The following is a 117573-nucleotide window of genomic DNA, read 5'->3' as shown; positions in this document are numbered from 1 at the left end:
CTCGATATATGATCGATTGATGGATGAGGAACTAAACAATGACACAAAGAAACAATTTTTAAAATGGTTTGGATGCTTAGTGCAAATCTTACGTCTACTGTGATTGTATTGTTTTTTCTGCTTTCTCTTTGTGTACTAGTACGGTTACAAAGTATCGATTAAAATTAGATTCTTAATTTGAATGAAAAATAAATTTATATATTATTATAATAACAAACTTGTAAATAAAATTAACTTAAAAGAATGATATGTTGCTTATTAGTATTTCTAAAAAAGTTAGACAGTAAAATGTTATTATTCTCAAAATATTATTCTATATTTTTTAATTTCTTTTAAACTTCTTAAATTTGTTAATTTAATTAAACACCCCCAAATATTTTTTTTTTTTTAAATTATAAAAATATTTTGACTACCCTCTAACGGTGGTGATCGACTGTCCATATTTAATAAGTGGATTAAGAATATTTTTGTCAACTTTTAATATTTTATTATAAAAGTATTTAATAAATAAATAAACATCAGAGATGTTTTTATTAATTTCTAAATCCTTTGTCGTAATATCCATCCAAATTTTTTTTTTCCAAAATATTATTGCAAAAGTTATAGAATAATACCTTAATCCAGAAAATAATTGAACTTATAAAAGTCAAAGAAACCGGCAGTATTTTCAGCTGCTTCCAGCTAATAAACTCATGACGATGGCAATCTGACATCAACAACTTTAATAATTTCATAGATTTGGGTGTCCTAATTACTATGCTTAATAATTCCAAAATTTTAGTGCAGAAAATAATTGAACTGACAAAAGTCAAAGAAACCGGTAGTATTTTCAGCTGCTTCTAGGCTGCTTCCAGCTAATGAACTCATGACGAAGGCAATCTGACATCAACAACTTTAATAATTTTTTTTTCTAAGTTTGATAAAAAAAAAAAAATTATTTAAATTAATGGATAAATGGATTGCATAAACCCCTTTCAAACCCAATGGTTTTACCTAATATCAATTCTTTCTGGGTTAGATGATTAATTAACTCGATTGCATCAATATAGAACTTGATGAGTTTTTCTGTCATCCCTATGAATCACTAAATGTGATATCAAGGGCGGAGCTGTGTTCAAGTCTGAGGTGGTCGACCTACTCGGGACTTATTTTTTAAAAAAAATTGATATTGTTTTATTTTTTTTATACGATGGTGTTCAGATCAGCTTATATATACTTTAACTAATTTTTCAGGGTTCTAAAGTTGACAACCAGATAAATCTTCTCAGTAACCACCTCTATTAGGGTCTGTGAGGACTCGAACTCAAGAACCCATGTTAGACCATTTTATTCTTTTACGATGTTACCATCAGACCGTCCAATCGTAGTTATTGAATATCACACTTCAGTCTCTTAGAATAAATTTCTGACTTCGCCACTTGTGATATTTACAACAATATTTTCCATTTAATCTGTTATCAATTGCTGTTCAAACTAATTATGTTGACGTCTCCGCTTCTCTGAATTGAGTTTTGATTCTACATTGTTATTTAAAAATTTGACTGGCAACAGGAAATGTATAAAACTTTTAAAGAAAATGACCAATACTATTTTTCCACGATGAATTTAGATCTTTTTTAGGCTGCTATAGAAATTGTTATTCTAAACTCATTATTCTATGGCAACTTAGAAATTGTCTCATGAAAATCAATTTATTTTAATTAGAAATTTGTTAGATTTCACATAAATTTATTAGAAATTTGTTGTAGAAATATCAAAAGATATTTCAATGTTATTCATTTAGTGTTTTAAATCATTGAGACATCACTTAAATAATATTTGATTCATTTGATTGAATGTACCAAAAGAATTTCTGCCACAGAATTTAGTTAAAAATCTGGTTTGAAGAGTCAAGTCTTTATCGTTTTTAAATTGAGTAATGTTACTTTTACACCACCCTTTACACTATTTTCATTACACTATGACCATTTTATTAATAATAATTATATTATAATATTAAAAATTTAAAATAATTAAAAATTTATGTGGATGTGACATATGTCACATTATGATGTAATAAAAATAGTGTAAAAGGCGATGTAAAAGTAGCATTACTCTTTTAAATTAATCCTGCTTTAAACTTTAATTAGGTTGAAGTTTCCATTCTATGATTTAGACCTTGCTTTCAACTTTAATTGGATAATTTTTATGAAAGTCATTGGATGCTACTTCTTACTTTGAATTCTAACAAAATAATGCATAAAAATTCAAAGAAAAAGACTCATAATGTTTTTCCACAAAGAATTTATATGCTTTTTGGTTTTTCCACAATGAACTTAAATCCTTTTTGATCTACCATATAGACTATTGTAAATCCGTCGCTATAATTACACTACGAGTCGATATGACAAGTTTGGAAATGTTATGAGTCGATTAATTATTCCTTACTTATCAATCGTTCTTCTTTCAAGCCACGATTGTGATATGACAAGTGTGAAAATGTTACAAGTCTATCGTTAAAAGTTACGACATTAGAATCATAGTTTTTACAATGAACTTGCGGGTTCACGGCAACAATACTGTAACTGCACGTAGCCTGGGCTGAGCAAGACAATTAATCACAAGAATAAGAGAACAAATCACAAACCACAGATCAGCTTTGTTGCAGGTTTATGAGCATCAAAAATTTCTCTAAGAGAACCAGTTGGGAAATTTTCAACATAAAAATGGACTTTCCTGTATCATTGTTTTAAACAGGACCGGAGGGTAAACCGTTTTGCTGTCCAGGTCATGGTTCAATCGGTCCAACCGGTTGGACCGGTCGGTTGGACCGGTGACGTCAGCAATATTTATTTTTAAAAATTACATATTAACCCCTTACTTAATATATTACAAAAATTCTCCTAAAAAGTTCAAATTAGTCTCTAAAATTTTATTTATTCCAAAAATAACCCAATAAAATTACCAATAATCCCTAAAATTTTGATATATCTTCAAAATACCCCTATAAAATTACGAAGTAAACCTCATAATTTTAAAATATTTCAAAAAACCCCCCTGAGACTAAACCGGACCGGAGAAGCTACCGGTTCACGGTCCAACCGGTCCGAACGGCCGGTCCGGTCCGGTTTTTAAAACAGAGCCTGTATTGCCAAGGCAAAAAAGATCTCTTCTTCCTGAACTCCAAGCTTCAACCATAGAGCCTCTTCTCTCGACTCCTACCTTCTTATTCTCCCTCTTAAATATACTTTTATCACCAAATTTAACAGTGGGAAACATGAAACAGCATATAAACAACGCAACAGCTCCTTGAAGAATGAAACATTCGATCATGGAGACAACAAAAGAAGCTCTAACAGCATGGTTTCTATGTTTTCCAAAGTCATTAAGGAAATGTAAATGTTGACGAGAAAAAACAGTAATTGGAGTGCAAAAATGGTAGATTGTCAACCAAAAAAAAAAAAAAAAAAAAAAAAACCAGCTGGTATAATCCAATCTCTAGTTTTACAAGTCATTCTGTAGCCTGTACAAACTCCTAAAGTGTAGCTGCAAAATTGTTTGCTCGTCAGTTTGCACTGGAGGCAGCCTCCTTGACTTCTTCATATGCACCGGTCTCCTCATTATATGAGTACCTAGTATAGATAATTTTACAAAAATGGTGTGATCAAACTACAAGATTTTAATGGAATCTCACCGTTTAAAGTAAAAAAAAAAAAATTTCCATAATCTGCCCCAACCAAATTGCGTACATAATGCTTCTTTATCTAGTAGAGAGATACTCTTGATCTAGCAAGTTAAGAACTTCCAGCCTAACAAGAAAGTGTTTTCGAAATAACTGAGTCCAAAACGAGACCAAAATAGAATTATATACACTAAACTTTAAACCGTACATAAAAGACATAAATATGTAAAATTACCAGTTTTAGTTCAATGATTTAGAGAAACCCAATAACATGTGAAACTTTATAAAAAAATATTTTCTGAATCAAAATTTTCACTATAGTAATTAGCCTATTCATTATGATTAGTTCTATCAAGTTTCCCTTTTCACTACAGCAAGTTTGGCACGTTCCAGATCATATAGGTGACATTTCAGTGACCAAATAACCAGTATGAGCAATATTTTAGAAAAGAAAAAGATTGTACACATACCATTGCCCTGAAGCTGCTGAGCAATATAGTCCAGTAGATGGGTCGTAATAATAGCCCAAACTGCTACTGTAATAATACCTGAAGAACATAATTTCATGAAAATTAACTTCAATATCGCATAATACTTGGTGGATAGAAACAGATCCAGAAATAGACATTTGTATACAAAAATTGAAAAAAATACATCAAAAAGAATCAGCCCATAAATACGAAAGACCGAAGATATAGAACACATAATATTACATCAATGATATGGGATCTATAAAATGAACTGAGAGAGAGAGAGAGAGAGAGAGAGAGAGAGAGAGAGAATACCCAGAAGACTCATCATAGACATAATCAGTTTGCCAAGATCCACCTGTAGACAAAGCAAAATCAAACGGTACAAGGAATCCAAGGTCACATACATAGTAATTTATTATTCCATCTTAAAAACAAGAAAAAATTGACAATCAATGATAAAGCTTACTCTCAGAAGCTGTGTTCTGCGCATCTGATGATGATTGACCGATTGTACTTGAATTAGGCTTATCAGTAGATGGTTTATTGGTAGCATTTTCATCTTCATCCCCAAACATATCATACTCATCGTCTTCATTATTCGGCATTTCCGTTGCAGTTACATTGGCACTTGAGGTTCCCACTGCAGAGTCAGAGAACAGTGAAGCAGTAGATCCAGGAACAATTACATCAGATAACACGTACTTCTCCCCATTTGGATCATGATTTTCCTGTCCAGCATTCACAGATGGGCCCTTTCCCCTTGACTGAGCTAACCTCTCATACCCCTCTGGCAAAAAAATAATGCATTAAACATAAGCATTCATGGTATAGACAATGGGTGATAATTTAAACTAGCAGGACCGCAAGGGTGTCCATTTGATCTATTGTGATAACAAAAATAATCCACATAAAACTGGTTAACCAAATTTGAAATGTTGATCAAAGTGCAGATGGCAATACATTTCAAAACTAAGGATGAAAATATATGTTTTCTTTTTTAACTAAATGTTCATATGAAAACATGACATGGGAATGATAGTGTGTAAAGTTCGTCAAACACAAACCAAGGGTATGAGTTATACATCTAAACTAGATTAGTAGGGCACTTCACCTACTTCACCTATTGAGAATATGGGTTGTCACAAAATTGTAAACAAGATATTTGTCTCCACTAGTGTTTGAAACTGCTTATGGACAGTTATAAGCGAATGCACCTTCATTTGCTTAGAAGTATGTAAAGCAATTTGAGGGTGCTTTACAAATTTTTGTTATAAAACTCACACACATGCAAGCTTGATTTTTTTTTATGACTATCCTAAGCCCAAAAAAATACACAATCAAAACTTAATATATACGTTTAATAGTCCAAAAGCACAAACATAAGCACAAAGTCGTCTTCTTGTATCTAGATTTCAGAGAGTTATCAGGTCTGACATCATCTATCAGGATGAACACAACACTTGTGCCCACATCTTTCATAAATTTTTAACAAAGATAAAATGACATTATACAACGTTAGGAATCAACATATCCTAGAAGATCATGCATACCCAACCAATGATGCTTCTAACAGAACATAAGGTGGCTGGAAACAAAATAATAAGATAGAAACAAAAAGTATAAGAGATATTGCACAAACCTGCCTCACGCACAAAAGTTTCACGCTTGTCATTATACACATCTGCAGAGCAAAAGTTCAAACCGACAAGTGATTATTAATGATAATAAGCTTATAAAGGAAGAATCACATTTCTCCTTAAGAGACAAGGAACCCTGATGGCTGGCAGCTATATGTATGATCTAATATTAATATACAAAGAAAATCTTCTCTCTGGTGTGGTCCCCTTTTAAATCGCAATATATGTTTTCCATTAGTATCACTCCTCTAACAACAAATACAAGTTCGAATATGACTTTGGTGGTTTAAATATGGTTATGATAATTCATAACCAAACAATACTGAAAAAATCCAGCCATGTTTCCTGAACTTCCTCGACATTAAAATTGTACTTTGAAAATTTTAAATAAGCCCCACAAAACAAGAAACTTACTAAATTCACCATTCTCCTCCATCAGCTTCATGGCATCCTCAGTTAACTGGTCAAATACACGCTTTGTCTCAGCCGACATCTTTTCCTTCTTGTTATTTGAAGTTCCCTTCAGCCTTCTCAAAGCTTGTGTAACCTGTCAGAGCACCTAACTACATTACTTCATGTAGACAAATCAGTAGATGTAAAATTCTTCACAATTTCGAAGTTCAAAGATCATATAAATGAATTTTAAATGGCATTTAAAGTTTGGCCAGAACCCAGAAATAACCCAAATGCTTCTAAATATGTCTCAAAAGTCCAACATTACCCTGATCAAATCCATCCACAAAAATTTGAACCATGCAAATTCAAAATCACACACTTCTTGTAGTCTAAATACCCTATTCCTCTATCCTACTATTGTTAAAGACACAATGACTACAAAGTGCCAGCTTTTGAAACTTATTAAGCTAAAAACATGGCTTATCACAAATAGAAATAGATCCACTAATGGAATAAAGTTTATTTATGCGATAGTCATGGATAACTCAGAAATCCTATGTCAACAAGACTGATTCTGTATAACCACAAACCTAAACAAACAACTCCTGTTTATATCCATTGCAGATAACAAGTGCAAAAAGAAGCATAAATGTAGCTGGCTTTCAGCCCAAGATCAAAACAAAACCAACTTTAGAGTAATTAAAAGTATAGAATTTGGAATCCAACTGATAAAGTGAAAAATATCAGCAGATTGGCAGTGCCACTCTAGTGAAGCAGCCTAGTATAAAGCAATTACACAAAGCATATACTTGATATTTCTAGATACGGTTTCAAAAGAACCACGAGACTAAATAAAAGAATAAATAAATATTCAGAAACAATGTGAGTTTACAGTTTCTCCCGGCTCAAGCACGTTGGCAATACGCCTCTTTATCACTCCTAGTTCTTCAGAAGTGAGGTCAGGGATATCATCTTCATCTTCATTATCAACAGGTTTATTATGTGTAACAGCAGTGCCAGCAAATCTTTGATCAATTTCAAGACTATCAAGCCATGCATCCTGCAAGAATCCATATGAAGTTATAAACAAGTCCAATCTTTGTATAGAAGTGTACATAAAAAACATAAAACTTACCTTGATTTCATTATAATTGACATATTCAATGAAATTTCCGTCTGCATCAAAATAACCCTCTTCTCTCTCCTTGTCCAGATTAAAGGGTTCTATGTGAATCCCATCATCAACGAAATTTTCATTATCCTGTCAAAAGAAATTTCCCATCATTGTTTATCATTTTCCCAGAACCAATAAATGGTAAACCAGACAACAATCCAGGCTGTAAAATGTTGTTTATTCGGCAAAGAAGCCTTCCAAAAATTATAAATATGACATATATCAACATGAGACTATAAACTACAAACCCAGTTACTGAACTTCTAACAGAGAACCAGATAATTAAGGATTATAAACAACGAAGTGCAGTCAACAACTCCTCCACAGTGCTGATTGATGAGACATTAAACAAGAATTTTTCTTGTTTATTCGATGTAGACATATATATGTGTCATGTAATTCGTAAGGGTTTCATAGGTTCATAGATGAACTAAACTTTTTGAAAATAAAAGACATGTATATTATTATACATTTGCCTTAAATGCATATAAATGGGCACGATACGGGTATTTGATGAATATTTACCAAGTATTATACTTAGTAGAACAGGGGAAGCAGCATTAAAAGGATTTGATTTTCCTAATGGTATATTTTTTTCAATAAAATTGTCACTCACGCACTAAATTTTTATTAAAACTTGCTGCATCACCAAGCCTAAGCTCTAAGAAGTATTATCCTCCAACCAGCCTTTATTGATAGTTTAGTACACATGATCATTATGACTTATTAAAGAAGGGGATGTGTAAAGAAAAAGGGACCTCATAAGTCTCTTCAGCAGCTGAGATATCATTAACAATGCCTCTACTTTCTTCACTAAAAAGCTCAAAAGTCATTTGGGTCCTACGATTTGCACGCTCCTTGGCAGCAAGACGAGGATCTGTTAAGTCACTTTGGCCATCATCAACAGCCTTTCCTTTGTCCACCACCACTTCATCCCCAGGCTTCACCTTCTTACCCTTGGGAAATCTCACCCTTTTCTGCCTGTAAATTAAAACATATCACAATCTATGCAGAACCTCACTTCACCAGTAAAAAAATCTCCGCCACTGGCTCAATAATACAGTGTAAAAATGATAAGCTTTACCAATCACAAACTGTATATCGCCAAAAATATTCAACTGTATATTACCAAAAATAGTTTTTATTACGTACTTACTGAACTTAATTTCGAAACCTGGACCCTACCGAACCCTCAATTTACAGAAGCAAGAAATTTATGGCTACTTGTAAGGTAGGTCATGGTAACAAAGTTTGCCCATTTTCTCCAACCCCACAAGCTTTCTTACTATCCGTATTTCGATACTAATCTAAGATTGAACATCACAAATATGGCGTTGTGTGTTACCAATACGATGTTGATCTCAGTAATGGTACTGGACTCTAGCATTTCCCACTACAAAAATAACAACTTGGGCAATAGTCTCTCACTAAAAACTAGCGATAAATTACTAAGCTCAAGTGTTTTCAACTCAATTGCATAAATATATCATATCTCTACAACTACCTCAAAGAAAAAAAACCCTAAAAAATCCTTAAAAAACAACAATATTTTTCTAACAGCAGGCTTCATATTTTGCTGAGAAATCAAGAACCCAGATGAAAATTATTATCAAATTGAACATTAGATTAAAGATTTAAATTACCAAAGAGAGCTGGAAAATTAAAAAGAAAGATTAGGGTTTTACATGGGTTGCTTGCTGGAATCTTTTTCCTCAAAGAACTGGCGCTTACGTGAGGGCTTATCTTCCATTGGAACCGACTGTATGATAATACAAAAGAATCAGTTGCAGCTGATTTTTCTGAGGTTGAAGACGATGATGACAGAGTCGGTGAACATTCTAAAATGAAACGTCTAGGTTCTGAGTTTTGAAAAATGACCACTTTATTTCATAACCTTCAAAAGTAACTACTACAATCTTAAAAATGCGAAAAATGAGAAAATATGACCATTTTATATTGTGAACTTAAAAACTAGCCAAATTGTCATTAAAAAGACCATAATACCCAAAAGTTGGAAACTTCTTAACCCTCTTCTTTAATACATATAGGAATTGCTTTGCTGTATTGCTGGCATGATAAAGTTGTCATACACCGTAGGATCTTTTTAATCTTTGAGAAATCAACGTTTGTTCAATATTGTTATTGAACAACATAATTTTATTTATAAATAAAACACTTTTTAATCCTATTTATCAATAGATTTCGGGATTCATTATATAGTTACTATGATACTGTTGTCGGGTTAATATCGGAGATATTAGGACATTATCTTAGATTTTGATAAGTATCTCTTTAAAATTTTCTTTAAACACCCTTCTATTGAGGAATTTTCTAATAATAATTCAATTGTTTAAATTCCATTCATTTTCATTCACTATTTTAGGGAATTCTAGGTTTTTCTTTTGAAAAATGCTATCCTTCCAAAGACTTATACAAAGAAGGCTACAAAGTGAAGGAAAAAAAAAGGAAAAAAAGAAAGAGAGAGAAAGAGAAATCATGAAGATCAAGGGTAGAGGTTGTCTTTGTACACCCCCTTTATATTTATCTTTGTAAGACTAGCATTTCTCTTTTCTTTTCCCGGGTTTAGAAATTAAAAAATGGTCATTTTTATAAACAACCCTTTCTTAACAAATGGCAAGGGTATATATGTTAGTCCTTAATTAAAATAATAATAATAATAATAATAATAACCATCCCATTTAATCATATTAAACAAGTAATTAATCCTGAAGAAAAACCAAGGTTTACACCTTTCATTTATTAAGATTTCTCAACATTGTTGTGGATATAACCACCAAAACATTAATTAATTCAGAAGCAAAACCCACTTAATTTTCCTTCTGAAATCATGCATTACATAAATTTATTAAAAAAATTTAACCTATGGTTGCATCAAGCTCTTGGTTTTCCCACACCCCATGTTCGCCTGAGGCGGCACCGAGACCATCGAGGATCCTGACTCAAACAATACCAACATTCCCAGCAAGAAATGCGCCTCAATGTGGCAATGAAACAGCCAGATTCCAGGATTATTCGCCTGGAATCTCAACGCCGTCCACCCGTACGGATGCAATGGCACCGTGTTCTTCATTATCGGGTTCTTGAACTTGTAGTTTGCATCATTATTTTTCATGTCATATTTACCATCTCCGAATCCCAGCACCCAGAAATCATGCCCGTGTAAATGCCAGGGATGCGTCTCGCTGTTGTTCGCAGTCATCGTGTTCGCATTCTGTAAAATTACATCCACTGTTGAGTTGAACTCCAGCCTGTAAATGGATGAGCTTGTCGTAGCATTGGTGTTGTTTTGGACACTAAAAATGTCATAGTTTTCGTAGTCGTAGCTCTCAGGCGCCGGCGTCTGATCGAACACATTGAGCCAGTTTTTTTTCAGGGCTATGAGGTAGGGGGTTTCCGGGAGAGTGTGTGACACATTGTTGATGGCCCATTTGGTGTAGCCATCGACCTTGTTTTGAGTGTTCAAGAGGACGATGACTTTGTCAGGATGCGGTGGGATTTGGATGTAGCCCTGGCGGGCCTCGATGGCCAGGCTTTGGTTTTTCCGGGCGTCTACGTCGTTCCAGAGAGGCCCTGGAGGCGGAGTTGTGTTGGGGGTTATGAGGTTCTGGTTGGGATTGTAGTTCAGGATGGCTTGGCCGATTGGTGTGGAGGCATTTCTGCTGACTACGTTTGTGGTGATCCAGTAATTGCTGGAGGAACTTTGATTGGCTGTGACTAAAACTGAGTATGTTTCTCCTGCGTAAATGTACAGGTTTTCTGTGGCAAATGGCTCCACGTAGTTGCCATCAGCTTCAACCACAGTCATGTTGTGGCCCTGGAAAAAAAAAAAAAAAAAGTAATCCTTGGAGTTAATCGTTGATATACTTATGATAAAGCTGGCCGGCTAGTTCTATAAGTGCTTCTAGCTTTTACAAAAAGCACTTAAAAGGGTGGTATAGTGTCTGCTCTGTGTAAAAGTTGATATCAAAATATTGAGACTCAGTCTGCGTTGTAGTTTGAATGAAAACTTTAGATGTGGATGTACTGACTTTTTTAAAATTTGAATCAATTTTCTTAATGTAAAATATACATTAAAAGACAAAATATCATCTGGAATTCAAAATTTTTTGTCACCTAATGCATTCTTCATGTCAAAATGATAGTCTAAATTTTAATATGCATAAAAGAATGATTTTTGTTTTAAGAGTAAACGACTCTTCCCACTCAAGGTTTGCGTTAACAACACTTTGCCACCCAAAAAGTTTCAGAATATCATTTTCCCACCCAATGTTTATATTCTATTAATATCCAAAATACACTTCACTTTCTCAAGCGGCGTTCGGTAAGTTAGCAAGAGCTAAGGTAAGGGAATTTTTGTAGAGTGGAGATCAGTGAATCAAATGGTAGTGATCGATTGAATATTCGCTACCAGAATCAGACGGAAATCGGCTAAGAACAAGAAACCCTAGTTTTGTGATAACTAACAATTGACAAGAAATAAAGTGTCGAAGTAAGAAGGGTTTTGTAGAGAGGAGACCAGAGGTTCAAATAGTGGTGACAGAAAAAATTTTCGCCATCAAAATCAACTTTGAATAATAACAAAATATTAACTTTAGTTGAAAAAGTGGTATTTTGAATTTTTTTTTTTGGTGGAAAAGGCTCATTAAGGCAAACTTTGGCTGGTCGTTTATTCTTTGTTTTAAATATAAAAAAGACAAAACTTTACGTTGTGTTGCGTTTTACTGAGTTATAAAATTTTATCTATTTTGTACCATTGTCGAGGGCATCTATTAGTGATCAAATGATTATCATTTCATCGACTTTTTCTAGTTTTTATTGTAAAAATAATAAAATTAATTACCTCTATTTGGAAACTAAGAGCTGATAAAGAAGTTAAGCTAGCAATTCTGAATCTGTATGTTTCTCCAGGGAATACTGTAAATGAAGATGGAGCGCATTCAGGATTTGTTGCATTACAAACACTGGCGTCAAGATTTGCACAATCATACTTTCCTCTTCCATTTATTAGAAGCGACTGAAATTGATGTTACACATGCAAAACACAAGTTAGCAAAAGTGATTGTGGAAAAGATCTTCGTATATTAAAAACTGTAAAATTTTGTTATTTACCTGAGGCTCCCCAATCCAGACATAGGGTATAGAAGTCAGGCCTGTGGCTTGCTCATAAGAGCTTGAATGGTACCAATCACTTAGGACAACTCCATGCTCACCGTCATATGTAAAGGGCTCTTTGGTTCCTGAAGGAACAGAGACTTCAATCAAACCATATAGCCCAGATTCTCTCTGCATTCCGTAATGCGAATGATACATATACGTTCCTGCCTGTTTACAACAGTTTAAAACTATCAAGTAAACGTCTAACATTAATATTTAAGTCTAACAGGTCACCGGTTGATAGATAACAAAAAATTAATTAATAAAAACGTCTGAACACGAACCTTATCGACAACAAATTGGTAAACAAAGGTGTCACCAGGCATTGTTCCACACTGTGAAACTCCATCTGTTCCATCACTCCAAGGAGTTCCAAACTGACATGCATGCATGAACACAAAAATTAACTTCCTTTCTTTATTAAATTCCATCATTAAGAACAAAACTTTACGGAAAAATAACATTAGATTCCACTGATGACTTGGAAGCAGAACATTTTACAGATTCCAAATGTCTGTAACTTAGATAAGAAGAAAAGCATATAAATATATGAAATATTCTACCTGTCTGATGCCATGCCAATGGATAGCAAGATTTTCCATCAACAAATTATTCTTAACATTGACGATGATTGTATCGCCTTCGGTTGCATTAATCGTAGGCCCTGGAGTCTCTCCATTGATGGCAATAGCAAGTTTCTTGTAACAGTCAAGAGACTTGTACTGATAGCTCACCTCCCATGTCAAATTATGAACTTCAGCCTCAGCCAATAAACATGTGCCCACCAGGCAGAAAGCAAGAAAAATAACACGAGATTTTGTGCCCTTGAAAAATAATGTTTCTCCAGCCATTTGGCGGAAGTATTTCAGACTCCTGAAGCTTGGAAAACTACAAAAAATTGTGATTGTGTGAGACTTGCCTTACTGATTGTTCTTTATATAGAAACGAAGACTTAAACAGGAGTCACTCCGAGGGGGCAATTTGAAATAAATAAAGGTTATCTCCCTGAGATTTGAGCCCATGCACGTGTTGCACGTCGGAACTTTCATTGCATACAGACTATGATTTAGAGAAAATTGATTGAAACGATACAGACCAGATCAGCATAAGAAAAAACGTTGATATTTATCACATCAAGTTTCTTGACAGAGATTTAGACAATTTAAAAATATATTTTCGCACGTTATATTTGATAGCATGGTAACATTCTAGTTCTGTATATAAAATAACATCTTGTTTGGACGTGCATGGAAGGAGAGTCCTAGCGTGTTCCTCAAAACTTCATTCATTATTTAAATAATATATTTTATCTTGGAAGAATAGGTATTAAATCTTACTAAGCAACTACTTTCTATGTACATGCCATCAACATGGATTAAAGATTCATATTATTTTCATTCTATTATTTTGTTAATGTTAACATTGAAATTAGGTCGAAAAAAAAAAGTTTGAGTTTTATTATTCCTTGAAATTTTGGTGATTATTAAAAAAAAAAAAATTGCCATTATTAAATAATAAGTCTCTTTATAATTTACAAATTCACTGTCTCTTATGTGTACTTTTGTGTTCTTTTTAGATATTGAACGTCGTTATTGATATTAACAATGGATTATTACAACCTGTAACACTAAAAAACCAATTTTTTCATTTAAACTTTTTGATTTGAAAATTGTAAATTTTACTTTTTAATCGTGACATGTTTTTACGAATGATTTACCATTCCGTTAATTAATTCAAATTGGAAATTCTAAAGTTGTACTACACTACATATATAAATTTTTACTAATGTACTTTACTTTGTACTATATATAAAACTTATTATAAAACGAAACGTGTGACTCTAATCAGAAGCATGGGAATGCTTTCCCACAGCTTGATTTGAATATCTTTTTACTTTGCTAGTTGATTCAGAAGTTCAAGTTGAGGTTGGTAAATGAGGTAATTAATTTTCATAAGTATGTTCAATTAGTTAGGAAAGTTTCTGATAATTCATTAGAGATTTGAATTTTTTTCTTTAAACCTCAAGAGAGATTCTTTATGAAGTTTTAAATCTTCATAAAAAAAAAAAAATTAAAAAATTATTCTAAAAAAAAAATTGATCATTCTTCATATTTTTTTCTTCAAAACCTTTTCGCATAAAAAATAGTTTTAGAACAATCTTCTGTCAGTTACGCTGTAACATTATTATTCTTTAATAATCATAAATTCTCAAACTTGTTTTACAAAACCAGGTTCAAAAACTGAACTGTTATTATTATCAAAATATTACTAAACCGATAATTACTCGTATTATAAGTAGAATTTTTGAAGTAGTACTATGCATTTGTCAAAACCCTTCAATTTTTACACTTTTTCATTTTCCTGTACTGTTTTTTTTTTTTTTTTATAATTTTTTAAACATAATATAAATGGTTTTAATTGTTTGATTGAAATAAATGACAAGTAGTTTTTATGGTCAAAATAACACTCTTGGAAGAGTAGGTATTAATCTCAACAAGCAAGTAAGCAACTACTTCAGTACTTCCTAGTTCCTTACCTACCTAAAAATCAATTAATATTATTTAAATCTTAATCAATACTCTTAACCCCACCTACCTTTAATTAACATGCCTTACACATGGATTAAAGATTCATTATTATTGTCTTTCTGTTATTTTAAAAAAAACTCTCAATTATTATATAATAATCCTCTTTAATTTACAATTGTTCACGGTCTCTCATGTCAGCGTCTGTATATTTTTTTTTTTAAATGTGAACATCGTTTATTGATATAACTACTGGATTATTATTAAGGGTGTGCAGGAATTTAGGGTAGAACTGGAACCGACGGATACTTGGGGTTCCAGTTTCGGTTTCCTTCCTGGAATTGGCCCCCACAAGTCGGTTCTGGTTCTAAAAAATTGGAACTGGACTCCCTGGTTCTACCATTGCAAGAACCAAGAATTGAAAATGAAACCGAAACCGAAACTAAAGCCAGAGTCTAGTAGTTCTACTAATTGTATAAATTATTCTCACCAAAGAGACGGCTTGTGGTTTCTTTGTCTGAGGCAGTGACCAAACATCGATTGATTCTTGTGATTCTCTGACGAATTACGCTGTTCGTTTCTGTGAGAGCTTTCGTGGGTCCTTGACTCTCACACTCTTAACCTCTTCTTGTTTCCCCATGAAAAAATTCTAGCTCCACTGATGTTTAAGATTAAGCCTCGTCCCATGAAACTTTGCTCTGTACCATGTTAAACATCCAAGAAAATATAAAAGAGGAGGCTAGGGTTTCATTGATATTGCACAATTCAATTGAATACAAGTATTTTAACCTAAAAAAAGATATATATATAGGCTAACAAAGGAAATATGAAAAGACAACTACCCTTAAAAACAAAAACAAAATAACCCATATTTCTTAACAATGATTTACTAGCTCTTTGGTTCCTCTCTCCTCTCCTACCTACGACCAAAACAAACCCTAAAATCTGAGCTTCTTTGCACATAAGATTGATTTCTTGATCTTTTGGAAGTTTTTTTCTTTTCTATTGGTTTTGAAAGTTTTTAATTAGACTGGTTTTGAAGTGTTTTAAGACCATTACTTGCCAGAATTTTATACACTAGTTTTGACTATCTCAAAAAACCCCAGAACTAATGTAATGTATTTTGAGGGGTTTATAAAACACCCCAAATTAAGGTGTTTTGTTGGTTTTAAAATTTATTTTCACATACCCTATTCACTATCTCAATTATATCCAAAAAATTTAACCATTATGCACGTCTCAACCATATTAAATACAAAATATTTAGCAATCATAAAAAAAAATATATTAAAATCTCATTTCTAGATGCTTTTTGGAGAAATGGAGTTACAATTTTTCAATAATTCTAGATGTTGCAAAGAAGGCGAAGAAAGATAAGAAGACTTTATCACATTCGAAGTTATAAAATACTATAAGTAAAAAAACAAATAAGAACTCTTACCTATATGAAAAAACAAAACTCCCATATTGGTTAGAGTTGGGGTATTTTTATGGCATATATGTAAATTTATCATTTAAAAAAATGTTAGAACTGTTGAAAAAATAACTCTCAAGCACAGGTTGGGTGTTTTAAAAACTGCTACTAAATACCCCTCAAACACCCGATGGTTTACCCTCAAACCGTTACGATGGTTTACTCTCATAACCGCTATCATGAACTCTCAAGCGACCCTTAAGGATCCCAAAAGTGAAAAAAAAAAAAAAGATGATAAAAATTAGGCACAAGAAAACCAAAAAAAATAAAAAATAAATAAAATTTTTTGTGATACCCATTTTGATTCTTTGGCTAATTCAGTGGTTGTTGAAAAAAAAAAAAAAAATCTAGAAACCCAGAATGAACTCAAACAGGTAGTGAGGTACCGGGTAAAGAAAGGAAGAAAGCAACACTATAAATGAGAAAATAAAAAATCAAGAAGAATACCATACATGTTATGTTATAGAAAAACTGAAAACATGAGAAGCTTCTCATGATAAACAACAACAACAACTCTCTCTTCTTTATCAAGTCCTCTGCTTTCTCTCTGAAACACAAACAAAACGACTTAATTTTCCAAGCACTTGGAAGTTGGAACATTTATAATTTTGCAAACACTGCAGAATGCATTTGTAATTTCTTTAAACAGTGGGGTGTATTATAATTTTTACAAGGTTTATTCATCATTTTTGTAACTAATAAAGTTAGATTTGTATTTTCCCATGTACTCGGAACTGGAACCGAACCAAAACCTGTGTTTCAGCTCCGATTCCATGGAATTTGAGTAGGTACCCGAACCCGCCAATCTCCAGTTATTACTACTACGAACACTTAAAAACCCAATTTTCACATATACTTTTTTGAATAAAGATGACTGACAAACACTTTTCACAAACTTCTCTCACTGACCTGGCGTGGCACCTCGCAATTAGTCAGCTAATTGGTCAGCAGGACCTATTGTTGGATAGACGAAATCCATTGTGAGCTAACACGTTGTGTTTGTAAGAGAAAGTAGTGAATGAGTTTAGGAGTGTGTAGTATTCTGAACTTTTTCAGATTGAAAAATGGAAACGGTCAAATTTTACCTTTTTAACTGCATAGTTAATAGTGACATGTTTTTTCAAATTATAATTTTACCCGTGGGTTAATTGATTCTATTTAGAATACTAAACTTGTACTACATAAAACATATATATATTTTTATTTGATGTATTTTAATTTGTATTATATTTACAAAAACTTATTATAAGTACGAACAATGATCTCTTAATCACAGCATGGCAAATCTTTCCCACAGCTTGATTTGAATAAGTTTTTACTTGCTAGCTGATTCAGAAGTTCAGTTAAGGATGGTTAATTAGGTAATTATTTTCATTAAGTATGTTTAGTTAATTAGGAAGTTCTGATATTTTCATTATGAGATTTTAAAAGGTTTTATTTTTTATTTATTATTTTGAAACATCAAGGGAGATTCTTTATGAAGTTTTTAGAACAATCTTCTATTCAGTTATGCTGTAACATTATTATTCTTTAGATAATTCAAAATTCTCAAACATGTTTTACAAAGCCGAGTTCAAAGTTGAATTGTTACTTATTATCAAAACATTGTTGAACCGATAATTGCTCGTATTATAATAGAACTCTTAAAGCAATACTTAACATTTGTCAAACCCTTCAATTTTTACAATATTTTTTTTTTTTCCCCTGCATTCCTTCGTTTTCAATACAATTTAATTTGTCGCATGTTTTTTTAATCTTTATTGTCAATTCAGTCATCTCGATTAAAAAAAAGGTAAGAAAATAATTCAAAGGTCAATAATGTATTATTTCCTACTCTTTATCTGTTTTTCCATCAAAATAAAGTGATGATTAGACACCAGTTCTATTCTTTATTTTCACATAATTAGAATCACCCATTTTCTACATTTGTCACATCTTACTTACATATACATTATTAATTAAAATGACTCTCAAACGAATCTAATGCTTCAACTTTTATTCGGTTAAGTGAACATAGTAAAACCCTACTGAAAGTATTGTGAAGCAAAAAACGAGCCGTTTCACTAAGTATTCCAAGTCAAAACGGGGTCGTTTTGTGTGGACAACTACCAAGTTTCAGCCATCAGATCAAGACAGATCCAAGGGCTGAGAATTGCTGATGCAACCGTATATAAGAGAGCAACAGTGATACATATTTGAACGCGTGTTTTTGTTATCTTGTATTAGGGTTTGTAAAAGGGGGATAAACACTCGGGCTAGGTTGGTTGCTGAATCTTCTGGGTTAATCTGTGTTGAGTGAGAGAGGTTGCGTTTCCTTCTAGAGGCTGGTATTTGTCCTCTGGTTCTTGCAGATTATTGAGAGGTTCTTGGTTGTTAGGTCGTAGTGGGTGTTAGTCTGTTAAAGGAGATGTGTGTGTGTTGTTTGTGTTGCGAATTTGCTTATTAGCTTAGGTTATAACCCTACAATAATTAAGATTATTCATATTGATTGGTTGATGTTCATTCGATATTGTTATTTAATACCATAATTTTACTTATAAATAAACACTTTTAATTCTCTTTATCAATAGATTAGAGATTCATTATGTAGTTGTATGATAATGTTGTCGAATTAATATCCACCATGAATCTTGCTAATCAGTGACAAAATTGATGGTAGTTCGATGATTTATTGGCTTAATACCCCAATCTTACTCACAAATTAAAAACTTGTTATCCTCTTCATCAATAAATATGGGATTACTATGTTCTGTAGAATAACAGTATCAAGCTAACATATGAACGTGATCTTTCCATTTTTGAGAAACTACTGTAGTGTTTTTGTCATCTTATAATTTTGTTTTGAGTCTTGCACTACCTTTTCCTTTCTATCAATGTGGCACACTCTCTAAAGGTGATCACTTTTACAAGTGTGAGCACTTTAGAGTCTTGTGCTCACAATGCATCTAGCAGTATTTTTTTCTCAATCACATATCATGCACCTGTTTTTCTTTGTGAACATATTATTCTTTGTGATATCTGTTTTGTGCCTTTCCACTTGTCTACTTTCTATTCGTTGTGTGAAAATGAATATTGCTTTTGTTTGTGGTCCCAAATTTCATGTGCAAAAAAACAAAAAAAAAAAAAAAAAAACACAAAAGTTTTATTTTAACTTTTTTGTCCCCAAACCCTAGTCACCTTGTTCTCTATATCTCATACTTTTCTGGTGTCTTCCTCAAGAAACCTAATTGCCTCTGATTCATTACTGAATATCCTATGAGTTTTTGTATTCGTCTATAGTTTCCTATATGCTTTGGTAGGCTTAAAATTACCCTATTTCTTGTTCTTGCGTGATGATTTTGGAACTTGATTCCATGTTGATGCTTGACGTGTGCAAGCTGCTGCTCCGAAGTTATCCTTCAATAGTGAAACTTGAGAGGAGCTCAAGTGCGACTTGTGTTCTCATATGTGAAGCTTGCTATGGTGGTTTGAAGTTCAATAAAGAAGATAGAGTTGTCGTGTAGAAAGCATGAATGTTTTTGCAACTTTGGTTATCTTGCTTTGTATTTGAACTCATAAGTTTACATAGTGGATTTGCTTCTTCTGGACTTGGTCCCATGGAATAGGCATGTTACCGAACCATGTAAAAATGAGTGTGTTCTTTTCTTGTTTTGATGGATATTTTATTTATGATTTGAATAACTATTGTGCACAATATGAACAAACAACTAATTCCACAAAGTTTTAATCACTTAATAACCCCTTAAAAACTTTCATTAATATTACATGTCAGTTTGATAAAATAAAAAAAAAATAATAATAATAAAAAAATAAGATTTCTAAATTTTTTTTAATGACTTCTAGAATTCTCAAAGAGATATTGGACATTGTCTTAGATTTTTATAAGAATCTCTTTAAAATTTCTTTAGAAACCCTTCTGTTGAGAAGTTTCTAATAATATTTCAATTGTTTAAATTCGATTGATTTTCATTCACTACACATCTTAGGGAGTTCTAGTTGTTTTCTTTTCCAGAGTTTAGAAATTAAAAAATGGTCACTTTTATAACTAACAAATGGCAAGGTATATATGTTAGTCCTTAATTAAAACAAAAAAAAACCCATCCCACTTAATCATATAGCAACTAATTAATCCTGGCTTTACACCTTCATTATTAAAATTTCTCACATTATTGTGTTGTATCCACAAACATAATTAATTCAGAAGCAAAACCACTTCATTTTCCTTCTGAAATCATGTATCACATAAAATTTATTAAATTTTTTTAGCCTATGGATGCATCAAGCTCTTGGTTTTCCCACACCCCATGTTCGCCTGAGCGCTCCGAGACCATCCAGGATCCTATTCAAACATCACCAACATTCCCAGCAAGTAATGCGCCTCAATGTGGCAATGAAACAGCCAATTCCAGGATTATTCGCCTGGAATCTCAACGCCGTCCACCCGTACGGATGCAATGGCACCGTGTTCTTCATTATCGGGTTCTCCAAATTGTAGTTTGCATCATCATTTTCCATGTCATATTGACCATCTCCGAACCCCAGCACCCAGAAATCATGCCCGTGTAAATGCCAGGGATGCGTCTCGCTGTTGTTCGCAGTCATCGTGTTCGCATTCTGTAAAATCACATCCACTGTGAATTGAACTCCAGCCTGTAAATGGATGAGCTTGTTGTAGCATTGGTGTTGCTCTGGACACTGTAAATGTCATAGTTTTCGTAGTCGTAGCCCTCAGGCGCCGGCTTCTGATCGAACACATCGAGCCAGTTTTTTTTCAGGGCGATGAGGTAGGGGTTTCCGGGAGAGTGTGTGACACATTGTTGATGGCCCATTTGGTGTAGCCATCGACCTGTTTTGAGTGTTCAGGGGGACGATGACTTTCTCAGGACGCGGTGGGGTTTGGATGTAGCCCTGGCGAGCCTGATGCAGGCTTGTTTTTTCCGGGCGTCGTTGTCGTTCCAGAGAGGCCCTGGAGGTGGGTTGTGGTGGGGGGTTTGTGGTTGCGGTTCGGATAGTAGTTAAGGATGGCTTGCCGATTGGTGTGGAAGGCTCTCTGCCGACTACGTTGTGGTGATCCAGTAATTGCTGGAGGAACTTTGATTGGCTGTGACTAAAACTGAGTATGTTTCTCCTGAGTAAATGTACAGGTTTTCTGTGACAAATGGCTCCACGTAGTTGCCATCAGCTTCAACCACAGTCATGTTGTGGCCCTGGAAAAAAAAACTTTTCAGCTTTTGTAATCCTTAAAAGGGTCTTTAGTATCTGCTCTGTGTAAAAGTTTATATCAAAATATCAGGACTTAGTCTACGTTTTGGTTTAAATGAAAACCTTAGATGTGGATGCACTGACTTCTTTTAAATTTGAATCAATTCTTGATGTGAAAAATACATTAAAAACAAAATATCAGTCAAGTTTCTGAATTCAAAAATTTTGTCATCTTAATGCATTCTTCGTGTCAAGAATGATAATCTAGATTTTAAAATTAGAACGTCTGCATGAAAGAATAATTTGTGTTTTGAATATAAAAAGATAGAACTTTACGTTGTGTTGCGTTTTACTGTATTGTAAAATAATAAATTAATTACCTCTATTTGAAACTAAGAGCTGATAAAGAAGTTAAGCTAGCAATTCTGAATCTATATGTTCTTCCAGGACTACTGTAAATGAAGCTGGAGCGCATTCAGAATTTGTTGCATTACAAACACTGGCGCAAGATTTGCACAATCTACTTTCCTCTTCCATTTATTAGAAGTGACTGAAATTGATGTTACACACGCAAACACAAGTTAGCAAAAGCGATTATGACTGAAATTGATGTTACACATGCAAAGCAAAAGTTAGCAAAAGTGATTATGGAAAAGTCTTCGTATATTTAAGTGTAAAATTTTGTTATTTACCTGGGCCCCCAATCCAGACATAGGGTATGGAAGTCAGGCCTGTGGCTTGCTCATAAGAGCTTGAATGGTACCAATCACTCGGACAATTCCATGCTCACGGTAATTGCAAAGGGCTCTTTGTTCCAAAAGGAACAGCTACCTTAATCAAACCATATAGCCCATTCTCTTTGCTTCCATAATGCGAATGGTACATATACGTTCCTGCCTGTTTACAACAGTTTAAAGCTATAGGTAAACGTCTAACATTAGTGTTTAAGTCTAACAGGTCAACGGTTGACAGATAACAGAAAATTAGTCAACAAATACTTCTGAAGACGAACCTTATCGACAACAAATTGGTAAACGAAGGTGTCACCAGGCATTGTTCCACACTGTGAAACTCCTCTGTTCCATCACTCCAAGGAGTTCCAATCTGCCATGCATGAACACAAAAATTACCTTCCTTTCTTCATTGATTTCCATTTTTAAGAACAAAACTTTACGGAAAAGTAACATTAGATCCCACTAATGACTTAGAAATAGAAGATTTCAAAATTATCCAATGTCTGTAACTTAGATAAGAAGAAAAGCATGTAATATATGAAATATTCTACCTGTTGATCCATGCCAATGGATAGCAAGATTTTCCATCAACAAATTATTCTTAACATTGATGATAATCGTATCGCCTTCGGTTGCAAAAATCGTGGGCCCTGGAGTCCCTCCATTTATGGCAATAGCAAGTTTCTTGTAACAGTCAAGAGACTTGTACTGATAGCTCACCTCCCATGTCAAATTATGAACTTTAGCTTCAGCCAATAAACATGTGCCCACCAGGCAGAAAGCAAGAAAAATAAGATCAGATTTTGTGCCCTTGAAAAATAAAATTTCTCCAGCCATTTGGCCGAAGAATTTCAGACTCCTGGAGCTTGGAAAACTACAAAAAATTATGATTGTGTGAGACTTGCCTTTACAGCTTTACTGATTGTTCTTTATATAGAGATGAAGACTTGAAAAGAAGTCAATCTGTGGGAGCCAATTTACAATAATTTAACGTTTAAACCAAGAGATAATCTTCTCGTGGGCGTGTTGCACGTTGGAACTTTCATTGGATACACGACATATTTTCTTTTTCTATATTATAAAAAACAATAAAAATTGGCTCGTAATCCAATCTTATAAACTTTTTCTCACAATCTCGATGTAATAGCTCGCAATTAATCAGATAATAATTAGGTAGGTAGGATCCATTGTGACACATATCCAATTATGAACTGATCAATTACGAGCTACCACGTCAGGGTTGTGAGAGAGAGTTTATGAGATTGAATTATAAGTGTAGTACTGCCCTATAAAAAAGAGTAATGCTAGGTTTATAACCTTCTCTCACAACCTCCAATATAATAGTTCGTAATTAGTCAGTTGACAAATGAGCAAACAGGACTCATAGCAAGCAGACGAAAGCGAGCTAAACAATTACGAATTGTTATGTCGAAGGTTGTAAGAGAAGGTTATAAGATTAGATTGTAAACCTAACATTATTAATAAAAAAAATGTTGAATAATTTATATAATAATGTATTTCGTTAGAGATTTAGACAATTTAAAAATATATTTTACATGTTATTAATATATAACATGCAAAATATATTTTCTCTTATATGAACGTCTGTATGCGAACGTCATTTATTGATATTAACAAATGGACTACTATTATCTGTAAACACCATAGAACCAAATTTTTACTTAAACTTTTTCAAATTGGAAATTGTTTTTTTTTTTTAAAAAAAAAAAACTTAATAGTTAATCATGACATGTTTTTACGAATGATTTTACCATTAGGGTTTTGGGTTAATTAATTCTAAATTTAGAAATACTAAAGTTGTACTACACAAAACATGTATATTTTTATTAATGTACTTTACTTTGTACTACATTAACAGGAGCTTATTATAAATACGAAACGATGATCTCTTACTTTTAAAGGTTTGGATTTTTTTATTTTTATTTTATTCGAAACCTCAAGAGAGATTCTCTATCAAGTTTTAAATCTTCATAATTTTTTTTTTATATTCTTATTTTAGCCAAAAAAATAAATTATTCTTCAAAAAATATTCTCATAAAAATTAGGCTTTGAAACAATCATTTTTTTTTTTTTTGGTATCCAAAGATGTCCGAACCAGTTTGTGCGTGCCTCGACTAGTTTCTCAGGATCTTGAAGTTAACGGTCAGGTAAGCCTTTAATGGTTATTCCTTATTAGTAGTTGTGAAGGTTCGAATTCAAAATCTCTTCAGTAATATACCCAAGAGTCCTAAATGTTCAGCCAAACTACCTAAAGGTAGTTGCTTTAAAACAATCTTTTATTCAATTACGTTATAACTTTTATTATTCTTTAGATAATCCAGAAATTCTCAAACTTTTTTTACAAAACTGAGAAACTGAATTGATACTTATTATCAAAACATTATTGAACCGATAATTACTCATATTATAGATAGAATTTTTGAAGCAGTACTATACATTTGTCAAAAGTAAAACCCTTCAATTTTGACACCTTTTTTTTTAATCTTTCTGTAGTGTTTTTCTTTTCCCTGCATTCCTTCGTTTTCAATACAATTTTATTTGTCGCTTGCTTTTTTAGTATTTTATTGTCAATTCATGGTATCTTGATGAAAAAGGGGGCAAGAAAACAATTCAAAGGTCAATTAATGTATTGCTTTATCCCATCAAAATAAAGTGATGATTAAAAACCATTTATATTCTTTATTTTCTACATAATTATACTTATCCATTTTCTTATAGAAACATAACGTAACACGACTTGTCACATCTCACATAGACATTATTAATAAAAATGACCTCACAAAACGAATTCATATGCTTCAACTTTTCTTCGATTGTGTTCTTATAACAACAATAATATCTATCTTTTTATACTTTTTGGCTAATGCCCACCATCTTTTTGACTAAGAAAAGTATTTATTTTTTCTTTAAAATAACTTATCTTATATGCCTCTCATGCTTTTAAGTTTTTTATTATTATCATGTATAATGTGTTTCGTGAATCACGATTTTCCTTACTTTATCAAAAATGAATTAATTCAATTTTAAAATAGAAGATGTTAAAATAGGGAAAATAGAGTTTCAATTGCAGGAATAATAATAAAAAATAAATAAAATGCTTCTTTGTTTTAAATGAAGAAGCATGTTTAAAAAAATAGATAAAAAAAGAATGTTCTTTTATTTTTGGGCATGGTTGATTGGAAGTTGTTAGGTTCTATAATAACACAATATAAATATTTTCAGAAAATAAAAAATCTTGTTTTTCTTATTATTAAATTAAAAAAATTGAGACAACATGAAGAATATTTTTTCCATTTATTTTTTATTACTATTTTCATTCCTTAATTTGATAACACATTTGACAAATTTTGTACAAGCTGTGAGGCAGCCAACTACTCAGTACTCACAATAATCATATACGAAAAGAATAAAAAATAATAACAATAATAATAATAATAAAGATATGGAGAAAAGGTTCAAAAAGCTTAATTTTAGTTTTGTTTTTAAAAATACTGAAAATATTAATAAAGCATTTCAATGACCATATACTAAAACAATCGAGGTGTTGACATTCAGGAAAACCTCTTAAATTATTTCACTATTGAGTTAATCGTAATATTTGGTAACCGAGAAAGTTATAAGACAATATTAATGTTCGACTCTTTTTCTAATAATTTTTAAAAATCTGTTAGATTTTAAAATCCTATAATCTTAAATTATTTTAAGAGGGTAAGTTAGACTTAAATATTAATGTTCGACTTTTTATCTAATCTTTTAAGCAAAACCTTAAACTTTCGATGTTTGATACGAGAATGTCTGTAAACTTAAAAAGTTAACTAATTTCTTAAACCTAAAAATCAAATCCATGTCACACGTGAGAGAACCTACCAAACTTTTAGATATTAAAGTCAAATTCTTTATCTAATTACTCAAGCTTTCACCTTTAACGGTTTTAGCAAAGAAAAATGCTATTCTTACAAAGAAGGCTACAAAGTGACATTATCCAGAAGAAAAAACAAAGAAAAAACAAAAAGAGAGAGAGAGAGAGAGAGAGAGAGAAATTATGAAAATCAAGGGTAGAGATTGTCTTTGTATGCCCCCTTTGTATGTGTTTTTGTAAAACTAGCATTGCTTTTTAACAAAACGTCCGACAACGAGTTAAATGCTAAGTGGACAATTCACAATCAAATCATGAACATAATAAGTGGAAATAAGTTTACGCATTTGTCAACAGCGGTTATAATTTTTTATCTTTAGGATTTGATCTTAACAGTTAGTATCAACCCCTAGTCAAAAGTTTAATGCCTCACAAACGTATGAATTGTTTTGATGGTCAAATCCACTATAGGTTTTGACTTAAAAGATAAGGGTAATATTACATTTATAATCAAATCTCACAGATTTTCTCTCACAATGTGATGTGACAGGCTGGCAGTTCGCAATTAGTCAATTTTTAATATGTTTTACCTGCCTAATTGAGAATTGATAAATTATGAGTTATTACATCGAGGTTGTAAAAGAAAGTTTATAAAATTAGGTTATGAGCCATTCTTTATTATAACGAAAAAGGCTTAATTCTAACAAAGTAATGATAATGCAATATTTTTTTTCTAAGGAATTTCATCGTCACCTCCATCTATAACCATCAAATTGACCCATATCACATCTCACCAAACTCGGCCCAATATAAACTTTTTAATCTGAATTCTAAGGACACCCAAAGCCCAAGCCCAAGCCCAAGCCCAATTTCACTCAAAGCCCAAATTCAAACCTCCCTAGACCGCACCGTTTCACTTCCCTTTGACAAAACCCGCCATCACCTTCCTCAATTTCCATATCGCACGCCAATTCCACCGCCATGGACGACACCGATCAAACCCAAACCGAAACCCCGACCCGAATCACCGATCCACTCACCAACGCCTTCGGATCCCTCAACGACCTCGCCCCCGAACTTGCCTCTCTCCAAGATCTCGCCACGCGCGGCTCGTGGCGCTCAATTCTCGACAAAGTCTCACGCGCCCGCTCCCTCTCTCTCCTCACTCTTCCCCACCACCACCTCACCTACCTCTCCTACAATGCCCTCGCTTTGATGAAACTACGTCGTTTCAACGACGCTGCCCTGGAGCTCGACTCGCTCGAAGACTTCAACAGTTCCGGTTACCAGTACGAATCGTACCCGCATGCCTATCCCAACCGGACCGGATCCATGGTCCCCTTCTCCCTCCGGTGGCTTCACGCGGTTCTCCCGTTTAAGATGTCGAACCGGCAGGAAGGTCTTGACCGGTTTTATCTCCTTCTCGATTTCGTCCGTGAGAAATTAAGGCAAAAAGTCGACGAGAAATTGGATTTGTCGGCGAGTGCGTGGAGGAAACGAGAAGTTTTTGTGGTTAATTGTTTGATTGGTTATCATCTGAGTGGGAAAGAGTTTGGTGTTTGTTTGAATCTGATTCGAGATTTGTTGAAAAATTCTGACGACTTTGACCCTGTGTTGGTCTCCAGATTAGGATACATTCAGATGCAAATCGGGGATTTGGAGGGTGCCACGACGTCGTTCAATCGGGTTGAGGAATTGCTGACGTCGAAGAAGAGTGATGAGACTGTTGTTGAGTTGAGGAATCTTGTGAACCGGAACAAGGCTTTGGTGTATTTGATCGGGAAGGATTACGTATCGGCGGTGAGGGAGTATGAGGAGTGTATAGAAAGGGACGGCAGTGACATTGTGGCGGTGAATAACAAGGCTTTGTGTTTGATGTATTTGAGGGATTTATCAGATGGCATTAAGGTGTTGGAGAATGCGCTCGAGAGAGTGCCCACAGTGGCGCTGAATGAGACGGTGGTGGTGAATTTGTGTAGTATGTATGAGTTGGCTTATGTGAATCACTCGGATATTAAGCGGACATTGAGTAATTGGATTGCCAGGGTTGCGCCCGATGATTTTGATTCATCGTGCACAAGAATTTGAGGTAATTGGTTGTGGTTGTTGAAGGAAAAAATTGTGTTTGTAATAATGGATGAAATGATTTTTTGAAATGTAGGACGAATTTGTGGAAATTTTTGATAATGCATATAAGATTCATTGAGAAATGGTCGCAGTTGGTTGCTGAATTGACATTACATGTATATGTGATTGTGTTTATTTGTCTTGAGTTATTGAAATTTATGTTTATGTGGGGTGTTGATGCTTATCTTGTAACCGCGGATGAGGTATTTTTTCTTATGCGGGTTGGGTTTTGGAAATTTTTTTATAATGCATTGAAGTTCAATTGTTTTTGAGAAATGGTTGCTATTTGTTACTGAATTGATATTACATGTATATGTGATTGTGATCTAATTTCCTTATCATATAGATGAGTCCATTGTTGTGTATGGAGAGTTTCATTTTGGATTAATAAAAGAGAAAGGTTTATATGGTATATCGACACTAATGTTTTCAGATTGATGAGATAATCTTTTGATACTTAGGAGGAGTTTGCACAAACTTTTGTTGTTGCATGTAGGATTCAATCGAGTTTGAATTGTTTGTTGAGAGATAGTACTTTTTGCAGGATTTTAGTGTTTGAAGTCTTGATTCTAGTGCTCAATTGACATTGCATGTATATATGTTTATGATCGAACATGCATTTCAATTATTTGTGTAATAATGGATGGGATGATTCCATGATATGCAGGATGAGTCTGTGCAAGCTTTCAATAATGCATATAATATTCATTTGAGTTGGCCTTGATCTGGAACATATCATACTCAGAGAGACATGGAATAGAGCCACTCCCCTTTGAGTGTTGTTGAGATGACATTCCTGGAGGATATGCTAATTTTTGTTTTCAATTATGATTTCTTGTCCTAATTTGTGCGTTAAGAATGGTTTAAAACTAACTCATTTCACTCTTCAGATGACTGGATGAGTCCCTTTTTGTCTATGGTGATTGCTGCTGTTAATTTTCGATGTCTGATTAAGATTGTACAAATCTTTTGTTTAGCTTGAGGTGAGGAGATGATTTCATTTCTCATTGAATGAACTGTAAATGAATCATGTATATTTCTGATTGGTGGTAGCACTGTCTAGACTCGGTGAAGGAAACTGATTACCTTTGTCGACGCTATAATGTTTGAACTGCTGAGTGGACTGCTTTATTTTATAATGTTAATCAATCAGACGATGAATCCATCAAATTAGATAAGTTCATATGGACAATTTATGCTTTTTTATTCTGGCTTTTGCTATGTACAAGGTCTTGTAATGTTTTGGGAATGGTTTTCTTGATTTAGAACGCCGCGCGCGCGTTACATTCAAGTCCTATTTCACCATAGCTTAACACTTAGTGTTATAAGTCTGACATTGTATGCGATAAATGTATTTGTTTACCATTTGCTTTGTGTGATTTGTGAGTGATTGTTGATGTTCGAGACTCATCCATTCATCGAATATAAGATCAGGGTTTTCGTTTTCGTTTTCATTTTTGTTTTTGTTTTTGTTTTCGTTTTTTGTAGGATCAGATTGAAAGTGTCTTAACATGGTTGTTGGTATGTTGTATTCAAGTTGTGTTTCTCTTTTAGACTTTTCAAAGTTTGAACAAAATTGAGAACCTTATATTAGTTGATGGAGATAGACTTAGCTTTCTTTAAATCTTATTTAATGACTAATGAAGGTTAGATTATGTATTTCTTTTCCTAAGCAATCATTATTATCTTACCGGTTCGATAACGTTTCGACTATTTGTTAGGAATGCATCTTATTTGTTTTTAATTTTAATAAATATTTTGAGGAAAAATTAAAATTCTTTATTTGAGTCAATTGAACACTAATTTAAGTGGAAAAATTAAAATAATTTAGTTGAATAGGTTGAATGTTACGATTGCTTCATCTATACGTCAGCGTTTTGAACGACCCTTGACAAGGAGGTGGTGGCCACAGAACAACTGCCCAAGTCTTCTTCAAGCAAATTATTTTCTTTAACATTTAGTTGAAAATATTTCATTAGTTATTATATAATTTACAATAAATCAATATTTATCTATTATTTTATTTTTTTTTAATATTCCAATACATTTGAAGAATATTAAGTATTGTCACATAAATTATTATTTAGTGATAAATATAAACATATAATATGTGTGTTTAAAGTTTGGTATCAAAATGTGCCGTTGGAATTTGTAGTTCTTACTTACCACCTTCAAATTAAATTAATTTCTAAGAGCCTACTTCTCTTGACCTATCCTCCACCCTTGATCACTACCCCCTCACACTCTCTTCACCGTCCGATCCTCACCTTCATCATCAAACGACCTCCCACTCTCAATCACAACCCTTCAGAAACTCCCATGGCCCCCTAAATCACTCACTGGTCACTACATAAACTCATCCCTATGCGATCTTTCCAACAGTTCCCCACCAACACCAACAACCAACAACTCCTTTCTTCATATTTTCCCACCAACCCTCTTCCGTTTCTTTAAACCAAACAGAAAACTCCTTCCTTTTCGTGTAAACTGTTTCATGGCCACTCTCTTCGCTCCCTTCCGTCCTCTTCTAGCTTGGTCCCCAGATCAGCTCACTCCAGACCGGAAAAATTGAAGCTTTTGACGAGCTCTCGATCGGTTTCTTTCCCCTCTCAGCTGCCACACAACTTGTCTCTTTCTGGGTAAGGTTTTTTTTTGGTTTTTTTTTTTTTTCTGGTTTTGGGTTGGATTTTGGATTTTGGTTCAAAGTTTGTGTTTTATTGATCAACGTGGCGAACTTGAAGTGGGTTCTGGGTTTTGTGGCCGATAGAGCCTTGGGAGTTATCAACCAGCAAGCAACCTTTCACTTTTTAGGCTTGGAGGGTAATGAAAATTTTGATTGGTTTATATATATGTAAAGTGTATTTTTTAACACGTGCCTCTTAGCAAAGTAGGAAGAAACGTGGTGCTGTATTCATTTATTTATTTTTTTAATAAAGTAATGTTTTTACTAATAAAGTTGGAAAATGTAAATGGTTTTTTTTGGTTTTGGGATATAGAGGCGTGGAGATTAGTAAGATAGTGAGGATTGTACGGCTTAGTGCAGAAATGCAGTTGATATCTCTTGAGTCCCAGAGTGAACGCGGTTAAGCCCTCAAAGACTGTGGCCATACCGACCAGGCCACTGCGCTTGCTCAAGCTGGTGTTCCCGTTATTCGTTTGGCTGCTGGAGAGCCTGATTTTGATACCCCAGTTATAGCAGAGTGAAATTTGTTTTTTTTTTTTTTTTTTTTTTTTTTTTTTTTTTGTTATTAGTTTTGGTTTTGATCGCAATTAGGGTGTGGCTATTTGGTGAAATATTTGATCGATTTGTCATTGGCGTGAGGTAGTTAATTTGGTTGGATCTATTGAGATTGTATAAGCTGTATCGAGATTGAATCTAGGTCATACTAGTTTGGGGAGGGTTCAGTTTAGATTTTGTAAGTTTGAAAATAATAACCAATAAATAAGAAAAAGGGATAGATTTTATGGAATTTCTTATAAGGGAGAGTTTATGCTAAGATTGAGCTGAATTTGTTTTATGGAATTTCTAGGCTGGGATAAATGCGATCCGTGAAGGTTACACAAGGTACACTCCGAATGCAGGTACTTTGGAACTTCGTTCGGCAATTTGTCATAAGCTAAAAGGTTCGTTGGCTATTGGTTTTATACTTTGTGTGGTTTGTAGTTGTGTTATGAGTTCAGAAAATTGTTTATTTATTTATGTTTTGTTTTTGGTTGTGATAGAGGAGAATGGGTTATCGTATGCACCTGATCAAATTTTGGTTAGCAATGGAGCCAAACAGTGCATCCTTCAAGCACTCCTTGCTGTTTGCGCCCCAGGAGATGAGGTGAGATTTTGTGACTATACCCTATGATTCTTATTTAGCTATTTGGTTTATAGCTCTATTTGATTAAATCAAATTGGTAGCTATGACTTTGGTAAATTAATTGCAGTCTTTCTGAAATTAAGTGCAATAGTCTTCCTTAAGAGACATAAATAGAAAATCTACTATAATTACTATAGTACTATAAATTTGTGGGAATTATGGTATGGGATTCAAATTTAAGATATTTAAGTTTGGTCATATGACCTTGCAAGTCAAATGAGTGTTGGTTGAAAGATTGTGGTCGACAACGGATGATTTAGTAATGATTTTGGCCAAAATATAGGTGTTCTAGCTTTGTATTGATTGAAATCATTGGAATACTAAACTTCTTTAACCCTCTGGTGGTCAGTGTCTGGGAAGACATTTCTTGCATGATATGTTTTCCGTGTAACTTTAGATCATCTGGAAAATAACCTGCACGCATTCATTTGTTGAACTCCACTCCATTTTTTAGATTGTCTTTAGTGTAGATTAATTTTAGATCAAATGATATCCTGGAAAATAAAAAGACATGGAATGTAATTAAATAGTTGGCGGGTAGTGGTCAATACATGTGCTTTAAAATGCTACTTATTGATGCCTCTGTTATGCCACGTTAGGAAAGGCAAAAATGATTATGTAGGATAGTTAACCAGCATGCCAATGTGGACTCTGTTATTGGTTTCTTCTACTTTAGATGTATAACATTTTTAATTGTTGGTGGTTGACATCATTCTCTTTTTGTTTCTTCAGGTTATAATTCCAGCTCCATTTTGGGTTAGTTACCCGGAAATGGCAAGGATAGCTGATGCAACACCTGTGATTCTTCCAACAAAAATTTCTGAAAATTTTCTCTTGGATCCAAAACTTCTTGAATCAAAACTGACTGAGAAGTCAAGACTTTTGATTCTATGTTCTCCATCCAACCCAACAGGATCTGTTTACCCCAAGAAATTACTTGAAGAGATTGCAAAGATTGTAGCTAAACATCCCAGGCTTCTGGTATGAACTGACTGAACCGGAAACTCTTTAGTTCCTGCTCTTTGCCTGGATCTGAATCCTGAACATTCTTTGCCTCGTTTGTCAGGTGTTGTCTGATGAAATATATGAACACATAATCTATTCACCAGCGACTCATGCAAGCTTTGCGTCTTTGCCGGGTATGCAAGAGAGGACTTTAACTGTTAATGGGTTTTCTAAGGTAAATCAATAGTGATATATTGAATTTAAGGTGCTCAAACCTTGAAATTTCATTGCCTTCTCATTCACTGAATCTAGTAGTTGCTTTCACTCTGGGGATTTATATATGAATATTACATTTCTAGGCCTTCGCAATGACTGGTTGGCGACTTGGATATATTGCCGGCCCTAAGCACTTTGTTGCTGCTTGTAATAAGCTCCAGAGTCAGGTATGTTACATCCCTACTAATTTACATCCTTAATTTTCTGTTAAACTCCTGCATTGCATTTTTTGTTTTTGTTATATTTATTTCTTATACATATAAATGATAATTCTATGTGTTACTTTGAGAAGCATGATTCTAATAGATTTTATTTCTGTGTTATGTCGTTGCAGATCACTTCAGGTGCCAGTAGTGTATCTCAAAAAGCAGGAGTCGCTGCATTAGGTTTGGGCTATGCAGGCGGGGAGGCAGTTTCCACTATGGTTAAAGCTTTCAGGGAGCGGCGTGATTTCTTGGTTAAAAGCTTTGGAGAACTAGATGGGGTTAAAATATCAGAACCTCAGGTACTAGCCTCAGCTATATTTTCACTTGGTGGAATCTAACCTTCTTACCTATAGTTTTATCCTTTTAGTTTTAGCTATCTTTGTGCTCCTAATTTTCATTCTTGTTAATTGCAGGGAGCTTTCTATCTCTTCATTGATTTCAGTTCTTACTATGGATCGGAGGTTAAAGGTTTTGGGAAAATTGAGAATTCCGAGTCCCTATGTCGATACTTGTTGGACCAGGGTCAGGTATAGTGTGGTTGCTTAATTTCCTCTCACCCTTATAAAGTTCGTATTTTTAAAAGTGATGCCAGTACAAGATTGTTTGTCTTAAAACAGTAACACTCCATTATTCAGAGCTTCTTGAACATTCCGTGTAGTTTATATTCATCTTCTTTCTCTAATTTGGTCATGGCCGTTGATTTATAGGTTGCATTGGTCCCGGGAGAGGCATTTGGGGATGACAGTTGCATCCGCATCTCCTACGCTGCATCCCTCACCACCCTACAAGGTGCCGTGTTGAGAATTAAGAAAGCACTTGACGCGCTCAGGCCAGCTGTCCCAGTTTAATCACCTGTTTAATAAAGATGAACACTAATGCAAAAGGTTGTCATTCTTGTACTTGGAATTCAAGATATGTATTTGTCAATGATTGTTTTCAAATAATGTAGGCTTGTAATGTAGCTTCAATTCTTGTTGTCTCAGCAATGGTGCTTAACGTACTTTCTTGTATGGAGGTGGAAAAATATTCACCATTTTACATGGTTATTTATGCATTTGAAGGGCATTAGAGGAAACTTCTATTGTTTTGGTTAATTTGGAATCTTAACCACATGCAATGATTCTACTGCAAATGCAGGAATAAGTTATGTTAAAAGGGGAGTAGGCGAAACTGTCGTCTTGACCATTGGATTATGATTCAGTCAACTTTAAACTATGATCTGAACCATTAGATTATGATTAAGTCGATCTTTTGATTAGATCTCTATTGGATTACGATTCAATCAACTTTAAACTATGATCTGAAGATTTTAAACCATTAAGTCATAATTAAGTCGATCTTTAGATTATGATATAAGGGTTTGTCTCTGATGTTGTAAAAAGACCGACAAAGACCATATTGGATCCACAAAGACAAACTATAGGGTGAATATCTTACGTCATTTGAATGCTCATTTAATATAGTACTAATTTTAATTGTATTAAGAATTAATCATAGTTAATAAATATGGGTACGACAAAAAAAAAAAAAGGTATGAGAATTTTATGGGTATGATACGGCAAATGGTGAAAAATATATTTGTAAAAATTCGGTCATAAAATTCGGATACAAGAAAAATACGATTTGAGTATATACCAATATTTTAAAACTTGGTCTGGCTGGGCCGGTTTAATTGGTTTAACTGAGACCCGGAAGCTTCAACGGGTCGGGTTTATATTTTTTCTATTCACCTCAAGCCCTAGGATTTGGGAGGATGATTTGCGAACAATTGAAGCCCGGGATGTTGGGGCTTTTGAAGAGAGAGTGCTGGTGAATGCAATAGTGGTGACAGAGTTGATTTCCGGTGAGTAAATCGACTGGAAATCAAACAAAACCGGTAGCGGTAACAACCGGCTTTTGTTGGCGATTGGCGAGGCTAACAGGGGTGGGGATGTGGTGGGTTTTGGTCGGAGAAAGAGGGGAACAATTTCTGGGTGATGGGGAGGGTTGTCAATGTCAGCGTCAATGAGATCTAGACTGGAATGCCAACGCCAGCGTTGATGAGATCTGGCATGGAATGCCAACGTTGGCGTCGTTGAGATCTGGCCAAAATCGAACCTATTTCGGCCAGATCTTGGATATATTTTAAGGGGAATGGGCTCAATGGATGATTGGGATTGCATTTGGGGTATCGCTGCTACCAACCAATCGCCAGCCGATTTGTATTTGGGGTGTGTTTGCTAAATTTCAAACCTATAGGAACTTAACAAATTTTTAGGGGTGTATTTGCTGAATTTTAGAAGTTTTTTGTCAACTAGTTTGATCGCCGGTCAAACATGTTCAACCGATCAACTTGGGACGTGGCAACTTTGCTGGGTTTCACCTCGAGTTGGGTTTTAAAACATTGGTATATATGGGTTTAATACGACACATTATCAATAATATATTTTGAAAAATACGACAATATCAATCTTGGTTTTAACACTTTTTATGGACCACCTAGTTATAATCAATATAGGATTTAAACTACAAAGTATATAATTCATGAATAATATGGATGTACTGATAAAATACGGTTATAACACGAATAATTTGTGAATAATATTAATAAAATACGTCAATAATATGGTTAATTTACAAATAAAATGTCCAACGCATATAGTTTACAAATAATACAAATGTGTTAATAAAATACGAAAATTTGCAAATAATACGCGCGTTTTACTCGCGAATTCACTAACATAGGAATTAATTACAATAGTGATTAAATAGATAAAAGAGATTATATTGTCCTTGTCCAAACGCTTTTGCAAGTTGGTCTTATGATTCCAGAACCCAAGAAATAAAACTTTCCAAGGTATCTTTCTTTTGAAGGTAACCAAAATTAAGTTCTGTACGGCACCAGGGAATCAAATTCCAATTCCTGCAAGTTAATTTGGCTCAGGGATTCCAAACATATTCAGCATAATAAATTATAATCTTCGCCTCTTTGGATGATGCAAAATTCAAGCTGTAATAAACTTCGCCAACAGGCCTAGCCAACCGAAAGGTTTCTTTCTGTTCCAAAAGCGCAAAATTGCAAAGCAGAGATTAAGGGAGAGGAAATCTATTTCTTGCCCTCCTGGAATTGCTTTTTCTTTGCATTAGGACATCCTGAATAAGCTAAGGACCTCTCCATGCAAAGCCTAAACAAACTATTGACTTGAACTACAAGTCAATCAACCTTTCATGTAAGACATTCTCCTCCTTTCTCATTATACTTCCAGGCCTTCTATATATCATCCTGGAATCGAAACCTGAAGCCAAAAACCAGCTTTTAATTTTGTGTGAGCGTGATTCGATCCAGGATCTCTTGTAGAGCCTCGAGAGATTCAACAAGTTGAACTATTTAGCGGGTTCTCGTGCGAGAGCTACTAGAAATGGAGGCCTCAGCGGAGATTGTTTTCTTCGACTTGGAAACGACAGTTCCCAGAAGAGCTGGACAACGCTTCTGGGTGTTGGAGTTTGGTGCAATCATGGTCTGTCCGCGGAAGCTTGTCGAGCTGGAGAGTTATAGCACCCTGATAAGGCCCAAGGACTTGTCCGCGGTTGCGTTGAAGTCGAGTCGAAGCGATGGGATAACACGTGGAGCTGTAGAAAATGCACCTGAGTTTGCGGAAGTTGCTGACAAAATATTCAGCATTTTGAATTCCAGAGTGTGGGCAGGCCACAATATACAAAGATTTGATTGTGCTCGGATTAAAGAGGCCTTTGCTGACATCGGTAGGCCGGCCCCGGAGCCAGTTGGAATGATTGATTCTTTAGGAGTCTTGACCGAGAAATTTGGCAGAAGAGCTGGTAACATGAAGGTATGTTGCAAATTAGAAGCAATATTTGTATATTAATGCTACGAATCTTACTATATCTGATGGCGGATGTTTTAAAGATACATGTTAAGAATTTTCGGTAAATTTTATTAATCTTTCGTGTTGCCGCAAATGTATGATAAGTAAACTTAAGTGCAGATTGTCTATTTTTTTTTTTTTTTTTTTGAAATATAAATTTTGTTTAATCAAAATTATGAAATTTTGTCTTTTTAACATTTGTTATTGTCAATTAAAGGTCTCGCATTTTAACAAAATGTAGGATCTGCGGTTTGCACCTCAGAATTTTCGTGAACGATAATTCAGAGAATCCTAACGTTATTATTATTTACATAAATTTAGATGGCTTCACTGGCTTCTTACTTTGGGCTTGGGCAGCAAAAGCACAGGTATGTTAATGTGGAATCAATTCTGTAGTTGGAAACATAAATTTTTGCTTGTGCATTGTTTGACACATCAATGCATATGAAAATGAAATTAATCATGGATGGCTTCTTTAAACAGGAGCCTTGATGATGTTAGGATGAATTTGGAGGTCCTGAAGCATTGCGCAACTGTGCTTTTTCTGGTATTTTCTGAGACTTATTTAAGCCTTCCCTTAATCAACAATATGCTTACCAAGATCACATTTAATGTATATGGATCATATTTCCTGTTAATTTGAGATTAAGAATTTTGTTATTGCGTCTTTATCAGATAATTTAATTATACTCTGATCAATCAAAATTTTGTCTTTTCAGAGATTTTTAAACACATGTATACAATTAAGATAACTCATTAGTTTATATTTTATCCTGATACTATGATTATAGGAATCAAGCCTTCCGAGCATGTTGAATCGCAAATGGAATAGCTCTCTCACAATTACAACAAGAAGTAGGAGCAGTGGAAAATTATCATGTAGAGAAGAAACAAGCAGGAAATCTCCTGCAACTCCAATTGCATATCAAAGAACTGTTCCCTACACAAGGGGAAGCTTGGGGAAGGTCTAAAATTTAATAAATAAGCAACTTTTAATTTTTCTTCTTGTACACACACGTTACATATATTTGTCACTAACAATAAATTTAAATGAAATTTTTGGGGGAAAAAAATTTAAAAAACAGATGACAGAAAGTGTGAAGAATCTATTGTGTAAATCTCAAGGAAACCGGCCTCTCAACACCTTGCTCAAGCATTCTCATTCACTGCTTCGTTGATGAGAAATTCAGGAACTAAGTACAATTTGGTAAAAAATGAGAAGAGATGTTCACAATTTCTGGTTGGAGAGGAAGAAAATTGAATCCATGTTGTTCAAGAGGGCAGGCCAATTGATGCAAGAAAAATTCAATGGCAAAAGTAATTTGTCTATGCCATAGAATTTTGTGACATATTTGATTCATTCTTTTAAGGCCTCCGTTATGTGGAGGCCAATTGTATATATTTATGAAAAAAAAAAATTAATAATCATATATAAATTTAACCAGAGTGAGGGTATCTATATATGCATGATTTAATTGTATTTTTCTCGTTAAATATTAATTTAATACTTCACAAGATAATTTCTTAAATTTCCACACACATGTAACACAAAAGGAATGAAATTTTGTGTTAAGCTAACCTTTTGGATTGGATACATAGAAGCAGAATCAATTTTTGTAATTTTAAAGAATAATTCTAAACAAAAAACCAAGATATAATATACAGTAATTATAAATTTTAAGCAATACTTAAATATCTGACCTCACTTGGCAACCCACATGTCACGCCTCTTATCAAAGTGCAATATTTGACATTTTCTTTTTCTGTGACCGGAGATATTCTGGTCAACTTGCACACATCTTGACTAATTTGGCCTTAAAGTTAATGACCAAGTAAACCTTCTAGTGATTACTCTTATTAGAAACCGAAAGGAATCGAACTCAAGACCTCTTGAATAATACACATAAGAGTCATATCACCCCATCTGACCACCCATAGATGGTTATTAAGATGAATTCGTTAGCATGTATCAGCTCCCTGCTATTGTTGTGGCTCAGACTATCAAGTTGAATAATTATTGGAAAAATCTTCAACTTTATAACAAAGAATGATTTCTCCGTCAAACAGATTAATCTTTTGGGTTCGATGTCCGAGTTAACAAGTGTCTTTTATATTTCTAAAACATGCCATATATAGAGGTCACTCTTACGCTCTAGTGATGCAATAAGAAACAAATGCAAATTATTTTCATGTAAATTAAGTTTATAGACACAAAAGTTATTACCAAATACTTTAGAGTTTAATTAATATCTCTAGGAAAAGAATAATATTTTGCTTATAACTGAGTTATGCAATCAAACAAAAATTTTACAAAATTTATGTAAAATAATTACTCTATCCTATATTTTTTGCTAAATTGTATGCTGGTTGTATTACTCAGTTGTAAGCATAGTATTATTCTTACGAAAATACTGATAAAAGTCTCCCAACAAATTGAGAATACAACAATTTCTGAAACGTGTAACAACATGCATCTACATTTTTTCTGGAAAATAATCATATTAATCATAACCAGTCCATGATTTTATCCACATTCAAACGAAAAAAGTGTCATAAAATAAAATATAAGAAAGTGCGGTTAATTATGGCTTCTCTCCACATAATAACATAGATTTAGAGTTGAGAAACAATGAACCTGGACACATTTTGAAGGCACAGCCTGAGAGAAATAAATTAATTGGTGATAGAAAATGTTCCCGATTGCCATAATGTTTCTTCAAGTCAATGGATTCGCCAGGAGGCACACTTGGTGCCGCTGAAAGAGGCAAGCCAATGAAGAATCTACCTTAGAGAGAAAAAAGTGAGCATCCACCCAAAGCAGCTGAGAATAGTATACATATAGAAATCAGGTACAATGAATGTAGATGGTTTTTGGGAGTTAGCTAAATAGTGATTTTAATTGAAATGATTTGAGGGATTTTAGAGAAGGTGAGTCTGGTTTGTAAACTAATTTCGATCTCTTCATTGATTTCAGTTCTACTATGGATCGGAGGTTAAAGGTTTTGGGAAAATTGAGAATTCGAGTCCCTATGTCGATACTTGTTGGACCAGGGTCAGGTATAGTGTGGGTGCTTAATTTCCTCTCACCCTTATAAAGTTCTATTTTAAAAGTGATGCCAGTACAGATTGTTTGTCTTAAAACAGTAACACTCCATTATTCAGAGCTCTTGAACATTCCGTGTAGTTTATATTCATTTCTTCTCTCTAATTTGGTCATGGCCGTTGATTTATAGGTTGCATTGGTCCCGGAGAGGCATTGGGGATGACAGTTGCATCCGCATTCCTACGCTGCATCCCTCACCACCCTACAAGGTGCCGTGTTGAGAAAGAAAGCACTTGACGCGCTCAGGCCAGCTGTCCCAGTTTAATCCCTGTTTAATAAAGATGAACACTAATGCAAAAGGGTGCCATTCTTGTACTTGGAATTCAAGATATGTATTTGTCAATGATTGTTTTCAAATAATGTAGGCTTGTAATGTAGCTTCAATTCTTGTTGTCTCAGCAATGGTGCTTAATGTACTTTCTGTATGGAGGTGGAAAAATATTCACCATTTAAATGGTTATTTATGCATTGAAGGGCATTAGAGGAAAATCATTGTTTTGGTAATTTGGAATCTTAACCACATGCAATGATTCTACTGCAAATGCAGGAATAAGTTATGTTAAAAGGGGAGTAGGCGAAACTGTCGTCTGACCATTGGATTATGATTCAGTCAACTTTAAACATGATCTGAACATTAGATTATGATTAAGTCGATCTTTTGATTAGATCTCTATTGGATTACGATTCAATCAACTTTAAACTATGATCTGAAGATTAAACCATTAAGTCATAATAAGTCGATCTTTAGATTATGTATAAGGGTTTGTCTCTGATGTTGTAAAAGACCGACAAAGACCATATTGGATCCACAAAGACAAACTATAGGGTGAATTCTTACGTCATTTGAATGCTCATTTTATATAGTACTAATTTTAATTGTATTAGAATTAATCATAGTTAATAAATATGGTACGACAAAAAAAAAAAAAGGTGAGAATTTTATGGGTATGATACAAAATGGTGAAAAATATATTGTAAAAATTCGTCATAAAATTCGGATACAAGAAAATACGATTTGAGTATACCAATATTTAAAAATTGGTCTGGCTGGGCCGGTTTAATTGGTTAAATGAGACCCGGAAGCTTCAACGGGTCGGGTTTATATTTTCTATTCACCTCAAGCACTAGGATTGGGGGATGATTTGCGGAACAATTGAAGCCCGGGATGTTGGGCTTTGAAGAGAGAGTGCTGGTGAATGCAATAGTGGGGACAGAGTTGATTCGTGAGTAAATCGACTGGAATCAACAAAACCGTAGCGGTAACACCGGCTTTGTTGGCGATTGGCGAGGCTAACAGGGGTGGGGATGTGGTGGGTTTTGGTCGGAGAAAGAGGGGAACAATTTCGGGTGATGGGGAGGGTTGTCAATGCAGCGTCAATGAGATCTGACTGGAATGCCAAAGCCAGCGTTGATGAGATCTGGCATGGAAAGCCAACGTTGCGTCGTTGAGATTGGCCAAATCAACTATTTCGGCCAGATCTTGGATATATTTAAGGGAATGGGCTCAATGGATGATTGGGATTGCATTTGGGTATCGCTGCTACCAACAATCGCCAGCCGATTTGTATTTGGGGTGTGTTTCTAAATTTCAAACCTATAGGAACTTAACAAATTTTTAGGGGTGTATTTGCTGAATTTTAGAAGTTTTTTGTCAACTAGTTTGACCCGGTCAAACATGTTCAACCGATCAACTTGGACGTGGCAACTTTGCTGGTTTCACCCCGAGTTGGGTTTTAAAACATTGGTATATATGGGTTTAATACGACACTATATCAATAATATATTTGAAAAATAGACAATATCAATTGTTTTAACACTTTTTATGGACCACCTATTATAATCAATATAGGATTAAATCAAAGTATTAATTCGAATAATATGGATTACTGATAAAATACGTATAAAACGAATAATGTGAATAATTAATAAAAACGTAATATATGGTTAATTACAAATAAAATGTCAAAGCATAGTTTACAAATAATCAATGTGTTATAAATCGAAAATTGCAAATAATACGCCGTTTTACTCGCGAATTCACTAACATAGGAATTAATTACAATAGTGATTAAATAGATAAAAGAATTATATTGCCTTTCCAAAGCTTTTGCAAGTGGTCTTGTGATTCCAGAACCCCAGAAATAAAATTTCCAAGGTATCTTTCTTTTGAAGGTAATCAAAATTAAGTTCTGTACGGCACCAGGGAATCAAATTCCAATTCCTGAAGTTAATTTGGCTCAGGGATTCCAAACATATTCAGCATAATAAATTATAATCTTCGCCTTTGGATGATGCAAAATTCAAGCTGTAATAAACTTCGCCAACAGGCCTAGCCAACCGAAAGGTTTCTTTCTGTTCCAAAAGCGCAAAATTGCAAAGAGAGATTAAGGGAGAGGAAATCTATTTCTTGCCCTCCTGGAATTGCTTTTTCTTGCATTAGGACATCCTGAATAAGCTAAGGACCTCTCCATGCAAAGCCTAAAAAACTATTGACTGAACTACAAGTCAATCAACCTTTCATGTAAACATTCTCCTCCTTTCTCATTATATTCCAGGCCTTCTATAATCATCCTGGAATCGAAACTGAAGCCAAAAACCAGCTTTTAATTTTGTGTGAGCGTGATTCGATCCAGGATCTCTTGAGAGCGCTCGAGAGATTCAACAAGTTGAAACTTTAGCGGGTTCTCGTGCGAGAGCTACTAGAAATGGAGGCCTCAGCGGAGATTGTTTTCTTCGACTTGGAAACGACAGTTCCCAGAAGAGCTGGACAACGCTTCTGGGGGTTGGAGTTGGTGCAATCTGGTCTGTCCGCGGAAGCTTGTCGAGTGGAGAGTTATAGCACCTGATAAGGCCCAAGGACTTGTCCGCGGTTGCGTTGAAGTCGAGTCGAAGCGATGGGATAACACGTGGAGCTGTAGAAAATGCACCTGAGTTGCGGAAGTTGCTGACAAAATATTCAGCATTTTGAATTCCAGAGTGTGGGCAGGCCACAATATACAAAGATTTGATTGTGCTCGGATTAAAGAGGCCTTTGCTGACATCGGTAGGCCGGCCCCGGAGCCAGTTGGAATGATTGATTCTTTAGGAGTCTTGACCGAAAATTTGGCAGAAGAGCTGGTAACATGAAGGTATGTTGCAAATTAGAAGCAATTTTGTATATTAATGTACGAATCTTACTATATTGATGGCGGATGTTTTAAAGATACATGTAAGAATTTTCGGTAATTTATTAATCTTTCGTTGTGCCGCAAATGTATGATAAGTAAACTTAAGTGTGGATTGTCTTTTTTTTTTTTTATAAATATAAATTGTTTGATTAAAATTATGAAATTTTGTCTTTTTAACATTGTTATTGTCAATTAAAGCGTCGCATTTTAACAAAAAGTAGGATGGTGTTTGCACTCAGAATTTTGTGAACGATAATTCAGAGAATCCAACGTTATTATTATTTACATAAATTTAGATGGCTTTGGCTTCTACTTTGGGGTTGGGCAGCAAAAGCACGGATGTAATGTGGAATCAATTCTGTAGTTGGAAACATAAATTTTTGCTTGTGCATTGTTGCACACACATGCTATGAAAATGAAATTAATCATGGAGGCTTTTTTTTTTTTTTTTTTTTTTTTGTTATTAGTTTTGGTTTTGATCGCAATTAGGGTGTGGCTATTTGGTGAAATATTTGATCGATTTGTCATTGGCGTGAGGTAGTTAATTTGGTTGGATCTATTGAGATTGTATAAGCTGTATCGAGATTGAATCTAGGTCATACTAGTTTGGGGAGGGTTCAGTTTAGATTTTGTAAGTTTGAAAATAATAACCAATAAATAAGAAAAAGGGATAGATTTTATGGAATTTCTTATAAGGGAGAGTTTATGCTAAGATTGAGCTGAATTTGTTTTATGGAATTTCTAGGCTGGGATAAATGCGATCCGTGAAGGTTACACAAGGTACACTCCGAATGCAGGTACTTTGGAACTTCGTTCGGCAATTTGTCATAAGCTAAAAGGTTCGTTGGCTATTGGTTTTATACTTTGTGTGGTTTGTAGTTGTGTTATGAGTTCAGAAAATTGTTTATTTATTTATGTTTTGTTTTTGGTTGTGATAGAGGAGAATGGGTTATCGTATGCACCTGATCAAATTTTGGTTAGCAATGGAGCCAAACAGTGCATCCTTCAAGCACTCCTTGCTGTTTGCGCCCCAGGAGATGAGGTGAGATTTTGTGACTATACCCTATGATTCTTATTTAGCTATTTGGTTTATAGCTCTATTTGATTAAATCAAATTGGTAGCTATGACTTTGGTAAATTAATTGCAGTCTTTCTGAAATTAAGTGCAATAGTCTTCCTTAAGAGACATAAATAGAAAATCTACTATAATTACTATAGTACTATAAATTTGTGGGAATTATGGTATGGGATTCAAATTTAAGATATTTAAGTTTGGTCATATGACCTTGCAAGTCAAATGAGTGTTGGTTGAAAGATTGTGGTCGACAACGGATGATTTAGTAATGATTTTGGCCAAAATATAGGTGTTCTAGCTTTGTATTGATTGAAATCATTGGAATACTAAACTTCTTTAACCCTCTGGTGGTCAGTGTCTGGGAAGACATTTCTTGCATGATATGTTTTCCGTGTAACTTTAGATCATCTGGAAAATAACCTGCACGCATTCATTTGTTGAACTCCACTCCATTTTTTAGATTGTCTTTAGTGTAGATTAATTTTAGATCAAATGATATCCTGGAAAATAAAAAGACATGGAATGTAATTAAATAGTTGGCGGGTAGTGGTCAATACATGTGCTTTAAAATGCTACTTATTGATGCCTCTGTTATGCCACGTTAGGAAAGGCAAAAATGATTATGTAGGATAGTTAACCAGCATGCCAATGTGGACTCTGTTATTGGTTTCTTCTACTTTAGATGTATAACATTTTTAATTGTTGGTGGTTGACATCATTCTCTTTTTGTTTCTTCAGGTTATAATTCCAGCTCCATTTTGGGTTAGTTACCCGGAAATGGCAAGGATAGCTGATGCAACACCTGTGATTCTTCCAACAAAAATTTCTGAAAATTTTCTCTTGGATCCAAAACTTCTTGAATCAAAACTGACTGAGAAGTCAAGACTTTTGATTCTATGTTCTCCATCCAACCCAACAGGATCTGTTTACCCCAAGAAATTACTTGAAGAGATTGCAAAGATTGTAGCTAAACATCCCAGGCTTCTGGTATGAACTGACTGAACCGGAAACTCTTTAGTTCCTGCTCTTTGCCTGGATCTGAATCCTGAACATTCTTTGCCTCGTTTGTCAGGTGTTGTCTGATGAAATATATGAACACATAATCTATTCACCAGCGACTCATGCAAGCTTTGCGTCTTTGCCGGGTATGCAAGAGAGGACTTTAACTGTTAATGGGTTTTCTAAGGTAAATCAATAGTGATATATTGAATTTAAGGTGCTCAAACCTTGAAATTTCATTGCCTTCTCATTCACTGAATCTAGTAGTTGCTTTCACTCTGGGGATTTATATATGAATATTACATTTCTAGGCCTTCGCAATGACTGGTTGGCGACTTGGATATATTGCCGGCCCTAAGCACTTTGTTGCTGCTTGTAATAAGCTCCAGAGTCAGGTATGTTACATCCCTACTAATTTACATCCTTAATTTTCTGTTAAACTCCTGCATTGCATTTTTTGTTTTTGTTATATTTATTTCTTATACATATAAATGATAATTCTATGTGTTACTTTGAGAAGCATGATTCTAATAGATTTTATTTCTGTGTTATGTCGTTGCAGATCACTTCAGGTGCCAGTAGTGTATCTCAAAAAGCAGGAGTCGCTGCATTAGGTTTGGGCTATGCAGGCGGGGAGGCAGTTTCCACTATGGTTAAAGCTTTCAGGGAGCGGCGTGATTTCTTGGTTAAAAGCTTTGGAGAACTAGATGGGGTTAAAATATCAGAACCTCAGGTACTAGCCTCAGCTATATTTTCACTTGGTGGAATCTAACCTTCTTACCTATAGTTTTATCCTTTTAGTTTTAGCTATCTTTGTGCTCCTAATTTTCATTCTTGTTAATTGCAGGGAGCTTTCTATCTCTTCATTGATTTCAGTTCTTACTATGGATCGGAGGTTAAAGGTTTTGGGAAAATTGAGAATTCCGAGTCCCTATGTCGATACTTGTTGGACCAGGGTCAGGTATAGTGTGGTTGCTTAATTTCCTCTCACCCTTATAAAGTTCGTATTTTTAAAAGTGATGCCAGTACAAGATTGTTTGTCTTAAAACAGTAACACTCCATTATTCAGAGCTTCTTGAACATTCCGTGTAGTTTATATTCATCTTCTTTCTCTAATTTGGTCATGGCCGTTGATTTATAGGTTGCATTGGTCCCGGGAGAGGCATTTGGGGATGACAGTTGCATCCGCATCTCCTACGCTGCATCCCTCACCACCCTACAAGGTGCCGTGTTGAGAATTAAGAAAGCACTTGACGCGCTCAGGCCAGCTGTCCCAGTTTAATCACCTGTTTAATAAAGATGAACACTAATGCAAAAGGTTGTCATTCTTGTACTTGGAATTCAAGATATGTATTTGTCAATGATTGTTTTCAAATAATGTAGGCTTGTAATGTAGCTTCAATTCTTGTTGTCTCAGCAATGGTGCTTAACGTACTTTCTTGTATGGAGGTGGAAAAATATTCACCATTTTACATGGTTATTTATGCATTTGAAGGGCATTAGAGGAAACTTCTATTGTTTTGGTTAATTTGGAATCTTAACCACATGCAATGATTCTACTGCAAATGCAGGAATAAGTTATGTTAAAAGGGGAGTAGGCGAAACTGTCGTCTTGACCATTGGATTATGATTCAGTCAACTTTAAACTATGATCTGAACCATTAGATTATGATTAAGTCGATCTTTTGATTAGATCTCTATTGGATTACGATTCAATCAACTTTAAACTATGATCTGAAGATTTTAAACCATTAAGTCATAATTAAGTCGATCTTTAGATTATGATATAAGGGTTTGTCTCTGATGTTGTCAAAAGACCGACAAAGACCATATTGGATCCACAAAGACAAACTATAGGGTGAATATCTTACGTCATTTGAATGCTCATTTAATATAGTACTAATTTTAATTGTATTAAGAATTAATCCAAGTTAATAAATACATGTACGACAAAAAAAATAAGGTATGAGAATTTTACGGGTATGTTACAACAAATGGTGAAAAATATGTTTGAAAAAATTCAGTCATAAAATTCGGATATGAGAAAAATACGATTTGGGTATATACCAATGTTTTAAAACTTGGCCCGGCCCAGCCGGTTTAATTGGTTTAACCGGGATCCGGAAGCTTCAACGGGCCGAGTTTATATTTTTCCTATTCACCCAAAACCCTGGAGGATGATCGATGAACAAATGACGCCCGGGATGTTTGGGCTTTTTAAGAGAAAGTGCTAGTGAATGCAATGATGGTGACAGAGTTGATTTCCGGTGAGTAAATCGACTGGAATTCGAACAAAACCGGCAGCGGCAACAGCCGGCTTTGCCGACGATTGGTGAGGCTAACGGGAGTGGGGTGAGGTGGGTTTTGGTCAGAGGAAGAGGGGAGTAATTTCTCAGTGATAGGGAGGGTTGTCGGATGATTTGTATTTAGAGTGTGTTTGCTAAATTTCAAACCTACAGGGACTTAACACATTTTTAGATGTGTATTTGCTGAATTTTAGAAGTTTTTATCAATTGATTTGACCACCGGTCAAACAGGTTAAACTGGTCAACCTGTAACGCAGCAACTTTGCTAGGTTTCACCCCAGGTTGTGTTTTAAAACATTGGTATATATGAGTTTAATACGACATATTGTCAATAATACATTTTGAAAAATACGGCAATATCAATTTTGATTTTAACACTTTTCATGGACCACCTAATTATAATCAATATAGCATTTCAATTGTAAAGTATTTAATTCGCGAATAATATTAATAAAATACTGATAAAATACTGTAATAACACGAATAATATTAATAAAATACGGCAATAATATAATTAATTTGCAAATTTATAGTTTACAAATAATACAGATGTTTGGATCAAATAAATAATATGCCGTTTTACTCGGGAATTCACTAACATAGGAATTAATTACAATAGTGATTAAATAGATAAAAGATATTATATTGCCCTTTTCCAAAAGCTTTTGCAAGTTGGTCTTGTGATTCCAGAACCCGAGAAATAAAACTTTCCAAGGTATCTTTCTTTTGAAGGTAATCAAAATTAAGTTCTGTACGGCACCAGGGAATCAAATTCCAATTCCTGAAAGTTAATTTGGCTCAGGGATTCCAAACATATTCAGCATAATAAATTATAATCTTCGCCTCTTTGGATGATGCAAAATCCAAGCTGTAATAAACTTCGCCAACAGGCCTAGCCAACCGAAAGGTTTCTTTCTGTTCCAAAAGCGCAAAATTGCAAAGGAGAGATTAAGGGAGAGGAAATCTATTTCTTGCCCTCCTGGAATTGCTTTTTCTTTGCATTAGGACATCCTGAATAAGCTAAGGACCTCTCCATGCAAAGCCTAAACAAACTATTGACTTGAACTACAAGTCAATCAACCTTTCATGTAAGACATTCTCCTCCTTTCTCATTATACTTCCAGGCCTTCTATATATCATCCTGGAATCGAAACCTGAAGCCAAAAACCAGCTTTTAATTTTGTGTGAGCGTGATTCGATCCAGGATCTCTTGTAGAGCCTCGAGAGATTCAACAAGTTGAACTATTTAGCGGGTTCTCGTGCGAGAGCTACTAGAAATGGAGGCCTCAGCGGAGATTGTTTTCTTCGACTTGGAAACGACAGTTCCCAGAAGAGCTGGACAACGCTTCTGGGTGTTGGAGTTTGGTGCAATCATGGTCTGTCCGCGGAAGCTTGTCGAGCTGGAGAGTTATAGCACCCTGATAAGGCCCAAGGACTTGTCCGCGGTTGCGTTGAAGTCGAGTCGAAGCGATGGGATAACACGTGGAGCTGTAGAAAATGCACCTGAGTTTGCGGAAGTTGCTGACAAAATATTCAGCATTTTGAATTCCAGAGTGTGGGCAGGCCACAATATACAAAGATTTGATTGTGCTCGGATTAAAGAGGCCTTTGCTGACATCGGTAGGCCGGCCCCGGAGCCAGTTGGAATGATTGATTCTTTAGGAGTCTTGACCGAGAAATTTGGCAGAAGAGCTGGTAACATGAAGGTATGTTGCAAATTAGAAGCAATATTTGTATATTAATGCTACGAATCTTACTATATCTGATGGCGGATGTTTTAAAGATACATGTTAAGAATTTTCGGTAAATTTTATTAATCTTTCGTGTTGCCGCAAATGTATGATAAGTAAACTTAAGTGCAGATTGTCTATTTTTTTTTTTTTTTTTTTGAAATATAAATTTTGTTTAATCAAAATTATGAAATTTTGTCTTTTTAACATTTGTTATTGTCAATTAAAGGTCTCGCATTTTAACAAAATGTAGGATCTGCGGTTTGCACCTCAGAATTTTCGTGAACGATAATTCAGAGAATCCTAACGTTATTATTATTTACATAAATTTAGATGGCTTCACTGGCTTCTTACTTTGGGCTTGGGCAGCAAAAGCACAGGTATGTTAATGTGGAATCAATTCTGTAGTTGGAAACATAAATTTTTGCTTGTGCATTGTTTGACACATCAATGCATATGAAAATGAAATTAATCATGGATGGCTTCTTTAAACAGGAGCCTTGATGATGTTAGGATGAATTTGGAGGTCCTGAAGCATTGTGCAACTGTGCTTTTTCTGGTATTTTCTGAGACTTATTTAAGCCTTCCCTTAATCAAAAATATGCTTACCAAGATCACATTTAATTTATATGGATCATATTTCCTGTTAATTTGAGATTAAGAATTTTGTTATTGCGTCTTTATCAGATAATTTAATTATACTCTGATCAATCAAAATTTTGTCTTTTCAGAGATTTTTAAACACATGTATACAATTAAGATAACTCATTAGTTTATATTTTATCCTGATACTATGATTATAGGAATCAAGCCTTCCGAGCATGTTGAATCGCAAATGGAATAGCTCTCTCACAATTACAACAAGAAGTAGGAGCAGTGGAAAATTATCATGTAGAGAAGAAACAAGCAGGAAATCTCCTGCAACTCCAATTGCATATCAAAGAACTGTTCCCTACACAAGGGGAAGCTTGGGGAAGGTCTAAAATTTAATAAATAAGCAACTTTTAATTTTTCTTCTTGTACACACACGTTACATATATTTGTCACTAACAATAAATTTAAATGAAATTTTTGGGGGAAAAAAATTTAAAAAACAGATGACAGAAAGTGTGAAGAATCTATTGTGTAAATCTCAAGGAAACCGGCCTCTCAACACCTTGCTCAAGCATTCTCATTCACTGCTTCGTTGATGAGAAATTCAGGAACTAAGTACAATTTGGTAAAAAATGAGAAGAGATGTTCACAATTTCTGGTTGGAGAGGAAGAAAATTGAATCCATGTTGTTCAAGAGGGCAGGCCAATTGATGCAAGAAAAATTCAATGGCAAAAGTAATTTGTTTACGCCATAGAATTTTGAGACATATTTGATTCATTCTTTTAAGGCCTCTGTTTTGTGGAGGCCAACTGCATATATTTATGAAAAAGAAATAATAATAATCATATATAAATTTAACCAGAATGAGGGTATCTATATATGCATGATTTAATTTCATTTTTCTCTTTGAATATTACTTTAATTACTTCTCAAGATAATTTCTTAAATTTCCACACACATGTAACACAAAAGGAATGAAATTTTGTGTTAAGCTAACCTTTTGGATTGGGTACATAGAAGTAGAATCAATTTTTGTAATTTTAAAGAATAATTCTAAACAAAAAACCAAGATATAATATACAGTAATTATAAATTTTAAGTAGTACTTAAATATCAGACCTAACTTGGCAAATCACGTGTCACGCCTCTTATCAAAGCGCGATATCAAACATTTTTTTTTTTTTTCCGTGACCAAGAATATTCGGGTCAGTTTATGTGTATTTCAATTAATTCGGCCTTAAAGTTAACGACCGAATAAACCTTTTAGTGATTACTCCTATTAAAAATCGAAAGAAATCAAATTCAAGACCTTTTGAATAATACACACAAGAGTCCTATCGCCCCACCTGACCACCTAGGGATGGTTATTATGATGAATTCAATAGCATGTATCGCCTCCCTACTATTGTTGTGTCTCATAATATCTTGGATAATTAATGGAAAAATCTTCAACTTTATTAAAAAAAATGATTTCTCCATCAAAGAGATAAATCTTTTGGGTTCGATATCCGAGTTAACAAGTGTCTTTTATATTTCTAAAACATGCCATATATAGAGGTCACTCTTACGCTCTAGTGATGCAATAAGAAATAAATGCAAATTATTTTCATGTAAATTAAGTTTATAGACACAAAAGTTATTACCAAATACTTTAGAGTTTAATTAATATATCTAAGAAAAGAATAATATTATACTTATAACTAAGTCGTACAATTAGGCAAAAATTTTACAAAAATGATGTAAAATGGCTACTTTATCTCATATTTTTTGTCAAATTGTATGTTGGTTGTAAGCATAACATTATTCTTAGAAAAATACTGATAAAAGTCTCCCAACAAATCGAGAATACAACAATTTCTGAAAGGTGTAACAACATGCATCTACATTTTTTCTGGAAAATAATCATATTAATCATAACCAGTCCATGATTTTATCCACATTCAAACGAAAAAAGTGTCATAAAATAAAATATAAGAAAGTGCGGTTAATTATGGCTCCTCTCCACATAATAACATAGATTTGGAGTTGAGAAACAATGAACCTGGACACATTTTGAAGGCACAGCCTGAGAGAAATAAATTAATTGGTGATAGAAAATGTTCCCGATTGCCATAATGTTTCTTCAAGTCAATGGATTCGCCAGGAGGCACACTTGGTGCCGCTGAAAGAGGCAAGCCAATGAAGAATCTACCTTAGAGAGAAAAAAGTGAGCATCCACCCAAAGCAGAATAGTATACATATAGAAATCAGGTACAATGAATGTAGACGGTTTTTGGGAGTTAGCTAAATAGTGATTTTAATTGAAATGATTTGAGGGATTTTAGAGAAGGTGAGTATATGGTTTGTAAACTAACTCTAGTTAGTTTGACGGTCCGCTTAGGGTATTTTGATATATTACTCGAGAGGTCTTGAGTTTGAATTCCCACAACTATTAATAAGGGGTAACCACTGGAGGCTTACCTAGTCATTAACTTCAAGGCTCCGAAAATTAGTTGAGGTACATGTAAATTGGCCCAGACATCCTCGCAAAAAAAAAAAAAAAAAAAAAAAAAAAAAAAAAAAAGAATATGATTTGTGATAAACATGAAACTTGTAATATTAAATGAATTTTTGTGATATTTAAATGTTATCAATATTGATTGGAAAATGTAAGATTGCTATCTCTCTTTTATTTTTATTTTTATTTTTGTTTTTCCAATTCGAAAACTTGGTTAGATCCAAGAAATTGGAGAAATTAGAGAAAACTTCACTGGTGATTAAAACTTTTCAAATTCAATTTCTCATCAAATACTATAAATAGTTGTTAATTAACTTTGTTTAGTTGTCATCACACCTAAAAGCTTTACATCAACTTGATATATATATTTTTTAATTCCAATTTGTATGTGCGGAGCTTGTCTTTATCCAGTTTGTATGTATATATTCGAATTTAAGATATTTGACTCTGATACCATGTTAAATTATTATCTCACTTAAAAGTTTAAACTTGTAGGTGACGGCTTAATATATATTACACAGATAATCTTTATGTTTTACTTTTTAGTTTAAATATAGGTAGAAGATTATATATATAAAAAAGTAAGGCTCGTTTGATTCACTCTTCCAAATAGCATTCTGCGTTTTCCCAATAAAGTTAAACAGTAAAATTGGTTTATTCTCATAATATTATTCTATATTATTTAATTTCTTTTAAACCCCCCTAAATTTGTTAATTTAACTAAACACTCCCAATTTTTTTTTAGAAATTGCAAAAACACCCCAACAACCCACATTTACTAGATTCTGGCTACCACTGTTGGAAATTGGCTGGAATTTGGTATAATGGCACACTACCTACTGAATCTGGCCGGTAGTGCGCCGATCTAGCATTTTTCGGCCAGATCCACGGTGGATCTGGCCATCAACGGTCAGATCTTTGGCCATAGCTAGTCGTCAACGACGGCTAAGATATGGTCGTTATTGACCATCAACGACGGCCGTATCTTTGGCCGTCGTTGACGACCAAATGCGGCCAAATCTAGTTGTAGATGTAACCTTTTTCGGCCAGATCCACGCACGAACAGCAAGATCTAGCCACTTATGCGCCGATATGGCTACTTCGGCTACCCTTCGGCGGTGATGGATGGCTGTCCGTATTAAATGGGTGGGTTGGGGGTGTTTTTGTTAACTTTTAATATTTTATTATATGGGTGTTTAGTAAATAAACAAACGTAGAGGATATTTTTGTTAATTTCTAAATCTTACATCGTAATACCCACTCAATTTAACTTTTTCAAAATATTATTATAAAAAGTATCAGAATAATGAATCAAACAGACCCTAAACTTTTGTTAGTGAAAGTTTAAATCCAAATTTTAAAGATATCCGAACATTAGTCGACTTATATATATATATTAAACTCAAAAGTTCAACATAGTAAATTACATATGTTAATGTCACAAAACACACCACAACTCATAGATTAAAGTACACCAAAAGCACACAACTGGTTGATTTGCTGACTTCCTCCCCCTGACGAGTTACATAAGAAAATCTTGAAGAGAAAGTATGAGCCACAATCTCCCACTTATTTTTTGTGATTATTTTACAAATATTTTATCTTAAAGAAGCATCATTGCTCTTTAAGATTTATATATATTTTTATTTTTGGTCCGCAAGCATGGCTTCTCCAGCAGTCAGGAAAACCCTTCCTGCAATTTTGCCAACAAAATTGACTAGCCTTAGCTTGTGAATCACTCGCCATCTTGGATTGGCTATGGCCAACTGAGAAAGAGAGAGAGAGACAGAAAAAAGTGAGACAATGTTCAAAGTTGAAGCTTATAAAATAATACTATCACTAGCTTAATTTATTTTCACCTTTATTCCCTTTGAGTCAAGATGCTTCTGCAGTTCCTCTAAGGAAGCAATTCCTGATGTGTCTATCTCCATTAAATCTATAACACAGAAATATATATATCAATGGCAGAAAAATATTCCAAAGTAAGTTTTATTATATATATATATATTATGAGGTGAGGACGTCCTGCTTTTAAATTTGGACGGCCATTCTTGACGAATAGCATACACTAAAAAACAAAACTTCTTCAACAAATTGTCTCGAATCAGAAATAATTTTTTTTTTTCGCTTTTTTAGTTTATTCCTACTCTTAGAAATGGAAGATCAGGACGTCCATATGAGAAAATAACTCTCTCTATATATATCTAAGTTATAATATAATATTTTTGACAAATTATATGAAATTTTCCAAACAAATACAAAGTTATTATAATCAACTTACTGGACATGTCAAGAAGTACAAGCTGAATAGTCCTTCCATCCTTTTCCTTGGTGTCCTCATCTTCTTTGTTGCTTATTCTTTTAACGATCCTTGAAGAAATGAGATAAAATCATGATGGTCCCTCTTGCATAAATCAATTAATTAAAATCTATTTCAATGGTTAATTAGTGTTAATTAAGTACCTTTCTCTAACGAAATTCGCATTTGCAAAGCAAAGCAAAGAAGATTTGATACGAACTATCAGGATTCCTGGAGGCTTAATTGCCATGGGATATTGATTCACATCACAAAACACATCTGTTCCAGGAAGCCTCCCCAGGATGTCTATGCCTGGTTGAATTGAGATCAGAATAATCTTCACAAATGATAGCGTTACCTGCATACACGGAAATTCTCAAATATTGACCTAAACTACGGACTTAAAATCTGGACATCCTCAAGAGATAGATATATAGAGTTAGAAGTTACAGCGACAAGAAGACCGATCTCAGCAGATCCAAACACAACTCCAAGCAAGGCGCCGATGCAGGCAAGAAAGTCTAGTTTATCAACCTTCCAAATCCTGAAAGCTTCACTGAAGTCAATGAGTCCAGGAAGAGCTGAAAGAATAATTGAAGCAAGAATTGCTACTGGTGTGTAATACAAGAGCTTTGTGAAAAATTCCAGGGAAATGAAAACGGTGATCGCCATCACAATATTTGACACAGCTGTTTCACAACCGGCACTGAAATTGACAGCACTCCGCGAGAATGAACCTGCATATAATGTACTTACTACTTAGTTCTTCGATCATAGAATAATTGATGTATAGTTACTAATTTAAGCTTTTAGGTCAACTAGTACTTATCGTGCTGTCAGAGAGATTTTGTTTAGACTTACCAGTTGCAACATAGCAAGAGGTGAAAGATCCCACAAGGTTCATGAACCCCATGGCAACCATTTCTTTGTTTCCATCAAGATGGTAGCCCTTGGAGGATGCAAAAGATCGGCCGACGGCTACTGCTTCCTGTAATTGTACATAAAAACACAGTTGAAATTAAGGAAGATGAAAGAGAGGCTTGAATGATTAGTCTTGGAAACTTACTGTGAGAGCAACAATGGCAACTATTAGTCCAATTTTAGCCACTTCTCCAACATGTGGACTGTTGAATTGCAACTGATGAACTGAGCTTGGATTTAAGCCTCCTTTGATGTGCTTTACTGTTTTTACTCCATGTTTATCAGCTTTTGTTATAATCACAATAACAGTTGATAAAACAACTGATATTAAAGGAGCAATAGCTGGCAACCAAAAGAGCTTCCTGTTCCTTTTACCCTGATTATATTATAAATTGATCTAGAAATGGTTAAAAAAATTACAAATAATTAGCAATAAAGTTAGTTCTAAATGATTTAGTAATGGAGCTTACCAGGAATCTAGTAGTCAGGATGAAAATCAAGAATGAACAACCAAGAATACAATCATGAGGATTCCACTGTGATGATCAAAGAATAAAAGGAATTGATAAATGAAAATATCAAATTTGATTTAATGTGGAAATTAATTTGATGAAATTGGCTTGCTTGTATCTTACATGATGATGATCAAGTGATTTCCACACAGCTTCCATGACAGAAATAACATCAGTTTTGTTTGTGAAGTGAGAGATTCCAAGTAGTCCTTTTAGTTGCTGAAGACCAATGACTATGGCTGCACCAGCCATGAACCCAACTATGGCAGCATGTGATAGAAAATCCACAAGAAAACCTGACCTTTAGTGTAAAAGCAAGGATTGATTATACATCAATTTTGGTGAATTTGAAAAAAAAACAAAATAACTAAAAGAAGCTCACCTGAAAAGTCCAAAGGCAGCCTGGAACATGCCAGCGAAGAAGGTTGCAGTGAGAACAAGGTTTGTGTATGCAATTGGATTAGCCACAGGATCTTCTAGTTTCTGTACCATTGAGGATAAAAGCAGTGAAATTACAGCTACTGGTCCAATTGCTATCTCTCTTGAAGTCCCCATTACAGCATAAATGAGAGGTGGCACAACACTTGTATCTGAGAAAAATAAACAAAATCATCCACTCAACTTTTACTCAAGGCTTCTACAAAAAAAAAAAAAAAAAGAAAAAAAGAAAAAAAAAAATTTCAGGGTACTTACAGAGGCCATATTGAGGAGCAAGCTTTGCCAAAGTTGCATATCCTATACTCTGAATGAACATAACAATGTTTGTTAGTCATGATAGTTCTTAATTTAATGCTAATCATCATGTAATTTCAAGTTAATTTTTCTGTTTACCTGAGGAATGCAGAGACTGGCAAGAGTGAGACCTGCCAATAAATCATTCTTAAATTTTTTTGCCTTGTAGTCCTGACACCAGGAGACAATAGGAAACACTTCCTGCAACACCGAGACGACACGCTTTGGCCTTGACTGCCTGTTGAGAGATTGCAGTTTGTTTCCAAAAGGAGAAACAGTTTCCTTGAAAGCTCTGAGTAAACCTGGTGGTTCAGGAGGATTGAGCAGCCACTGAGTCCTATCTGCCAGGCCTTGTTTCTCCAGGTCGAGCATTTCCTGCTCGGTGGAGCTTTCAACTGCAGAAGCAGCCATGAGATCTTGAAGTGTTTGGGAGAACTTGGAGAGCTCTTGCTCTCTCAAGGGAATTTCTGGACCAGGGCTATAGCTATTAGCAGAATTGTTCATGCCAAAATGCTTAATGCCAGGTTTTGGCATGAACCATTCCAGTGCCTTTTTGTACAAATCCCTGGAAAAGGAAATTCAATGGCTCAGGGATTTTTTACAATAAAATAATCACAACTAAAAAAGAAACGACTCACAAAAGAGTCGGAATGTGGAGAATTGTTCTCTAAGTTTATTGATTGTGTACTTGAATTCTCTAACTGTCAGTGAAGCAACTTATATATAGTTTTTATTCAAGGAAGGTTCCAAGCCACTAAGCTTGAAGAATCATACTTTTAACTCTATGGACCTCATGGAGTCATGGAGTCAAGAGAAATAACATCACCCCACTATCAGGATTTAATAAATCAAGCACTTTTTGCCATTGTTGGATTCACAGTACTTATTTGTGAGCAAAATGTGTCAATTATTTAACACAAAAATTGTCACATTCCACATCGCTAACGAATGACTTTGGGATTCGATTTATAAGACTTAGAGTCCTCGTAACTAGCCGGATGTGTTCTAGGTAAAAGACACTTGCATGAAGTCCAAATACGAATCAGTGCCGGCATGCTCTGAAAGTGGATAATACTATTTGATTAAACCCGGGATATGACAAAAGAATTGGGCTCCGTTTGGTTCAAGATTGGGAATACTACTCTTGGTATTCTCAAAAAAGTTAAACAGTAAAATACCCAAAATCTCTCATTTTTGGGAATACTATTTTCAATATTATTTAATTTTTTTTAAACCCTCTAAATTTGTTAATTTAATTAAATACCCCTAAATATTTTTTTTAAAATTACAAAAACACCCCAACAATCCATATTTACCAGATTCCGGCCACCACTACCGGAAAATGGCCGGAATCTGGTAGGATGGCGCACTACCGGCTGAATCTGGCCGGTAGTGCGCCGATCTGGCCTTTTCCGGCCAGATCCACCCTTCCGGCTGAATCTGGCCGGTAGTGCGCCGATCTAGCCTTTTCCGGCCAGAGGCCACGGTGGATCTGGCCGGAAAAGGCCAGATCTAAGGCCAAAGATTGGCGTAACACGGTCCCGACGGCAACCAAACGGTCGTCGTTGACCATCAACGACGCCGTTTGTTGGCTGTCGTTGAGAGCAAATACGGCTAGATCTGCTGTTGACGGCCAGATTGACCATAGATCTGGCCTTTTCCGGCCAGATCACCGTGGATCTGGCCGGAAAAGGCCATAGCGACGCATGACGGCAAGATCCAACCGGTCATGCGATAAGGCGACTCCGGCCACCTCCGGTGGTGGTCGCCGGCTGGGGTGTTTGAGGGTGGGTTAGGGGTATTTTTGTTAACTTTTATGTTTTATTATAGGGGGTATTTTGTAAAAAAACAAACATAAAGGGTATTTATTAATTTATAAATTCTACATCGTAATACCCGCCCAATTAACTTTTTTTAACTTTTTTCAAAAAACTTTTCCAAAACCCCAAATTTTGAACCAAAAGGAGCTTGATGTTTGTTTGAAGTGGAGTTCAAATTGAGGTTGATCGCAGGAATTTTTAAGGACCAAGAAGGGCATGTATGTATTTCCTTTTCAGATTAATGTTAAAGCTAGTGCATAATTTGTTTTTTCTTGATATGACTTTAATGAAGTGCTTGATGACTTCTGTCCATCTTAATTCATTGCTCTCATTTTCATCTACAGTTAATTGGCCTTCATCGATTGGATTTCAGGTTAGTGTTTGATGATGTTATTAATTAGTGTTTGATGAGGTATTAATTAGTATGTTTTACAAGAATATTTTCAAAAGCTTTGGATCTAGATTTAGTCAATCTTGTCCTCCAAAAATTTCCGAAAGTTAAGGCTTGTCTAGAAAGTATGTGCACCATCATAAATTAATCATAATATATATCTGAAAGTATAATCTTCTTGAAAGGGTAAGTTTACAATTAGTGGTAACATTATATCTGATACGATTTGGTGAGGGTGTCCGAGTCAGCTTACGCGTATCTCAATTAATCCTATAAGGTTCTGAAGTTGACAGTTGGGTAAATCCCCCATAATTACCTAGATGAATCGAATTTAGAATCTTTTAAGTAATACATCAAAAATTTTAGTTAACTTTGAAGCATCCAATGGTGGTTATGATCTATGGTGACGGGGTGTCCGAGTCAGAGTACGCGCATCTCAACTAATCCCATAAGGTTCTGAAGTTGACAGTTGGGTAAATCCCTATGTAATTACCCCTATTAGCAACCCAGATGAATCGAATTTAGAACTTCTTAAGTAATACATCTAAAAATCTTAGTTATATTGAAGCACCTATGATGATTATGATCTAATAGTTTACATGGGGATATATTATCTTTTAGAATAATATAACTAATTTAGTTTTAAAACTAATATCAGTATATTATCATCGATAGTTTTTTAAGATAAATACATATATAATGTTATTTTATTAGACGAATATGCATATTATTTGAATATAATAATATGATATATTTATCTTTGTGTTGATATATGACTCTCATCTTCTTATAGATCTTGACTATATATGAATATAAAAGATTAATTTTTTAAAATTCTTTGAAGTTGAGGGGGAACTCAAATTGAAAAATGATCTAAGTTCCCTTTTAGGTAGATGTTAAAAAGTAAATAACTTTTTGAGTTGACAAAGCTTTATTGGGCTTAGTGGGGCATGCATCTACCCCATAAATTGGGAAAATACATAAGATTCGTTATGCAGTTTTAGAAACAAATGATTTAACACAAATCACTTTCAACTTAATAACCCACAATTTATTTAAATATTTGACATCCTCCAGTCTCCACTATGTTTTTTTACACAAATAGCAAGTGACATGAATAGTAAATAATAAACAACAAAACACAAATAAGCAGCAAATTAACAATCCACTTATTAAATAGAGTCAAGAGAAAGCTTTCAAATGGTGGCCATATTAGCACTAAGATTTGAATCCATTGCCTCTGCAATACTCAAGAAGACCTTTCCTCCAATGTTATCCACAAAGTTGGCAAGCCTTAGCCTGTGAATCACTTGCCATTTGGGGTTGGCAATGGCTAACTAAAGATGATGAAACTCAGTGTAAGAAATTCCAACTGAAAATGGATTATTAATGTCAATTAATTAAAAGTAGTATCAACACTTTATTACCTTCATTCCATTTGCTTCAAGATTCTTATTCAATTCCTCTAGAGAAGCAATTCCAGATGTATCAATGTTTATTAAGTCTATCACGTAAAAGAAAAGATCAAGTTATTGTTAAACGAATTTTTGATACGAAATTTGTAATACAGATTCTAAATCGTTGATCTATTGTAATCTAATTGGCCTCGATAGAGAAGTTAGAGGGAGGTATATGCTTGCATTTTTAGTTTGTGTATCTCTAAGTTTCGAAGAAAAATATCCTTATCCACATTGGAAATTCAAACAAATTGGAAACAAATAATAATGTGTACCATTTGAGAGATATAACACTTACTTGACATGTCAAGAAGCACAAGTTGAATAGTCCTCTGTGACTTTTCTTCGCTGTCTTCATGATCTTTCTCTTCTGTTATCCTTCTTATAATCCTTTAAAATTGACAATAAGAAGAGAACTATATTCTTCATCTTTTTAGTATATGGGAGCTTTAACTAATTAAATAATTATATTTAGGCTGAAATATATATATACCTTTCTTTAACAAAATTGGCATTTGCAAAACAAAGTAAGGCAGATTTGACTTGGATTATGAGGATTCCAGGAGTCCTGACTGCGATAGGATATTGCTTGACATCGCGAAACAAATCGGTTCCAGGAAGTCTTCCAAGCTTTTCTATGCCTGGTTGAATTGAGATCAGAATTATCTTCGCAAATGATATTGTTACCTGCAGCAGACTAGCTCATTTTTATTAGCATCTTTCTCCCTTAACAAACTCCAATATTATTTCACCTATTCAGGTCTAAATTAATGAATAAATTAACAATTAAGGATCCTGTTTAGTATCTGAAAATGTTAGTCCAAAGATTCTCAAATGATATAAACAAAGAACCTATTATTTATTTTTTACTTTATTGGCATTAGACAAGTTGTGTTGCCATAATTTTTGGTGGGGTATATAGAACTATAAGTGCCATGAAAAATGATTAAACTGTTTACAAGCTTGGACTCCATCATGCACAGTTTACCCAATTCATATATTCAAAGTTTAAATTGAAAGTATTTTCCACCACAACAGTTGAAGCATTTTAGATAAGATGGAACCACCCATTATGAGCCATTTTCTTTTGTTGTAGAGACATAGATCCATTGATTGATACATCCAGTAAAAAAGAATCAGAATTGATAGATATATTTGTCGAAACACGTATTAAAGAATCAAAACAGTTCATCTAGAAGGATAGGTTAAGTGGGTAGATAAATTTCTTTTCAGAGGCTCGATGATTGGTCTGAATAAATGTGTTCTTCAATACTTGCAAAAACACGGGGGATAAAAAAAAATGTGTACTTACCGCGACAGAAAGACCGATCTCCACTGATCCAAACAATACACCAAAGAAGGCTCCAATGCAGGCAAGGAAGTCTAGTTTGTCAACTTTCCAAATATTGTGAACTTCATTAAGGTCAATGAGGCCAGGAAGAGCTGAAAGAATAATTGAAGCAAGGATTGCAATTGGGGTGTAATACAAGAGCCTTGTGAACAATTCTAATGATATGAGCACTGTGATGGCCATCACTATATTTGACACTGCAGTTTCACATCCAGCACTGAAGTTTACAGCAGTGCGTGAGAATGAACCTGAAGATTAGTTTAAAAGAGTTATTGCAGCACAATATGGTTAAAAGAGTTACTAGATGTGACACTAGCTCCAAATTTAACAATCTGGAGGTGTAATTATATAGAATGGTCAAGATGTATGAGGTGAAGGTAGAGCTTTTGAATTCTACATCCATCGTCTTATTGGAGAAGTCATTCGGCTAATAATATATGCATATATGTAATATCCACTACCCATCTCCTCTAGCAGGGATTGGAAAATTTTGTTTTTCACGTATTGTCTTTACCCACTTTATTTAGTGAGAATTCAGACTTATCTCTTACTTAGCTCTTTTTATTGGGGAACTGTTCCCCCCTCAAACATGATGATTGTAATTCTCTAAGCTCTACACGAGAAGGTGGGTGGAGATATTACATATATAGTATAAGGTCTTTTTTGGGTGATTCCAATAGCAAAATTGTATCTATTAGATCTAAAGAAAACAATATCAGGTCATGTGGAAACAGGTCGACGTTACTCAACTATATAAGACTCAAAATTATAAATTGCTTAAGTCTAAGCTATATATTAGGATGATTAATTAAGGTACAAGATGCTAAATGCAGATTTATAAAAGAAGGGGCTGGCTCTGATCGAAATGAGGATGCAAGACCCATAAAAAAATGATATTTCTGAGAAATCAATTTGAAATTGAAATAACAAAGAAGCTTTAATTTACCAGTGGCCACATAGCAAGATGTAAAGGATCCTACAATGTTCATGAAGCCAAAGGCAACCATTTCCTTATTTCCATCTAGGTGGTATCCTTTAATTGAAGCAAAGGATCTGCCAACAGCAATTGCTTCCTAGTGTTGAAATTATGATTCAAAATCAGGTAATTAATTAGTTATTTTCATAATAAATATTCAAGAAAAAAGGGAAATAATATTTTACAATCATAAGAGACTCACAGTGAGTGCAACAACAGCAGCAATCAGTCCAATTTTTGCCACTTCTCCAACATGTTTGCCATTGAACTGTAACTGGTGCACTGAACTTGGATTTATGCCTTTTTCAATGTGCTTCACTATTTTAACTCCATGTTCATCAGCTCTTGTCAGGAATACAATGAGAGTTGATAAAATAACCGATACTAGCGGCGCAATCGCTGGCACCCAGAAGAGTTTCTTGTTCCTCCTTCCCTGTCAGAATGAGCAATAAGTTTATCAGAATTCTAGAGATATTAATTCTCTGAAACTAACCGGACTTAATTCGGTGAAAGGAAGAATGAACAATGTGGCTTCATATATCAATGTATAGTACTTACCAGGAATCTAGTAACTAAGATGAAGCTCAGGAATGAACAACCCAGGATAAAATTATCAGGATTCCACTGAAATGAGTAAAAATTAAAGGGTAAATGAACATATTAAAGGAGCCAAAGCCATGTAACTCGTACTTATAACCTTTACTTCTGATAATATGTTAAATTATTATTCGACTCGAAAGCTTAAGTTATCAGATAATGACACAAAATTAATATTTAAATGTGATAGAATTTTATGACAAAAAGAAAAACAATGGAAAGAGAGGAACATTATTACCGGATGATGAACTGATTTCCACACAGCTTTCATAACAGAGATAACATCAGTCTTGTTTGTAAAATAAGTAATTCCAAGTAGTCCCTTAAGTTGTTGAAGACCAATGACAATGGCTGCACCAGCCACGAACCCAACAATAGCAGCATGTGGCAAAATATCAACAAGAAAACCCAACCTGTGGAATCAAATAGTGAAAAGCCAACAACAAAAACTGATTAATTACCACTCTTATAATTGGCTTGAAACAACAATAACTAAACAAGAAGCAGAATAAAATGACCCACCTGAACAGCCCAAAGGCAGCTTGAAAAGTGCCCGCAAAAAAGGTTGCAGTCAGAACTAAATTTCTGTATTCAATTGGATTAGCCTGAGGATCTTCTAGTTTCTGAATCATTGAACACAAAAGCATTGACACAACCGCCACAGGTCCAATTGCTATTTCTCTTGAAGTCCCCATTACAGCATAAATTAAAGGTGGGACAGCACTTGTATCTAGAGCAAACGAAAAACAGTTCTTATAGAGGAAATTAAATTAAAATTTTCTTCGTTATTTTGACATAAATCGAACTTCATTTTGAACTTACAGAGGCCATATTGAGGATCAAGCTTCGCCAAGGTTGCATATCCAATGCTCTACAGGAAACACACATTAAAATTGAGCAAATAAATTTTAGTATTATTTAAATTTCCTAAGATTTTACCTGAGGGATGCTGAGGCTTGCAAGAGTTAATCCTGCCATTAAATCGTTCTTAAATTTTGTTGCCTTGTAGTTTCGGCACCAGGAAAGAATAGTAAATATTCCTTTCAGAAATGAAGCCACATGTTTTGATCCGGGCTCATTCTTGAACTTGTTTCTTTGAGATGAAACACTTTTTCTCACTGAGTGAACAAGCTCATTCCAAGGCCCTGGTGGCGTTGGAGAATTAAGCAGCCATTGAGCTCTCTCATTGTGGTCGTTGTTCACCTCCAAGTCGAGAATTTCCTGGACATTGGAGTTTTCCTGGACATTGGAGTTTTCAGAGGCTGGAGAAGCATCCATGGCCATTGATTTGAAGTGTTTGGGGGAACTCGAAGAGCTGAAGCTGAAACTTTCAGGCTCTCTCAAGATTTGAATATCAGGGTTCGTTAAATTATCCATGAGAACGTTGTCAACTTTTGATGCTGAAGAGCTTGGAGAGTTTAAATGATCTTATATGCAACTAGAAAAGCTAAGTCAAGTGGCTGAGCTTTATGACAACAAAATTACATCACGTTCAAAGATTTGCATGTCCATTAAAATAAGAAGGGCATTTGCATGATGGTGATTGTACTCTTACATCACTATGATTTCAAGTTTTAAGTAGTAAAAGATATACCAATTTCTAGGGAATTATTAATTCTCTTATTTTATACCAAGGGCAGATTCTGTAAAACCATTTGCTTGTGAAGCAATTAGGTCGGTCTTGATTTATTAAGATTGAAAGAATAAGTGCTGTTAGGTTAAAGTTGAGAAGGACTTGACCTTGGTGGAGCATCCCAGGCCTTAGTGGAGCATTCCAGGACAAAAAATATTTGCAAAAAGCCTGTACCTATCTGTGAATAGACTAATGAGAAGCAAATAAATGTTCCTTTCAGAGGTGCTCTAAGGCAAGGCAGATACAAACTCTTCAGCTAGTGCTTGCTGTTCGGTCTCCACTCTCACTTGTTCTAACACATAAATTGAAATATATGTCATTTAATAAAGAAGAAAAGTAGAGCATTTGGAATGATTTTCCCATATGATTTGTTTGCTTAATACTGTTGGTTTTGATAACATTTTTGTTTCAATTATAAACAACATTACACTACTAATGTGTATTTTTAAAGGGTGAATTTTTGTTGGTTGGCTTTATCTTGGTGATGGTTATCTTGTATACGGTTTGGAGATGGTCTTGTATAGACTGTTATTTTCGTCCTAACCCACGGTTTGTCTTGTGGTAGGATATGCATTGGAGATAGTCTTGTATAGATTGTTATTTTCGTCCTAACCTACGGTTTGTCTTGTGGTAGGATATGCATCGAAGATAGTCTTGTGTAGCTCTTTTGTCTTGGTTAAATTTTTGTTTTTGATCCTCCTAAGAGTTTGTCATGTGGTAGACTGGTCACCTTTCTAGGCCTCTTTGTATATTCATTTTCATTTTCATTTTCTATTTAAAGCTTAATTACCCAAAAAAATAAAATAAATTATACTACTAATAGTGTTTATACATGTAATATCCGATACTCAAATTAGCAGTCAATACAGATATGTTTTTGGGTTTCACACAAACGTTCTTCATTCAAAACATAATTGTTTAGTTAAAAGATTCAAGTGTTCTAAACTGAATCCCAAACTTTTCGCTAACGATGTATTCATCTAAATACTTCAAATTAAAAGAGGATTCTGAACCCAATATATAAAATTGTTTTTGTGTGGATTTACTTTATCACATGATTTGTGATAGTTTCCAAAAAGGTGACTTGCTAATGTACTAATTCACTCTTAAATAATTAATTCCAATTATTGAATTGACATATAGACATTCCATGCCATAAAATTAATGCAATAATGAATTGATCATTTGCCAACAAGATTGCCTTTATGTGGCCATCCCATGTGCAAATTGCAGGATTGGTAATGGGTCTTGCACTATACTCTAGAGTGGAAGGTCTTTAATTTTAGTTATGTAGTGGGAGCCTTCAGAATCTTGGATGACTGTCATTTTCCCATAAATTGGGAACCTGACAAAATATAATAGCTATATATCCAAATGAAGTGCAATATAGCCCTGGAGAATAAAGATATTGGGGCCAACCCATTTACATTCTTCTTCAGTTTCACTAGAATTCAACCATAAAGTGACCAAACCTTGTGCACACATAGGATGAAATTATTGGAAGGATTTTTGTCTACATCTCCAAGAGGATTCCAGCTAAGGCCTTTGCATTGATTCTTATCAAAATAAGTGTTTTTCTTTTTTAATCTCTATGTGGGGATTAGGTTATGATAATTTCATAATAATAGTTTATCAACTTTGTAAAGTACTATTTTCCTTTTTTAAAATATAAATTTTAGATCATTTAACGATTATAGTATTAGTGTCGGTAAAATATAGTAGTTTTTAATTTTTTTAAGTAAACCTTTGAATCTTGTTTAAAATTTGTGCTCAACCAATAACGTTATCAATTCAGTATTATAATAACCAATAATGTTATCAATTCAGTATTATAATATGACTCGTATAACAAAGTATAATAGACCAACCAGAAATTTTGGCAACTCTAACATTGCTTAATTCCTGTCAAAGTTAAATGATATAGCAATCTTAATTCATAAACTACCACATCAATTTTTTATTATATATGTCCCTCTCTGGATGGTCTTTCTTTAAGGGGCTGCTTGGGGTTCCTATTATGCTATCTCGCACCTCTTGTTGTTTTAGAGATAAATTGTGCATTTGCTATGTTAAGTTCCTTCAGACGAGGTAGAAGAAAGGCTTAAATGGACAGCTTTTTATTGGTGAACACTTGCACCATAGGGAGGCTGCTTCTGCTGGTTTTAAGGTGTATAACTGCTAGCCTGCTCTAGATGGTTTTTTTTTTTTTTTTTTTTTTGGCATCTGGCAGCATATTCATTGGGTAGCTTGGGAGAACCTCATCCAGTCTATTGACACTGGTAAATGCAGTAGAGTGCATATTTGCACTGATGTTGTGAGAAAGGAGAATGTAAGTTTGGGAATCCTCCTTTTTATTTCATGATTCTGGGAATGTTTTATTTGGAACGAAGTATTGGGCGAACTTCAGTCTGCTTTGGGTTGTGCCTTCTTGGACTAGCTGTTACTAGCTTGTGCATGGAGACCCTGGGACTGTGTAGTCTGGGCCGGATTGTTTTGTTTAGCCTTTTGGGCTAGCAGATTCTCTCAATTTTCTTTTTTTTTTGAAATTTGAATTTTCTGTATAGCTGGTTTTAGGTTAGTTGCCTGGGCCTTCTTTTTTTATTTGGCTTACTTGTAAAGGATTGTTTATCCTATTGTCTCTGGCCTTTGTTTAGTTTAGTTTGATCCTTGGGCCTGTCCAGTGTCCAAGGCTCTTTTAAGAGAATTTCTTTTCTCAATAAGATTACTTACAATCTAATCTTTGACATGACAACTCGCACTTCATAAGATAAAAAAATTCATCAGAAACTAATTGTAAGCTGCAACGTCGAGGTTGTGAGAGAAAATTTGTAAAATTTGATTATAAGTGTAATATTGTCTCTCTTTTTTATACAATTATCGTGTTTACCAAAAAAAAATTTATTTGTGATATATATTTTATAAAGAAAATATTAAAGTGGTAATTACTGTTTGTTCAAACCATATTTGGGCTTCTATTGGGCCCTGAATCCTGAATAGAAACTGGATTGGACAAAAGGAAGAAGCTCAATATCAGAACCCAAATGGCCATCAACTTCATTTCCACTAAACGATACACTTAAAAAAGGTTCAAAATATCATCAGAATCATAACACCTAAAGACAATCATCAGCCAATAATCTCAAAAGAAAGTGCTTTTTTAGGTATGGGTGCTTTTAATAGAATTTAAAAAAAAAAAAAACAATTTAGTAATTATTTTTAGCCCAGAATGCAAGAAATGTAAAGCTTCACCCGGAACCAAAGATTAAGTATGATATTGATTGAGTAGCAAAGAGAAAACACAAACTCTAAAGCAAATTAACAGACAAAATATAAACTCACAAACACACTAAGAGCATATTTGTTCTTGTTCTTTCTGGGTTTTTGGTTTGATCAGTCAAGTCACACAAATATATCAATCAATAATTAAATTAAGCTATGTACTTACATTAATCCGAGCTCTTTTATCTCCCTCGCAAACATTCAACTAAAATCGAACGATTTTCTCAAATAAACATTCAACTACATACTCGATAATTAAACTCAAATCAAGACATACCAATTCAGTGCAAACAATAACATCAAAGGACTACTAAACGATGATCATCGAATCAACTTTTGGAATTGGAGAGATGATGATTTGAGAGTGTTGATGCAGCATTACTTCCTTGATTAAACATCTCTTGTTGCTTCTTCCATTTCTCTATCTCTATATATAACAACCCTTTGCTTTCATCTTCTCCCTTGCTTTCCTTCACTCTAGCATTCTTTGATCCTCTCTTGATTTTGTACCCTAAATCAAAACACATCTCTTCTCTAATTGCCCTCAAAATTTTGATAGATATGAAAGAGAGACAGATAAAGCTATTAATTATGTATATATATAAATATGTTCTCATTGTGGCATAGAGGGGAAGTAATTGGTTTCATTTTCTATATGATTTTGTTTGTTCATGGGAAGTGACGGTGACTACAAGATAATGTTAGATTACTTAATAATTAAGTTAGATAAATTGTTAAATTAAAATTACTTTAAGAATAAGTTAAGTCACTAGCATACAAGTTATGGGATCAAATATTAATTTGGTGGCCAAATATCACGATCTTTCATGACATGACTTTGTTTATTTTATATCATTTTCACCTTTCATGGGGCCAACTTATTATGATATGGGTAACCATTAAATTTAATTTTAAAAAGGAATAAAAATAAAATTGGGTATAAATAATTTAGGGTTAATTTCAAAGGGACAAAATAGGTTGGTTTGGTTACGTTGTTCGTTTTCAAGATGGTACTACATAATCCCATTTTGATGTGAATGATAAAGGGTTCATCTTTTGCATGAATTGATATTGAACTCATATCAATTCAAAGTGATGTTACCGATTCATTATATCTAGACTTAATTAAAGGTCAAATTGAAATACCTATCTCAAGGCTTTTTGCATAAAAGATTTAACTCGGGTTATCGATAATTGGAATCCAGATTTTTTTTTTTTTTTTAAATAATCAGAAAATCTATAGGAAAGATAAACATCTATGGGTGCGTTTGGTTTATTATTTTGGATAGGATTTTGGGGATAGTATTGGATAATTGAATATGAGAGTATTACGAGATTAAATTTAAAAATTGATAAAAAAACCCCCTAAGTTTGCTAATTTAATAAATACCCCCAACATGTAAAATGACAAAAATACCCCCACCACTTGCAGTGCCAGATTCCAGCCACCACCGTTGGAATCTGGCCAGAAAATCGCGTTACGACACAGACCGGTCGGATCTGTGTCATAACGCGTCGTTATAGCCTTTTACGGCCAGATCCACCACGGATCTGACCAGAAAAGGCCAGATCTACGACGTACCGTGGCCGTCGACGGCCGAAAAAGGCCAAAACGACGGCCAAAGATATGGCCGTCGTTTTCGGTCAACGACGGCCATTTCTTTGGCCATCGTTCACGGCCAGATCGGTGAACTTCTGATTTATGGTCGGCAGGTAGGCCGTTGTACAGATTCCGGCTACCACCGATGGTGGTTGTCGGAATCTGGCAAGTATGGGTCGCAGGGGTGTTTTTGATAATTTTTAAACTTTTTTTTCAGGGCGTTATTTGATGAAATTAATAACCTTATGGGGTTTAAAAGTAATTAAAAAATAGGGTAATATTTCTAGAATAATGTGCCAAACATTATTTGGAGAATAGGATTAGGAATAGGGATAAAAATAATAAGCCAAACATGGCCTATATGTAAATGAATCAGGTTGGAATGTTAAACCGTATTATTTTCATGTCAAGGTAGAGATAATATAACAAAATTTGGGCAATAATATTTTATTTACAACTCAGTCATACAAACAGACAAAAATTGCATAAAATTTATGTAAAATGACTATTCTGTTTTTCGTTTTTTGTCTGTTTATATGACTTATTTGTATAACTTAGTTGTAAGCATAACATTACTCAAATTTGAGTCAATACAATTAAATATGTCAATAATACACAAATCATATAAACAAACTTGCACCACATGTTATGTTTATTATTCTTGATGTGGATTATGGACTAGCCTAATAACTTGAATCTCTCTTATTTGAAGTAATAAATTTCAGGGTTATTATCTCTCATCTCGCCTGAGATTTTCATAATTCTCTCAAACCTCCCCTATCCAGGCTATCCTATCCATTGTTTGATAACAAAATCCGTTAAAGGGAAAAATATATAAGCCCCCTAAGTATATAGATATTTTAAATAACCCTTTATAGTATAATTGTTTTTATTAATTTTTTTTTGTAAAAATTAAAAGTAAATTGTATTATTAATTTTTTTATTTTAGTGGAATTAGGGGTAAATAAGGAATTCAATTGGTTTTGGAGTTGAGAGCAACTTGGTATTATTGACAGGGGTTGAAAATAATTTCAAATATTTGTGGGGCATTTGTAATATAGATATACAGGGGGGGTTTAGAGAATTTTTCTTATATTGTTAGGGCTATTGAAGAGGGATGACCGATGATTCGTTTAGTGGTAGAGAGTCAGATTATGGTGGTCGGAGTCAATTAGAATCATGTGCGAAAGTTTAATTTGTGGTGGCTAGTGGTTAGGGATTGAAATTTGGTGGAGGTAATTTTTGTCTCCACAATCAATATTATTTTATTTAAAGGGAATTATTAACAAAATTTGTGTTTTGGGTGGGAAAGTGGTATTTTAAAAGTTTGAGGATGTGAAATTGTTATTAAACCATTTTTTGGGTGGGAAAAAGTTGTTAACTCTTTCTGAAATTACAAAAATTCTCTCATAGTTGAGAGTTTTAGATGTTGAAATAAATGGCGAAATGGTAATTCAATAAATATTTATTAACTTAGGGCGATTTTTTCGTTGTCTCATAAAACTTTACGGAAGTTTGTTATTGCAATAAACCTTAGGGGTTCCATGTTTAACTCTCGAATTTGATAATGTTTCAAGAGTGGAGCTATTGGCATCCCACTAATGAATGAAAGAAACCCCAATCTCTTAAAACACACCATTCCAAAATTTTAAAATTTTTGTTTTCTTATAGCACACCTTAAATTCCATAAATACCCTTTATTCATTTTTTTTTTTTAAGAGTTAACATTTTATTCCCTTCACTTCTGCTATATACCTCTCACCAGTTTTATTCATNTGGTAATACAATTTTGTTTCTCATGTTGCCCCTAAACAGTTGACCATTTGGTCCAAATTAACCTTATATTTGTTAACATTTACAAAACACCCAATTCACTCATGCAGACACTTTTGTCCTCGCTTTTTAAATTTTTTTGGACGACATTGTCCTTGTTATTGTCATTATTTATAGAAATGTCATTATACCCATAACTAGTCACCACTGCCAATCACTGTCGACTGCTATCAGAGGCTGCCAAAAATCGCCATAATGGTGTACGATCAGTCGTATATGGCCAACCCTGCGTTGGTGAGGCTTTTTCCAACCATGGATCATAGATCCAAGGTCGAAAAAGGCCAGATCTAGTTGTTTCACGGTTAGAGATGTGGTCGAGGAACGACGAATAATCTACCCGATCGTTTCATAGCCAAAGAGCTAGCCATTTCACGGTTAGATCTATGGCACTATCGACGTCATGACCAGATCTGTGGCACTGTCAGCTGTGGTGGTTAGCTGTCAGTAGTGGCTTGAGGTAGGTAAGGGTGTTTTTGTTAAGATTAAAACGTTTTTTATTGCTAGGGTGTTTTTGCTAAATCTAAAAAGTATGGGGTTAAAAAAATTATTCAAAAATAGTAATAAAAAATACTGTTTTATTAATATTTAAAAAGGAAGACAATTTAATAATCTATAAAATATATCCACCCATTTATCCTCTCAACTAAATATATTATTTACCAATTTATTCGAATCAACCAAACACATTTTCGAAACATTTCCAATAATCTTCAAGTTGATATTTTATTCCATTAAAATAATACCTCCTATAATAAAACATTATACGATCCAAATCTCCTCTGAGACTAGTATAATTTTACCTTTTTGTTCTTTTCCTTTTTTTTCTCAATATGTTAATATTATATAATTTTTTTTTTCAAACGTGACTCATATTTCTTATACTCACCAGAGCTGTTGGAAAAAATTTGCTCAGCAGTTAACATAAAATCAATGTTTCTGGCAACTTTGTAGAAAAAACAAAAAAAACTGGATGCTAGCTTAACACTAATATCAGTTTTTCCAACCATTTCTCTCAATTTGTCAGAAATAAATTAATGGTAGTACCATGAATCCACTCCTTTCAATTTTCTGCTAAATTTATGTAATTGGAATGTTGGACCTATATTTTAAAGCATATTTTAGTAAACCCCATATATTTAATGAAATAACAATGGCACTCAGCTAATTTCAGAATTGCAACCTTAACTCTTATTTTGTTAAAAATGGTTGAGACAAATCTATCAATATAGAAATAATTGAATTTATCCTTTTAACTCTAAGGAATCTATATAGACCCTGGTGTGCAATTGCCAATAGTAACCTTGGGTTAAGGACTTTTTTTTTTTAATTAATTTTATGGGAAATTGAAGGCAAATAAGGTATTCTCTAGTTTAGATTGTCATAGAACATATTCATTTAACTTAAACAAATAGCATGGTGTCGTGGGCTATTACCGAAAGTAGAGAGGGTTTATATAAGATTCATATAGCCAACATTAAACTCTCAACTTCCGATTGTCTCGAGACAGTCTCCAAACATCATTGAATTTGTGGTTGACTTCAAACTATTTACTCTTAGAGTAATGTTACAAATTATTTACGTTTTGAGGAATGCTCGGTCTAAAACTCACTCTCACAACTTCCTATGTGATAGCTCGTCATTGATTAGCTAACAAAATGGGTTTCGTCTACTTGTATGGGTTTCATTTGCCTATTTGCAAGCTAATCAATAACGAACTGTTATGTCGGAGGTTATGAGAGAATATTATAAGATTGAGTAGTAGGCTTAGCATTACTCTTTATGCTTATAACACCCAAGATTTGAGGTTGTTTGTTTGTTCTAAAATTTTTGGTGATTACGGCGCTCTAGTTTGTTTCATTAACTAAGATAAACAACATGGATTTTGATTTGGAATGGGCTTTTATCGGGCCCTGAATATGCAATGGGAATTTGATTTAGAATGGGCTTTTATTGGGCCTTGCATCTGGAATAGGATTCTGTTAAGGAATGGATTTAATCAGGCCTTGGATCTGGAAGGGGTTGGATCTTTTCTTTTTGTTGTAAAACTATTTAAAAGTGACTTTAATAAATAAATAAATATTTCTTTTTATATTTTCGTATATAAAGTTGATATCACAAGTAGAAAGTACATGGTTACTAAACCCGGGCCGGGGAGAGCCAGTCATGTGTGGTGATTTCCTGACCTTTCTTTGTTATGAATTCGCAAATTCTCTTTGGGGAACATGCATGGGGATTTTCATACATTTTGGTGTGAACTAACAAAAAATAAAATGCATAAAATCATGGGCGAAAACAGGAATTGATTTTCGGAGGGTTGACAAAATAAAAGTATAAATAAAAAAATAAAAATTATAAATCTTAATGGTGTGAAATTAGATTAATAAAAATTGCATATTTGATAAATGAGTTTTGTCATTCAAACTGAATATTCTATTTTGAAAACAAAGCACATATGATAAATTTAATCTATTATAATCTTGTTGAGAAGAGAAATAATTTTTTTTTTATCCTAAGAATTTAAAAGATAAGGGAGATGGGTGTGGAAACAAAATAAAACATGGTTTATAATGAATTCTAACTAGAAATGTTTAATAAAATAAGAGAATTAGACTTATGAGGTTTTTTTTTTTTTTTTTAAATTTTAATATACAAAATAAAATACTTTGATATTTAAAAAAACAAAATATTTATATCTATAAATCTTTTCTAGTCAAATTTTGACCCTGGCCGCCGTGGTTCCACCCGTGCATAAAATATGATATTTTTCCAAATCTTGAAAAATGAAAGTGTTGAATCCACTATTTCCACACCCATAAGATTGTAATATATGCAGAATCAATTACTAGTAGGTGACTTGATGATAAAAGAGTAAAAGAGTCCAACATGAGTTCTTGAGTTGAAGTCTCTTTAAGTATTAATATGGGTCCCTATTGAGAGGATTTACCTGGTTGTTTACTTCAGAACCCTAAAAAATTAGTTGACATACATATAAACTGGTGTTAAAAGAAAAACATCTGAAGGAACCATGATTGAATCGGAATAATAAAAGAAACCAGAAAAAAAGATTGTCATAAAAAAATGTAAAATAAAAACTTATTTATTACTGGATTCTTGTTTCCTTATAAGCTCCTGAAATAACAACCAACAAAAACTATTCAAATTTAGTGAGGCACAAATGGATGGAAATCACAACACAGACATAACAGTAACCAGGATCAAAACAGAAATGAGGTTTCTGCCATGTAAGAATCGTTTTTCCAGGGTTGATTTTCCTGTACTAAGTAAGCTAATGAATAATGATTCTTGTTTCTTTCTAAGTTGAAATCACAAGAAAGAATCACATAAATTATGCCAAATTAATGAGTAAATAGAAAAATCAGAATGGAGAACCCATGAAAGTTCCCTGGAACTTCCCCTGTTAATTGAAATCTCAATTTTATTGAATATACAAAAACAATAACACTAGGGACACCGAATTCTTTACACCAAATTCTTGTACCGGCCGACGTGGAACGCACAAACCAAATTCTTTATAATTTTTTTTTAGTGAACGGCCGTCCATCAAATTTGGACGGCCGTCCACTCTCATGGACGCCCGTCCATCAAATTTGGACGGCCGTCCATATTCCAGGGACGGCCGTCCAAATTTGATGGACGCCCGTCCATATTAAAATACAATAAAAAAATTTGTAAACGTTTAGGGACGGCCGTCCATCAATTACGGACGGCCGTCCATCCATTTTGGACGCCCGTCCACAAATATGGACGGGCGTCCATTTTTTAGGGACGGCCGTCCATATAATATGGACGCCCGTCCCTATTAAAATAAAATAAAATATTTTGTAAAAGCTTAGGGACGGCCGTCCATCCACTATGGACGGCCGTCCGTTAATTTTGGACGGGCGTCCACAAATTATGGACGCCCGTCCTTCACCCAAATATGAAAAAAAAATAAAATTCCATTATGGACGGCCGTCCATAAAGTTTGGACGGCCGTCCATTTATTGTGGACGGGCGTCCGTAAGTCATGGACGCCCATCCATTTATTGTGGACGGGCGTCCGTAAGTCATGGACGCCCGTCCAAAAGTAATTCGTAAAAAAAATCAAATTTTTTTTACGAATGACCATGGACGGTCGTCCATTCATTATGGACGGCCGTCCATTAATTGTGGACGGGCGTCCATACTTAATGGACGCCCGTCCATTCATTATGGACGGCCGTCCATAAGTGTTGGACGGCCGTCCATTTTGTAAAGGACGGCCGTCCAACCATTATGGACGGCCGTCCATAATGAATGGACGGGCGTCCGTTACTTATGGACGCCCGTCCATAATGTTATTAAAAATTTTTTTTTTTTAAAAATCAATTTTTCGCGTTTTATTTTAGTTAAAACATTTGGGGGAAGTTTCAAAATTCATTCATTTTCACAGGCAGCCATTACCATCTTCTTCGTCCATCTGCGTCTTCTTCGTCTTCGCGGTTTCTGCTGTCTGCGCTTCTTCTTCGTCTCCCATCTGCGTCGTCATCGTGTTCGCGGTAATTAAACAGTTTTCTTTTTCAAGTTTTTTTTTTGAAATTTTTGTTTTTCTTTGGATGAATGTGTTGAATGGAGTTGAGTTGATAGATGAATCCAGTCAATTTGGTGGGACTGGTTTGTGTGATTCGAATAGAATTGTTCTACCATTGATAAAGATAAATGGAGTTTATTTGAGAAAAATGGTTTCTGTAAACTGCCGTGAATGAGTTACTGCCAATGGCTTCTGCAAGCACCCTAATGGGTTTCAATGTACAAGTTTGCAAATTTTTAGCTCTAAACTTATTTTTTTTTATGTCAAAGATGTTAAGTTATTAGTTAATTGTCTTATAAATAAGTAAAAATAATTTATCTAGCTTCGGGTGAAGTAAATTATTAACACAACCGCAGCAAGGAAGAAGAGGTCGAATGCTCCAAACATTTTTGCTCAATACACTATTTATGAGATGCTTAAAAGTTAATAGAACAATGAGTGCAAGAACATATATTAAAAACATTAGTTGCAGAATTCTGTGAAAGGATATGTTTATTTTGTATGGTAGAAGACTGAATCCTTGCAGAAAAAACTGAAACTTTGCAATACCACCCCACACCTACCACCTCCTCTCATAATTATTAAACTTTGTATTGCAGCATCAACCTACTTTCAACTAAAGAATTTGTTTTATTGATGCAATATCTAACTCCAACTTTTTTCAAATGGAATAACTCTTAAATATTTCTCCAATTGAATTTAAGCCTCTATTTTCATAAAGTCATCTAGATATAAACATATTATATATTCTTATTCCATGAGAAAAGCAACTAAACTTTTTCTTTAACTGCCCACCGTCCCCAGTTACACCAAGCAATCCACAAATAATAAAATTAAACAGGAAGTGCAAAGGAGAACATAGAATAAGAAAGATCGACATAAACAGAAGAAGTAGATGCATGTGCCATATTCAGAGAGATAGATAAAACAAGTGATATGTTGATGAATTGAAAACAAGTCAATCAAGGCCCTGCATGTATTATTGCCAAACATGAATGACAATGCTTCCATCAATGTTTGATTATGTTTCTGCTTGCAATATTGCATTTACATTTGCAATATGGAAGAAAGGATAGTTAAAGAGAAATAGGGTGATTGGTTTCGCTTTTTTGCTTTTTGATTAATCCATCCGTTAAATTCATGTATAGGCCCTGCATGTATTATTGCCAAACTGGACTCTTCCATATTCTGAGGCAAACTGGACTCTTCCATATTCTGAGGCAAACTGGACTCTTCCATATTCTGAGGCAAACTGGACTCATCCATATTCTGAGGCAAACTGGACTCTTCCATATTCTTTAATCTGATTCATAACAATCAGCAATAAATTTTATGTATCAGTGTTTTTCTATTGTAATATATATTCAATCTAAAATATAATACAAAACTAAATCGTTATATCAAAATGTTCACGGTATAAAACTAAATAAATGTATAAATATATATAAATCGTTACCTGCACAAATCTCTCTAATCTCCCTTTGAACAAATCTCTGTAATCTCCCTTTCATGTATCTCTCTTTCGACTGTAAAAATTTAGCTAAATGAAGTTTGATGCAACGAAGTTTGATGAAATGAACACATGATAACTTCCGTTATTCACACGGTACCTGGAAAATGAGGAGAAAACGTTTGTTGGGGAAGAAATGGCTGAGGAATGCAAACGCTGAGACGAGGAACAGACGGCAACGATGAAGCAGGACGACGAATTTTGGCGCTGGTTTTCTTTGCTTTAGCTCTTGTAATTGGGGAAGCGTATTGGAGAAGCNAAAGAAACTGTTCCTGTTGTCGCTGTACCGATGATCCTTTTCCTAAAAAGTATCATAACACATTAATAATCAAGTCGATATTATTCTAAACTTCAAATAAGTAAATAATGTTTCAAAAAAATTACTGAAATAATGTATAAGTCATACCAATTCTTTGTTTTTGTAATTTTTTCTTTTTAACCCTACGTACAATTTCTTCAATCTTCGACTGCTTTCTTCTATATGGAGGACGACCTTTGCTACGAGCTGCTTGTGGACTAATGATTAGGGTATTCCCCTCTTTAGGAGGACTGTCCCCATCTTGACTAGTCAAACCGGTTCTAGAAGAGATGTTCACTGTTGTACCAAGCCCTCCCTTACTTTCCTTTTGCTTCAACTGTTTCCTCATGTCAATCATAAACTCCGTCATCATATTATAATCTTCCTCATTGTTTGATGCCAGATCCGCTACTGTCAGCATTAAATTAGACAACTTATCAAAACGTTGTCCTTCAATGTTAGTGCTCCACCTATTGTAACTGACCTTAATTTTCCTATGACATCTGTTCACATTCTTCCTCCAACGCTGTAAAATGTACTTTTCCGGAATGTGTGAAACCCTTTTAGGAATCAACACAATAATGGCATGTCTGCATAAAATCCCCCTGAACTCAAACAAATGACAAGTATAATGAATATCACATGAAATTTCATCAAAGTAACTATATGAGGAACACGACGACTGTTATCTCCAAACCAAACATCTTCCCAAACTTGAAACTCCTCGCATGAATCACATTTTTTTAGAAAAGATAACTCACAATAAATCTTCACGGCAATCTCATCTTGAAGCTCTTTAAACTTTGCAGTTGTGTATGCACTTTGAAATTGTTTCTCAATGGGGTAATTAGTTATGCATGGTATCCAAGATTTGAAAGATCTAAAATCAGCCTCCCTTTCTTTTTCCACTTTATCTCGCAATGCATTATCATATTGTTCCACAAATTGTTTCAAAGTGGTTTTGGAATTGACATACCCATCAAAAAATGCATGCATACTTTCACTACGTTGGGTAGTAGACATACCTGCCCAGAAAGTATCTTTAAGAAATGCAGGCACCCATCGTACTCTTTCTTTGTACAATCCACATAACCATGCATTCTCGTGAAGGTTGTGCACATCAACAAATTGGTTCCACCGCTCTTCGAACTCTTCACACATAAAGGAATCATACACAATATTTTGCAACTTAAACTTGATAGTTTCATATTCCTTATACCCCTTTAACTTTTCAGGCAGTTTTTTCATTATATGCCACAAACACCACCTATGTCTTGTACCAGGGAAAACAATCTCAATCGCATTTTGCATGGCCTTATCTTGATCAGTGATTATTCCATTAGGAGCGATATCTATGCATTCAAGCCAAGAACGAAATACATACAAATGTCTCAGTGTCCTCATGAGAAATTAACCCACAACCTAACAATATCGAATGTCCATGATGATCAACCCCCACAAAAGCAGCAAATGGCATGTCATACTTTTTTGTCAGATACGTTGTGTCAAAGGTGATGTTATCACCGAATTCTTTATATGCAGCCCTACATCTAGCATCAACCTATAACACATTCTGTAATCGACTATCTTCATCTACATCAATCATGTACCAGAAATTTGAATTCTCCTTTTGCATTTTCCTAAAATACTCAAGTACTGCAGAAGCATCTCCAACTCCAAGTCGTAACTTTCTCACTTTTTCAATGTAGTTCCTACAATCTTTTTCTAGAAACGTCAAATTCTCTACACCTCCTGCCTCAACTGAACATGACTGAAAATTTTTACACGGTCTAATCCCAGCCACATCATTAACTTCAAGTCGCCTTTTCACATAAGGTTGTATCGTTCAGTTAACCTTGAAATATCTTCTTTTTGTCGGACTTATAAGATCATGGTTATGTTCAAGTACAATTGATTTAATTTCCCATTTGCATTCACCATTCAAAGCTGCACTAATTCGACTCTTACAATCTGTTTTAACAATAAGTTGTTTTTTCAAGGTATTTCTGGACTTACATCTCTCCTTTCCAGAACAAGAACATGCCACTGTCACATATCTCATCTCTCCATCTTCGCCTTTCTTTGACATAGTATCATTGCTTCAAATCCTATTTTGTTACCATACCGTTTGTAATACTTCACCAGACTATCAACTAAATCAAACACCATTCCAATATGAGGCTCTACTTCTTCCTCTGCACATCCCAATCTTCTAATTCATCACGTTCATTTTCCTGATTTAATTGTTTTATAATACATAAACTTAGAATGTATTAATACAACACATCAAAATAAACAATACGATACAATAAATTTAAAATCATTTTAACGAAAAAGTATATTTCGAGCACAATTTACCTCAACATCATTGAAATGAGGCAAACTAGACTATTCCATATTCTGAGGCAAACTAGACTCTTCCATATTCTGAGCCAAACTGGACTCTTCTATATTCTGTAATTTAATGCAAATCCAGTACTAGTGTTCACGTTCATGAAATCTGATTCATAACAATCACCAACAAATTTTCTCTATCAGTTTTTTTCTATTGTAACATATATTCAATCCAAAATATAATACAAAACTAAATAAATGGATAAGTTATATAAAAATTTCCACTGTAAAAAACTAAATAAATGCATAAATTATATAAAAATCGTTTATTAACCAACACAAATCTTTCTAATCTCCCTTTCCCTGTAAAAAATGGATCTCTCTTTCCACTGTAAAAAATGGCTATGGTTTGATGAAAAGATGATAGCTTTCGTTCTTCACACGGTAGCTGGAAAATGAGGAAAAAACATTTGTTGCAGGAAGAAATGGCTGAGGAATGCAGACGCAACACTGAGGTGAAGAACAAATAGCAACGATGAAGCAGAAGGGGACGACGAATTTTGGCGCTGGTTTTCTTTCACTCGAAGAATTTTAGCGCTTGTTGTTGGAGAAGCGTATTGGAGAAGCTAATGTAAACAAAAAAATATTTATTAAAAAAAGGCGAAATTTTTTTAAAAAAATTTTAATAACATTATGGACAGGCGTCTATAAGTAATGGATGCCCATCCATTAAGTATGGACGACTGTCCATAATGGTTGGACAGCCGTCCATAATGAATGGACGGACGTCCATTAAGTATGGACGCTCGTCCACAATGAAGGGACGGCCATCCATAAGTTAGGGACGACCATCCAGTGTTAAATTTTTTTTTTTATTATGAATTACTCTTGGACGGGCGTCCATTACTTACGGATGCCCGTCCACAATAAAATGATGGTGTCATCGTTTTTATTTAGATTTGTAAAAGCCAAATGCATGGACGGGCGTCCAAAAATTATGGACGGCTATCCAAAAGTAAGGGACAGTCGTCCACAATTGGTGGACAGGCGTCCCCAAAGAATTTTTTTTTTTTTCATATTTGGGTGAAGGACGAGCGTCCATTATTTGTGGACGCCCATCCAAAATTAATGGACGGTTGTCCATAAAGGATGGACGGTCGTTCCTAAGGTTTTACAAATTTTTTTATTGTATTTTAATCAGGGACGGGCGTCCTTTAAATGGGGACGCCCATCCCTTGTATATGGACGTCCGTCCATATAATATGGACGGGCGTTCATGTGAGTGAACGGCAGTCTAAATTTGATGGATGGCCATCCCAAATGTTTTACAAATTTTTTAATTGTATTTTAATCAGGGACGGGCGTCCTTTAAATGGGGACGCCCGTCCATATAATATGGACGGGTGTCCATGTGAGTGAATGGCCGTCCAAATTTGATGGACGACTGTTCACTAGAAAAAAATTGTAAAAAAATGGAGACGCGCATTACACGTAGGCCTGTACAGAAATTCGGTGCTACTTTTTCGGTGTCCGTAGTGTTATTGCACTATATAAACCAGTGCTTTAATAAACAACCGGGGATAAACCCAGCAAAAACTGGTTTGATGCCGGTCAAACCATTGGGTGTCAACAAATTTAAAATTTAGCAAATACTTTCTTAAAACGTTAAGTCCATATAAGTTTGAAATTTAGCAAACACATCTCAAATACAAATCGGCGATTGACTGGTTGGCGGTGTCAACACACCAAATGCAATCTCAATCATCTCTTGAGCCCATTCCCCATAAAATCTACGCAAGATTTGGGTCAAATCTCACTGACGTCGACATCAACATTTCAGGTTAGATCTCACCATTGTCAGGGTTGACAACCTCCCCATTACCACAAAAATACTCTCCTTAGCCTCCTGACCAAAACCCATCTCACCCCACGCCTGTTTGCCTCGCTAATCGCTAGCAAAATCCAACTGTTGCCACCGTCAAATTTTTTCGATTTTCGGTTGATTCACTCACCAGATATCACCTTCGTTGCCACCATTGCACTCTCCGACGCTTTCTCTTCAAAAGCCCCAACATCATGATTTTTAATTGTTCGCCGATCATCATCCCAATTTCTAGGTTTTTCAATGAATAGGGAAATGAGTAACTCGGCCAGGTGAAAGCCCTAGGTCCCAATAGAACAACCGGTTCAACCGGTCAAACCGGGTCAGGTTTTAAAACACTGATATAAACAACTAATTCTGTGTGGGTGAGTGGTTTGATCAAGATTTTTGAGAATATTACTTAAGAGATCTTGAGTACAAGTCTCTTCTTGATTGCTAATAGGAGTAGCTACTGAAACTCTTATTCAACGAGTAATTTCAAGGTCCTAGGCTGGCTTGGACACCTCCAATCATTAAAAAAAAAGTACTATATAAACCTAAAAAATAGTAACGCTATTGGAACTCTTACTCAACTGGTAATTTCAGGGTCTTAGACTAGTTCGGACATCTCCAATCATTAAAAAAAAAAAAAGTACTATATAAACCTAAAAATTAATAACGATTTTATTATTATTATTGATGTCTCTTTCAAGCAACCTCTTGCAATAGTTATTATTATTATTTTAGATTTATAGTGCTACAGCGTGCTCTAATATATATTTTTTTTTTATTATTTTGTTTAATTTTACTTCTAAGGTTTGGATCAAATCATTAAAATATAGACAAGTCAGAAAGCTAGTAATTGTGTTTGTGTATTTCATCAGGGTTTGCGTAACTCTGTTCATGTCCATCAACTGTACTCTTGAGCTGGATGCCACGTGTGAGTTGAGTGAAGCTGACTCGGATGACACCTCACCTGGTAGTTAAAGTCTGTTACTTTCTCAATCTTATTACAATTTCTTTTTCAACATTATAAACTGTTTTCAGTTACGTTTAACATGTGTATAGGCTGAAGATAATTGAACTGTAATCTCAGTATCTAAATATTGCACTTATTTTAGTATTTCCGTTTTTCACAATTATATTATTACTTACTAAACACATATTCATCTCATAAATTCCATATACCATTTAAATGAAAAATAATAATTATTATTTAAAAATTTTAATTAATTAATTATTTTCAAGTGAGCATTCACCTTTTTTTTTTTTTTTTTTAATATGATCAGGAGTATCTGGATCAGTTTACACGTATCTTAACTAATCTCTCGGAATCTTGGAATTACCGATCAGATACAAACTCCAATATCAATAGTCATCTCTATTAATAACCGTATCGACTTGAATTTAAAAGATGATATTAAATTATTCTCTTATTATTTTATCCTTAAATAGACTCAAACTTGAAATTCTTGTATTAAGAGGTTATATTATATCTTATTTTTTTATGATTAAGAAGACTTGTTAAATCTTCCTTTTCCAACAGTGGTTTAGCACTGAGCATTGAAGCCAATGAACAGGGTAAAGTACAAGGCCAAATCTAGACAAAGAAGTCAAAGCCCTAAGTAAACTTCCTCTTCAATCTCCCTCTTATTACTCACTCACTAAACCCTCCAGTTATTACCCCAGCACAACTCTTTCTCTCTTTGTTTCTTTCACTTGTCTTCTTCAATCTTCTGCACTCACTTATGGAGATGGAGACTTTTCTGCTGCATAGTATTAGTAATAGTGTTGATCTGGAGAAGATTTTGTGTTCTCTGGTGGTGGAGACCAATTTGCAGGCTCAAAAGTTTCTTCTTTGCCTTCTCTTGCTGGTACATTGTCGTTTCCATAAGTGTAGTATCTTAAATTTGCGTCATTCAATTTTTTTTTTTCTCTTTTTTTTTCTGTTTATTTCCTATGTTGCAAATTTGACTTATGTTTGGTGCTTAGATTGGATTTTGAATATGTATATGTCGACGGGTAGGTTCTTGTAGACAAGGGTTTTGTGTTTTATGGATGGTTTTGTTGAAGGCTTGATTCTCTTTGACCAAATATACCAGTAGATTGCTTTTGTGATCTGGCCGCGCGAAAAAAAATGACTTGGGTTCTTGATTATGGGGGGTGGTTTTCTAAGTGGGGACTCTGAAAAGACACGAGCTTTTGTGAGTTGAGATTGTTGCATTGAAGGTTAGTTATTTGTAATCAAGCTGGGTATGCTTGACAGAGCACAGAGAAAATTAGCAATGCTGCTCGGTGCAGAATACTTATGGTGATTGTTAGGCTGTTTACTTTTAAGAGTTTTCAGTTTAGCAGAGAGTGACACCAGCAGGGCCAAGTTTTTATTTTCTCATATCAATTCTGTATAAAACCCGACTTTTAGATTTCTATGATGTTTGAATTTTTCTTAATTTTCTTGCTAACCGAGATACAATTTATAGGGTTCTCATATTGAAATTATTAGTGAGTTTCATGTACAATTCATGGATTTTTACTTTGGACATACACAGGGTTCGATCTATACTCAAGATTTTGAGTGCTAAAAGTTTGATTTTATTTTGATAATAAGATTGCGGCGACAAGAACAGTACTCTATAGATTTCAGTTCCAGAATGATTATAAAATCTGCTGCTTTAGAGACACATCCACTGTTTCCTCAGGTTCCCCCTGTATTCTTAATCCAGATTCCTGACCCAAATTTTGTATATCTCATTTTCAGATCATCTACTTGTTATGATAGTTTTGTTATATTGCAATATCCTAGAAGCTTCTTTGTTTTTCGACTGCTATAAATTGGCAAAATTTGTCTTCGGAAAATTTAGGAATTGTTATTTGTCGCCTGATAATATGCTTATTTTAACATGTTGTGCAATTAACAGATTGGATCTCAGTGTGATGGTACAAATGAGTTTTCAAGCTTCCCAGGAATTGATCATAGGTACAAAAGAATATTTTTTATTTCTTTTACTTGAAATCTTCCTTTTGTAATGATAATCTGAGGTGATAAAGTAATTGTCTAACGGGTGTGTGATTGCATTGCAGATTTCCATTTGCCAAACTGACTAAAGTGCAAAAGCCTGAGTCAGAAGCCGAAGATGCCGGTGAAGCTGATGAAACTGAAAGTGATGACAATGACGATGGTGAGGAGGAGGAAGATGACTCTGGAGAAGAAGAAAGTGATGAGGAGGAGGATTCAGATGATGATGCTGAGGCAAATGATGATAGTGAAAGTGATGAAGACGAAGATGATGACGACAACGACGACGAAGAAGATGATGACAACAACGATGAAGAGGATGACAACGATGAAGAGGAGGATGAAGAGCAAAAGGAGCCACCATCTAAAAAGAAGAAATGAGAAAAAAAATTTATGTTGATTTCTTTGAAGCCTAGTCTTCTGAAGCCTGCAGTCAGGTGGCATTTTATTCATTTTTGAATATTGTCATGCGGTGCAATTATTTGAGCTGGTTTATTCTATAGAGCTAGGAAAAGTTTAATTTCTTTTATTTTGTGTTGAACCATCTTCATGTATAACTAGGTAGATTAAAATCTGATAACATTGGCTCTTATGTCCGTATATGAATGGACCATCCTTTTGGTTACAAATTTATAATGAGGATTTTGTTTTGCCAGGTCTCACAGTATGAGTTTCAACGTGGTGTTATTGTAGAATGTTGATTCTTTGGAATGTGTGCTTGAATAGAGTGAATTACAGTACTAATGATAAGCAAATCACAAGTTGCATTAGTGACCAATGTTTTAAAACCCAACTTGGGGTGAATCCTGGCAAAGTGGCCGGGTCCCGGGTTGACCGGTTTAATCGGTTTGACCGGCGGGTCAAACTGGTGTCCAAGGGTTTGAAATCTAACAAAAATACCTTTGAAAATTACTATAAGTCCTTATAGGTTTGAAATCTTGCAAAAACACCCCAAACACCATCGTCAGCGTCGACAAATAGGACTTGTTTCTGGTAACGACAACATTCACCATCACCACAAAAACACTCCCTCAGCCTCCTAACCAAAACCCATCTCACCCCTCTCCCGTTCGCCTCCCTAATCGCCAGCGACAATGGGCTTTTCTAGCGATATTATTTTGCAATTTTCGGTCGATTCACTCACAGAAATCGACACAGTTGCCACCATTGTACTCATTGGTCATTCCTCTTCAAAAGCCTTAACATTTAAGCCTTCAATTGTTCACAGATTGATATCCTAATTTTGAGGGTTTTCAATGAATAGAAAAAATTGTAACCCGACCCAGTGAAGGCTCCAGGTCCTGATTCAACTGGCCGGGTCAAGCTGAGTTTTAAAACACTGTTAGTGGCCTTAATTAGAATCCCACATCCTCAAGGCTACTTTGGAATTTTTGTAGACTATAGCTTTGAACTTCAGTTAGAGTGTGTTTGATAACTAAGGCTCCGTTTAGTTCACTTTTTTGTATTTTTTAGAAAAGTTTTTTTAAAAAAGTTAAAAAAAGTTGAATTGGACGGGTATTACCATGTAGGATTTGAAAATTAATAAAAATATCCCCTATGTTTGTTTATTTACTAAACGCCTCTATAATAAAACTTTGAAAGTTAATAAAAACACCCCCAACCCACCCATTGAATAATCACAGCCGGCCACCATCACCGGAGGGTGGCCGAAGTCACCATATCGGCGCATGACGGGCTGGATCTTGCCGGTCGTGCGCCGATCTAGCCGACAAAGGCCAGATCTACGGCTAGATCTGGCCATTGACAGCCAAATCTAGCCGCATTTGCTCGTCAACGACGGCCAAAATTATGGCCGTCGTTGATGGTCAACGACGACCATATGTTAGCCGTCATTGACGACTGGTTACGACCAAAGATCTGGCCGTCAATGGCCAGATCTTTGGCCTTAGATCTGACCTTTTTCGGCCAGATTTAGTCGGTAGTGCGCCATTATATCAGATTCCAGCCAACTTCCGACAGTGGTAGCCGAAATCTAGTATAATGTGGGTTTATGGGTGTTTTTGCAATTTCAAAAAAAAATATTTAGAGGTATTTAATTAAATTAACAAATTTAGAGAGTTTAAAAAAAGTTGAATAATATTGGATAATATTGTGAGTTTTTGGGCATTTTACTATTTAACTTTTTTGGGAATACTAATAATAGTATTCCCAAAAACCAACCAAACGGAACCTAATACTTTTAAAACTGTTGTTATTTCTAGTATCTATAATTGTATGTATCGTAAATTAGACTTTTAAATTTGTATTTTCATAAGTATTTAATAAAACTTAAGAGATTCTTGAGCTTTGGACCTCCTCAGAGATATCTTAATATAGATGATTTAATGAATGGCTGGCCTATTCTTCCATTTGGAATACTGGAGCTTCATCTTGACTGGTGTTTTTCGGAGAAAGCTCAATTTTTTTTTATTTTATTCATTTATTGATGCAATGATTTATGATTTTTCTTATATATGGAAATCTATGAATGTTCAGAAAACATCCATAAACACTTTCTCACTTCTTTTTTTCAGTCTCTAAAACGTACTTTCTTCTGTATACTTCTGATGGAGAAACTTATCCTTTGATACCTCTACGCATCGCAATTTCGATCAAACTGAGTAAATCCACAATAATAACAGTTGACAATGCAATAGCATGTTTTGATCTTCAATGTTTTCTCGCTACAAACAAAGGTTTCAAACATCTTCCATAAATTTTGACCAGGGTCGTAAATATATCCGTATACTTTGTCTACAATCCTAGACAACATGGTCGAACATTGTTAATGCCCAAGTCAAAGAAAGAATGAAGTTCATCTCGAAAATCTGGCTCAAACTTAAACCACTGTCAGCATCTCACCTAGAAAAATCTTCCCCTGACAATTTTGCGAGCACAATGATACGAAGTTTCCACAGGTCAACACGTCATTGATTCCAATTTTAAAATGCAAATATTCTTGACCGCCGATTTTACTCTAATAAAAGCCTCTGCATTAGAAAATACAACACAATGTACCAAAAAGATTAGGACCCCTAAATAATCTGCAACAGTATTGAGAAAAACAAGCATTTACAATGAGAATTCCAATGTATGTATATTTAACAAACAAGAGCATACAATATCTTTGAGTAGTGCTAGTGTTCTTAACCACTCAAGATTAGAATTCGTTTCCGGCAACTGCAGAAGAAGAAAGAAAAAACTAAGCTTCTTCATAATTGCATCTTATATCATGCTAGCATATGAGAAATTCTTATACCACAAACAGAGGAAGTTTCTGAGTTTACAGTATTTTATGCATCACTTCCTAAGGCCGTGCTTTCAACCTAACTAAGATGTTTTTGTAGGGCCTAACCAGGATCTAGATGGCTCAGGTCCTTCTGTCTTTTGGTCAAATAAGTAAAGCAGTAAACGGTTGTTAGTTTGTCCTCAAGGTTATAGAAACTAATCTTCAGCCACATAACAAAATAGCAAAATGTCAATTTAAGATAAAAAGGAGCAGAAAATCTTAACAACTTAGATATTACACACAAAAGCACAGCTTAATTAGACATTTTGAACTTACTTAGACATCAGTACAATGGTAAAAAAAGTAACAAAATGATCCTGCAAAAACTGGATGAAAAAATAGAAATTGAATCACAATTGTCAGCTCAATATTCTGGATTTTTCTCTAAAATAACTGAATTAACATTTTCTGGTGCAAAGTCTAGTCTAGTTAATGGAAACAATCATTTTCTTTTAAAGAAAAAAAATCACAATGAGGCTACTATGCTCAGCTGTCTACAAAAGGCGCATATTATGCAGTGCTATTACCATAATTATCAGCTGTAGAGTCACCACGCAGTTATTCAACATTCACTACCAGTGCTCAAAACATAATTCTAGATAACAGTGCTCACTTTAACAAAACAATAAAACATTATTCCACCCCTTTAAACAAAACCACAGAGTTACTACTGTTATTCACTCGCTTGGGCACCTTTTGGCCAGAGATTATGAGCCTTCAAACTCCAGATTATGAATAATTTCTCCACAACTAGATAACAATGCACACTTTAACAAAAAGCCTTAATTTTCTTTGAAAATTTCACTTCTCAATTTTGAAACAACTCCTAACAATTATTCTGACACACAATCGTTAAGAGGTGACCAAAGTGCACATAATTTGCAATCAAAATTCACTAACATTAACACAAACAACCAAGGTTCTCATTATATGTCATAACTTAAAGTAATTAACATTACAGTCAATACAAGAATTCAACAATAAAAACATAAACAACTTACAATTCTCAACTCAATCAGGCAACTTCCCAGATCGGAAAACCGCGAACTTTGACACCTGAGAGTACTCATACTCAATCCCATTCTCCTCCAAAAACCCCTCAATCAATTTCTTATCTCTCTCAGGATCCAAACTCTCACACTCGATCTCATAACATGTTCCAAACCCATAAATAGTTTCATCCAGTTCCAACTTCAACCCTTTCCATTCATACACACCCCTCACATTTTTAAACCTACCTAAACAAACAAACTCACTATTTTCACCAACCCCATATTCATTTTTAACCAAAGCCATGATCTTTGAATCAATTTTGGATAAAAGACTTGGTTTTGATACACATTCAGTGGCTGTGGCCACAGGCAGGGGCTCTTCAAGCTCCTGGATGCGGCTGATGCCATTTGAAATGCTGGGTTTGGCTTTGAGGGAGAGGACACAGTGGGAATTTAAGTTGTAGAAACGGAGACGAAGAACGGCTAAGTTTGAAGAGAGTTTTGAGTGTTTGTCATCAAAGAAAATGTTTTCCTGGAAAAGGGTTTTCTTGTGAAAAGGTGAGAGAAGGTTTGAGACCTGTTGGTGGGCTGTGGAGTTCTTCAATCGGAGCTTTACTTCCACTTCCATGGCTACCAAATTTTTGAGTTTATCAAGCNTTATGCGGACGAAGATGAGTAGAAATTTGAACTTTTTTTCCCATAAATTCTTTTAGACTTCTTTTTTAAGCTTTGAAGTGTAGAATTGCTTATTTTATTGTTTGTGTTAAAAGCATTAATTGATCAATTTAAAGTGGCGAATTAATTAGTAGAATTGAGCTTTTATCAATAATAAGGTTTATTTAAGTTTATTTTATCCATTTTAATATAACTAATTAGCTATTAATAATGGTTTCAAAACATAATTAGTTAACATAGCAAGACTTTTTAGGTTAACAATTTTTTTTCTTTATTTTAATTTCCAATTTACTTAAACTCAAAGTCTATTGAGATATTTATATTTGCATTGATATCCCTGAAAATTTAGTTTTTGCTTTTACATCTAAAGAGTTAAGGCTCTGTTTGGTTGGTTTTTGGGAATACTATTATTAGTATTCCCAAAAAAGTTAAACAGTAAAATGCCCAAAAACTTACAATATTATATAATATTATTCAACTTTTTTTAAACCCTCTAAATTTGTTAATTTAATTAAATACTCCTAAATATTTTTTAAAAAAAATTGCAAAACCACCCCTAAACCCACATTATACTAGATTCCGGCCACCATCGCCGGAAGTTGGCCGGAATCTGATATAATGGCACATTACCGGCTGAATCTGGCCGGTAGTGCGTCGATCTAGTCTTTTCCGTCCAAATCTATGGTGGATCTGGCCGAAAAAGGCCAGATCTAAGGCCAAAGTCTGGTCGTTGACGGCCTGATCTTTGGTTGTAACCAGACGTCAACGACGGCCAACATATGGTCGTCGTTGACCATCAACGACGACCGTATCTTTGGCCATCGTTGACAAGCAAATGAGGCCAGATCTGGCCGTCAATGGCCAGATCTAGCCGTAGATCTGGTGGATTTGGCCGGCAAAGGCCATATTGAAGCACGACCGGTAAGATCCAATCGGTCATGCGTCGATACGGCGACTCCGACCACCCTCCGGCGGTAGTGGCCGGTTGTGATTATTCAATGGGTGGGTTGGGGGTGTTTTTGTTAACTTTCAAAGTTTTATTATAGGGGTGTTTAGTAAATAAACAAACAGATGGGGTATTTTTATTAATTTTTAAATCCTACATCATAATACCCGCCCAATTCAACTTTTTTTAACTTTTAAAAAAAAACTTTTCTAAAAACTACAAAAAAGTGAACCAAACGGAGCCTAAATATTTCTTACATTTGAAACCACTTAAGTAGCATTCTAGGTCTAGCCATCTTAGTCATTTTCAATCAAATATATTAAAAATTATCTATTAAGAAAATTAATAACACATCGTTGCATTGCATCTAAGTACATCTTAAATATAACAAGTATTTTATATGACCCTTTTTTTGTCTTTAATTTTTGCCTTTTTGTGTCGAATGAACGACAAAATTTTGAATTTACAATTTAATAATATTATGTATTCCAAATTTTAATTATCATCGTAAAGATTATTTGTGACAAACTAAAAGCAAATAAAAGACAACCGATAGACGTAATAAAATATAGATAACGCAAATCTAACAATAGGGTTAAATTTAACCTACTATAATTAAGTCGTAAAATACTCAACGGGTAACACAAAACTTCTTAAAAAACATCGTAAACCTTTTTACAATTTTAGATTCTCATATACGAAAAGGTTTTTAATAAAAATTAATACATCCTATGAAAAACTTTAATTCACATAATCTATCTCCCTTAGATAGAAATTAAAATAATGTTTTGATGAATAAACTATACATTAGCGGTAGTATCAAGGAATTATATTACATTTTACAACAAAAATAAACTATATTACATCGATTGTAACATGCTTATAGGGTCTTGAACTTATATTACTGTTGATTTCTTTTATTATCTCAAGGTAAATAAATAAAGAGTAAACGACCTTTTCCCACCCAAGGTTTTCCTTAATGACACATTCCCACCCAAAAAGTTTCAATTACCACTTTCCTACCCAAAGTTTATATTCCATTAATATCCAAAATATACTTTACTTTCTCAGCAGACGTTTGACGAGTCATCAAGAGTCAAGGTAAGAGGAGTTTTGTAGAGTAGAGGTCAGTTGATCGAATGGTGGTGACCAATTAAATATTTGCCGCCGGAATCAACCATAATTAGATAAGAACAGGAAACCCTAGCTTTGCAATGACTGGCAATCAACGAGAAATCAGGTGTCAAAGTAAGAAGAGTTTTGTAGAAAGGAGAATGAAGATTCAAATGATGGCGACAGAGAGAATTTTCGTTGTAGAAATTAACTTTAGGTAGTAACGAAATATTAACTTTGGGTGGAAAAGTGGTATTTTGAATTTTTTTGGACGGAAAAGTGTCATTAAGACAAACCTTGGGTGAGAAAAAGCCGTTTACTCATAAATAAATCATATTACAATAATGAGACTATAGATTAACGTGTCATCACGATTACCCACGTCTTCTTGCCAAGTGGTTGACATATAAGTATGAATTAAACCTCGTGCGTAACCTAAAATCTCGTATTATTAGTTTGATAATATTATCGTATCAGTATCTGATTCGTTAAGTAAATTGTGATGGAAGAAAGGGTGATAATACATCAATTTGTGGAGGCATCCTTCACTAAATGTATATGGATGTTGGTTACTTATTATAGAATTGATTGTGTTTCAGATTGGCTGGTATAAATTGAAGTTGAAATTTGGACATATAATAAATGGGGGTAACATGAAAAATTGAAAATGCAGCATAATTTTTGCTGTTAGGTATGTTGATATTGTTAAATCAAAGTCAGATTTGTTCCCCCATGTTTGATTGGTGAGGGTTAAAGACACGTGGAGGGCATGGAATGGTAGAAGAAATAAATATTTTTATTACTGACAATTATTTAGCGAAAAATGAATATACTTTATTTATTTTATAAATAGAATTTACTCTAAAATTTTATAAAAATTAATATTATTTATTTAATTTTTTTAAAAAAAATTAAGATATATATAACAATTATATATAATTTTTATTATTTTATCATATATTTTAAAACTCCATGCACAAAATGAAAGCCTTTGGGCCTTGGGCTGATAAGTAACTCTCTTAGAGCATAGGGGAGTTGGGCCGAAGTCGGACATAACTGTAAGCGACAAATCAGATTTGAGTTCTTGAATGACACGTCGTACATGTATTTTACTATTTAGCGACATGTCATCTGCTAATGGAAAAATGAAAAACAATTTTTTTTTAGGTAACTGAGGTATCCAGGCTCGCGTTAGAGCCTGTCTAATCCTTAAGGCCACGGAATACCCTATAAGCTTAATGGTCTATATTGGAGCCTAATTCTTAGGGTCACGGAACACCCTATAAGCCCAATGACTCACATTAGAGTCTACCTAATCCTCAGAGTCATGGGACACCCTGTAAGCCCAATAGACAAAGGTAATTACACAAATATGGTAGATACCTACTCTGCGACTCAAACATAAGATTCTTTGAGTATAACTAACCCTAGTGGCTAAAAGGTTTGCTAATCAGCCACAAGGGGAGAGGTCGAAATAACAATTTAGTGGCAATTAAGAACGTTAAGGTTGAAAATGAATGCTTAGGTTATTAAATCCAAACCTATTTATTTCAAATGTAAGAGGAAAAGAATTTATCTTGACAATTTAGTACTTGACCACCTTAGACTGCAGTATTTTGCCCTTCAAGAGTGACATGGCGTGTAATGGTTTTGAAGTTAAACGACAAGTAGGTAACATTTGTTATTTTTGATGATTGCAGATTGCATGTAATTTATGATTGAACGACATGTTCCTCACTTGTTCTGAAAGTCAGTGACAAGTCGTTCTATGTTCAATCCCTCCAGAGAATGCCCCTGCCACAGCCCACAAGAAGACACATTCTGAAAAAGTTTTTTTTTGTAGTGGAAAGAAATAGTCTCACATTTGACAAATTATGCAACATCTTTCCACTAGTAGAGTTTGAATCTCTGTGATCTTGACATGTGGCAAATGTCCAATCATATAACACCAAATAGAACATGGGACCCTCTTCAAAATTTTCTGACATAATTATTATGTATTAATCTACATGATATTAGTCATAAGGAATATTCTGTCTTTCCTTTAATAAATTCTGTTGAAGAAGACCAGTTCAAAGATTCGGTTGCTGTTGATTCACTAACTGCCAATACCGGCGGCAATGCTAAGACTTTGAGTGAGTAATAAGAGCTAGCTAATGGTTTTACAATACCATGATAACTGTTCTCTAATCTCTCTGTCTCCTTTGTTTTATATGAACCTCAATTATGTTGGGAATCAGTTGAGCTGAGTTTTTCTTCAGTACTTTCAGGAAGTTATTATTATGGTTCTCAAATCCTGTCAAATCTTCCCACTAAAATGTCACTGTTTCTAACCTTTCTCCTTGTTTCAGGATTATGTTTATCATTTTCTACGTTCGGTAATTCAATTTCTAATGGTGACAGATTCTCTAATGGCGGCCTTGTTGAAGCCTCCTGTCCATTGGACTTTGATGTTCTCAGAAGATTAATGAGCCAAGGCCCTTCAAGGCCTATGTTTATCGACATGCCGACGCCATGTCAAAGCATTCTTCAAGCTATCCGTTTGGTTCGTTCAGAGTATCTCCGAAATAATGGTTACTTTCTTCCTCCTCCTGAAACTTCCGCGGCTTGTTGGGAAGCGTACAGAGACTTGGTTTCGGAGTTTCTTAAGGGTTTTGACATCAAAACTGCTTGTGGGTACCAACCGGAATGGATTTCGGAGGCTTGCATAAATGTAACATCTCTGGCACAGTTTGAAAGCCTGATTCCTGAATCTAAATTGCTTGAGATTAGACATCATTGTAACCAATCTCTGGAGAACAGGTTTGCTTGTGGATCATGTATCAGTAAGTTGTTGAGTCTCAGGGAATTTTACCTTCAGGATTCTGAAAGTGTGAATGTCTCAGATTGTTCAGGGTATCCCTCTATGTATGCTGCTGGTATTATTAATCAGTTTGGACCAACTGATAGAGCAACCGCGAGTTGTTTGTTTTTTATTCGGTTTTATTCGGAACCATCCAGGTTCAACCGGCGTAAGTTTGTCATTTCTGGTGTTGTATTAGGCTGTATTATTGGCATCCTGGGGGCCTTATCTGCAGTTTGGTTTATTTGGATTCGGACAAGGAGATCGAAGGGGAAGAGGAATAATTCTCTTCACAGGGAGAACGACATTTCTCCGAATGATGACACTAGTTTGGTCCTGGGGTCAGGTAGTAGAGGTACCAATTTGGTGAAGTTCAAAATTGAGGAAATAAAATCCGCCACAATGAATTTCTCCTGGAAGAACATCATTGGAAAAGGAGGATATGGGAATGTTTACAAAGGGACATTACCAGATGGAACCGAAGTTGCATTCAAAAGGTTCAAGAACTGTTCAGCAATTGGTGATGCAAACTTCAAACACGAGGTGGAAATTATAGCAAGTGTTAAGCATGTAAATCTTGTTACTTTGAGAGGCTATTGCACTACAGCAATTCCCATGGGGGGTCACCAAAGAATCATTGTCTGTGATCTCTTGCACAATGGGAGCCTCTATGACCATCTTTTCGGATCAGCAATGAAGAAACTCAGCTGGCCTATACGTCAGAAGATCGCGCTAGGAACAGCTCGCGGATTGGCCTATCTACACTATGGTGTGCAGCCTGCTATAATTCACAGAGATATAAAATCCAGCAACATACTTTTGGATGAGACATTCGAGCCAAAAGTTGCAGATTTTGGCCTGGCCAAGATCAATCATGATGGAATGACTCATTTGACAACGAGAGTAGCCGGAACTCTCGGATATGTATCTCCAGAGTATGCATTATACGGAAAACTAACCACAAAAAGTGATGTTTACAGTTACGGAGTAGTGTTGCTCGAACTTTTGAGTGGGAAAAAAGCATGTGAAATTAAAGATGGAAAGACTCTGCTTTTGACAGATTGGGCATGGGGGCTAGTTAAAGAAGGTAGAACAATGGATGTTATTGAAGACAACATTCCTGAACTGGGGTTGCCTCAAATTATGGAACAATATGTCCTCACAGCCGTTCTTTGTGCTCATCCAATTTTACACGCCAGGCTAACAATGGAGCAACTTGTCAAAATATTAGAATCCAATTTTTCAGTTTCTTCAGTTCTTAGAGCATACGTTGATTCTTCTTCTCCTTCTTCTAATAGAGAACTCATTAGTGTCAACTTTGTATAGAGAAATTAAACTAAATGAATATGTATTGAATTCAACTTTGTATTGAAAAGGGTTTAATCTTATTCCGAAGTTTTCTAATTCCGAAATTAATTATATGTTAAGGTATAAAAATTCATGTGAAATTATGATAGCTAATCCTAGTTAACAAAAGATTATTTTCCTCTGCAGAGTTAAAATTTAGAGAGCATACAAATTTGACATTAATCTCTGCCATGGATTCAATTTTTTCATACAGAATCAAGCTAGAAACTAAAATTCTAGCTTTCTTGAAGAGTTGAAGCATGTAAGTCTCTTGTTTAATTTTTATATTTCACTTAAAATTTTCTTTTTCGAAATAATGAATTGGCAAATTATGTGTGGTTAAAATCCATTCTTTTTTGTTTCTTTAATCGGTAACTCTTAATCACTCATTATTTGTGCTAATTTTCCTTAATTATACGACCACAGAAGAGACTTTTTTACCTATTAAAAGCTCATTAGATTAAAATGGCCTGAAAAATAGGCATTGACTCAGATCCATGTAATATTTGTTGCCACTGACTCACCTCTTATCTAGCGATAGAGCGGCGAGGAGATAAGCGATTTGCCCATTAAAAGATTTTAAACAATTATTCCAGTGGCCCAACTTAGAGCATTGATTTTTTATCCTCATGCCATTCAATTATGATTATCCACCCTTTAGTATTTAAACCACTTTGAATGATTTTCTAGTCCAAAACTCAACCTGGACTTGTTAGAGTTTCTCACCAGCCAAGCATATTAGAAGGGTACTTGTTCTTTTGTGATATGTTAGTGCATGCATGGTGTTGAGTATTTTAACGGGCACATTCTTCTTGAATTCTGAATTTCTTTTGAATAATAATGCTTCAAACTGATCTCTTTGTTTTTGTTTGTTTGCAGTGTTGTGTTGACATAGACAGAAGAAATGGGCAGTAGAAAAGATACGGATAGTGGAAGTAGCAATGGCAATGGTAATTTAACAGAGCCATTGGTAGACAAAAGGAAAGAATCAGAAGTTAAAAGCACACCTCAGAAGGGTAGCTTGTTTATGGTTCTCTTCAGCACCTTCATTGCAGTTTGTGGCGCATTCGAGTTCGGGTCATGTGTAAGTGTTTGTATCAATTTCAAGACAATGTGAATTATCATTAGGCTTTGATTTTAGACGAAATTGAGATTCAAAAACGAAACTTTCTGATTCTGCAGGTGGGATATTCCTCACCAGCCCAATTTGGCATTATGGAGGATCTCCATCAAACTTATTCAGAGGTAACTTTGATACTAGTTAATTCATCTTTATGCCATATGAATGATTGAAGTACAATGCTGACTTCTCTCCAAGCTGTAATTATGGGAAACTTTTTGTCATTTGCAGTACTCAGTCTTTGGCTCCATATTGACTATTGGTGCGGTTGTTGGTGCAATCACAAGCGGACGATTTGCTGATTGGCTTGGCCGGAAAGGGGTAGGAACAGAGGCTGATACCTTGTTACTCTCTTGAATCTTTGCCTATTGCGTGCTCTAATTTTGCTGGTTTTGTTGTCATTGCAGGCCATGAGGATATCATCTATTGTATGCATAGTAGGATGGATTGCAATCTACTTAGGTTTTGTGAGTATCACTTCTACAATTTCTATCATTGTTTCTAAAATGATTTAATATGAACTAAAATATAACACTTTAATGTTTCTTGTGATAGACTTCTGTACACCTAGATATTGGAAGATTTTTAACAGGATGTGGAATAGGGGTTATTTCTTATACGGTATGCTTTTGTGTATTCATAAATTTTGATCTTGGTATTCAAGAAATTATACACAGAATGTGAACTCATAGCCAACTTTTCTGCTCACTTGAAAACAAATAGGTGCCAGTTTACATTGCTGAGATCACCCCTAAAAACCTCAGGGGGGCACTAGCAACAGCAAATCAGGTACAAAATTTGGGTTGAATTCATTATATGATCTGCAAAACTTGTGTAATATAGACTTTCGCTAACACGCTACCTACTCTGCAGCTCTTTATAACAATGGGGATACTTTTTGCATACGCAGTTGGTGCATTTGTATCATGGAGGACTCTTGCTCTGACTGGTATGGTCATTTTATCTGGTTGACCTGAATCATTATAATGCAATGCTTTAAATTTTCTGCTTTTCTTTTGTCTATACTTAGACAATCATGCATATTATTCTCTTCCATTCCAGTAACTGTAGGCAAATTCTTACTCGTGTCGAATGGTCATTCTCTTTTTGGTTGATTATAACATAAATAGTCCTCATAGTTATATATGCAAGTTCATATAATGTTTATAAGGTTATCCAAAAGATTAATTAGCAGATACTCTGCGAGAGGCTTATGGAACTGCTGTTTGTTTGCAGGTCTTATCCCAAGCGTGATTATGATAATCGGACTCAGCTTCATCCCAGAGTCCCCTAGATGGCTGGTAAGATTTTGACTTAATTTGATTGTGTATGTAGAATTTTTTCAGGAACTTGAAGTATTTGCTCCAAAACTAATAGGAGTTCTGAAAAGATTAGAATTGAAGGAACTTTAGGCTACCATTTCAAAATCTAATGTAACTATAGATTGTGTCAAAACCTAAGCCTAAATTTTGAGGCACATTTTACACTAAATCTTGTGGCACAGGCAATGGCTGGTCAAAAGGAAAAATTTGAAGCTGCATTAAAGACACTTCGGGGACCTGATGTTGATATTTCTCGAGAACGGACTGAAATTCAAGTACATGATCCATTACAATTTATCAATTTATTACCATTTATGCTTTAGTTTTATTCTATCTGTGTACTTGCAGCAGATTGGATAAGTTAAATGTTACTCTCATGTTTTTCAGGAATCCTTAGCAGTTCTTAGACAACTCCCAGAAGTCAAAGTACTGGACATGTTTAACAGTAGGAACTTCCCTTTTGTCTTCGTAAGCATCGTTTGAACTCTTCGAATTGATTTTCTTATATTTAACATTTCATTTGATGCTGTCAGATATTTTTTTTCTTTTCCATTCACTCACTCTTGAACAACTGCAATCAGATTGGAGTTGGATTGATGGTGTTTCAGCAAGCAATTGGAATAAATGGAATAATATACTATGCTGGTCAAGTATTTGTCTCTGCAGGTGAATTCACATTATCTGTGAAGTTAACTTTTTTTTCTTTTTCTTTATTGTTAAATTATTGTACTGCTTAAGTTTTCAAGTCGATTCCTGAACGCAGGAGTCTCGCCTAGTGTTGGAAGTATTCTCTACTCCGGTCTACAGGTTTTCACCACTGCATTCGGTGCAACCTTGATGGATAGAGCTGGCAGAAGACCCCTTTTAATGGTATGCAATGTTGAGATCTTCATTACACATAGACTTTAGTTTAATTGATAGATTGATTGATGAGTAGTGTTGCTCGAACTTTTGAGTGGGAAAAAAGCATGTGAAATTAAAGATGGAAAGACTCTGCTTTTGACAGATTGGGCATGGGGGCTAGTTAAAGAAGGTAGAACAATGGATGTTATTGAAGACAACATTCCTGAACTGGGGTTGCCTCAAATTATGGAACAATATGTCCTCACAGCCGTTCTTTGTGCTCATCCAATTTTACACGCCAGGCTAACAATGGAGCAACTTGTCAAAATATTAGAATCCAATTTTTCAGTTTCTTCAGTTCTTAGAGCATACGTTGATTCTTCTTCTCCTTCTTCTAATAGAGAACTCATTAGTGTCAACTTTGTATAGAGAAATTAAACTAAATGAATATGTATTGAATTCAACTTTGTATTGAAAAGGGTTTAATCTTATTCCGAAGTTTTCTAATTCCGAAATTAATTATATGTTAAGGTATAAAAATTCATGTGAAATTATGATAGCTAATCCTAGTTAACAAAAGATTATTTTCCTCTGCAGAGTTAAAATTTAGAGAGCATACAAATTTGACATTAATCTCTGCCATGGATTCAATTTTTTCATACAGAATCAAGCTAGAAACTAAAATTCTAGCTTTCTTGAAGAGTTGAAGCATGTAAGTCTCTTGTTTAATTTTTATATTTCACTTAAAATTTTCTTTTTCGAAATAATGAATTGGCAAATTATGTGTGGTTAAAATCCATTCTTTTTTGTTTCTTTAATCGGTAACTCTTAATCACTCATTATTTGTGCTAATTTTCCTTAATTATACGACCACAGAAGAGACTTTTTTACCTATTAAAAGCTCATTAGATTAAAATGGCCTGAAAAATAGGCATTGACTCAGATCCATGTAATATTTGTTGCCACTGACTCACCTCTTATCTAGCGATAGAGCGGCGAGGAGATAAGCGATTTGCCCATTAAAAGATTTTAAACAATTATTCCAGTGGCCCAACTTAGAGCATTGATTTTTTATCCTCATGCCATTCAATTATGATTATCCACCCTTTAGTATTTAAACCACTTTGAATGATTTTCTAGTCCAAAACTCAACCTGGACTTGTTAGAGTTTCTCACCAGCCAAGCATATTAGAAGGGTACTTGTTCTTTTGTGATATGTTAGTGCATGCATGGTGTTGAGTATTTTAACGGGCACATTCTTCTTGAATTCTGAATTTCTTTTGAATAATAATGCTTCAAACTGATCTCTTTGTTTTTGTTTGTTTGCAGTGTTGTGTTGACATAGACAGAAGAAATGGGCAGTAGAAAAGATACGGATAGTGGAAGTAGCAATGGCAATGGTAATTTAACAGAGCCATTGGTAGACAAAAGGAAAGAATCAGAAGTTAAAAGCACACCTCAGAAGGGTAGCTTGTTTATGGTTCTCTTCAGCACCTTCATTGCAGTTTGTGGCGCATTCGAGTTCGGGTCATGTGTAAGTGTTTGTATCAATTTCAAGACAATGTGAATTATCATTAGGCTTTGATTTTAGACGAAATTGAGATTCAAAAACGAAACTTTCTGATTCTGCAGGTGGGATATTCCTCACCAGCCCAATTTGGCATTATGGAGGATCTCCATCAAACTTATTCAGAGGTAACTTTGATACTAGTTAATTCATCTTTATGCCATATGAATGATTGAAGTACAATGCTGACTTCTCTCCAAGCTGTAATTATGGGAAACTTTTTGTCATTTGCAGTACTCAGTCTTTGGCTCCATATTGACTATTGGTGCGGTTGTTGGTGCAATCACAAGCGGACGATTTGCTGATTGGCTTGGCCGGAAAGGGGTAGGAACAGAGGCTGATACCTTGTTACTCTCTTGAATCTTTGCCTATTGCGTGCTCTAATTTTGCTGGTTTTGTTGTCATTGCAGGCCATGAGGATATCATCTATTGTATGCATAGTAGGATGGATTGCAATCTACTTAGGTTTTGTGAGTATCACTTCTACAATTTCTATCATTGTTTCTAAAATGATTTAATATGAACTAAAATATAACACTTTAATGTTTCTTGTGATAGACTTCTGTACACCTAGATATTGGAAGATTTTTAACAGGATGTGGAATAGGGGTTATTTCTTATACGGTATGCTTTTGTGTATTCATAAATTTTGATCTTGGTATTCAAGAAATTATACACAGAATGTGAACTCATAGCCAACTTTTCTGCTCACTTGAAAACAAATAGGTGCCAGTTTACATTGCTGAGATCACCCCTAAAAACCTCAGGGGGGCACTAGCAACAGCAAATCAGGTACAAAATTTGGGTTGAATTCATTATATGATCTGCAAAACTTGTGTAATATAGACTTTCGCTAACACGCTACCTACTCTGCAGCTCTTTATAACAATGGGGATACTTTTTGCATACGCAGTTGGTGCATTTGTATCATGGAGGACTCTTGCTCTGACTGGTATGGTCATTTTATCTGGTTGACCTGAATCATTATAATGCAATGCTTTAAATTTTCTGCTTTTCTTTTGTCTATACTTAGACAATCATGCATATTATTCTCTTCCATTCCAGTAACTGTAGGCAAATTCTTACTCGTGTCGAATGGTCATTCTCTTTTTGGTTGATTATAACATAAATAGTCCTCATAGTTATATATGCAAGTTCATATAATGTTTATAAGGTTATCCAAAAGATTAATTAGCAGATACTCTGCGAGAGGCTTATGGAACTGCTGTTTGTTTGCAGGTCTTATCCCAAGCGTGATTATGATAATCGGACTCAGCTTCATCCCAGAGTCCCCTAGATGGCTGGTAAGATTTTGACTTAATTTGATTGTGTATGTAGAATTTTTTCAGGAACTTGAAGTATTTGCTCCAAAACTAATAGGAGTTCTGAAAAGATTAGAATTGAAGGAACTTTAGGCTACCATTTCAAAATCTAATGTAACTATAGATTGTGTCAAAACCTAAGCCTAAATTTTGAGGCACATTTTACACTAAATCTTGTGGCACAGGCAATGGCTGGTCAAAAGGAAAAATTTGAAGCTGCATTAAAGACACTTCGGGGACCTGATGTTGATATTTCTCGAGAACGGACTGAAATTCAAGTACATGATCCATTACAATTTATCAATTTATTACCATTTATGCTTTAGTTTTATTCTATCTGTGTACTTGCAGCAGATTGGATAAGTTAAATGTTACTCTCATGTTTTTCAGGAATCCTTAGCAGTTCTTAGACAACTCCCAGAAGTCAAAGTACTGGACATGTTTAACAGTAGGAACTTCCCTTTTGTCTTCGTAAGCATCGTTTGAACTCTTCGAATTGATTTTCTTATATTTAACATTTCATTTGATGCTGTCAGATATTTTTTTTCTTTTCCATTCACTCACTCTTGAACAACTGCAATCAGATTGGAGTTGGATTGATGGTGTTTCAGCAAGCAATTGGAATAAATGGAATAATATACTATGCTGGTCAAGTATTTGTCTCTGCAGGTGAATTCACATTATCTGTGAAGTTAACTTTTTTTTCTTTTTCTTTATTGTTAAATTATTGTACTGCTTAAGTTTTCAAGTCGATTCCTGAAAGCAGGAGTCTCGCCTAGTGTTGGAAGTATTCTCTACTCCGGTCTACAGGTTTTCGCCACTGCATTCGGTGCAACCTTGATGGATCGAGCTGGCAGAAGACCCCTTTTAATGGTATGCAATGTTGAGACCACCATTACACATAGACTTTAGTTTAATTGATAGATTGATTGATGGCCTAAACACAATGAAAATTCTCTCATTATTGTGAAACTTCCACTTCAGATATCTGTAGCCGGGCTACTCGTGGGCAGTTTATCTATTGGAACTTCCTTCCTTTTGAAGGTAACAATCAATCACACATTTATTGAATAGTACTCTGATTATCCATTTCCTAACTCATTGAATTCTTATTTTTATATCAGGAACATGGCATGGCTCCTGAAGTTTCTCCAGTTCTTGCATTGGTTGGTGTAATGGTAAGCTGAATTGTAAAATTTTTCCTCTTATTCCCTTATTCTATAGTTACTTGGGTGCATTAACATGTTTCCTCTGTTGCAACTTCAGGTTTACATAGCCTTCTTTTCGGTTGGTACAGGGCCCATTCCTTGGGTTATAATGTCTGAGGTAACACAAGGATTTCGCATAATCTTAACAATTTCAGGTTAACTTTGAGTCTAATTCCGAGTGCTTCGTTTCAGATTTTCCCTCTCAATCTAAAGGGACCAGCTGGAAGCCTGGTGACACTGGTGAACTGGCTTGGTTCTTGGGCTATATCTTACTCTTTCATCTTTCTTTTTGAATGGAGTTCATTTGGTAAGTACTCCTCTCTTGCTATTCCCCGAAACACCGTCATTTTTAACCCAAATATCGATCGAATAATGTTATCAAACTTTATTAATGATGCACTTGGTGTTGTGAATTGTGATATCTCAGGTGTATTTTTCCTTTATGCTGGATTCTGTGTACTGTCAATGGTTTTCACCATCAAGTTTGTTCCTGAAACAAAAGGCAGAACTCTGGAAGACATTCAAGCATCAATAAGATAAATGTATCAATAAATGTTCATTCTTGAACAAAAGTGAATTTTTTTGTTTAATCAGATATATGTTTATCTTCAAGATTTGAGTATGATTTTTAAGCTACCAAAGGTGTCCAAGAAATATTAAAACGATTTTGTAATAGTGTAACACATTATATAATTCAAATTTGTTAAGCCCACATAAAGACCATATTCCACTGAACTAGAAAGCCCATATAAGGCCCAGTAGGCTTTATATAGGCTTTTCTGGTGTTTACAAGATTATATATATTTATATATTTTTTTCAATGATCGAAGGTGTCCGGCCAACTTATGCATACTTCAACTAATTACTTGAGACTCTGGAATCATCAGTCGAGTAAGAGCTTCAGTGACAACCCCTATTAGTAACCAAGGAAGGACTCGAACTTAGATACTCTTGAATAATACACTTAAAAGTTATTATCGAACTACTCAACCATCTAGGAGTTGGTTAAATCATTGGTTTACACTATACTCTTTTTGAAAAAACCACCCAGGAGTTGGTTAAATCATCTGTTTACACTATACTTTTTTTGAAAAAACCACCCAGAAGTTGGTTAAATTGTCTGTTTACACTATACTTTTTTTGAAAAAACCACCCAGAAGTTGGTTAAATCATCTGTTTACATTATACTCTTTTTGAAAAAAATTTAGTTGTGAACGTCTTAATTTTCCAATTTAACATTCCTAACACGAGGGGATTAAAATTTCAGATATTTCATATCATGAACACTATGAGTACATCCCCCTGGAAACTTCAAGCCTTGTCGATTTTGTTAGCTGGATCGGTTCATGGCTTCTTCCCTACGCTTTCAACTTTTCTTTTGAATGGACCTCAGCTTGGACCTTTAATGATTAAAGTTAATTAATTGACATTTTCGTCCCTGAGGTTCGACGAAACCAATTAGGTCCAACAAAATCAGAAAAAAAGCCATTTTCATCTCTGAGGTTTCATGAAATCAAAGTTTGTTATATTCCATAAAATGATGTAAGGGCAATTTGTCTTTTTTATACAAACAACTTATGAAACTTTTAACTACAATTCTGAAAATTCAATGATAAATTAAGAAAATAATAAAATAAAAGTTAAATATACTAACCTCTCTTATTGTGACCAGATGACAAACTCTTTAGCTACTAGGATTAGCTATACTCAAGGAGTCTTATGTTCGAGCCACAGAAGAGGTATCTATCACATTTATGCAATTATCTTGATCTATTAGGCTTGTAAGGTGTTTCGTGACCCTAATCTTGTGACCAGATGACAAACCCTTTAGTTACTAAGGTTAGCTATACCTAGGGAGTCTTATGTTCGAGCCACAGGAAATGTATCTATCACATTTATGCAATTACCTTGGTCTATTAGGCTTATAAGATGTTTCGTGACCCTAATCCTGTGACCAGATGACAAACCCTTTAGCCACTAGGGTTAGTTATACCCAGGGAGTCTTATGTTCGAGCCACAGAAGAGGTATATATCACATTTATGTAATTATCTTGATCTATTAGGCTTGTACGGTGTTTCGTGACCCTAATCCTGTGACCAGATGACAGACCATTTAACCACTAGGGTTAGCTATACTTAGGGAGTCTTATGTTCGAGCCATAGAAGAGGTATCTATCACATTTATGCAATTACTTTGGTTTATTAGGCATGCAGGGTGTTTCGTGACCCTAAGGATTAGACAAACACCAATGTGGGTCTAGATACTTCAATTACCTAAAAGAAAAACAAGAAAACACTTTACTCAATCCTACCACATCATTAGGTTGTTTGTATAAAAAGACAAAAATGCCCTTGCATCATTTAATGGAATGTAATAGTATTGGTCTAATACTAATAACAGGGATTAAAGTTTGCTTTTTCTGATTTTACTGGACCTAACTGATACTTTGTCAAACCTCATCACATGGTCATTTGGTCAATACCAATAATTCAAAACAAAACATGTTGAATGGTGGGTAAGGCTAAAAGTTGTCTCGATTATTAATAATAATTTAACATGATTCACGTGAGACACATTAATTTAACATGATTCATGTGAGACATATGGTGCTTAATTAAGATAATTAATTACTCTTAATGAAGATTTAAGATTATAAATCTGATTTTCTGTATAGAATAGATCCATATTTTAAGCTAGTAGGTCATGTGTCTCGTCTCTGATTGACCTTGCTCTGATTTTGCATCCAACATTCAGTTTATTTTCTTAGCCATGAACCTGTTTCCAAATCCCTTTTTTTTTTATCTCTTCAGATCTTGGCCACAACTTTCATTTTCATCTTATTCGTCGGCATAACCGCTGTCCTAGAAGAAACCCTAATTTTATTTCCTTTTTTATTTTTATTTTTTAAAAAAAAAGTTTGTTGAGACATACTCACTCGCATCAACTTGTCTTTGAGAGTTGAGATATATGTTGGTGTTAAAATCCCACATTGGTTAGAAGACGAGAGGGCCTTTACCTAAAGTGAACAATACCTTTGAGAATCTACCTACCGTGTGTCTAGATCTGTCATAAATTAACAGTTAACAGAAAATACCTCTAAAAACCTATCTATGTCTGGATCTGACAGATATAAAAAAAATAAATACATATATTGTATATTCGAGATTTTTATGAGAAAAGAATCAAATGAAAGATCTTCATACCTTTTTATAGAGTTGATGTGTTAATACAACTAAAAATAAAATTTTGTTTTTATTTCTTTATTTATTTATTTTGTGGTCCTTTGATAAATAGGCAAAGTGAGAATGTCACGTTTATGTGATTGATTTATTAATTATTAAATAGATTAATTAATTAATTAGGCTGCTGGAATCAATGTGAAACCAAACTTAATTTAATTAATTAAAACGTTAAAACGAGACCTGCTCCTCCTTTTTGTTTTACACTTGTCCAATTGAAGAGCGAGAACTTCATCGAGTTAATCAAGAATATATATTTTATTAATTAAAATCCCCCTGAGTTTATATTATTCTTCACACACAAGTTTGACGAAAGGGTTGAAAGCTTTAATTAATTCAGTTCCCATGATTTCCTCCTTGAATTGGCTGCAATAATGGCTGCATGCCAAAACACCATTAACTACATAATCCTCTTTCCTTCTCAGCTAAGAAAACACAAACAGAAAAAGGAAAGAAAAAGTAGTAACCTCTACTGATTAACAGGGATTGCTACTAAAACTCTTGTTTAGTCTATAGTTTTAGGGTTTTGAGAGATTAATTGAGATATCTATAAGCTGATCTGGATACCCTTGATCATCAAAATAGTAATCCTAAAGGGTTGATTAGACGGTCAAGAAGGTTTGTTCTCTTTATTAACTTCTTAGGTTTGAACTATCTTAGGATTATTTATCGTATTTGTGTTTTATCTTGGAACATTAGATTTATATAGTATCTAATGAACCTCGAGATTATTTGAGATGACTTAGATACCCCAATCAATAAAAATAAATAAATAAATAAATAAATTTGTTTGCTTTCAATTATTTGAGAGATTCATTATACATCGAAATCAATTGGGACTTTGAGGAGTTATACACTCAATTTTGGAAGGTACCTTTAAGATTAGTGGATTTGTATTTTGTATGAACATTCAAACCTAACTGAAAACGTGTGTGACCTAAACCTAATAGTCTTCACCCACAATATTTATTTTAATTTTATTATAGCTGGTTCAGAAAATGTATGGCTGGAAATTATTTAGAATAAAAGGCATGTGGGATTAAATGAGATCTAATTAAATCTAGCTGGCTACCATTTCTTCAAAGTGGAAAAAATTGACTAAATTAATTCAATGTTAATGCGTGCAAATCTCGATCTAATAAATTATACAAGAGATCCACACCAAATTAATTATTTTTTCTCATACGTACAATACCTAATGTCATCAAATTATTAATTATTAGTATTTTAATTCAAGTGAAATTAATAAAAAAATAATAGAAACCACTTTTCCTCACCAAGGTTTGCCTTAATGACATTTTTCTACAAAACAAGTTTTAAAATACCACTTTCCCACTCAAAGTTATTCCGCCAATACCCAAATATACTTTACTTTCTTAGTTGACATTTAGCGAGTTCTCAAGAGACAGGAAAAGAGAGGTTTTGTAGAGTGGAGGTCGATGGATTGAATAGTGGTGATTAATGAATATTTACTATCAGAATCAGCGAAAATCATTTTAAGAAAGAAAACATTAACTTTACGATGATCGACACATCGACGAGAATCAAATAGTAGAGTGAAAAATATTTTATAGAGAAGAGACTAAAGGTTCAAATGATGATGATTGATGACAGATAAAATATTTGTCTCTAAATTGGTTTAAGATAATAATAAAATATAACTTGGGTGAAAAATTGATATTTAAATTAATTTTTTTTTAGAGAAAAAGTGTTCAAATCTTGCGTGGGAAAAAGTGGTTACTCTAATAAAATAAATAAATACACTATTGAAGTAGATCTGTTATTAATCAAATCAAGTAATGATTGGCTCAAATATTTGGATCCAAGGATAATTAGACATGACATTAACAATAATATTGATTTGATTAATCCACAGGATTGGCCCGTTGTTGTAAACCTAGATACCAACTACAATTAAAAGTCGCAAACCCCTTTGGGAATCTGAACGGATATTTTCATGCTGTCAAATCTACGCAAACTTCATCTTATGAAACTTTTGACTTTTGGTTGGTGAATGACTGCTCCCATTGACCATCTTTGTTTTTTGGGAACAAGCACTTCTGATTTTACAGAACTGATCAGTGAGCTTTGAATGTTTCATTTTAAAATGAAAGCTAACTATCTCGACAACTCTCATCCACCTCTCGTCGCATCACAACAAGAATCATTTCATTTTCACAACTACAGGGAAGAAAAAATTAATGAACTAAGTATATATTATATATATATATATATATATATATATTCATTTCAACCTTGTAATAGTAATACGTGGTTATAGTTGGCTTACATTAAGCATTTTTCTTCCTCTTTTTTATTCTGATTCTTGATCCATTTTGTATGACTTCTTGCAAATGCATTCTAAAAGCTTATGTACCTTAAAAACAGTAAAAACCACTTCAAAGTAACATATTCTTAAGGTAAAAGAAACAAATAACAACAAAAAAATAACAAAATACTAGGACAAATATTGGTTTATCAACCAGCCAGATTTGACTGATCGTATGCTCTATGACCTTTTCCGACTAGATCCACCAACAATCTGGCCAGCTCTGACCATAAACGATGGCCAAAGATATGGTTATCGTTGACCATATATTAGTCGATTTGATCAGCAAATGTCAGATCTATGGTTGGATCTGGTTGTTGATAGCCAGCTCTAGCTATCTTTGGTTGTGGATCTAGTCGAAAAAGTCATATCGATGCACTACTGACCAGATTCAGTTAGTAGAGCGTCATTACGCTAGATTCTAGCCACATTCCGACGGTGGTTACCGAAATCTGACAAATGTGGATGGGTGGGGGCGTTTTTGTTAATTTATAAAACATTTTTGTTGGGAGTTTAATTAAATTAATAAACTCATGGGGATTTAAATAGTTAAATATTATAATATATAATTTTGAGAATAGGAACAAACAATTATTTTGAGGATATGATCGAGAATAGGGTAGAAAATAAAGAACCAATTTGGTAATTGGTTCTTTATTTTCTACCCTATTCTCGATCATATCCTCAAAATAACCATTTGTTTTATTATTTAGGAAATACTATTATATTTTATTTAATTACTTTCAGACCCCTTAAGTTTATTAATTTAATTAATACCTCTAGAAAAAAGGTTTAAAAATTAACAAAAATACCCACACCCACCCATAGTTGCCAGAGACGGTGGTTGCCAGAATTTATCAAAATGGCTTACAAACAACCGGAACTGGTTGGTAATTCGCCGATCGGCCTTCGTTGACCGACAACGATGGCCATATCTTTGGCCATCGCTGATTGCCAGATATGGCTTTTTGTGACCGTCGACGGCTAGATCTGGCCTTTTCCGACCAGATCTATGGTAGATCTGGCTGCTAGCCAGAAAATACCAGATCGACGCATGACCAACTAGATCTAATTGATCTACATCGTAGTGCCAGATCCCAACTAGATTTCGGCGGTGGTGGCTAGAATTTGGCACTATATGTGGATGGTAGTGTTTTTGTCATTTTATAAATTTTTTATATATTGGGGTGTCTAGTTAAATTAGCAAACTTAAAGAGTTTTTTTTATAAATTATTAAATTTTACCTCGTAATAATTATTCCATCCAATTATTCAATACTCTTTCTAAAACCTTATAAAAAAGAACAAACTAAACGGGCCCTATAAATTTTTTTTCATGATAGGAGTAGAGTATTTTGAAAAAAAGGAAATAAACGCAGCCGTTACGTGTTGTAAAGGATGATATAGAAAAAAGAAATAGAAAGCTGCCCAAATCTTGACCTTACATTAAATTAGTTGGATGCCAGACGTAAAAAGATGCGTATATGAAAAAATATAAAGAGGAAAACTAGAGAGAGGTTCCACTTCCAAACTCCAGTCCCGAACGCAACAACTTGAATCTATTGATTGCTCGTCCTTTTCGTGTTCCGACTCCGAAGACCCAAGTGCAGGTTCGTCTGCTGGTAGTATATCTTGTCTTCTTGCTCACAGTACTAGTAATATTTTCTGAAAATTTCAGATTGAAGAAGTGGGTACTTCACTACTTCACCACTTCACCATTCTTTTCAAATTATTTAATAAAATTAGTCGATTCTTGGAATCACATTCACATGTCTCTCAGTACTGTTTCCAAACCATGAACTTAATTGGTTTGGTGTAGTTTGACCAATCAACAATTATTAAACTTAATTAAACCACATGATCCTTCTTAAACCTTGTCGTCAATGCTCTACATCATCAATTCCTATGCATATATATATATATAATATGCGAGAAAAATTTAGCTCAACGAACTAACTCTCAAACCTCTCCTTGATTTCTCTCTCTTTTCTTTTTTCTTTCTCTGCTCTTCTCTCTTGCAGATATTCAAACATGGCGGAAGGGTTACTAACGAGTTCATTTATTATGAAAAGTGGAGTCTCCATTCATAGCTTTCATAGTGAACCGCTTCTGCCAGATGAGCCATCAGGGCCTGTCACTGTTAAGCTTATTTTCAGCAGCGTGGTTGCCGTTCTTGGCTCCTACGTTTATGGACATGCCGTAAGTTTTAATTTTATATATATATATATATATACATATTAAACTGAAAATTTATTCATTATTCCTTGCTTTTGATTACACGATTATTTCATATTGAAGATGACTTATTTGATTTGCAGGTCGGATATTCATCGCCGGCTGAGTCTGGAATCATTGAAGACCTTGGCCTGACTACTTCCCAGGTGAGTTTCAGTACTCATTTCATCTTCTTCATGCGGTTATTCTTTTCTTTTTTCCTTTTTTAAAGAGTTTTACGTACTACTAGTTCTTTAAATGAACCGGGAGTTCCTTAATAAAAACCTTATAATATTAGTTTAGGAGGCTGGGAGCAGGTGAGATAGATGACACATCAATTTATTTTATAGCATTAATATTGTACTTTATTACTGAAATAAATCAACTACTTACTAGTCAATTACATTATATATGATATTTTTTTGGGATTTTCTTAAAACATTACTTTGTTTCTTACTCTTAGGTCAGTTATTTTTTTTTTTAAAGAAATAATTCAAGATCTTTTACTTTGAGTCTAAGCAATTCTTTTGGCCTCGGAAATTTTATCCGGGTACTGTGATACTGTTATTTGATGCTGACATGCTTTTGCTTTATGCATCCCTTTCCTCAACATTGTTAAATTATCTCCTCTTTATTTATGAATAATGATAGAAAAAAACAAGTGATGGCTGAAAATGAAGCTTTTTTCCCTATATGGGCCACTGTAGTTGACAGTATAGCATTATAATGTTGTGTCCCATTCATGTGAATTATTTGATGAGATTTCTCTTATGTTTGTACATTTACCTAACATTGAGAAGAAAAAACACAATGGGCTCCATTTTTGCTTGATTTGAATTGACATATTAAGCAGAGTATAAAGGGTTGGTTTTGTTGAAATGGTCCAGGTTAAGGCCGAATGGTCCAGTTACTTGACATTTTTATTTCTAGTTCTCACCATATGAATGAATAGTGTAGTGTCGGTACATTACTATGGAAAAAGAAGTGTAAACAACAAAGAATACTTGTGACATTTTACTATGTGAACACAAAATAAAGTCATGGAGTGTACCGATAAACTCAAACTCAAAGGCCATGACATGAATTGAACTTTGTTACTGGAGATGACTGTTGGCAATGCCATTCATAATTGAACTGTTACTGTGATGTTAAGGTTAATGAAAGTTTGTTTTAAGTACAAGTTTTTTGTAAAATATTTCACAGTTACTGATTAACTATGCTTGTACATTTTCAGTATGCAGTTTTTAGCTCAATATTGACAATAGGAGCAATGTTAGGAGCGGTGATAAGTGGGAGAATTGCCGACTTCATTGGTCGAGTGGGTAAGTTTTCAGATCCTTGGTGATTATAAATTGTTTTTTTGCATTATTATCAGTGATAATATGATGTGTGTAACACAGGCAATGGAATTTCAAATTGATCTGCATAGCTGGTTGGGTTTTAATGATATTTGCTAAGGTTTCTCATCTTTCCTTTCCCACCAAAGTTCTTTACCTGGAGCAGCATTTTGAAGGCCTTGTAATGCTATGCATGATGTTCTTGGAGCTTTTTAACAGATAAATGTGGTTTGAAATGACGAATTTTTAATGTTGTTGACAGGATGCACACATGGTAGACTTGGGAAGATTTATATTGGGATGGAATGGACTACTTCTTATTGCGTAATTTTTTTTCCAAGCTTCCTATACCATTTCAAATCTGACATATTTCTTTGATAAATTAATTAATAATGGTCTTACTGCAATTTATTGTCATCCGGTTCCTATATATGTTGCAGAAATTTCTCCTAAGCATGTTAGAGGAGCTTTCACTGCACTAATCCGGTACATAAATGTCCCCATTTAGAAAATTTTGATTAATGGTTCTTCTTCTTTATATATTTGTTGAAGGTCAAGTCTGCGAGTGTTTCATGATTCTATTTTGCAGTGTTTAGGGTTTAGGCCAATCTTTGGCCTTTCTCTTCGGTTCTCTGTCAACTGGCAAATCTTGGCCTATAGGTACTTCTACAAGCTCTTGTATGATTCTAATACAATGATGCCTAGGTTGTTCCAAAAACTAAATTAGTTTGTACGTGATTTTACTTGCAGGAATTGTTCCAGGAATAATACAACTTCCTTGCCTATTCTTCATTCCAGAGTCCCCCAGATGGCTGGTGAGTCTTACTCAAATTGATTTGGATATAATCATTTAGCTGAAAAGAAAAGAACACCAAATTTTTAGTAATACTGCTAGTTTCACATCGCCTGCAAATGGTATGGAAATCTATTGTTAGTTTATAAAAGTTTTGGATTATTTCAACAATGTAGATGTGTTTTCGGTTAATGACACTTGTTAAGGCCAAATGGCATAATTTAGGTGCCATGTATGTACTTCATAAATGAGTGCTATGTCTGCAGGCAAATGTAGGTAAAATGAAAGGTTTGAAGATTCTCTTCAGCGCCTGAGGGGACCGGATGCTGATGTTCGAAAGCCGCTGAAATCCAAGTAAAATTCACATGTCATGAGTAACTTTTTCTGAGCTCAACTCAGAGAACCTTTCATAAAATTTTTGAAATTAACTCTCAGCTCAGATACCGAAATGAGACAGGAATTTGTTCTTGAATTGGCAGGAATAACAGAATATCTAAATCAGATGTCAGAAGGTGGATTTTTCAACATGTTCCAGCGGAAATTCTTTATACACTTGTTGTAAGTTTATAATTCATTCATCCAAATCTTGCAGCAGCGGGTAATCCCTTTATTCCTTATTTGATTATTGTGTTAAAACTGTTTCAGGTTGGAGTTGGCCTGATTTTTTTCCAACGATTTGGGGGACTTATGGTTTTGTGTTCTATGCAAGCACAATTTTCAAGGATGCTGGTAAACTATGTGAATCATTTTAATTCTCCATAAGATAGATTAAAAGGAGTACTATGGAAATTATAAATATGACTACACTTCTAATTTTATTATTTTCAACAGGGTTTCCGAGCAAGATTGGTACTATAGCAGCATCTATGTTCAGGTTATTAAGCCTCATATGTGTAGTTCTTGTAATATGGGTTGTTGATTGATTTATACTCAGTATGGTTGATATTATATCTGCAGGTTATAACAACTGTTTTGGGACTTCTCTTGATAGACAAGGCGGAAGGCGACCGATGTTACTGGTTAGAATGAACCAGAATCTTATGTTTAGTTGTAATGTTGATTATCAACAAATAAACAGAAAAGCTGAATTTTACAAATGTTGCAGATTTCTACAGCGGGATCTTGCTTGGGTTGTATCATTACAGGGTCACATATCTGTTCAAGGTTCGGTTTATTGCAAATATTTATACATTTACCACTTTACTTCACCTCCCCTGCCTGCCAGCTGCTACTCTTTTTCCTTATGGCTGTTGCTTTGGTAATGAATCTTGCTTTCATAAGCAGGACCTTGGGCTGAGAGGGAGCTCACCGCCTCTTTGGCTCTTATTGGTGTATTGGTAAGAAGCTTGCCTCTGTGCATTTGTTTTCTTTTTACTTATAGTATATAAAGGGGAAAAATATGAGAGATGAAATTTATTTTTATGTTATTCAGGATCTCATATAATCCTGGTAGATATGTCTTTATATAAGGATTGTTTGTTTGATTCTTCAAATCAGGTGATTTGGGACTTCTCAACTTGGTCTAGGAGGAATACCCTGGATTATAATGTCAGAGGTAATGCATAATATTTTCTCAGCTTCTGAGACAAACAAAGCTTTAATTGGTTGTACTAAATGATGGATTTTTGTTTCAGATTTTTCCGATAAACATTAAGGGTCAGCTGGAAGCCTTGTATCCTTGTCAGTTGGTTTGGATCCTGGGTTGTTTCCACAGTTTCAGCTATATATTTGATGGAGTCAATCAGGTGATCCTCCCTCATTGCCAACTTCTTTCTCTCACTATCACTAGATTAACAGATCCTAGTGTTTTGAAATTCATCAGAAACCGCCTTCGAATAATTCGGAAGGAAAGATTGATGAATCTCAGACTACATGGGAAATCACTTGTTTTATGAAAGGGTACAAGAATAGTATTATTTTGAGTTGAAGTTACTGTGTTAATTTTTTTAACATTATTTCAGGAATATTCTTCATATAGGTGGCTATGTGCTGTTGGTGTTCATTCATTGCAAAGTTGGTGCCAGAAACCAGGGCCGAACTTTAGAAGAAATACAAGAATCAATGATGAGTGGTTCCGTTAAGAATAACTTACCAATAAGTTACACATGATACACGACACATTAGAGATAATTGGGAGACATTGTGTGTCCTCTAAGATCAACCCAAAAAAAAAAAAAAAAAAAAAAAAAAAAGAGAGAGATTTTGGTCTCTGTGCAATAAGATCAAATAACTTCGAAAAAAAAAAAAAAGGCTCTTAGAACTACGTATGATTTTAGCTTTTTGATTCAGGTGAGATGGTTATTCTGGATTGTTATATCCTGCAGTTATTTGTTTTAATGATCAGCTCGGCTCATATGATCACAATTAATGAAACAATTTTCAGCTTTGGTTTAATTTTTATATTTCAATCAGTGTTATATATATTTTCTGAATGGAAAATATTACACCCACAACCTCTTCTCACAACCCTGACGTAGCAGCTTGCAATTGGTCAGCTCGTAATGAGTCATACTTTGGTCTCACTTGACAAATTGTGACTGATCAATTGTGAGCTGTCATGTCGAAGTTGTAAGAGAAAGTTTGTGAGAAGAGGTTATGGGTATAGCATTACTCATTCTGAATTTCTTGTTGACCCTCAAATCTCAATTACATTTGTAGTGCTGGAAATGTCTAGTGTCCAATTCTTGGAATTCTTCAAGTATGTACTTCACTTCATCCTGGAATATTTGCAACATAAAGGCCCTACTCACCAATCAATTTAACTTTCAGTTTTGTGGACACTGGATCCTGTGATTGCGTATCGGTTCAAAGTACACATTGAGTACAGTTTTTATACTGAGAGTTTGCAATTCTCTATATATTTAACAACCAAACCAGAACATGTATATTACATAATCAGGCTTCAATAGCTTTGTGTGTTTGTTTTGTTATTTTTGAAATGGTATTGGGAGATAGAGTTGGGTGATTATATAAAAATTTTGTAAAATGCCACAAACACCTCA

General features: G+C 34.5%; 11 protein-coding genes, 1 long non-coding RNA gene and 2 pseudogenes across 14 annotated transcripts; 8 read left to right on the top strand and 6 right to left on the bottom strand.

The window, feature by feature from the left end:
* Positions 1–3424: 3424 nt before the first annotated feature.
* LOC116122686 (CD2 antigen cytoplasmic tail-binding protein 2) lies at positions 3425–9231 on the bottom strand. The gene is made up of 10 exons (XM_031408520.1): positions 9027–9231; positions 8100–8322; positions 7303–7428; positions 7060–7227; positions 6186–6318; positions 5774–5815; positions 4601–4921; positions 4447–4489; positions 4132–4209; positions 3425–3611 (listed from the first exon to the last, which is right to left on the bottom strand). Exons 1-10 carry the CDS (start codon positions 9089–9091, stop codon positions 3545–3547), a joined length of 1266 nt encoding a protein of 421 aa, XP_031264380.1. The 5' UTR covers positions 9092–9231; the 3' UTR covers positions 3425–3544.
* An 830-nt stretch (positions 9232–10061) lies between these two features.
* Positions 10062–13421, bottom strand: LOC116122665 (L-ascorbate oxidase-like). The gene is made up of 5 exons (XM_031408496.1): positions 13080–13421; positions 12801–12893; positions 12472–12684; positions 12203–12376; positions 10062–11176 (listed from the first exon to the last, which is right to left on the bottom strand). The coding sequence occupies exons 1-5, from the start codon at positions 13365–13367 to the stop codon at positions 10223–10225; spliced, it is 1722 nt and encodes a 573-aa protein (XP_031264356.1). The 5' UTR covers positions 13368–13421; the 3' UTR covers positions 10062–10222.
* Positions 13422–20854: 7433 nt separating this feature from the next.
* On the bottom strand, positions 20855–23340 carry LOC116122684 (annotated as a pseudogene).
* Positions 23341–27253: 3913 nt separating this feature from the next.
* Positions 27254–29710, top strand: LOC116122667 (trafficking protein particle complex subunit 12). Of its 2 annotated transcripts, none has more exons than XM_031408497.1 (2): positions 27254–28417; positions 29123–29710. In XM_031408497.1, exon 1 carries the CDS (start codon positions 27310–27312, stop codon positions 28414–28416), a length of 1107 nt encoding a protein of 368 aa, XP_031264357.1. In that variant the 5' UTR covers positions 27254–27309; the 3' UTR covers position 28417; positions 29123–29710. The 2 variants fall into 2 exon arrangements, with proteins under 2 accessions (XP_031264357.1, XP_031264358.1); XM_031408498.1 differs by having other exon boundaries at positions 29346–29708.
* LOC116122609 (bifunctional aspartate aminotransferase and glutamate/aspartate-prephenate aminotransferase-like) lies at positions 28515–34596 on the top strand. Its single transcript, XM_031408439.1, has 10 exons — positions 28515–28658; positions 29944–29976; positions 31986–32037; positions 32179–32282; positions 33054–33302; positions 33388–33501; positions 33626–33709; positions 33877–34047; positions 34162–34275; positions 34456–34596. The coding sequence occupies exons 1-10, from the start codon at positions 28515–28517 to the stop codon at positions 34594–34596; spliced, it is 1206 nt and encodes a 401-aa protein (XP_031264299.1).
* Positions 34597–37036: 2440 nt separating this feature from the next.
* LOC116122687 (protein NEN4-like) lies at positions 37037–38953 on the top strand. Its single transcript, XM_031408521.1, has 5 exons — positions 37037–37575; positions 37933–37979; positions 38095–38158; positions 38403–38576; positions 38697–38953. The coding sequence occupies exons 1-5, from the start codon at positions 37147–37149 to the stop codon at positions 38787–38789; spliced, it is 807 nt and encodes a 268-aa protein (XP_031264381.1). The 5' UTR covers positions 37037–37146; the 3' UTR covers positions 38790–38953.
* A 1639-nt stretch (positions 38954–40592) lies between these two features.
* LOC116122608 lies at positions 40593–47371 on the top strand (annotated as a pseudogene).
* A 2057-nt stretch (positions 47372–49428) lies between these two features.
* On the top strand, positions 49429–51322 carry LOC116122600 (protein NEN4-like). The gene is made up of 5 exons (XM_031408429.1): positions 49429–49967; positions 50325–50371; positions 50487–50550; positions 50795–50968; positions 51089–51322. The coding sequence occupies exons 1-5, from the start codon at positions 49539–49541 to the stop codon at positions 51179–51181; spliced, it is 807 nt and encodes a 268-aa protein (XP_031264289.1). The 5' UTR covers positions 49429–49538; the 3' UTR covers positions 51182–51322.
* Positions 51323–54457: 3135 nt separating this feature from the next.
* LOC116122598 (low affinity sulfate transporter 3-like) lies at positions 54458–58220 on the bottom strand. 2 transcript variants are annotated; one of them, XM_031408427.1, is made up of 12 exons: positions 57647–58220; positions 57509–57557; positions 57198–57405; positions 56939–57116; positions 56774–56839; positions 56449–56679; positions 56244–56370; positions 55833–56119; positions 55547–55740; positions 55365–55453; positions 54943–55019; positions 54458–54849 (listed from the first exon to the last, which is right to left on the bottom strand). In XM_031408427.1, the coding sequence occupies exons 1-12, from the start codon at positions 58079–58081 to the stop codon at positions 54727–54729; spliced, it is 2064 nt and encodes a 687-aa protein (XP_031264287.1). In that variant the 5' UTR covers positions 58082–58220; the 3' UTR covers positions 54458–54726. The 2 variants fall into 2 exon arrangements, with proteins under 2 accessions (XP_031264287.1, XP_031264288.1); XM_031408428.1 differs by having other exon boundaries at positions 55365–55441.
* A 2588-nt stretch (positions 58221–60808) lies between these two features.
* On the bottom strand, positions 60809–65603 carry LOC116122650 (low affinity sulfate transporter 3-like). Its single transcript, XM_031408475.1, has 12 exons — positions 65079–65603; positions 64962–65010; positions 64662–64869; positions 64378–64552; positions 64101–64166; positions 63745–63975; positions 63513–63639; positions 62528–62814; positions 61709–61902; positions 61514–61605; positions 61186–61262; positions 60809–61095 (listed from the first exon to the last, which is right to left on the bottom strand). The coding sequence occupies exons 1-12, from the start codon at positions 65514–65516 to the stop codon at positions 60955–60957; spliced, it is 2085 nt and encodes a 694-aa protein (XP_031264335.1). The 5' UTR covers positions 65517–65603; the 3' UTR covers positions 60809–60954.
* A 19246-nt stretch (positions 65604–84849) lies between these two features.
* On the top strand, positions 84850–86273 carry LOC116122596. Its single transcript, XR_004126931.1, has 3 exons — positions 84850–84931; positions 85976–86034; positions 86139–86273. It is a non-coding gene; the product is annotated as an uncharacterized LOC116122596 (long non-coding RNA).
* Positions 86274–88678: 2405 nt separating this feature from the next.
* LOC116122662 (triphosphate tunnel metalloenzyme 3-like) lies at positions 88679–90982 on the bottom strand. The gene is made up of 2 exons (XM_031408492.1): positions 90364–90982; positions 88679–89063 (listed from the first exon to the last, which is right to left on the bottom strand). The coding sequence occupies exon 1, from the start codon at positions 90980–90982 to the stop codon at positions 90374–90376; it is 609 nt and encodes a 202-aa protein (XP_031264352.1). The 3' UTR covers positions 88679–89063; positions 90364–90373.
* A 4423-nt stretch (positions 90983–95405) lies between these two features.
* Positions 95406–97256, top strand: LOC116122607 (probable LRR receptor-like serine/threonine-protein kinase RKF3). Its single transcript, XM_031408438.1, has one exon. It carries the CDS (start codon positions 95406–95408, stop codon positions 97254–97256), a length of 1851 nt encoding a protein of 616 aa, XP_031264298.1.
* Positions 97257–97958: 702 nt separating this feature from the next.
* LOC116122605 (sugar transporter ERD6-like 8) lies at positions 97959–105199 on the top strand. The gene is made up of 30 exons (XM_031408437.1): positions 97959–98023; positions 98157–98361; positions 98460–98522; positions 98629–98718; positions 98805–98864; positions 98953–99018; positions 99121–99186; positions 99271–99346; positions 99634–99698; positions 99902–99994; positions 100107–100187; positions 100301–100385; positions 100483–100545; positions 100657–100985; positions 101908–102096; positions 102195–102257; positions 102364–102453; positions 102688–102753; positions 102856–102921; positions 103006–103081; positions 103369–103433; positions 103637–103729; positions 103842–103922; positions 104036–104120; positions 104218–104324; positions 104436–104495; positions 104576–104629; positions 104718–104777; positions 104852–104966; positions 105087–105199. Exons 2-30 carry the CDS (start codon positions 98182–98184, stop codon positions 105197–105199), a joined length of 2700 nt encoding a protein of 899 aa, XP_031264297.1. The 5' UTR covers positions 97959–98023; positions 98157–98181.
* Positions 105200–117573: the final 12374 nt, after the last annotated feature.

Source organism: Pistacia vera, unplaced genomic scaffold, assembly GCF_008641045.1.
Source record: "Pistacia vera cultivar Batoury unplaced genomic scaffold, PisVer_v2 Contig136, whole genome shotgun sequence".
Classification (NCBI taxonomy): Eukaryota; Viridiplantae; Streptophyta; class Magnoliopsida; order Sapindales; family Anacardiaceae; genus Pistacia; species Pistacia vera.
The sequence above is the reverse complement of the archived record's forward strand: the minus strand, read 5'-3'. Positions and strand labels throughout refer to the sequence as shown.

Excerpts from the sequence above, each read along its gene's own strand:
- LOC116122686 (XM_031408520.1), bottom strand. The coding sequence starts at position 9,091 with ATGGAAGATAAGCCCTCACGTAAGCGCCAGTTCTTTGAGGAAAAAGAT. Across the intron at positions 7,228-7,302 it reads TCAATTATAATGAAATCAAG|GATGCATGGCTTGATAGTCT; the intron begins GTAAGTTTTATG and ends GGATTCTTGCAG. Across the intron at positions 4,922-5,773 it reads AACTTTTGTGCGTGAGGCAG|AGGGGTATGAGAGGTTAGCT; the intron begins GTTTGTGCAATA and ends TTTTTTTGCCAG.
- LOC116122665 (XM_031408496.1), bottom strand. The coding sequence starts at position 13,367 with ATGGCTGGAGAAACATTATTTTTCAAGGGCACAAAATCTCGTGTTATT. Across the intron at positions 12,685-12,800 it reads ACCAATTTGTTGTCGATAAG|GCAGGAACGTATATGTATCA; the intron begins GTTCGTGTTCAG and ends TGTTGTAAACAG. Across the intron at positions 11,177-12,202 it reads CTCTTAGTTTCCAAATAGAG|GGCCACAACATGACTGTGGT; the intron begins GTAATTAATTTT and ends TTTTTTTTCCAG.
- LOC116122667 (XM_031408497.1), top strand. The coding sequence starts at position 27,310 with ATGGACGACACCGATCAAACCCAAACCGAAACCCCGACCCGAATCACC.
- LOC116122609 (XM_031408439.1), top strand. The coding sequence starts at position 28,515 with ATGCATATAAGATTCATTGAGAAATGGTCGCAGTTGGTTGCTGAATTG. Across the intron at positions 32,038-32,178 it reads AAGGTACACTCCGAATGCAG|AGGAGAATGGGTTATCGTAT; the intron begins GTACTTTGGAAC and ends TGGTTGTGATAG. Across the intron at positions 33,710-33,876 it reads GTAATAAGCTCCAGAGTCAG|ATCACTTCAGGTGCCAGTAG; the intron begins GTATGTTACATC and ends ATGTCGTTGCAG.
- LOC116122687 (XM_031408521.1), top strand. The coding sequence starts at position 37,147 with ATGGAGGCCTCAGCGGAGATTGTTTTCTTCGACTTGGAAACGACAGTT. Across the intron at positions 38,159-38,402 it reads GCGCAACTGTGCTTTTTCTG|GAATCAAGCCTTCCGAGCAT; the intron begins GTATTTTCTGAG and ends CTATGATTATAG. Across the intron at positions 38,577-38,696 it reads CAAGGGGAAGCTTGGGGAAG|ATGACAGAAAGTGTGAAGAA; the intron begins GTCTAAAATTTA and ends TTTAAAAAACAG.
- LOC116122600 (XM_031408429.1), top strand. The coding sequence starts at position 49,539 with ATGGAGGCCTCAGCGGAGATTGTTTTCTTCGACTTGGAAACGACAGTT. Across the intron at positions 49,968-50,324 it reads GAAGAGCTGGTAACATGAAG|ATGGCTTCACTGGCTTCTTA; the intron begins GTATGTTGCAAA and ends ACATAAATTTAG. Across the intron at positions 50,372-50,486 it reads CTTGGGCAGCAAAAGCACAG|GAGCCTTGATGATGTTAGGA; the intron begins GTATGTTAATGT and ends TTCTTTAAACAG.
- LOC116122598 (XM_031408427.1), bottom strand. The coding sequence starts at position 58,081 with ATGCCAAAACCTGGCATTAAGCATTTTGGCATGAACAATTCTGCTAAT. Across the intron at positions 56,120-56,243 it reads CTCTTGCTATGTTGCAACTG|GTTCATTCTCGCGGAGTGCT; the intron begins GTAAGTCTAAAC and ends CATTATATGCAG. Across the intron at positions 55,741-55,832 it reads AGATCGGTCTTCTTGTCGCT|GTAACGCTATCATTTGTGAA; the intron begins GTAACTTCTAAC and ends CCGTGTATGCAG.
- LOC116122650 (XM_031408475.1), bottom strand. The coding sequence starts at position 65,516 with ATGGATAATTTAACGAACCCTGATATTCAAATCTTGAGAGAGCCTGAA. Across the intron at positions 63,976-64,100 it reads TCTTAGTTACTAGATTCCTG|GGAAGGAGGAACAAGAAACT; the intron begins GTAAGTACTATA and ends TCATTCTGACAG. Across the intron at positions 63,640-63,744 it reads CTGCTGTTGTTGCACTCACT|GAAGCAATTGCTGTTGGCAG; the intron begins GTGAGTCTCTTA and ends TTTCAACACTAG.
- LOC116122662 (XM_031408492.1), bottom strand. The coding sequence starts at position 90,982 with ATGGAAGTGGAAGTAAAGCTCCGATTGAAGAACTCCACAGCCCACCAA.
- LOC116122607 (XM_031408438.1), top strand. The coding sequence starts at position 95,406 with ATGTCACTGTTTCTAACCTTTCTCCTTGTTTCAGGATTATGTTTATCA.
- LOC116122605 (XM_031408437.1), top strand. The coding sequence starts at position 98,182 with ATGGGCAGTAGAAAAGATACGGATAGTGGAAGTAGCAATGGCAATGGT. Across the intron at positions 98,362-98,459 it reads CATTCGAGTTCGGGTCATGT|GTGGGATATTCCTCACCAGC; the intron begins GTAAGTGTTTGT and ends CTGATTCTGCAG. Across the intron at positions 104,967-105,086 it reads TTTTGAATGGAGTTCATTTG|GTGTATTTTTCCTTTATGCT; the intron begins GTAAGTACTCCT and ends GTGATATCTCAG.